Source organism: Halichoeres trimaculatus, unplaced genomic scaffold (genome assembly GCF_033239565.1).
Source record: "Halichoeres trimaculatus isolate MK-OKI-2021-1 unplaced genomic scaffold, fHalTri1.1 fHalTri1_scaffold_18, whole genome shotgun sequence".
Taxonomy (NCBI): Eukaryota; Metazoa; Chordata; class Actinopteri; order Labriformes; family Labridae; genus Halichoeres; species Halichoeres trimaculatus.
Window position 1 is genome coordinate 13239760 of NW_027437196.1, and position 131191 is coordinate 13370950.

The following is a 131191-nucleotide window of genomic DNA, read 5'->3' on the forward strand; positions in this document are numbered from 1 at the left end:
CTTGTTTTGTGAGTCAAAGCTTTTATACCTTTGAAAGCGTTTTACTTTTTTGTAGTTTGTCAGATGCACATTTCCTCTGATTTTTTCTTTTCTGTTGCTACCTTTTAGTCCCTGTTTTGTTTGTTTGTTTTTTCTGTCCTGTTTTTCTCTTTGTAGCTTTCCAAAATTATGTATCTTCTTCCAGTTGTTTTATAAGTTAATCTGAAACACGTGTCTTTGAACTTATCTGTATTCATTTTCAACAGGAAGCGATAACATTCACTAAGACACACTCTCAGAGGGGTCATGTTTCCTATTCCTGGTGGGCCTATTGAGTGATCAATCAATGGCTGTTGCCAGTGTGACATCTTGTCAAATAAGTAATTTAAGCCTTCACACATCACTGATACTTACCTCCTGAACTGACAAACACAGGCACTCTCGCACTCTCTCTCACTCCTGTAAGCCATGATCTGCTTTGACAACACAATCCCTCACAGATAAAAATCCTTCTCTGGCCGCCGTTTCCTCAGCGCGAACACCCGCTACGCCTAACATCGCTGCCTTTATGAGTCTTCCATTGTTGTGCTGCACCAACGGCAGATAACAATCCTGCTGCCATGTGAAGTGTGAGATAAATGTGTGGTTCGGCTCACGCTGATAACTTGTCCAGAAGAGTGGAAAGACAGAGAAGCAACTTGTAGTGATCAAGCCTGAAAAGAGCTCTCATCTTTGTAATTGGTTGAAATGAGCAATGACGGCCACCTGCTGACTGTACCATTCAGGGCTCTTTACATGGAAATGCTGCCAATATGGCAGAGCTGCAGAGAGAAGAGGCACAGGAGAAAAAAACGATCAACTCCCAGAAACACTGGACTCTTGAAATGGAAATTATATCTATATGGAATCCAATAAAGGCTTATAACCATCACAGGTGGTACTCCAGACACATCTCGGCTTTCATTTCATACAAAACTAAAATTACTACATGAGACTTAATCCCTGTAATGAGCATGCAAACAGGACGGCCTCAGATATAAGTGCTGCATTACATTCAGAGCTGAAGGATAGAGAGCTGGACTGACATTTGCTGGATAACAAACAAGACCCCGTATGGATGACAGAGATAACTACTGAATACAAATTAAAGTGGTTCCTTTAAAGCTTTTCTGTTTGATTTGACTGTGGATTAAACCCCTCACATCTGTCAGGTTGTTGTGGTACATACATTCAAACCCGTTGTAGGGAGTTATGTATAAGGGATGTAGCATATAGATGTAAGCTATGGCTATGTTTAGACCAGTGGTTTTCTAAGTGGGGGCCGTGGCCACGCTGAGGGCTGCTAAAGGGCACCAAGGGGGCTCCAGAAAAATGGAGGGGAAAGGAAAAATAGGCTCTCATTATTTTTATTTTATTTTATTTTTCTTAAACCATTTGTCCTAAATATACAACATGTAGAGAGCCATGAGTGTCGGATTCTCAAATTTCCAATTGTACCCAACTGCACCTCCTGCATGATGATGATGCTGCTGGGTGCCGCCCTGTTGGCTATGGCTGCCTTTTGCAGTAGCTCTCTCTCCTTTTTCCGTTTCTTGTAATTTTTTCGTCTCTTTTTCGTAAACTTTGTATTTGGAGTGGATCATTACTTTGTATGGCTCATTTGTTGTTCATGGACACCAAACTTTTTGTGGCTTCAGTGATAATTTTACTACTTTTTCTCCTGTGTTTGTCTGGAGATCCTACATGTAACCATGGCAGCATTTTTTACATGTGAACTCACTGTTACCAGCCTGTAGCATGTCAATGCTAACTGGTGTAAGGCCTGATGTTTCCCCACAAGGTGAAGACAACGTGCTGGTTCTCAGGTGTGAGCTAAGAAGTGACGACACAGACCTGTCCTTCCATCCATCGTTATTGGGAACATAAGATCTATCGCCAATAAGATGGACGAGCTAGCCGTGCTAACCCAGCAACAGAGGAAATACCAGAGGGCAGAGTAGCATCATGCTATTCACAGACATGGCTAATGGAGCTAACATCAGACACCAACACCTCATTGGAGGAGCTTCACCTGCTGTGAGCAGACAGGTGGAGGCTGGCTGAACTGGAGAATGATGGACAAGCTGTCATCATCTATTTTCTTATGGACCTTTTTGCACTTTCTTTACACTTTCTTACTTTTGTTGTCTTGACTGCTGCTGTGACTACAATTTTGTTGTATCAATGACGATGAAGTTCTGTTCTATTCTATTCCATAATACGATGTCATGATCTGCCCCTGTTATTAAGTTAGCTAAATAACTAAACTGAACTTTGAAACTCTTCTCCTGTCTTATTACTGGTTCCATGTAAGAAATGAGTATCCCGCCTTCTCCCTTTTGCAACAACCTGCTTGTGTAAGACTGGCTTCTGTTTGTTAATTTCCTATTCCAAACAGTTGTATTCATTATTTAAAAGTGAATAAAAGTTAGAAAATACATTCTCAAGGTTGACGTTTCTTTACATATTTTGAAACATATGTTGGTATCCAAAGGGGTCCCTGGCCAGGGGCAAAAGGCTGTTTGGAGGTCATGGCATAGAAAAGTTTGGGAACCCCCTGGTTTAGACCATAGAGGTTAAAGAAAACACAAGTGTAAAGAAATATGTTCCTTACTGTAAAACAAAGTCTGATAAATTTAACATTTTCATGCCAGAGTAACTTATTTTACAAAATACTTAATACATATAACCCTAAATATGCCTGTTTAAAGACATAACAGACGAGAGAAAAACAAGACAGTCTTCTCTTGAAACATCACCACACATCCCTGCTCCCCATTAACAGCAAAAAAATCAACAAACCATTTCCAAAAGCTGGTTTCTGATTAAATATACAGCTTTAGTTACTATATTAATGATAAAGATGTGACAAAAATAACAGTACAGACTGGAAGAAACAAACTTGCTTTATCAAAAGTATTTTCCAAGATTTTCCAAGATTTTCTAGCACATTTTTTAATCACAGCTCCCCCTTGTGGCTTGTTGCAGCATAGGTCTGTAAGCATGCATTATCCTTTTTAATAGATGGAGCACGTAGATTGTATAATAAATGGACGTTATCTGATGTCACCTGATACTGTGGCCCAAATCCCATATTACTGCAATTACACTTAGTATTGTGAGTGCATAAGTGCATTCACACTGACAGTATGAAAAACAAACATGGTGCACTGATTTCTCAGCTAGTATGCTTAAACCGGTCAGAAAGTTGAGCATGGAACAGTGAACACTTCTCACACTCAATGGTTGCCATATTGGCTATGTAGAGGAAGGGGTGGAAACTAATCAAACAATGGCTGATGGGTGCAATCAGTGAAAATCAGAAAAATCGCCCGTTAAATGTGATTGTGGTGTCTGGTAAGCGCAAAGCTGCAGTGTTTGATTTGGGAACAACACTACCCTGTATGATTTTGTGTGCTGTTCCAATATGTACAGAGTGTACACAGTGCGTTTTATGTATGTGTGCTTACAGAAAAATGGGATTTGGTACACAGCAAGAGTTTTGAAGCAAATCCTTGCCAGGAGCCATACTGGAAATAAGGCAGGCTTAGACCTCCCAAATTAGCAGCTATGGGGCACTGGCCTGTCAATTAGCTGAGCTGTGCCTCTGATTGGGCAAATCCAAGATCTTAATGTTTTCAATACTGCTGAGTTAGAGAAAATTCACCCCCCTACTGTGTGAGCTGTTAGAGAAATCAGCTATTCTAACTGAAATCATTTTTGTACCAGGCTGTAAACATGTTTATTTGAAAACATGAAAAACATATTTGTGAAAATTGCTTCTTTTTTTTTTTTTTTTTTTTTTAGCTCGGTGTGTATGAGGTTTCCAGTACTTTTGGAGCCAGCCTCAAGCAGGGACGCTCAACAAACTGCAGGTTTTAGCACTTCCACAAAAAGCCCAAAAATATCATTTTGAAGGCACTGTGAGTGCTGGAATTGATAGTGATTTTCAGGATAAAAACTTTATTTCCCATGAGCACTATCACTCACTGTCACAAGGATTCGACTCCTGCATCTGTTTAGGAAGCAAATGAATGGAGATTGGATTTTCTGTGGTAAGTGGATTCCTGGAAAGTCCGACTCAATCACGGATACAAGACAATATCATTTAGAAATTTCTAATTTGAGCACTGATTATCTCATTTCAAATGATGGATTATGAAGAGGCAAATATTTAAAAAAAAAAGGCTATTTCAACTCCACTTAAACACAGAACTCACAGGGCCTTTTAAAAAAAGGGGTTGACTGACAGCACTGCAGAAAATAAAAGGCTCCTGTAGTTTTCTTCACTTTAACATCAGAGTAAAGAAGGAGCAGAGAGTACAAGAGTCATTTAGCCTTCCCTTTTTTTTAAGTTTCTGCTTCAGACCTATTTAAGGATTGGCTCAGCTGTTGTTCACCAACAGATCTTGTATTTTTGATAATAAGTTGAGGAGGTTTCGTTTGGCGTGTTTCTGTTGCCAAGACTCAACGATCCAGGCTGCTCCTGCACACGCTTTGGGTCCACCACACAGATTGTAACAAAAATGGACGTCATCTTGCTCAGCTCGAGGCAAGGTTGCCACAAAAACTGCTCCCCCTGGTGACTGGTTGCTGTAAAGGTTAAAAAATCTGGCTCTCCAGTCATTCTAGATGGGCTGTGGTCAAACTATAAAAAAAGTAAATACACCTCATAGAAATGTTTCTCACATCTGATTGTTGTGGTTATTTGAAGACATTATTTGGCTGCCTTGTATTCAAATCCTGTTTTTTCTGTAAAGTTCTATTTTTGTTAGTTATAAGAGGTTAAAAAAAAAATTTCTGTCACGTTCACTGATGATTGACAGCTCCTCTTCTTGTCTAGTTTTTTTCGGCATTGTGAAATACATCAGGAGGGAGAGGAAAAATAAATATATTTTTCTGTCATCCAGCTCAGGTTTTCTCAGTGTCCCTCATGGCCGCTGCACGATGGCAGCGCCTCTGGCAGGGGTATTTTGGCTTCAAAACCGTGCAATGGTAAAAAGGCAGGGCCACACTGTCCACTCTTCACACAGTCTATGGTCCACCTGTACGTCATGTCAACAAAATTAAAGAAGATGGCAGCAGGATCTCCATATTATAATCCAGTCAATGTTAAAACCTTGAGTTGTCAACAATAATCTTTAAACTCCCATTTCCCTGCCATTATTTTTCTGTTTGACACCCTCAACAGCAATCAGCCGTCAATTGGTGTGGCGTTTAAATGACCCTCCTCCTGCTCCTTTGTTACACACTTATTGATATTCAAAGTCACAGTGCTATTTTCTATCGTTACTGCAATCGCTTATGATCCACTTTATCTTACAGTTGAAGGTCACAAGCTTAATAAATATATGTCAGAATGAATAATTGGCTCAAGGGCTGGGTAATTCATTTGTTGGGACCTATAGCACTCAACAGCTGTTTGAACTGATTTGAACTGAATCTAAAAAGAGAAATAAGCACAATGAAATGAGTGTTTTTTGTTTTTTTTCTGAATACAAGTGAAAGTTTGAGTTAAAAAAAATATCAACAGCAGCTCTTGAGGCCCTACTTAATTTGGATTTAAGAGGTTAATCTTACTGCAGTTGTATTAAATGCTGAAACAGTTCCAGCTTGAGGGGAAAATGGGAAAAATATTCACTGGAATTTCCCAGATGTATTTGAAATCCGTTTTTGATATGTATTTATGCAGCATCTATCTCCTGGAGACTGCAAAACCAGTCTTTATTCTGCTCATTGTGCTTTAGGTAACCCATATGTACCACCACAGTCCTCATCGCTGATCATTAAACCTGTCACACTCTCCTCTTCTTCCCATCCCGTCCTCTACAGACATCCACACGGCCTGACAGTCAATTATGTCTCTTCACCTTCAAAAGGCCTGCATGGGCGGCAGTGGAGAAGCATATCTCCATTTGATCTTTATCCCTTCACTGCAGCTGGAATAGTGGAGCTGTCAGCGTGAACCTTTAGGTAACCTCCTGAAGCCCATGAGAGACAACAACCAGCACATCTGTGTGTTTAATACAAACACAATCTCACAACCTCATCTCACACAGTTAGACCACTGACAGGTGTGTGAGAAGCTTTTATATCAAGGTGTTCAACAGAGATATTAAAATATCAACAGGGTACATGAGGAAAATGGATGAATAAGGTAAAAAATGGCAAAACACCTTGAAGAAAATTATCCACACATGACATTTTGATGTTGGACAAGAGATGATTCATCTCCCAACCCCGTTGATAACTGGACAGTGGACACCCAGGTTAGCTCTCCCTTCAGTCAACGAGGCTATGCTAATGATTCTAGGGGATGTTCGTCAGATGCTGACCTGCAATCAGATCACAGCAGGGGGGATGAAGTCTGAGTCGATAGCACATCATCCATCACTTTTCTCTCCTTATGCAGATTTCTCTCGACATCTTATCCCGCTCCTTTCTCGCTCCGAAACCTGATTTCTCACCATTACTCCAGATCAATACCCAAGCCCTCCTGATATGGAACTGGGACACAAACAGCAGAGACAACCATCTCACTATTGTCTTTATCTGCCCTGCTCTTTTTTATTTAGAGGCACGACGTCTGCGACAAATGGAGTGACTCAGTCTCAAGGTCTTTGCAGTATCACAATTTGTCCTGAACCAACCAGGAAGAGCAAGATAGAGCTTTGATTGCCTCTCAGCAAGTGTAGGGATCTTTGGAGGAACAGCAAGATCAATCATTTCTCCTATCTTTCCAAATTATCCGTCTAAATCCTCTCTCTCACTAAGTACCCGCCTCTTGAGGAGGTCCAGCTTATCGGCAGCCAGGGCATCTCTGAGGGCGCCAAAGAAGCCGTGATAGTGGGCTGTGTTGTGGATCATGAGCAGGACTCCAGCCAGCAGCTCATTGGTCACCAGCAGGTGATGCAGGTACGCCCTCTGGTGGTTCTTGCAGCAGTAGCAGCCACACCCCTCCACCAGGGGTCTGAAGTCGTCATGGTACCTGAAGGAGAGTTCAAAAGAAAGTTCAAACAAATTTCACACACAGGTAGCTTCAATGTAAATCATCTGTTTAAGGAAAACATGAAAGGAAATATTCCTGCTGACTATAAAAGCGCCAGGGTTTGATTACAGATGCGACAAACCTCTTGTCTTTGAGATCGATCTCAAAGGATGTCATCTGTGTTTGATCATCAAGGGGCAGATTTCCATTCTGTGGCTGCTCTCCTGACAGGTCTCTCTCTTTGTCCTTCTCCAGCACTGCAAAATCATATATACATCTAATTAATCCCAGCATACCATAAACTATTCACTCCTAATTTAATCCTACAGCAGAAAATATGTCACACACACACACACAACCCCAGAGCGTGATCAACCCTGAGGCAGAAACAAAACCCCAAGCTGACCCCTTTTAACATGACTGTGTCCTATATTCTTTATGCTACTGTAACATGATCGCTAACTAGTTACATTCTGACATTCAGCATGTGCCTCACTTATATAAAGTACCAACATGGTAAATCAGTGATGGAGAAAAGTAACTAGAGCTGATGAAGACTATGGTTCCATAAATCATCTAAATATCTGGCTGCAGACACAGGGGGATGTAGGGAATATGACGGTGCATGCCAGGCAGAGGAGAAAAATAAAAAGACCTCAGTGTTGCATATAATTAGAGATGGATTAAAAAGACACAATGAAGCAACAAGGATTAAGAGCAAAGTGAAAGTTGAAGCAGAGGGCAACAAAGTGTAGGAACAAAGCATAGCAAGTAAGTTTAACATGCATGTGTGTACAAAGCTGAAAGAGAAGCTGATAAGAAATAGAATAAAAAGAGACAAAGGGAGGAGTAACGTGTGCAGGAGGACAGCCGAGGCTTTTGAAAGACGGAGAGGAGTTCAGTTCAAAAACAGAGATACTGAAGACATGAAACAGTTTAAAGTCTAAGAGACTTAACCAAACAGGTTCAAAAACTGAATTTCTGCCTTTTAGATAATCTGTTTTCCTTCAGACTTCCACAGAAGGAAACAGATAAGTACAGCCTTCCAGAAACTGCCCTGAAAACATAAACAAAATGTTTTTTTCATGCCTCTTGTTGGAAATGAGGCTGCATCAGAGATCTCTGTAAAAGCATATTCTTGACCTATTGTTAATAAATTTGTGTCCAACTGAGAACCAGGACACCTCCTGATCCTTCCCCATCAACGAACTACGCGGAAAGAGGTGAGAGGAGAATGGATTCAGATTTATATTTTGAAGGTATTTTGGTCAGATAGATAGCATCACATTTCAAATAAAAAGTAATTCAAGTATTTTGGGAATTCAGAACAAAGACATCATTTTGAGTGACAAACTAAATCTGTGAGGTACCCCTCATGGTTTGCAAGGCAACAGTGTGGGAAAAATGGCTGAACCTACAGTGAAGAGTACCCTGTCAGGATAGCAGTGTGGGAAAATGACTGAGCGCACAGTTAAAAGGTACCCTGCAAGGCAGTGTGGGAAAAGTAGCTGAGTTTACAGTTGCTCTGTACCCTATTGCTTCAAATAGATATTGAAGTGTGGGAAAACAGTAGAATTGACACCTAGATGTATGTCGTAGTCATACACATCACCTCATTTCCAACATTCTTCATCCCAAATAAACAAATAAATGACTTAAAGCTCCCTTACAGAAAATCTGTCTGGTTATAAAACAGACTTGAAATCTATACTGTTGACTCTTTATGATCTACTAGAGCAAAAAGTTTTCACACCAATAAAAACTGACTTTTTCTGTGCTTCTGTGTTGTTTCTATTTTCTGTCTCAAACACCACAGGGGGTAGGTACCAGTCAAGGTAAGTGCCTTCTGCTTTTTATTCTCCCTGTAAATTGAATATTTTACAGGAAACATGGAAAATAAAATTGAGAAAATGTCACCTCGTTACCTTATCGCTACAGGGATAGATTTGACTTCTCTGTTTAGATAGCTCAGGCTAGAAGCTAGCTCATGACTACTTCTTAAGATTTGCCTTTTCCTATGTTTTTAATACAGTTAAGATTTATTTTCATATTTTCAACCCACAAGAAAAAAATTGGAATATTTGCTCCAGTTTGGTACATGTTACTTATTAGCCTTAACTAGCCAAATTGTTATCCAATTTTTTTTTTTTTTTACAAAGAATTGCTGCTCAACTAAACACAGTTATTTGGCATAATATACATGTAAGGCAGGTGCTGGTCTGAATCTGCATGGACCAAATATGTGGTCACTCTGTTCCGGCAGCAAAATATGTGGAAAGAAGTTCATTCACAGGAGAAGAGAAGTATGGGACAAACAAAAAGTTGTCAAAGGAAAAGGAATGACAGGGGTATCAGTGTTAACAGGGTGAATTGACATGAGGTTTTAATGTCAAAAAGGGCCTAAACCAGGAAGTGTAGGAGCTGCTCACATCCCCCCAAAGGGCCTTCCAGTTGGCTGAAGGGTTTTTTTTAAATTTCTCCTCAGGTTTGCCACCGCCACTGCCCTCACCTCCACTGAACTCCATTATGCTTCCTGTGGAGAATCGATTAGTGCTGCCTGACACTAGATGCTGCCGGGCACCGAACTTTGCTCAGTCTGTCCAACAACTTTAACGCAACTTTTTAATGAAGCACACACTTCTCAGTGGGCTGAGTCCCACAGCTCTTGTCATTACACTTCTTTGGTCCTCTCACTTGGGATGACAAGGAGAACAACCAGCCTGAACCTAATTGTGAACTAGAGCTGCTGTGAGGCCTTCCATTGATTCCATTTGTGCCGCTGAAATTCTTTCAAACCAATTATTTCATCTGACCTAGGGCTAAAAAACACCAGCAACTCAACGCAGACAAAAAACACAAAATATTAATGCAAAATAGTTGAATCCTCCGAGATCCACATGACTTCAGGATTCCTTATCGGAGAACAGACTAAAACGCAGCCTCTGCCTTATTACTCAACAAATATGATGGACTGTTCATCTGCTGAACACACCCTGCAGAGTTTAACCATGCAAGTCTGGCTCAACATGCTGTAATTAGATTCCACAGTGGGATGAATTTGCCTTTCCATCTATAGGAGCACCAGAAACATCTGTATCCATTTCCAACTCTACATAACAGACCTCTCCTATAGAAAGGAAAACGAGCCTGCTGGGTTGATTATTGAGCTTTAATCATCAGCTCTGTGCTTTTATTGGCAACGCAGCGCCAGCTTTTACATCAAAGTGATTCTGATTGTTTTCATGTCTGTTATGTAGAAAAACCGTGTTATGTGCTATTACAGGGTGACAAATTGTATTTCCCACCACATTTAATTGCCCCTTAATTTCATCCAAATGCATTTCGCAAGAGAGACCCCCTACCCAAACTTCTAAATTACATCGTGACATGTCACTTTGCTCAAGGCTTTTATATAACCACAGCTCTTAAAAAAGCAAGTTCATCTTTCTGAAGTAATTTACATCGTCACATGTAATCTACAGAGTTCATTCTTTGGCTTTAGGCAAGGTCTTTTACATGACGGATCATTTGATTTGACAAGAGCTGCAATACTGTCGAATGCCAATCCCAAAGTCCAGGAAGTTAAATGTACCTCCTCATTGGTTTTTTTCCCATAGGTTGAAAAATTAAACCTCTTGGTTCTTTACTTTGAACTATGTGTCAGCCTTTGCATAAATATATGGATGTAGTGTCCTTGACACCACCAATTTGTTTCTGATGCATAGTTTTGAAGCCTATCGTCAAAACAGGGGCCATATTGGAAATGCTGAACTGAAACTGGCTTGGATCTAGTTTGGAAGAGGTAAAGATGCCTTTGATTCATTTGCAAACTGTGTGTCTGCCATAGCCTATATAATTAATAATTAATTAAGCTTCTCAAAGCTCCAATGTTCCATCCTTCCTTCCTCTACTTTTGGCGTTCACTTGCGTCGTTCACTTGCGTCTTAGTCTCTCCCACCAGAGATGAATGGGAGAGACTGAGAGATTCGTTTTTTGCACAATGGGACATCCTCTCCTTATGAGCGCCACATGAAGCGACGTGTTTCAGTGATGACAGCATCAGCTGATCACCTCTGGATCATCTGTCAGTCAGCTCTAACAGCTGTTTATGTGTCTGCAAATGTGCACTGTAATAACTCTGATAAAACATAAACAGTAACAGAGCTTTGTCTGTTCCTTTAACCTGTTAAAAAACACGTTACCATGAAGAAAGCCTGCCCTCTGTTTATTCTGTGTGCTGTCACTTTACCAGTAAAATGCGTAATTGTTAGATTATTTATGAATTATTTAGCCTCATCTGATCGTAAACTCTGAAACTTGTTAATGTAACCTAGTTTAGTGTGTTTCAGGAAGATATTATTTATTAGAGCAGAAACTTCTTACTGCTGAACTCAGAGAAGACTGAAGTCATTGTTCTTGGACCTAAACATCTCAGAGAAGCTTTCTTGAACAACATCGCCGCCTCTGACGACATCAGCTTGGCTTCCAGCACCACTGTCAGGAACCTGGGAGTTCTTTTGGATCAGGACCTGTCCTTTAACTCTCACATCCAACAGGTCTCAAGGACGGCATTTTTTCATCTTCGCAATATCAAGAGAATTAGACACATCTTGTCTCGGAGCGACGCTGAGAAACTGGTCCATGCTTTCGTTTCTTCTAGGCTGGACCACTGTAACTCTCTTTTATCCGGCTGTCCTAATAAGTCTATTAGGACTCTTCAGCTGGTTCAGAATGCTGCCGCTCGGGTACTGACTTGGACTGGGAGGAGAGAGCACATCTCTCCAGTGTTAGCGTCTCTACACTGGTTACCTATAAAATCTAGGATAGAGTTTAAAATTCTTCTTTTGACTTACAAAGCGCTTAATGGCATCGGGCCATCGTATCTTAAAGACTTAATTGTTCCGTATAATCCGTCTAGGTCTTTGCGTTCTCAACATGCTGGTCTGCTCGTTGTACCTAGGGTCTCTAAAAGTAGTATGGGAGGTCGAGCCTTTAGTTATCAGGCTCCTCTTCTTTGGAATAACTTACCGGTTGAGGTCCGGGGAGCAGACACGGTCTCAACCTTTAAGAGTAGACTTAAAACTTTCCTTTTTGATAAAGCTTACAGTTAGAGCTGGATCAGATCTGAACCAGCTCTTAGTTATGCTGCTATAGGTTTAGACTGCTGGGGGGAACTGACACACAGGGCTCCTGTTTCCCTCTTTTTCTGTCAGTCTAACTTCTAGTCTTACTGTCCTGTTATAGTTACTGACCATACACCTCTCTGGGAGGGTCTGAGTTTGTCTTGTAGGTTCCTGGGGATCGGTGAAGAAGACGGCCTGCTGCTGTGCTCCTGTCCGACACCAGCTACTACAGCTTTGGATTTGGCCTGCTGGTTTCACCTTAACTGTCGCCACAGCGCCAAACTTCAGACTGGGTCTGTTTCTCTCTCTCTCCCTTTCTGTGTGTGTGTGTGTGTGTGTGTGTGTGTGTGTGTGTGTGTGTGTATGTGTGTCTGTGTGTGTGTCTGTGTGCGTGTGTGTATCCCTACCCCCCCCCCTCCTTTCCCCCCCCCCCCCCCCCCCCCTCTCTCCCACTCTCTCTCCTCTATCTGTCTCTCTCTAACCCCAACACAGTCGAGACAGATGTCTGTCTAACATGAGTCTGGTTCTGTCCGAGGTTTCTGCCCGTTAAAGGGAAGTTTTTCCTTGCCATTGTAACTTGCTAAATGCTGCAAAGTCCTGTACTCATGGTGGATTAAGATAAGATAAGACTCCTTATCTTGTCTTGATGTTGGGTTTCTGCTAATAAAATTTTATTAACATTTACGGGTCTAGACCTGTAAATGTTTTTGTAAAGTGTCTTGAAATAACATTTGTTATGATTTGGCGCTATATAAATAAAGATTGATTGATTGATTGAGATTTCAGTTTTCAGTATTAATCCTCCATTATATTGATTTCATGATGGCTGTGTTCAGTGTTTTGTGCTTTAAACTCACAACAAACACTTTATTACTAGCTTTATGACTAGGGCTGCACGATTATCGCAATCGCAATCGCAATGTCAGCACATGCAATTACGTAATCGCAAAAGAGGTTATCGCAATCGCAATCACAATGTCAGCACATGCAATTCCAATTTTTCTCCATGATAACCAAGCAAGTCTGTAGACTCATCATGACACAACTTTTTTTATTAAATCGCAAGCACAATCGCAATCGCAATATTGTCCACCTAATCCCAAATCGCACCTTTTACCCAAATCGTGCAGCACTATTTATGACCAGTTTCTGAACGATCCTCAGTGCTTGTTTTCAGCTTGTTTTTTCTCTCATTAAACTCTGTTGTGTTTGTGAAGTTTCATAGCTTCTCCAATCAGTCTCCTCCATCCTCTCTCCTCCAAGCACAATTATCGCTTTGGGACAGTCTTCAAAATGGCGACTAATAAAGTACTCCAGGTGCCGCAGAGGTGATAGGAAAGAGGAGGCACGAAATTAACGTATAGTCTCCCTGACGTTACTTTCTGTTTCTGAAACAGACTTTTGAAGCAAATCGGCTAATAGGCCATATTGGAGGTGATGGGGGCTTCAAGTGCAGCTATAGGGCGCCCATCAGTCACATGAGCTTAGCTGTGCCTCTCATTGGGTGAGCCCAAGATCTTAATATCCTCTAAACTGCCGAGTTAGAAAAAAGTCACCTCCCGTACAGTGTGTGCGGATAGTGATATCAATGATTCAGACAGGCGACGTTTTTTGAATCAGGCTGTTAATACATTAATTTCTGCTTTGAAAACAGCTTTTTTGCTTTGTGTGTATGTGACTTCTGGTACTTCCGGCGCCAGCCTCAAGTGGACACTCAAGAAACAGCAGATTTTATCACTTCCACATTGTCCCATATTCTTAGACCAGAGGTTGCTGCTTGGTGTCTGCCTGTCAGTCAAGTCAGCTATGGCCTCAAATGGGCAAAACTCTTAAGTTGAATAACTCTGAAATAAAAAAGTTGTGAAATAATTCACTCCCTGTTCACTGTCTGCTAATAAAAAAATGAGCCACTCGGCAGCCAATCTGAAGTGGACTCTTGAAGAACTGCATTTTTGTATCCTCTGTATTTGATTTTCCCCATGGGCTCTGTAAGTCCTCAAAAATCAATAAGATGTGAACACACGAGGCAGTGTTCACATAAATTGTAGAAGCAGCACAGTAGCAGAGGGGCTGTATATGCAACATAAAAACCTGTAAAACTAAACAGAAAAAAAGACACTGTGACATCTGAGCACAAAGGAAAATGATGGAAAACTAAAGAAAGACTAAAGCTGACAGCATGTTTTGTCCACAGGTCATAAGTTGCATCCTGACCAGTGCTCAAATGCTGTGGATTCACCCGTGAATATTATTCACTGACCGAGTGCTAACCCTTCTCCCTCTGCCTGTACAGGAGTCACCTCTTCACCCTCTTCCTTCTCCCTCCTCTCCAAATCAATGGAAGTTAATTTCCTGCTGCTTTTGATGAGGAAACCTGACAGCCTGAGAGTAATCAGGTCCTCCTCTGTGGATCAACAGCCAAAATGTGATGTGTGGTGTTTCAGTGAGAGTCTAAAAAAAATCAAGTATTTCATCAAACCAATATATTTATTTCCTGGTATATTGGAGAGATAATGAAGCGTACTTATTGGCGTAATGATGTGACTCTTGTGGTCCTTGCCACAAGATGGTTCTTAAAAGGTTAGACCACCTCTGAACCAATGAGCCTTCTTGAAGTATCCCTAAGTGAAAGGTCTTGTATGTGCCCAATCGAGTAAATGACGCAGTTGTGTATGCGAATGTAAGGTTGAAGAGAAAGTGCATTTCCTGCCCCTGGAGTAATGAGTTTGCTTTTTTTTTTAGAAAAGGAATGAGTAGAGGGAAAAACCAACAGTATAAAGAAAAGGATGAGGGTTAACAAACTTCTCTTCTGACTCATCATACTTCGTTGAACAATAACATTACAGATACAATGAGCTAAGCTGGAGCTTCGTCCTTGGGCACCACATTCTTAAACTAAAATATCAATGTGTGATCTTCAGCTAGACTTTATTTTGTACTTTAGTTCAGCTACCTGAGATAGTAATTCATTCACTCTCTAATAGATCAGACTGATAAAAAAAAGTTGTAAGCAACCCGTTCCTCATCACTGTTATTCACCACACCTTTAGGGGGCGCTCTACCTGCGCGCTCAGGATCAGGGGAGATGTCGAAGCTGAAGACAAGAGCACATCCTCGCTCGGACACCTCGAAGGGGAAGAAACTCTCAAAAAGGTCCACGCCGGCCTCCACACACCCCAGGACCTCATCAGGCCGTCCAACGCCTTGCAGGAGTCTGAGTCACGTGAAAAGTTATCGGCAGAAAGATAAAGTATGAGTTAACATGAGTACAACACACAAGGTCACAATAAGTTACAAAAGAGAAAGCAGAATTGTTCCAGGATTTTTTTGTTATTTCTATTCACTTATAATAAGACACAACACCTTCAGACTGTAAAATCCTCCAGCAGGGAAGTCGTCTGAGACCAGCAAGTTCAGAAAAGCAAACTGAGGCCATGTTTATACGCGAACGTTTCATCTAAAAACGCTGAAACGCAGCGTTTTACACGGAAAGGCCGAGGGACTGAAAACGCTGTAGTAAGCATGCCAGGCCTGTAGGTGGTGCTATAACTGTCTTGTCCAGAAGCTGCTTTTGGGAGATCTCCACCGAAGTAGAGTTGAGCCGATCATCTGGTGTATTGGGGAATACTAAGTGCAGAAGTGGAGCAACAGATGTAGGTTTTGTATGAATTCAGTCCGCAGATTCAGCTGATTCAGCAGCACAAGCACAACACGGTAGTTCGCGATGATCGTAACAACGGTACTGTTGTCCTGTTGTATGCGCTCGTGAGGAGCGGAGTGTGACGTCAGCGTGTTCACCGAAAACGCCGGCTTACCGTTTACATGGCAACGGTGTCAGCAGCGTTTTAGAAAAATCCTGTTTCCAAAAGATTGCGTTTTAGGTCAGCTGAAACACCAATTTCGTGTGAATGCGAGGCTGAAACGCAACAAAACATTTGCGTTTCACCCTAAAACCATTGTCCTGTAAACGGCCCCTCAGTGACGCTTTCGGGGAGATTTAGGAAACACACCACAGCTCCTAACAGGAAGCTTCCTCTCACTCACAGTCTGTACCAGGTCTGCTCCAGCACCAGAGGAGAGCTCATGTGAAACCTCCTTCAGTGAGAGGCTTTGAAAGGAGTCAGGCTGAGAGAAACTAGGCACAGGCAGACCTGAAGGAAGTTTGCCCGTGTACCCTTGGAGAAGGGGACTTTTTTATGTCTAAGTTTTCATTAAATCATAATGCTCATTGTGTTACTTCAGTCTTTTAATCTGATATCACCCAGAGCTGCAATTAGCAGTTTTTTTAAGTTTTACTGTCAAGTGTTCATAAAAGTTAAAGATATGCTTTTTCATTTAGCCACGTCTCAATGAGCACAATGCAATGAGAAAATTAGGATGATGATCAAGCATACTAATCACCAGAAAAAGCAGCCAATTAATTTCTGTAGATTCATTAGTTCACTAATCCTTTCAGCGCTGCTAATGCTCAAAGAGAAATGGATAGAAAAATGCTAAAAATGAGAAAATCGTCCTCCATTTCTCACTGCTTTGACTTTGATTATCAAAGAGAGATAAATGTTAGAAACTTATACAAAAAAAGCTTTAGGTTTTATAGGCATTGAGTGACAACCCCCTGTCTTAAGATATGAAGCAAAAGTGTTAAAAACTGAAGTTAAAGTTGAACTTTCTTGACTCTAACCTGAAAAAAAAAAGAAAATAAGACAAGAAGGCCCAGACTATTTGGCAGAAAAGGTCCAATTATCATCGACTTTGTTATTATCCTGAGAAGAAGTCGAGGTAACAACTCCTGACAGAGTGTGTGTCTGTATGAGAGAGCGTGTGTGTGTGTGTGTGTGTGTGTGTGTTTTTGGGGTTGTTGGAGTGTTCACTTGTAATCAATCAGGCAGTATAATTTACTGATTGGCCAGGGTCTGCTAACTAGACCCAATCAGTAACTGACAGCTCTTTCTCACACGCTGAGACCAGTGAGTCAGTTAAAACAGCACTGATAAACAACTTCAACACTGAACAAACTGAGAAATTGAGAGTTTATTCATCATGTACTGGTTACGTACATGTTTCAGTCTGTGTTCAGTGACTTTCTACTGTTTAAAAAAAAAACATGTATGTGCGATCGTATGAAGATCAGAAACACATGGGAGATTGAGGAGGTCAGTTTATGTGACCAATTACGGTAAATTTTCCCTAAAACAGAAGTTTTGTTATTTTCTCTGACATGAAATGTAAGTATAATTAAACGTTTGAAGAAACACCCTTCACCAGCTGGCATCTTGAATTTTTCTGCCATGTGATTACTGCGTGTGAAATAATCAACAGCCAAATAAATTCTGACAGTAATCCTCAGCGGCAGCCTCAATTGTCCATGAAATCTGGTTAAAAACGTCACTCTGAAGACATTTATTGATTTGAAAATCATTACTTTTATCCCAGCAGGCAGGTTTCTTTGGTTTCTCTATGGATCAGTTGTAAAAAAAAGAAAAACAAAGCAGCTTCAGGCTGATGTTGGACTGCTGGGTAAACACAAAGCCTGCATGTGTTACACGGCCCTCACTGAAGTCAAGAAAATGAATAACACAGCAGCTCTGGGGTTTGTTTGAACACCATCTCACTACACCTCCTCTGGGTTGACTGCTTTAGATTTCATGTAATCTGGGACTGTCTTACAGCCGGTCATCCCTGGTTCTATCTGTAATCAATGGCCGCATTTCTCACACGTTCCCGAGCAGGTCTGACCTGGGTTTGTCCTCAGGCAGCTCTTTGGTCACGGCAGAGATGAGCTGGGTCCTTAGGTTCTGGTCGACTGCGCCTGTTTGAAGACCATCCAGGCAGAATCCTGCCACAGGCCTCTTGGCGGTCTCCCTGGCGGAGCGGAGCCTCTCATCCAGAATATCTCCTCCCTCCACCACACCAAACACCTCCACTCCTTTCAACTCCTGCAACGATAGAGATGGCTTGGTGGATAAACGTCTGAGAGAAAGATGCACTGAATGGAAGAAAAAGAAAAACTTGACTGAAAATCGACCATACAAGGCTCTTTTTTTCATACATACTTTTTCATTCATACATGAAAGGAGATTAACCAGTTCCTGCTTTCATAACTTTATATGAACCACACAGGTAGGAGAAAAAGCTGAATCAAAGCAGCTCATTAGCTATGCAAATGCCAAAATGTCTAATTTGGCTTTTTGCTAGAAATCTGTCAGGACTCAACGTTTCTGGTTAGCAGCCAAAGTAATAAACCCACAGAAGAGTCTGCAATTATAGCGTTTAGTTATGTGAAAAGCTTGATAAACAAATGCAGAAATTCTGACACATATGCTGAGAGCCCCCAGGATGAGAACAGAAGCTTGAAAATGTATTAACTCCACTGAAGCGTCACTGATTTAAAGTGTCGTATGTCCAACTCATGACAATCCTCCTGCACCTCTTCGTATGTGATCAGCGTTGCTCTCTCTATCGTGAAATAAAGTATCAGCCCAGTGCTTTTAAAAGACACAAACACAGCTGATTTCATTAGTCATGCATGAAGCAAATGCCTGAAAACACCTGGTGTTAATGTATGTACCTGCTGATAATGTATTCCTCTTCATCTTGCTGTGTCTCCAGCCGTGGCACAACCTCACAAACAACTGCACTGCCACTCATCAATCCTTGTCACAGCGTGCTTGTGCAATGCATAACTGATCCACAAACACAAGCAGAGAGTGGTTTTTAGGATGCAGGTTGTGTGTACCTGTGATTTCTGGTGCACCAGGAGACACTCGTCCAAGTGGGCAAGAGTTCGATCCACAGACTTTCGGACCCTTTTGCGGGAGGTGTTGTTTTGCCACGTCTCTCCGTCTGCCATGCTCTGGTACCAGTCCGGCTTCACGGTCTTCTGGAGAGCCATGAACTTTTCCACTGTTAGCTCGATGCGCCCGCCACTGCCCCACACAGACACTGTCTGTTGGAGGGAATTTTTCATATAAGGAACACTTGAAAAAAGAAACAACGCATCTGTTTTTTTTTTTAACCCTTTAAAATCTTCCAATGTGCAAGTCCATCAAGACATATTTACAGTACAGGCCAAAAGTTTGGACACACCTCATTCAATGCGTTTTCTTTCTTTTTATGACTATTTACATTGTAGATTCTCACTGAAGGCATCAAAACTAAGAATGAACACACGTGGAGTAATGTACTAAACAAAACAAGGTGAAATAACTGAAAACATAATATTTTATATAGTAGTTTCTTTAAAATAGCCACCCTTTGCTCTGATCACTGCTTTCCACACTCTTTGTATTCTCACGATGAGCTTCAAGAGGTCATCACCGAAAATGATTTTCACATCACAGGTGTGCCTTATCAGGGTTAATTGGTGAAATGTTTTACTTTATCAGAAGCCACGTATACATAGACCCAAATATTCCGCTTGCATTTGGTTTTCAGACATACCTTCAGTCATTCATGTTTAGTATTCTGCATTAGCAGTTGAGCAAAAGCTTGTCAAGACTTAATTCAAATGATTTCAGACATAACTTCAGTCATTCTTGTTCAGAATTCTGCTTTAGCAGTTCAGCGCGAGCATTTTAAGACTTCATTCAGCCATTTTCAGACAAACCTTCAGTCATTCATCTTCAGCATTCTGCATTAGCAGCTGAGTGCAAGCTTTTCAAGACTTTTTCAACCATTTTCAGACATATCTTCAGTCATTCAGGTTTAGCTTTTGTTGCATTAGCAGTTCAGCGCAAGCTGCTTCAGCATTCTGCATTCACAGCGCAATTTCTTCAGAAATTGCTTTTCTAGTTGGTGAAATGTTTTACTTTATCAGAAGCCACGTATACATAGACCCAAATATTCCGCTTGCATTTGGTTTATTTGCTCAAACGGAAAGAATTTAACCTTTGTATACACCTCATTCCGAAAGAAAAGTGCCAATCTGAATGGAAGTTTAATCATTTTTACAGGGGAGGAATATTCCATTTCCCAAAACAATTGAGGTTTCATGTATCCACTGAAATGGAAAGATGTCAGGGTGTGTTCTTTCAGCACATGCTCAGATATGACGTAAGACGCAACTAGAAACGTCCCTCATTTTTAAAAATGGCGGCGAGCAGTCAGCACTGGAGAAAAGTTTGTTTTTAATCTAAACTTCGAAGAAGTGAACATAATTTCAAGACTGGACGGACGAAAAACTCGCAATATGGGGTATTGCAATACCGTGATGAAAAAACTGTCATCCTCCGTCTTTGATAAATCACGTGATGTTTACGTTTTTCTGGGCATGCCCCATTGACTATTCTGTTTGATTATAGCGGCACATGTAGACCAGAGACTGGAATATTCCTTTCCATGTATACTATTGTTTTCGGTAAATTCATTCAGAAAGATTCCATTCTGAAAGACAAAACACTCATGTAACCGTGGCTAGTGAGCTTCAAGAGGCAGTCACCTGAAATGGTTTTCACTTCACAGGTGTACCTTATCAGGGTTAATTAGTGGAATTTTTTGCTTTATCAATGGGGTTGGGACCATCAATTGTGTTGTGCAGAAGTCAGGTTAATGTACAGCCGGCAGTCCTATTGGACAACTGTTAAAATTCATATTATGGCAAGAACCAATCAGCTAACTAAAGAAAAACAAGCGGCCATCATTACTCTGAGAAATGCAGGTCAGTCAGTCCGGAAAATTGCAAAAACTTAAAATGTTTCCTCAAGTAGAGTTGCAAAAACCATCAAGCGCTTCAACGAAACTGGCACACGAGGACCAATCCAGGAAAGAAAGACCAATAGTCACCTCTTCTTCTGAGGATAAGTTCATCTGAGTCACCAGCCTCAGAAGTCGCAAGTTAACAGCAGCTCAGATCAGAGACCAGAATGCCACAGAGAGTTCTAGCAGCAGACTCATCTCTGGAACAACTGTTAAGAGACTGCTCGAACCAGGCCTTCATGGTCAAATAGCTGCTAGGAAACCACTGCTAAGGAGATGCAACAAGCAGAAAAGATTTGTTTGGGCCAAGAAACACAAGGAATGGACATTGGACCAGTGGAAATCTGTGCTTTGGTCTGATGAGTCCAAATTCGAGATCTTTGGTTCCAACCGCCGTGTTTTTGTGACGGATGGATTTCACATGCCTGGTTCCCACTGTGAAGCATGGAGGAGGAGGTGTTATGGTGTGGGGGTGTTTTGCTGGTGACACTGTTGGGGATTTATTCAAAACTGAAGGCACACTGAACCAGCATGGATACCACAGCATCCTGCAGCGACCCGCCATCCCGTCCGGTTTGCATTTAGTAGGATGATCATTCATTTTTCAACAGGACAATAACCCCAAACACACCTCTAGGTTGTGTAAGGGTTCTTTGACCAAGAAGGAGAGTGATAGAGCGCTGAGGCAGATGACCTGGTCTCCACAGTCACCAGACCTGAACCCAATCAAGATGGCTGGGGTGAGCCGGACCACAGAGTGAAGGCAAAGGGGCCAACAAGTGCTAAACACCTCTGGGAACTCCTTCAAGACTGTTGGAAAACAATTTCAAGTGACTACTTTTTATTCATCAAGGGAATACCAAGAGTGTGCAAAGAGTGAAGAAACTACAATATACAACATGTTTTCAGTTATTTCACCATTTTTTGTTAAGCACATAACTCCACATGTGTTCATTCATAGTATTGATGCCTTCAGTACAAAAGTCATGAAAATAAAGAAAACACATTGGATGAGAAGGTGTGTCCAAACTTTTGGCCTGTACTGTACATTTTCACATACCTTAGTGCAATTTTTTGAGTGTTTTTAATTTGCTTTGCACCAGTTTAACCCCTATATCCCAAATTGTATTAATATAAATTGACTTGTGTTTTGAATACTACAATAAAAACTTAAAAGCTTAATAAACCCCCAAAAATGTCTTATATCTTTTTTGTGTTTTTTTGTTGCAGCAACATGTTTGTCTTCCAAAGAATGTGGTACTATACCATGACTGGAAGTGAAGTCTCACCTTGTTTGTGGTGTAACCTGTTGGGAAGGGGGTTGCAGGGTCATGTAGCGAGCAGTACAAGACGGTGTCATGGAGACCTGCCCAGAGCACAAAACAAAAATCAGTACATGTCTCTCAGACAAAGTAAAACCAGATGAAAGGATTGAGTCAACACAAGCTAAGAGTGAAGCAAGGTGACGGACTGCCTGACGTTAATGTGGAGAATCAACGTCTGAGGAAAAGACTGAGGCTTGGTCTTATCACTGAACCCAGCTGCAGCTGATGGTTAAAGGTGTCTGAAACAAAAGGCTTCATAGCAGAAATATGTTTATTATTCCTAATTATTCAACCACCACCACCCTCTCTCCCCTTCTGGGACTACAGCAGCACTGCAGTAATCCTCCTGACAGTTTACAACAAGTGGCTCCACAGTGATTACATTTCTAATTCTCCTATTTTTGCCCGAGGCAGAAGAGAGCTTACTGTTGTACAGCAAAGCCGAACAGGGTCCCTCCTCAGGGGCTTTACAGTATTACTGAGAAAAGCACCACTTTGTTGTCAGGCTCACGGAGCTAATCAGCTCGCCCATATTCAACTTAACACTGTATGTTGAGGAGAAATAAGCTTGAGACTTATTAATTTAGCTTGTGGGAATTAATTCATATATGTGTGGGTCTTCAGAGGAAAGGAAATATGCACACTGTTGTTTCCTCCTTCTCAAATGAGCTTCTGGGCGAAGGGATAAATTACACAAACACCAAAACAGAACAGTCCCTCCTCTCCACAGCACCCTACTACAAAGAGATGATTGATTCTGATATCAGGTAGTACAGATGTAACAGAATCAGCTGCAGTCAAATGCCAGGAACATTAAACAGGAAATAAACAAATATATGGAATCACAATCCTTGACTAGTTCTAGAAACGCTCATAGAACAGTGCTCAAATAAGAAATCAGGTGAGTGGGTTTATCAAATACTGCGGTGAGAGACTTCCTGATAAGAGTATCACCCAAAACTGCTTTTTTTTAACATTATCTCTTAGAACAGAAGAACAGTTAATAATTCTCAGATTACACACAAATAAGTCAACAGTCAGAAGCTACCTTGATGCTCTCGACACATCTCATGCTAAAGGATCCAGAAAGGATCCAGAACACTAACAGAATAAACAATAGAAAGCATGACATGATTTAGTTGTTGCCATGTTTTTCACCATTCTTCAGAGATAAGAAACCAGAGAACAGCAAGTAGATCTATTGCTTTTTACCTTGATGATCAGTTTCTGTGATAAATACAAAATCACATGTAGACACAACTTAGCTGATCTTTTTTAAACTTTTTTTTAATGGAACCATGATTTACAAAATAAACATTATGCTGTACTTTAATCTGCTGTTTTTGCTTTGCTAAAGATGAATTACAACTTCATGAAAGCTTACAATACAACTGAATGCACTGGAATAGCATTAGTTTGAAATGTCTTTTGAGAGCCCGCTCATATGTTACACTTCGTCATCTTTACCTGTCTGGTTTACTTCTGATTAGAGATGTACTGATTAAATGGATGGAAACAACTGAGCTGAATATGACATTTTTTCTTCATTAATCAGCGATGGTCAAAGTCAGCACTCATGAGGCCAATTTAAAAAATAATTACTGCATTACTGCAGTAAGGTGGCCCTGAATGCTCACAGCGCTGCATCTTGAAAAAACACATGCAAAAGGACAAAACACAAGCAAATAAAGAAAACATCTTCATCAATCTGACAACTTGTGCATTTTTCTAATGTGTAGTGTTGTGGTCTCTGCAGCGCTGTATTCTAAATACAGGGCACATGTTAAATTGATGAGGATTTTTTCTAAATTAGCTTGTGTTTTGTCTTTTAGCATGTGTTTTCTTATGTTGCAGCATTGTGAGCTCTCCAGGCCACCGTACTGAAGCCATTACAAACAGCTTAATCAATGTGGCTACTGTTCAGCAATGTTAGCATTAATGTTATCTTTAGTAAAGTAATTAAAGATACTTCGAAAAGATACTGGCAGCTATGATAACCATGTACATAAGACTCTGATGTGCATGGAATGATGACTCCTTTGTATGTGTGTTTGCGTTAGGGATGCTATCAAAAGCAACAAAACTAAACAGCATGACACTGATAATACAAAAAGGCTGGCCTGCTCTCCAGTTGTCATTATAGAATAATGATAAACCAATGTGGGTCAACTAATCCTCGTGAAAACTTTCTGGAAGCTGGATGTTACTAATGGAGGAGAATGTGAACATTAGGCATAAATACCTGCAAACTTGGAGAACCCCTCCTTAAACTCCTCCAACACTTCCTGGTGCTCTGCTCTGGAGAAGAAAGTGTGATGTAGATGGATGTTAGATTGCAGAGATGGTTTTGTGTGTTCGGTCGAGTGTAGTGGGTTCCTCTTACATATTAGAAAGGGTGACCTGTGTGACAGGAGGCAGGTTGCTCAAGGTGTGCAGTGTGTCCTGGGTGAGGTGGGGCACAGTGCCTAAGTGTGTGTACAACAGACAACCTGGGACCTCCATAGAGAGCAGTCCAATCTTGCCAAGCCCCTTCAGGACACCCAGACGACTTCCTCCCTGAATCACACGAGTCAGTTCCAGCTTCATCCTGCTGCCAGCCATAAAAGCTCCCACAGCTGACTTCTTCTTTCTAATGCACACAAACCAAAGAAGGTTAGAAGGAATGATACCTACCAATTGTGGCAGCTCTAGCGAGTGGAGGAACACTAGCTTACACCTGTTTACAGAGATTTTCCAGCCTTGTATGGTTCCACCCAGAGAGTCAATTTCTTTTGCTTTTCCCCTTCAAACCACACACAGGTTCGTTATACACATGAGGCTTGAGACATGCAAAACAACCTACAAGCAAACGAAAGAAAAAATTACCCAAAGAAAACCCACCAAATTTCAAAATAAGAGCCCTTTCAAGTCTAACGAGCTAACTTCTGGCTATTTGAGAACAGTATTAATAGGTCAAACAGCGGGAGGATCGCTGCTTAAATCCTCTTCACCTGCACAACGATTGACCAGCAGTGCGCTGTTTTAGTGAAACACGCGCTGCATAGGGAGATATGGATATATTCCTATGCTGCTACACAATGTTGACAGGTCATGTGAAGTAGCCACATTGCTAACTAGCAAACTCACGTGCTGTGATTTTGGTCGCAATTTCGTCGAGTCGAGACGTTAACCGCTCTAAAAACAACAGACATCAAGCAATAACGATAAATCAAAGCCTGCCCATGTTATAACTGTCCTGGAATACTCATGTATGATGACATTTCATTTGATTAACAGAGGATTTCAGCTTCACTACAGGAAGTACACGTCGCATAAATATGTCGTCATTAGCATCTGCGCGCTTACTGGACAAGAAATAACGCTTCGACAGTCTTCGCCCTTTAGAGTACGTTAGAAACAGAAACTTGTTTCACTGCGTTGTAATAAAAAATGAAACGACCAAATGTATGATTTTCCCGTTAAAAATGTAATTGTATTGTCCAGGTTGAGTTGAGTTTTTTTCTTCTTTTTTGACTCGTGCAAATGATTGGAAGATGTTGCTATGGTTACTCGAGAAGCGCCTAAACTACAAGGAAAGCATAGTGGGACACGTAGTTCTAGTGTGCTCCGTTTACGATAAACATGAGTAGGGAAGAGACGATAACTTACTGCATTACCCAGAGTTCTAAGCAACAGTAATTGATGGCAGTTGTGTACACGGGACCTGTGGTCGTTTTTGACTCTCACTTTTGAAAAGTTTGAATAGCTGTTTTTTTTTATTTATCCCGAATTAGGTTTTTGTGTTGGTTTGGAGGAGGAATTTATAAAGTGAGGATTAAATAGAATTAGCAGGTGAGGAGGTCTTTCACGAATCTGATGACGTTCTCAGGTCACAATCCAGACCTGTTTCGATGGAGGAGCCAGGGCAAGACCAAAACACCTGATGACAAGGTACATTGAACCGTTGGATTTGTGCTGAACTCGGTGTACAGCTGTTTGGGAGAAAGACCATTTCTCCCAGTTAACTAAAGAAAACACAAGTTAAACATAATGATAAGATAATAAGTAATGATAATAAGATTTATGTCATAATAATGAGATACTAAGTCATAATAATGACACACCAACTCATTATTATGACTTATTATAAATTTTCTCCTTTAGTCTTCGTCTTTTCCCATTTTTATTTTTTCCATGGCTTCCACCTTTTGCCAGACCTGCTTTCTGAAAAAAAAACTGTCACCTGGAACTTTTCAGACATTTCCTTGTGGCTTAGAAAATTCTCTTAAGTTGTACAACCTAATCAAAAAGTTCCTGTTTTTTGTACTTAAGGTAAAGTACATCCCTGGTAATACTATGTATGAGACATGGCTTGTGTCAGCGAACAGATGTCATACAGATGGCTTTTCTCAAATACCATGCCTGCAGCCTGAGAAATAGATAGCTGAATTGCTTAGAAAAGCACAGACTTCTGGCCGTCTGGGAAATGATTTTGAGGTAATCTGCTGATTTAAGGCAACAGCTAAGCTTTCCTGTGAAATAATCCGCAGACGTCGGGCTATGGCTCAGACCTTAATTTGCACATTGGGCTCACAGCTTAAAGTGTTTGGACATTTTCAAACAGGCAGAGGTGACCATGAAAGCAGCAGCTTCATGGGTGTTGAGATGCCTTTTCTAACTTACACTTACATTTGCATTTATTTTTCTTTCATGGACCTGTGAAGTATGGTGATATCGATCAGTGGAGGAAGGTGATATAAACATCTTTGCATGCGCAACTCTAGTAAACAAGTATATTATCTTAGATCTTGAGTGTATCATGATCTATAATGTTTTATCTTTGGGTTGAAACTTGAGTTTGTCTGTTTGGTTTTCTGCAGCGTGTTGAGATGGCTTCTGAGTTTGCCGCATCCCAAGTTTTCTCCCAAAAGAAACCTCATCCTGGCACCCACAACCTTTCTATGCCGTTGCACAGCTCTGACCAGTTAAGAGACCATGATGATGCTTACAGTGAAGGTAGGTCAGACCATGGAAAAAAATAACAAGGTATCTCAGGAGAAGTGTTACCTTTTTTTTTATAATGGAGAGCTCAGCCTGAGCAGAAGCAGCAGGGTGAAACTACAGATTTTTGGTTGGTTTCTTTTGCAGCTCAGGCACTTCTTGGTGATTGGCTGGGCAGTAAGTTGCGTCTGGAGCTGGAAATGGAAGAAGAGGATGACCTATTGAATCCTGCAGGGAGGAGAAGCCCTGCTGCTTTGGCCTGTGCTGAACCTGCCATCCTAAAATGCGACAACTTTAATGGTACCAAGCAGGGACAAAATCTTTACTTTCCAACTTACCGAAGTTCATGTTTTATGTTGACTGCATCCACTGATAATGGAAAAAAGTTGTTCTAAACAAAGAGTCATAATTTTATCCTGAATGGAAAGCTACTAAAAGTGTTAAAACCTGTTTATTAGTCATCATCTCATGTAAAGTCAGGTTGAGAGGAAACTTTTGGATCATTGTTTTATCTCAAACTACTCTTTGTGCTGAATAAATTTGTGTCTTTAGATAAAATATGTGACAAACGTTTCCAGATTGAAATAAGGGTTGATACAGCTTTGGAAACAGGCTGTGTCATGTAACCTTGTCATGAAAAAAGCTCTTAAATGTTCTTTAACATTTCTGTAATCCTCACTTATAGATCTGTACAACTGCCTGGCTGAGGAAGAAGAGCAAAGCGCCGTTTGCAGCTTCCTTCATGACCTGATGGAGCAGGAAGTGCTGGACTCTGGGGTGGTGGAGGAGCTGGCTCTGGATGTTGGACAAACCAGGAAGAAGTTTAGAGACCCTATTGTCACCATGGAAGCTCGACACTTGCAGGTATTTGAGACCCAAATTCTTCTAGATGAAGAGATGCGAAACTGGAAACTGTCATTGTCAATGAATTCACGTGGTGACACAGAATTGTTCTTGCTAATAGTAAGTGCCTCTGATTGCTGCTGAAGGTGCAAGAGAACAGGGCCCGCCGGGATGCTGTGAGGCAGAGGATACAGAGTGAAAGAGAGGCTCAGTGGAGGGCCAGAGAGGAGGCAAAACGCAGAGAGCGAGAGGAGGAGATGAGAAAGAGGCAAGAGGCGAGGAGGCAGGAGGACATGGTGCAGCGGGAGATGGTGAGACTGAGGCGAGAGATGGAAGAGAGGAGAGGCCTGGAGCAGAGGGTCCGACAGAGGTATCCACAGCAACCGCTTCCTTTCTTTCTGCCGAGATGGTTTCAAAAATTGCCCACATCTGAAATAACCCTCACTCCCCTTTTTGATTGCATTGTCCTATTTGTAATCTTGCCTGCTCCAGTGGATAATAGTGATGTCTTCAAAAGTAAGTTAGTGATGTTCAAACTCCCTGACCCTGTTATAATGGAGAAGTCTCTGTGGAGGAAACATAAGCCGGAACAATATGAGTGATTCATAAACTTTTAAAGTGTGAAAAGTGTTTTTTTTTCATGGGCAATGGAAATTTGTCCTTGGATTATTTTGCTCATGATTTCCTTTGATAGGGGCGATACAAAAGATTCATGGTTCAGAAAGAAAAATGAAATGAATTAAACTGGGACTAAACATGAGGTACTTGTGCTTCAAAGAAAAGGTTAGCACAATGTTTAAATCTTTAAGTGTTAAAAAATTATGAGAAACCAACACAAAAGACTGCTTGAAGAGGGGGGCATATACTTAACTATAATTCAAACATGGATACAAAGTAACAATGCTCGATGTCTGTACTCTGAAATGCTTATTCGATTAGAATTGTGAGTCTTTGATGTTTCTGATTTTTGCGATTTTTAATTTGCTCTTTTAACACCAGCTCAGGCTGAAAAAATTTAATGATGATGATGATGTCTACAGACTGTATCAGGAGCCATATTTCCCCCAAAAAAAGCACAACACATGTGTGTCAGTTTTTAAGATTTATTCAGGGGATCTGACATCTCAACTTTTTCAAACCCAGCTTATAAACAACAACTAAAGCGAAGGACTAAGATGAAAAAAAAAATGATTTTTTGAACAAAAAAAACATGATTAAAAATTTTTTAACTAAAAATCCTGATACTACAATACATCAATTTTTCCTCCACCCCTAATTACTGGTGCAAATGGCTTTCAGTCGTGGGTAAAGGGGCAGTGAGGAGTGCATCATGGATGTTTTAAGTTGAGTTGATTTGATCAAACATGATTTCAGAAGATAAACAAACTCAGAGGTCGATCAACATAGTCACCTGGTTGTCCTGGAATGTAAGAAACGAACAAAAAATAAACAGGTGAAAGAATATTGGTTAAAAAAATGGTGCACTTTTATTTTAACTAGCTGGGACTCAGTCATGTTAGCCAGAGGCTCAGGGGTAGGCTCAGAATGACTGTGCATGCTTGATTCTGCAAGGAGACAGAGACCTTCAAAAAGTACACTTTAGACCTGTCCTGAGACCAGGTACCTTGGCTCTTTTGTCAGCATGTTGAAATGCTGGTATTTAGAAGGTGCTGTGTCAAGCATTTTCACCTTCTCATTTGACATTTAAAAAAGCAAGACTCTAATTAACACTCAGGCCCTGAAGGTTTTTTTTAATAAAAACATTAGTTCTGCAGGTAATTCGTTCTTCAGATTATTTTACATAATTTAGGAATAGTTGGTTTATTATTAATCTATTATTTTTACCTATTGTAATATTATTCAAAATTATTTTGCAGTTGTGGAGCTGTAACCCAACACCAAAATGTGTAACAGTGGAGGGTATGGAAATTGTCCAACAGGGTCAAAAGTTTGCTCACTGAAACCTTTTGCATTGATTGTTATCCCTCATACTGCTCCGGTGCACACAGTGCTGCATGTTTATTTAATCCACAGGGAAAAGGAGCGAGTAGAAGGGCAGAGGGCAGCCAAGAAGCTCCAGCCAACTCCTCCACTTCCTCCTAAAGAGCAGCAGCAGGGCACAGCGCAGACATATAAACAAGAGAAAACTGAAGCCAGCATTCACGTGCATAACCTCAAGGTAAGACCTGTGTGTGGGAGTGTGTTTGCAGGTGTTGTATAGAAAATGTGCATACCTCTACTGTTATACCTGAATGTTGAACTAGTGTGCTTTTTTTAGTTTCTGCAAAGACACTTCTCTGGATGGTACTCTGTTGTGTTGGAGCGAAGGCTACGTTTGGGTAAGGCCACGGCTCTCTGTGACTGGAGGAAACAGCTGAGAGCGTGGCGAGCATGGCAGGCTGTGGTTTGGGCTCGGCGGAGGCAGCGAGAAGTGGCGAGAACAGAGGAGGAGCTACGGGCTGAAAACAGGTAAGAAATCAAAGACCTGAAAAAATGTTATCCGTATGTATAAACATGCCTGAAAAAATTGGCAGAATGATAATTTCCACAAAGTGTTTATTAGGAACTGCACCATAGTTGCAGCCGCAACTTGAAGAGATACTTGCTGATTGCTTGAAAACATAATTGTATTTTATTTACTGAAGACGATGCCAGCTTGCTGCAGAGAGTGACCGCAGGCGATTGTTGAGGCGGTGTCTGAACGAGTGGCAGCTCTGGTGTCGGACGGAGAAGGAACAACGAGCGCTTCTGGCTCAGCAGCAGGAGACCCGGCGCAAGATGGCAGCCTTGATAAATGCTGCATCAGCTGGCAAACTTGAGGCCCCAGAACCCTCAAAATACCAGAAAATAATGGCCCCACCTGAGGCTGTGTCTACCCAACCAAAGAGGACAAACAAGGTGAGAGATGCACCGAATTCCTCATTAGGCCTAAAGTTTGAGTCCAAACTGAACTGAAGTGTTGTTTTCTGAATCGTCTCTCTTTCTGCTTGGGATGACTTGAACTGTTTTCTATAGGTCTGCAGGACTTTTAGGTGTTTGCCTGCTGCAATATTAACATCTCTGGGAAGATGGAGAAGAAAAATATAAGAAACAGGACAGTAAAGAGTATATGAGATGTAGGGTTGTGGACCAGAGCCTGAGGGACTGAAGAAGCAGAACAAGTTGGGCTTGCTGGAGTTCATGGTGGAGGGATCAATGAAGAACTGTGCTGCTTATAAATCAAAATTCCTGGGGCTCAGTTAAGCTTCAGGAGGCTATATCTGAGTCATTCTTCAGGGATTTCTTCAACCTCTGTTTTTTACATTTTCATATGACACTATCTTTATTTTTTCTGTTTCCTCTTCTGCAGGAGGATCACGACAGGCCATGCACTTTAGCCGCTAACACCGCCGCTGTACGGCAGAAAACAACTCCTGTGGGTGATGTGACACAGCCCATTCAGCCGTGGCAGGTGACCCGACATCACACAGTACCAACTTCAGCCGAGCTTTGCAGCGTAAGGCAAAGGAGAAAGAACGATGCTGTTTCAGGTTCAAGCACCACCACCGTCCAGCAGCAGATCATTACGCAGCAGAGGCAGCTGCTGAAGGAGCAGCAGGAGCAGATCGCTCGGCTGAAGGAGGAGCGGAGTATGGTGAGCCTGGAGCTGGAGATGGAGAAGAGTGCACAGCTTACAAAGCTTTCAGTGCTGAGAGGCCAGAGAGCAAAGACTCAGCAAACTGACCTGGCAGAGCAGAGGTAGGCTCACTCAAAAACCACACTCAAGGTGTGTCAGTATGAACACAAGGAGAGGAAAGTTGTTGTGCAGTGAATTCACAATCAAAAACATCATCAACATAAGTTTGCAGTATAGGTCAAAAAATCCAGCTCTCCAGTCATTCCAGATGGGCTGTGGTCAAACTTTAAAAAATGAATACACCTCGTAAAAATTGTTCTCACGTCCGATTGTTGTGGTGTTTTGAAGAAATTATTTGACTCCTTTATATTCAAGTTGTCTTTTTTCTGAAAATTTTTGTTTTCATTAGTTATAAGAGGTTAAAAACAAGGTTTTACGTCACGTTTAGGGATGATTGACTGCTGCTGTTCTTGTGTATTTATTTTCGGGGATTTTAAAATATGTCAGGAGGTAGATTCAAGAGGTGATTAGACTCTCAAAGAAAATATATATATTTTTGTTACCCAGTTTCACTCAGATTCTCCCAGACTCTGGCCGCACAACTGTTACCAATGGCTGCGCCTGTGACGGAGGTATTTTGGCTTTAAAACCGTACAATGGTAAATGGCTGAGCCACGCTGTCCACTCTATAAACAGTCTATGGTCAAGTTGCCCAAAAATGGATTGCTCTCTTCAATTTTGGGATGAATAAACTCTGACTCAAGCTTCCTCCGCTCGCTCCGCTAATGGGAAATGAGTTTGCACGTCATTGTCTGTTGAAATCTTCAGCAAATAAGAGAGGATTGAAAGGTTTCCTACCACAAAATAAGCCTTTTAAAGGCATTTGTATAGAAAAGCGCAGACCTCTTTTGCTTTCAGAAACTACGCTGAGGTAAATCAGGGTAAAAGTCATCATCTGTTAATAGCTTTTCTGTATTGAATCAACTCACGGAGCAGAAGATTTAAAGAACGGGCTGCTGAGGGATTTAAGAAGCAGAGAAAGAGATGGAGTCAAGAGCCGGTGCAAAATGTGTTTTTGTTTTTATTTCATTCGTTGTTCATTTAATCATTTATTTATAAAGTTCTACGTGAAAAAGATTTTCAAAAGAGTCTATCCAGCCTTGAACAGACTTTGTAACTGCTTTTATGAGTAAAAAGGAAAAAGTTTTGCACTTCATTGGAATTCTTTTATAGATTTAGGCCGGTCTGACACGTGCTGTGCTGGCAGAGTTTTCATCTCGTCGATGCCTGCCTGAATTGAAACGTTCCAGTCAGTGATCAGGAACATGTGAGGGTACTGTCAGGGTTATGAATGGGCTGTATGTGTGCCTCTGGTGATGACTGTTGCTGTTGCAGGGCACAGACAGTTCCCGCTGAGGCCGCAAGTCTTTGTGCTCCACACAAGGAAGCTGCCTCCTGGCAGAAATGTCCACATCCAATCATTTCAGGTCAGTGTGAAAGTTCCTTTTCACCGAAACATATGACATAAAAACCTACTGGAGAGGTTTGCATCCTCTTTGAAGAACTCATGGTACTTTTATGTTTCTCACACACGGAGTAACAGAATGCTTCGGTGCTTGTGACTGCTGCCAGGAAAATTGAATGACCCTAAGTCCCACATATGGAGGCATAATTTGCATTTCCATAAAGACCTATAGGTCTGTAGACATTCAATAGTAGCACATGTGTGATGCGTACCTTGACTCTAGGCACGTGTTTGGAGTACAAAGAGCAAAAACATACAATTACATTGTAATTTTCATTCAATACTTTGCTCGGCTCACCTTTGCTCTGTCCCTCTCCCTGAAGCCATGGAGGAACGAGCACGCCAACGCGCCGAGCGGAGGAAAGAAATTGAGGAGCTCAAAAAGAAAAGGGAAGAGGAGAAACTGGTATTAATCTTTAAGTGGATTACATATCATGTCTGAAATTACATGAAAATAACATGAGCTGGGAAAAAAGTTACAAAGAATATGTTATTTAATAGGCTGAGATGCAAGCAGCTGAGGAGCAGAGGAAGAGGGAGGAGGAGGAGGAGAAGCGTAAGGCTGCAGAGAGGAGAAGAGAGGAGAAGAGGCAAGAAAAAGAGGTGACATAAACATATTCTACAGGTTTTATTTCACAATTTAAGGAGCCACATTACATAACACACCATGGATGTTACATATTTAAAACTAATCCTTGTAATGACTTTTTAGTTTGTTTGTTTTTTTTTTTTACATTTTTTATCCTATTGCTTTTTGTGGTCCGTTAAGCATCAGTTGTTTTTATCTCACATACCTCCCATCTGTCTTGTTTAAATTATTTTTTGCCCTTTATACATTTATTAAATAATTAATCAATTTTGTTAAATTATGTTCATCTTCTCGCCATTACTTTAAATGATTTTATTGTCTATTTTCCTTTTTTATTCACATATTTACAACAGATTAACCTTTTAAATGCTCTTTTTGTTTTCCTTTTCCAATTTTTTCATATTTTTCTACATTTCTTTATATTACACTCATAAAGGGATGGGTACGGAATTTGGTACTTTTATAGGTACCGGCTTAATACTGTCTGTAGTACCGAGTACCAATTTACGTAAAATCAAACGGTACCTGAACACATCCTTGTGACTGTGAGGGCTTTGAAGGGTTGGCAGTTTTCCATGCTGGATATGAACTCAACATTGTAGGTTTATATATCAAGGAATAAATATATTAAACTGAAAAACTTTGAGATTTTATTATTAAACAAATTAATATTTATTATCACATAAACGCACACTAAAGTACAAATAATTAGTACCATTGCGTACCAGTATTGATTGTCAGGTACCGGGCATCGGTATCATATCATTTCAAATGTGAAGCGTACCCATCCCCACTACTAAATCTTTGTATTTTCTTTATTTTCTTTCACTACTTTTTATTCCTTTTTCCTTTTCACTCCTCTTCCCATCTACTGCACTGTTACATTTGTACATCTTGTATCAAACATTGCAATAATTGAACTGTTGTATTTTCTTGCTCCATCCACATTGTTTGGTTCTTTGGTCCCCGAATGAGTTTCATTTTTTTTTGTGAAAACACTTCAAAAGACTTTTCCAATGTGCTCCACGTGAAAGTCATTATTCCTGTTTTTCAAATCATCTCATGTTCTCTGCTTGTGTAGAGGCAAGAGGAAAAACAGCGGCAGCTAACAAGGCAACAGGAGCTCCTGAAGCTGGCCCGTCACCACTACAACAAAAACTTGCTCCTACGTCGAGGCCTGGCGCCATGGAAACGACTCATTCAGCTCAGACAAGCCAACATGCAGGTAATTCACCTGATAGAACGTCTTTAAAGGCTCCCTTCACCTTCCAAAGCAGCCCAATTATAAACCCTTCAGGTGGGCTCTATTTTGGCCTTCACTTTGAAGTTCTCTTAAAAATCCTATTTGAATAGTAAACTGAGGAGTGCTTCAGGATTTCCATCAGCATACACTTACAGAGAATAAAAGGAGAGAAGGAGGAATTGTGACCTCAAGGTTAAATCCTAGTGTAGGTATGGGGCGTGATTTGAATGCTAAAACGATCTTCAGAGGGTAACAGAGCTGCTTTCAACGTAAAATCCTTATACTGTCATGCGAAAGGCTCTTTGGTATTTAAATCTTTACAAATACCTAGATATTTTTTAGAATTAGAGGACAGGACAAGGACAAAATGCCTCTTGGTTTTTCTCATTTTTTAAGAGGCTTGTTTAGATTTCTGACAGAGGGAGATTACACAGCCTGATCTGTAATTCAGAGAGGATTATACAAGCCTATTGTCTTAAATATTATGTGTCATCATGCGTGTTGAGAACAGATATAAGCAGGTTGTGGAAGATCATCTAAATGAATTATATGCACCATTTAAGCCTTTTGGGCTGCATTGTTCTTCATATGTGTTTATGTTTGGTCTGGGACTGGTTTGGGATTCTTTGACCCTAGCTTCATTTTTACATCACCTGTCCATTTAGTCCGTGACCATGCTTTGAAGCACTTGGGGTGTATTTTAACACAGCTACGTAAATTTGATTATTATCAAGAGAGACTGCTGACCACGTACTGTTAATCCACCGGCTCTCTATCAAACATCAAAAAGGTTTATAATGGAAGTGATGGAGGACTATGAGCCAGAGGCAAAGCTACAAAACGCAGCTTCATTTTCAAATGCAACCCAAGGAAAATATCTGAAAGCATGTGACAGAATGCTGAAGCCTCATTTCTTAAAAAGCCTCATTAACATGAACACTTCCACACCACATTTCCTGAACATACGTGCTACACCTATAAATGTAAATATAAACCCCTCAGTAGTCGATAGTGCATCGTTTTTTCACCGGTTCATTGTTCTCAACCTGGCACACACTGAAGTTGAGTTTGGACACATTCATCTTTCTCTTTAATCCCCACCAGCTGGCAGACAGTCACCACAATCTCTCCCTCCTGAGCCGCTGCATACAAGGCTGGCTGCAATCAGCGAAAGAGTCGCTGTCTGAGAAGGAAGCTTCTGCTGACCAACTGTACCAGCACTTTTTGCTTCAGAGGAGCTTAAGCTGCTGGAAGAGGGTGTGTATACACAACTCACACACACACACACACACTCTCACACACAATTATACAGAGAGGATTGCAGTCTGCCTATTTTCAACCTGTGACTTAGAGCAACACCTTCACCTAATCTCTTTTCTGCCTGCATTCATTTAAGTTTCAGGTGCTCAGTTGTAATAAAAAAACTGGATGATTTTTACTTTTTGCTGCTAAGCTAAGTTAAACCACAACAAACCACCTTATAGAGGAGGTTAGAGTAGAAGCTCAAGCAGCATAAATCATTACATCAGTTATACCCTTTTCAGATGACGTCCTTTTAATTTCAGCTCAAAGACTGGCGCTTGATTCAAGCAGAAAGAGCCGAGCGTTTCTATCGCACCAACACTCTAAGGAGGTTCCTGCTGGCGCTGCTGGACCATGTGACCCAGGAGAGGCTGCTGGAGTGGGACCGTCAGGAGCTGTCTCAGGAGCATAATAACAGGTTTGCTTCCTGTGAAGCCTCCATATGTTAGCTGTGCGGTGGCTTGTGTGTGTTCTCAAACTCCACCAAAATGATAACTCACTAACCAGGTGGAAAAGTGATATTTGGCCTCAGCTTTTCAAGGTTTAATTATGTGTTGATGTGATACATCAGTGCAATAATGTTGGCCTGACTAAAATGCATGCCCCTGATTGCATTAACTCCAGCCATTTTCTACAAAGACACAATTTTTTCAAGATTTATCTGCTGTGAATAAAGTAAACTCATTAAGTTAATCATATAATAAGATGAGTCATCTGTTCTCCTTGTGAGAGCAGCAAAGATGTGGTGTAGTCTCTTTTTTTTTCACCAGTCATGAGGAAAAAAAAAAGCTATATGTGCTGAATGGATAGCTGCTCAAAGCCCACATACAAAGTATTACAACAATCCAAATGAGATGTTATGAAGGCATGTGTCGCCCTCTCATCTTTTGGAGTAACACTCCTTTATCAGTCCAAATGACAAAAGGACATTTATTGGGGAAGCTTGTGAAAAATATTGATGAAATATATAGAAGCTAATGAAGTTGATAGGTTGAATTATTTTATTTAAATTTATGTAATTAGGTCTCATTAAGATTAATGGTTGAAATACATCAGATGCATCTCTAAATGCTGGGTGAGACATTTTGTTTTCCTATTCTCACTGCCTGCACCCCACATTACAATAAATATTTATGTAAAGCAGGTCATTTTTTCCTATGTTTGGTGAATTGTAACCATAATAATAGATGATGATAAATAGATGATGTCAGCTTGTCCATCATTCGCCAGTCAGCCAGCCTCCACCTCCACAGGGTCCAGGACTGAGCTTCTTCAGCAGTCTGTTCAGTCTCTGTCTCCTGGCTGCTTGCATCAAGTGAAGTTCTTCCAATGTGGTGTTCATGTCTAGTATTAGCTCGTTAGCCCTATCTGTGAATAGGATGATGCCACTCTGCCTTCTGGTGTTCCCTCTGTTGCTGGGTTAGCATGGCTAGCTTGTCCATCTCATTTGAGATAGATCTTACGTTCTCAATAACAATATACGGAAGGACAGGGCGATGTTGTCGCTTCTTAGCTCTCACCTGAGAACCAGCACGTTCTCCTCACCTTGTGGGAAAACATCAGGCCTTGCACCAGTTAGCACTGACATGCTACAGGCTGCTAACAGCCAATTTTACATGTAAATAATGCAGCCATGTTACATGTAGGATCTCCCGACAAACACAGGAGAAAAAGTAGTAAAAATATCACTGAAGCCACAAAACCAGTTTGGTGTCCATGACCAACAAATGAACCATACAAAGTAATGATCCACTCCAAATACAAAGATTACGAATAAAAGACAAAAAAATTACAAGAAACGGAGAATCAATGGAGCAGCGCCTAGCATAAATGCATAATATATGCCTAGCAACACATATGTTATTCACAAGACTTGTCAACTATAGCAGCTATAACATTACACTCTAAGTTGTAGATAAAATTTCTCTGTAAGCACCAAAATATCAGCTATGCTTACTATCCTACCAGCATGCTAATGTGTGAAAAATATTATTACAGCAGCAAAACAAGCTGATGCTATAATTGCTGTGAATGTAGTAAATGTCCATATATAATTGCCAATGACCCCACAGTTATTAAAAATATTAAACCTAGACTAAAGGAAGAGACAAATGGGACTAACACTCTCATTAATGGGTGCAGATTGCCTGGGAAAATTAAAATATTAGTTAGGTGACTCTTCTAATTTGCATCTGAACAGTTTGTTACTTAAAATATTATATTCCAAGCCAGAAAAAAAATACTCCATAATGAAATCATTATTTTCTCCTGAATCAATGTTTCCTTCAAATTAGTGACAGTCATTGGAAAATATGTAAATGTTAGTAAACTGCAGCTTCCCATGTCAGGTTCCCTAAATGACCACAGTCTGTATGTGAGCTCACACTGCCTGCCAAGCTGCCGTCGTCACTAAGCCCCCAGTGACACCTTGTGAAAAACTCATTAGGCTTCTTCAACATGGAGGTCTCTATAATTTAGTTTTATTGCTCACTCCCATGTCCCCGTCTGTCCCTCCATCTGCCTGCATTTCAGACGTGTGCTGCGGAGGTGCTTCATGGCCTGGAGGCAGTTTCCAAGTTTGCAGCGTAAAGAAAAAGAGAAGGAGGTGCGACGAGAGAGGCTCGGGCGGAAAGTGGCGGAGGTCCTGCACGACTTCTGCTCTAATCCACTGTGAGGTCACCGGGAGACAAACTTGTAAAGATGTTTGAAGATGAGAGCAGGAGAGAGCACATGAACTCACATGAATCCTCACGTTTATTAAATATAAATAAATACAATTAATTTCACACAGATGGACAGTACAATTTTAGGATACCATTAAAAGGCTTTAAATCTCTTTGAGCACTAATAAAAGCAGCAATGAGGACAAGCACGGGCAACTTTGAGCTGACAATTTCTTCAAGTGCCTAAAAATGACTACTTAACTGTTCATAACTACCTCATTACTCTTGTTTATTGCGCTGACAAACTGTTGACTTTAATGAGTCTGATTATGTGGCTTTGTGCGACGTCTTTGATGAATAATTTCAAAATACATTTCACAAGTTCAAATGAGGTGCCTCACTTGTTGAAGAAAGCAGTTAAGAGTTTGTGAAGTGTCCAAAAATAATGTGAGTAGAGAAAAGAGCAGAACTGGAATGAACTTGAGGGCGTCATCTTGCTTCTGAAGCTGTGCTTAGAGAAAATTGTCCCCTTGAGTGGTAACAGATTGCTTATTCTCACATTTTCTCATATGAAGTCTCCCAGAAAGGCACTGGAATAGGCACCAGGAGACATAAGGACAATGCTGAAGACCAGGGAAGACAGTCAGGGTGAAGGAAACGGGGATATTTGTTCAGCATGAGAGGTGAAATGAGGCAGCAGTGGAAGGCGACAAAAGGTCAGTGTTAGTGGACACAGCTGCATAGAGGAGACACCAACTATCAGTGACATTAATGGCAGTGAATGTGTCTTGTGAGGTTGGAAGTTATTGCTTTGTGTCAAAGTCAGGGCTGCAGTAACCACAGATATCAGTCCTGGCTGCAAAGTGGAATCAGAGTAAAAGGAGCCATGCTGCCTCCAAGTGGACAACAGAAGAACAGCAGCCATAACGTCCTAACTCCTTCCCCAGAATCAAAGTTGTACTGAGTGTTTTAAACCAGATCTGTTGGAGCAGGAGGCGGGGGGCTCAGTTTTTCCCCCATCGTCATGAATTCGGCCCAGTTCTCACGGAAACCTCGAGAGTACATCTTGGTGTCCACAATGAGTCCCCAGTACGCGCTGCGGGCAGTTTTGTCACGCAGGGCGACTCGAGCCTCCCGCTCTGTTACGTTGTAGCTGATGTTGATGACCTGCACAACCAGCAGGTGAAGCAGCCCACCAGTCACAATACTGCTGTACCAGGCGCAGGTAAAGCAAAGTGCAGTGCTGCAACACAGATGAAGAAGGAGATCAAGTCTTCCAGAAAATATAACACGAAAACAGCAGATATCTGACAGAAAAGGTTACTACTACCATTGCTGCAAATCAACAATAAGACCCCTATTTATTTGTTATGAGACACACCCAGAACTTCAGTGCTCACGGAAACTCAAACTGAATCCAAGGTTGTGCTATTCTTCTCACACTCAATTCAAAAAATATTATTTGACAGCAATTCAGACAAGTTCAGTGTTTAATATACTGAGGGTTTTAAGAGTATTTTTTAGACTAACAAGTATCTTAAATCCACTCTCTTCCCTTTGAGGAAAAAACATCTAATCTTTCTCGGACAGCTTGAGTGCCTCAAAGCTCTCAAGATGGAGCCACTTCAAACCCTTTGAGACCTTATTTCATGGTGATTTCTGGAAGAAAAATAAGGTACAAACTCTTCAAAGCACATCAGTTTACAAAAAGCTGTTTAATTCTTGCTGCTTCAAGGCTCACTGCTTTTGGTCCCCATTGGTTAAATCATCTCAGTGGATGTTCATTTAGTTATTGTGGATGTAGAGATTTCTTTTTCCCAACCATTTTCAATTTAACAAACTTCTGAAGGTGTTAGAAAGCTTCAATCACTGTAACATATTTTTACCTTTTCTTCATCTCAACAAAGAGATGAAACTGACATTTTTCCTCGAATGAATAATTATTTGATATTTATGTTATAAGTAAAGGAAAGGTTAGACATTTGGGAATTGGATAGTAAATGGACTGTGTTTATGTAGTGCTTTGTGCACAATATGTCACATTTACAACACTTCATACACTGATGGCAGAGGCTGCTACATAAAGAGCCCATCAGCGGTAACAAGGCTTGCAAAGTTACAAGTAATTTTTGAGTTTTCGTTCAGTACAGTAAGGGGAAAAAGCAACAAGTGGATTTTTTTTGTTTTATTTTAAGGAATTTAAAGAACCTTTGCACACTTTCTTAAATGCAGCATTGACAGTTCGGGCTTGACTTTCTTTTTTACATTTTTAATGGAACACAATTTAAAAGTAATTTGAAAAAATTAAACACATTTTTTTTAAAAAGGGAACATGTAGGATCCAAAATCAACTCACTCCAAATGCCAGTTTGGTTAGTGCATGTCAGTAGGGGTGGGTACCTTTCACACCTGAAACGATACGGTACCAAAGCCCGGTACCTGGCAATCGGTACCGGTACTCAACCGTACCAATTTTCGGTACTTTCTTGTGTTTATGTGGTAGAGAATATCGTTTTTTTACTAATGAAATATAAAAAAATTTAATTTAACATATGTATTTTTCGATATATAATCTTGCAATGGTGTGTTCATGCCCAGCGTGGAAAATTGCCTACTCTTCTATTCCCCCACAATCACAAGGATGTGTTTAGGTACCTAAACATGGCACCTTTTGGTTTTACCTGCATCGGTACTCGGTACTTTTGACAGAATTCGGTCGGTACCTATAAAAGTACCTAATTCGGTACCCATCCCTACATGTCAGAGATCTATTTTCCACATAATAGGTAAATATTTGTACCAAAATAGTCCTCTTATTGATAGATACCTGAGATGACATGAGCGACCTTGAATGTACATTGCATATAGGTTTATGCTGTACATTTTCTTTCCGGATGGGTACTAAATTAGGTACTTTTATGGCACCAACCAAATTCTGTAGGACCGAGTAAATGAACGTGAAATCAAAAGGTACCATGTTTCGGTGCCTAAACACATCCTTGTGACTGTGAGGGAGTGGAAGAAAAGGAGATTTTCCATACTGGATATAAACACAGCATTGCTAGTTATAAACGGAGAAATTAATATGTGAAATTGAAAAACTTTAGGATTCTATTATAAAACAAATGAAAACCACAAAAACACAAACGTAGCAACTGAAAATTTGTACCTTGGAGAACCGATACTGATATCAAGGTACCAGGCATCGGTACCGTATCGTTTCAATTGTGAAAGGTACCCGTCCCTAATTTTCACTACGCTCTAACAATCTCCTGGCGTGTTGACAATAGTTTACTGCTCACACAACACTGCCAAAGATGAGGCACAAGGTAAAGAGGGAATGTAGTGTGTACATGTTAATTCACGGTACCTGTACTGGTTGTAAACTCCTGGGCAGTAGAGCAGGGCGGTGAAGAGGTGTTGGTTCGGACAAACACTCTGCAGAACCAGGCTGATCCCGTACAGAGACGTCAACAGGAAGAAGACAAGCGTGAGCAGGAAGCTGCGATGATTGGCCTGCCCCACACAGCTGTTTATCCTACCCGAGCAACAACAGGAGGGGACGCACAAACACAGGTACACACACGGGCAGACAAAACATTGTACTGAGACCACAGGGCTACATTACTGTACACACATGCAGGAACAAGAGGTGTCAGTGTAGGAGCAGATGATAGCGAGGAAATAATCTATGTGGCTGTTATTAATGTACTGCTGAATCAAGACAACAGTCAAACGTGATAAATAAAGACACAACGGGTGTGAGAGACTTAAAAATGAGGCGTTGTTTTGAAATTAAAGGGTTGTGTGCTATTTTTATGTTATTTATTAAAAAGTAAAAACAAAACTTAACATTGAGAGACAAAATGGGAGAAACAGAGCAGATGAGTGAAGTAAGAAGAGTTTCAGTGGAACCCACCAGACACAGTGGTGGTCTAGACGCAGCACGCAGACACCACAGATCCGACAATGTCCCGCCCTCGGGGGCCGCACCACCTTGCACACAGGACACCAGTTCCTTTTGCTGCTCTCCTTCAGCTCGTCCCCCGTCGGCTCTGATAATCCAGCCCGGTTGGCTATCATCATCGTCACATTCTGCCTCCCTCCATTGATGGCAGGGTCGCTGTCTGGCAGGGGGCTGTAATACGTCACTGTGCTGTGGACTGTTTCTTGGCTTGGTTTCACAGTGCCAGGTTCTCTCTTTGTGTGAAACAGGGCTACCAAAGTGAGCACCATCCCTACAGTTACCACCGTTACCTGGACCATACTGACATCCCCACTCGGGAACACCTGTGTGATGAAAAGGTAGTACATGTATGACAGGGAGAAGAGGGCCAGGCTGAGGAAGAAGAGCGTCCGACCCTTCTTGCGATGGGTGAAGTAGTAGTACCACAGCACCAGGCCGGGCAGGGCTGTCAGAACCACTATGCCAAGCAGGAAGTGGAGAGCAGCGAGACGCAGCAGGAGAGGGAGAAGTACAAGAGGAGGGATGATGGACAGTTCCACTTTCCGAGCTCCACCCCACAGCCAGGGTACACGGATGCGGTCGGTGACCACTGCAGCCACATTTGACAGCGACTCTGGTTTCTGAGACTCCCTCTTTAGAAACCTGACAGTCAAGAGGCAGAAAAAATATTATTACAGCAGCAGTCTGACTGATTACAGACTAGACACAGTACACAAAGCCTGTTTAGAATTTCAAGTAGGAGCAAGCAACATGAAGATTGTTACAGAAATATGTTTAAAGAGGGGGTATTAGGCTTTTGATTTCCTAAACATGGTTATAAAGTAGTATATGCTGTAAATATCTCTAATTGTGTCTATAAAATGCTCAAAACAGTCTATTCTAAAAATACCACCAGGTCTTCATGAAACTCGCTGAAATGATGAGGTCTTCACATAAGAGTTTCTTAAGTCGCATTTCCACCAAGCATACCGGTTCGGTTCGTCTTGGTACAGTGCGCATTTTGCGGCGTTTCCACTGACTTATCCCGGGACAGATCCCTAAAAACTAAGACAAACCGGCCTACTTTTTTGGGACCCTTTTGTACGGGTGCCAGACTGAACCGATCTGCTCTCAGAAGGTGGAGCAACACACTGCAGACCGTTGATTGGTCGAAAGAATCGTCACTTACCCGACAGCAGCTGCATTTCTCCTGGCAGCACACAGACTTCTCTGAAACAAAAGCTTGATTGCACTTTGTATCAAAGAGCTACATGCCAATCACAGAGAGGACGAAATGCTGCATGTCTTCCATCTGTGCTCTTTGTTTACTGTGTCGCATTTTTCTTTGTTGGATTTAATAGCAGGGTAAGCTGCTACGGTGTCACGCTGTTGTTTAACAGCTGCGGCTTCCGGCATCCAGCTTACACGCCGCCTACCATGAGAGGGCACAGTTTACTGTGGAAACGCAAACGGGATCAGGCTTAACTGAACCAAACCGTACTGAACCGACCCAGACTGCTTGGTGGAAACGCAGCTTTAAACTGTGTCATGACAGGTTGCAGAGGCAGGCCTAAAACACCAAGGGCTGCCAGAAGCTTTACCCTGAACAGCCCTCTAGAGGGTCAGCCAATCAGAGGGAAGGGGGTTTTTGTTACAGGGAACCTTAAAGAGACAGTAGCGAAAACAAAGCATTTCAAAAAGAGGCTGTGAGAAAAAAAATGAAGCTGTAAGTCATGTAAAGCTACACTAGGCGATGGAATGTGAGGTAAAAAAAAAAAAAAAAAAAAAAAAGGGGCAATACCCCCTCTTTGAACAATTTTCTGATACTCAACATTCAGCCAGTCAATCAGTTTTTCAAAGAAGTAACCTAAACTACAGTTTTGGGAAGAATAAATCCATCAGACAGAGTTAGAGCTGAATGTTTCTGACCTGTCACAGGCGTCATCCAGGTCCTCGCAGTCACAGCAGCAGGCGGCTACATGGCTGCGATCTCCATGTCTGTTCACATACTCACAGCAGCACAGCGTCTCCTCCTCCTCAAACACCTTTTTGGCCCTCTTCTTCATGGCAGCCAGCCTGAGTGTAAAAAAGTTCCATGAGTATCTTTATTATTTGAACTTCTGAAAGCATTAGTGTGTCTGGATAGAAACCGAGCACAGAGTCAGAGGAGGCGGCAGATAAAACACTGCTAAAAGCCCGTCTGCTGAAATGACCTTTTTCACACAGCAGCTTAACAGCTCTCTGCGTGTGCTTTAGACTGTGGAGTTGTTCCAAACAGATTTCCATATCACAAAACTGCAAAGTAGGCCCTGCTCATTTGACCCTACCAAGTCACCCTCCCACCCCCACATCTGTCACACATCTGTCACACTTTACTGACTCACAGAGACAGAGCTGTCCTGGTCTGCTGCTCAGTTAAAGGACACAGATTTGAACTGGTGTCAGCAGAAACATCTACTGTGGGTTTTTACTGTGGAAAGCAAGAAAGTTTCTGCATGAGGTACTGCTTAGTAACAAATAAGCTCCTAATAAAAAAAATACAGGTACAATAGTGTGATATTATTTGTAGCTGTCCCTCTAAATGGTTGTGTAAGAGACATCAGGGTCAGGAGAGGTCACCAGTATCTAACTGGTGAGTCCTTCCCAGTGGCCTTAAAGTCTGGTGGAGCCAAAAGAGAATCCAGATTAGGCTGAGTGAGTCTGTGGAAAGAAAAAACGGGCACATCTGCTCCCTGACAAAAATAAAGTGCAGCAAAGATTTAAAGTGGGACTCTGCTGCTCAGCAGCTTTGTGTCCTGTTGTTACTGAGGTTTTTTGTGGTGTAATGTGTTTTAGACTTGCAGGTGCTGCAGGAAATTGAAAAGGTTAGCAGATAAAACCTGAATTGTGAAATATATAACAAAAGGTGGCAGCAGCTTTTGATTCCTTTGAAGGCAGGATTAAAAATAGATTGTACGGTGAAAAAGTCAAATTCTTTAAGCAGCTTCAGATCGCTGCTTTTTTTTAAGTATTAGTGAGAAGTTAAAGTTATGAATAACGTTCAGTTTAACAATATGAATGGGGTAAAAATAACCCAAAGACAGCATCATGGGCTTTAGAAATTGATTTTGATGATATTCTTTATTTTTTTTGCATCACCAAATAGTTAATTTGTATGATAGTTTGTTGCTTCTGAAGTTGCTTTTTATCGTGTTACATTATCAATGTCTTAGTCTTCTAGGGACTGCAGATGCATTCTAGCTAACTTGGATATACATGGTTTTCAGGGTTCCTATCAATTTATCTAACTATCTATTAATAGATAGGTAAACTTTTGTGAATTTTGATTTTAAAAATAACTTCAAGCATAATTGTCTAGGCCCTTGCACTTGCATGTCAAGTTTCATTCATGTTGAGGTTTGGTGGCTCCAATTTGTTATGCTTTCAACATGAAGTGATAACAAATTATTAGTAGCACCCATAACAGTCCTCATGCCCAAGATACAATTCATTAAGTTAAACTGTTTGGAAAAAATGACAACACAACTAAACGGTTTCTCCAAACACTCCAGTAGACCCACATCAGCATTACTGGTTTAACTTAGAAAATATAGATGCACAGAATAAACCCTCTAAAGTGCCCTCTGGGAAGCCAAAACACATGCTAAAGTGCCTACCTGGTTGGCAAAACAGACTTAATTGCCCTCTTGGATGAAAAAACTCACACTTCATATGCCTTTTTTTTCTTTTTGCCCCTGCCCTTTAAAATGTCTGTGCATTTTGATGTTTTTTTTAACATTCTCTACAGACACACATAGACAATGTACATAAACAAACACAGGAGAGCTTAGATTGAGTCGAATAGATCTTCCCTATGGACAGGACCTGATCCAATCTGACTTTCTTTGAACACTTTGGGATACTATTTACTGAAGACAGTATTTAACGTCCAGAATCAACTTTTTTTTTTCTTGAATTCATAATCAAAATCTGTTTATTCATTATTCCTTTAAGGGGTGGGCTGGGGATTGGGAATGCACCCCTGAATTAGTTGTTACACCCCTGTTGTGTTATGTATGAATAATGAATGAAAATCACCTTTTAAGCTGAATTGACAACTTGTTTCAACACTTAGGACTAACTTTTGTTTTGCTGTCATGTATCAGATAATTTTATTACCAACTCGGCTCAGTTAACCCAGTTCTTCACTATTTCACCTGTCGACACACCTCGACACCACCGGAGCAGTTTCCCGCATACACAGCTTTAGAGACGAGGCTCACATTCAGCTCCAGAGTTAAACAGTTTCTTGAATCCAGGTGTCACATACCTAAACACAGGCCAGCTACATGCCGATGCTTTCGAGTGAGAATCGACGGAGACGGTTTGTCTTCACCCGGTGTCTGAACGGAAGTCTTCTCGTGGTCGCGGCTGTCGTATCCGGTGTTTACCGAAGCTGCTTAACGTTGGCGGAGTCACCACAATAAGAGCGCCTGGTGGTCAACTACTTTCGGTTCATGTGTCTGGGTCTGGAGGGGATCTTCTGCGGATTTCGTCTGGGTCTGGATTTGGAGTGTATCGAGCTGTGCTGTGGCTCTGCCCCCAAACTGAGCGGTTTCCTCCTGACGTCAAAAGAGGCAGAGTCTCCCCGCCCAAAACAGCCATACTCCTACACATGTACAACTGTATATGACACACAGCTATTCACCTGTGTATGTAAAAACTTTATGAGCAGTAGTACGAATTGGGAAGAAAGATTTCCATAACAGGATTCTTGCTATTTGACATTGTTTATTAAAAAATCTGAGAGATTTTTCCCTATTTAACAGTTTTAAAGCTATCTTGTAAATCACGTGAGTAGGCCTATGAGAAGTTGTTTTGGCATTCAAATCCAGTTTGAAAATATATCTTTGGTATTTGTGAAAACTGACACATAAAAGTATAAATGTCATATAGCCACATGTTTTTTTTCAATTATCTAGAGCAAACATTTTGGAAATCAGATCTCAAAATCATTGTTTTGTTACCTTAGAACAGGCCATATTATTTCCATGACAAGGATTTTTCTACAAGAAATCCACTTTTTCCTTTTCAAGTAAATAGGGAAGGTTGCTGGTAAATAATTAAAGACTTCCCTGGCAGTCTTGTATTTCACTTTTCAAAAGAACAGAGGCACATTTGGCTTTACTCCAGCTTGGACTTCTTTTTCTGTTTCGAGTCCTAACATATAATGCACAGTTTCTATCAGCTTCACAATATGCGCCTGTTATTCCACTCAGGCTCTCAAAGAAAAGAGTTTTATAAAGGTAATTGTATCATATAAATAACTGAACCATTCCTCAATGAATCAAAATAAATCATTCATCCCCAAAGAAAATATACTAGAACCATTTATCAGTAATTTATGTAAATTAAGGCCAGCAGTGTCTGTCTGTAAACAACAATATGTTTGAAGCTGTTTTTCTTATACTCAAATCTGTTCAGCTCGGTGCATGTGTGGACTTCATTCCCAGGATCTGTTTTAATGTTGAAACCACTGAAAGACGTTATTTAACCCATCATACACAGTTTTGGACAAACATATCTAAGAGGGAAAAGATACTTGTTCAAGTAAGTTTCATAGAAAAACTGTGTGTTAAATATTTGTTTTTAACAAGTTACAGCAAATTTGTTGCAACCTTGTAAAGACAGTCATTTCGATTTCTAAATTGTTTAAGTTGCTACAACTTGGAAACAGATGGTGGCCTGTCAAATACTTGTACAAAATATGTTGATAAAGTGGTAAAATATAATGCATGTGTTTTACTGTTTTATGGACAAATAACTTTTTGACAGTTAATTTAAAAAGAGGAATATAATATCATATTTTTAATATATCTATTGATACCAAATGCCAGTATAGGAAAAGTTAACAGAGAAGGTAATGCGTAAAATGTGTATCAGATAAGTGGTTTGAAAATTAAAGAAACAATGAAAAAAGTGTATTTTGATGTTTCTCAAATAAAATGAAAATTTTGTTGTGAAAGTCGTATTTTTTTTTCCAATTTACAGTTATTTATAAAAAGTAAGAGCAGTGAGACAAAAAGGTCCAAACTTAGATGAGTCACAGATTCTGTAATATTTATTAGAAATAATAAACTACTCAAAGATACTTAAAACACAGCCTGAACTATGTGGCACATGTGCAAAAATTAAAATGTGCAAAAAGTGTAAGATCATAAAAATCCTTATTTTAAATAACAGTGATTTATTCCCCTTAAAACTCAATAAAAGTATTTACAGCAGTTCATTCGGTGTCATAAGAAGCTTATTTGAAGAGGAAAAGGCACACCAGGAGAAAGTTTTCTGGAAACTAAAGCAACTATTTAAAAAAGTGAGAAAAACAAAGTGACAAGAATTTAAACCTGCTGTGTGACTGATTTAGAAGACACTCTGTGCTGGCAGCAGTCAGTCCACAGCTTTAAAAACATCCCGGCACCTGATGCCCAGCCACTGGCTTTGAGACAAGTAACCCCGGGCAACTCTTAGCTTGTCAGGTGTCCTGGGATGTTTACATGGCAACGTCACCGGATACCGGAGATTTCCCCAGAGGCTATTCACAGTTTCCACGGGGCCAGGGGGGACGGACAGGCGCTCTGTGGTCACCAGGTGTGGAGCGTCACTGCGGTGCAGCTGTTTGATTGGCCAAAGCAAAGTTCTGCTGCAGCACCACCAGAGAGCTGCGGAGCTGTGAGGAGAAGAGGAACTGAGTCAGCTCTTACAACACCTGCTTCAGATTTCAGAAGGTGTAACAGGACAGATATGAATGTATGCCATCTGGTAAAGGAGAAAACGAACAGTGCTTTCTTTGCTTAATACTTTAACTGTTTATAACCTTGATATTAAGAAAAGTTCAACTCTCGCTGAACACATTTGCACAGAAACTCTTATTTTTACTGATGAAACATATGTTTGCCGATTACAATATAAAGTTAGCCGCTAGTCAGCTTAGCTAGCAGTTGTAGAGCTAACGTTGATCTTTTGGGAGGAAAGAAAACTCCTCCTCATGACCTGTTTAAAGTTACTAAACAAATACAGATTTTACCACAGTTTTTCTTTTATCTTTTTCTATCAAAGGCTTTTCTTTCAGCACAAATACAACCAAGTGCACTTCAGTCTTCTTGTATGAAAAAACAGAATGTCTGCTGTGACAAGTTGCAACATTGCCATTTTCCGAGATTGCACATTTTATGTGAAATGTGTCAGTGGTTGGGTTATTAACCTATACGTCCTGATTATATCAAACACATCATGATGATTTTACGGTGGCTGGCTGGTGTCAGACAATTTACAAAAACCACAACATAAATACAAAAGCAAAAACACGAATGCAAATGCCTCAACACAACAGAAGTGCAGCCACACTGCAAGACCAAACAGGTTAGTTTTTCCAATGGAGACAGAAAAGTCGTTAAAATAAATGACTGTGACTATGATAAATATAGCTTCGTAAGGGTGTCAGCTCATATCCTTCATAGTACTTATATTTCTTTATCTTAGAATTAGCTTGATGAATTTTTCATGTCCCAACGTTAGTATTAGAGCTATATTTAATATAGACGAAGTCAGAAAAAGAAACTAATCATCTACTTTCACAACTTCTCTTTGTCCTTTGGGATGACTGATCTCTTCACTTCTGCTGTGGCTGTACTTTCATTGTGTTATTGCTTTTGCATTTCTGTTGTTGCTTTTGCAAACCAGCTGACACCTACCAGCCACCGTATGATCTGCACCAACATAGCAATCAGAAGCACAGTCAGAATGCTCCTCTGTAGCACTCATCCATGTTTAAAACAGACTATCCTACCTGCTCTAATAGGTTGATGGAGTCCTGCAGGACGGTTTTCAGCAGCTGCATGTCCTCCATACTCCTAAACCCTGATCCTGGTCTGGAACCATATTCAGGGGCCAAGCTGCTAAACCACAGAGCAGACTTTGTTATAAATTTATGCATGTCTGTTGAACACATTTACAGCATAAAGGCAGGGGAAGACAGAGAAACACAAATGGACAAAAATGGAAAAAAGAAAGATTGGAGAAGTGGAGGAGCACTGATGTAAGACTGTCACTTACATAAGCCCATTTAGAGAGACTGACAAACAGGCAGTTTCAACACTGTGAGTCATTCGAACAAGACTTTCTGGAGCACTTTCTTACGTGGGCTGCTTCAGAGCCAGACACAAAAAACAGTGGAAGACTAACCCCCTCCTCCTCTCCACTCCACCCACACTGAGATTTCTGCTCTTTAAAAGATTACGGCAGCAACAAAGACACACAGACAGATGCTGTAACAAACAAATTCCATGTATGAATGTGCCCTGCAAAGGAAGATAAAGTTAGCCTACCTGACTTCACTCCTCTCCCTCAGACGATGCTTTGTGGTCAGGAACATGCGGTGGGCTACATCTTCCATCGCCCACAGCTTGAAGAAAAGGCCGAGGTTCATCAGTGTTAGAATCAGCAAACTGAAAGAGACAAAGCACTGAGTGAGAAACCAACCGCTGGTTCTTAATGTGTGTGAGAGCATCCTAACACCAGAAGTGATCATTTTCAGACTTTTCTTTACAGTCAAGGCAGTAAAAGTTTTGTTTTAAGGTACTTACATTATACTCATCCCTGCCACTATCGTTGTGGTGTTAAATCGATACTGTCCCCCAATTTCCACAGGGCCTGTTGGACAGCACCACACAAATGAGTTACAGGTTAAAATGTCAGTGTGCTGTGTGTGTTTTTCAGGTGCAACCCACAGAGGCAGCTACACAATTCCACTCTTTTGCCGTTGCTGTTGTGTGACATGCAGTTTGCAGGATAAACATTTACTTTCAGGGCTTTGACGGTGCTCTGAGATGACTTCTTGCTGACATATTTGTGTGAAAGAACAGGATGTTTGATGCACTTCATCAATTCATCAATTACAGCATGAGACACTCTCTAAAACTCTTCACAGTTACTGTTTTCTTCACTTTCATTCATTTTTATCCCCAAAAGATTTTAACATGAAAATGTCTCTTTGGTATTCTTAACTAGTGAAACCGCATTTGAACTCTGCAGTGCAATTTTTCTTAGAGAAACACAGTTTGAAACCAAAAGACAGATTCTATTATGCATTATTAAAGCTCCTGTAAGGATATTTAATTGTGTTGATTTTGGCACCCCCTGTAGACAAAGTGATACCTTTTACCTCTTAGCTGCATTTTTCCTGTAAATGTGTGCTGTGTATACTGGAAAAAGTCTTCTGCGTTAATTTAAAATGTAAACTTATTGCAAATTCGTGATGAATGGTTCGAAATTGAGTAAGCCCTTTTTGATCTGGCACAAGCTCCCAGCTTTAGGTGTTGCTAACTGTGTAATTTGCTTTTTTGAGTCAGCACCACAGTTAAGATCTGTTTGTTTTTGACATCCACAACGCTGGTTCTCCTCAGAGGAGCTTTAAGTCCAGAGCTAGAGGACTTAGTTAACCTAAAGCCCCTGTTTCTACCAAGCAGTCCAGTTTAGATCAGTGCAGTTTGGTATAGGTTTGATCAGTTAAGTCTAATCCTGTTTGCATTTCCTCAGCCAATCGTGCCCCATATGGTAGGCTGCATCAGAGCCAGATGCTGATAGCTGCGTCAGTGATGTAATATTATGAGACCCTAGCAGTGTGGTACAGTGTACCACACTAAAAAATTTAACGGAGAGGATAAATGTGATGCAGTTAACAAAGATAAACGATGGAAGACATCTAGCAATTTGCCTTCTTTGTGATTTCCATGTGGCTCTTTGTTACAAAGAGCAATCAAGCTTTGTTTCAGGAAATGCTGTCTCTGTTGCACGGTAAGTGATTATTCTTTTAACCAATCAACAGTCTGCAGTGTTGTAGCTCCACCTTCTGAGTTCCAATGGGTTCCCAAAAAGTGGGATAGTTTGTCTCGGTTATTTAAGGATCTGTCTTAGGATTAGTCAGAGGAAATGCCACAAAATGTGGGCCGTACCTAGACGAAGTGGTCTGAACCGCTTGGTAGAAACGTATCTTAAGTTAGCATATGGTTTAGAAACTGACATAGTATGTTTAGCTCTGCTTAAAAGTAAAAGATTCCAACAAACACATCAAAACAAAATAAAAACTAAGAATTTTACTACACTTAATACACACGTTTAATCTTTAATGTTTGCTTTATCTGTTATAAATTTTATATATTGTTGTTTCTGCAAATCCGATTGATGCAGTCTAGTGTTAGTTAGCAATTTCAGCAGTGCTGGTCGTTAGGCTAGCAGTGCACCTCTGCATCCAGACTATATGATGTTCGAGGGCCACCATTTCTCACAATCTCAAACTACTCCTTAAAAGCTGTCACAATAAATGTCATGTACCCATGTTTCCATCTCTGAGCTGCTCCGGGTCCTGACCGTACTGTTTGTTTGGCTTCATGTGCTCAGGCAGAGTCCGGCTGTAAGTCCGCCTCCTCCTTCGAAGCCCACTCATCTTCCCAGAGTCTCCACCTCCCTGATTCATTTCTGCTTCCTCCTCCATCAGTTCTGCTTCTGTATGGGGTCAACATAGGGCCACAACGAACGACACACATAATGGACAGAAAGAGAAAACACACAGTTTGCAAAAGCAACTAAAAGGTTGTTTAAGGTCTGCTCCTTATACTCAGTGCACTTTAAATGGCAGATCTGCCCTTTAATCCCTCCTCCCCTTCTTGGAAATGCAGCTGTAACATGATTCACTGCTGATGAGCCTGTGAATGTGTGTTGGAAGGAACCATTGATATCATATAAAATATAAAAATAAACCTCAGGCAAAGCACTGGAGACAGGGAAGTGCTCTTTTCTGCCTCTGCAGCGTGTGAAGAGGCTCTCAGCTCACCCAGCTGTCTGAAGTAATCCTCTATGCCGCTCCACGAGTTTTTGGTGATGAAGGATTTGACCAGACCCCATGGCTGCTTCTTGTACTTGACGTCAGTGTAGACCCTGGCAGCAACACAAAGACCTCAAATGAGGACTACTCCGAGATGTCCTGAATAGATTATTTAACTCACATGACTGTGATGTTTACCTGAGTCGGCACTTCCGCTTTGAGGTACGTATGATGTAGTATCGGTTCTGAGTGTAGAAGTAATCATGATAAGGAACATCATGGGTGTAAACCTCTGAGTCCACGAGGTAGTAATGACCGTCCCTGGATTCTTTGTACAGTGTCTAAAAGGTAATTGAAGTACAAATAAGTAGGGAGCAGTAATTAACACAAAAAACGTGTTTATCCAGCTATTAGAGCGTGCACACAGCCTTCACCCGGATGTCAACACACCTGGTACTCTGTAGCTGTGGAGAACTTGCCAATCAGAGGGTTGCTGATGGTTATTGTGTAGTTCAGAGTTCTTTTCATGTGACCAGAGGCGTCTTTTTGCCAAGCAGTGAAACTAGCATCTGAAAAAAGCAGGAAACATGAATAATGTTGGAGTGGAGAGAACAGTTCAGAAATGAGGCTACAGTTACTGATCGAAAAAGGACGATCCAGGTGCAACAGGTTTAACACTTACTGGTTATCTTCCTGAAATTCATAAACCTGCGGATGAAGCCTGAATCAGTGAAGAGCAGCTCAAACATCTTGTTAGCGCTGATGTGGAAGACTTTGTTTAGATAAAGTCGACCCTGCACCTGAGGCAAACCCACTCGCTCTTCCACTGACAAAGAAAACAATAAGGATAAGGATGATTATATGATAATCACACAATCAGATAACATCTAAGCTCAAACATTCACCTACCATCTTCAGTGCTCTCTGAACCACTCGGCTCAGTCACGCCATTCTCATTAGCGTTCAGGTCAAGAGAAAGTGAGGAGCGTTTAGAGGAGCGTTCAGAAGCAAGACGGTCCAACGAGGGAGCAGGACTGCGCCTGGACGGGGTGCTGCGAGAGTCATCCTGCTGTAAAATAAATACAGAGTGTTAAAAAGCAAAACATCCACAACCCATGCATTTATAAAAACATCTTTTTTTAGTACCGCGCTGGTCTGTAACCCAAGCAGGGAAGGCAAATCCTCCCCTTGAGGTGTTGAAGTCTCCACAGGCCCATGATCCACCACAGGGAGTCGAATAGAAGGGGTTCGCTCCAGCTTCCCGAGAGCGTCATCACCACCAGGCCTCACGGTCAGGCTGCAGAGCAACAGAGCAGGTGGTTTTACGTTACAGCTCACTGTGATTGTGAAAAAAAAAAACAGAAGGTGATGGTGGGTATGCTCACCTGGTCTGCATGCTTGATTCTGCTGATAGCTGTAAACTCTCCATCTCTTCATTGCTCAGGCCCAGATCATACCCATAGTGCTGTTTGACCATCTGCCACAACTCCAAACTGGTCAAAGGCTAGAATTTAAAAACAAGAAGAAGTAATGAATAAAAGAGGTCACAAGAAATGTAAAAACGTTGGGAAAAATCATGTAGATATCTATTCCTCATGTGAAAGCAGGGATCTGCTCGGAGAAAAAAAACTATGTGAACAGATTTGAAGCAGCAGGTATCCTGGAGACATGAAGCCTCTACATAGTATAAATTACAGTCTTATCTCCATTGGTGACAAACAACCTGCTGACAACATTATCATTTCAGACTGGAGTGATATTCATCTCACATTTTTACAACAGGGACATTTAAATGTAATCAGAGCAGAAATATATGAAGAAAATTCGATTTAAAAACAATAAAAATGTAATTTCTATGAAGCAGGTGTTCAAATTAGTAATCAGAACAGTCAGTTTTGATATAAAATAACAGAAAAAATAGCCTATGTGCCTGCTCAACAAGAATATCAACCATGACAGATTGTGCCATATGGAAGCACATGCTGTGTCGTAGCGCATTTTAAACAAAGAAAAACAAAGAGAAAGTTCAACTCCTCTCGTAGAGTTTACTTACTCGTCCGTGGACATGTCCCCGCGGCAGTGAGCTTTGACTGACAGTCCAACAATGATCTGTAACCTGGACGCACCACGCATTCACATTCAGGAAGTCCTGAATCTGTGATCACAACTGTTGCGCAAACACGCGCCGCCCAGATTTCCAACGCGATAAAGGTTAATGAAATCCCGATCAGCCCGTCAGAATCCGGTTCACCCACAAAGCTGACACACAAACGCGTTCATTTAATCGTGTTTCTGTTTGTGGTCCAAGCCACAAGCCCCAAGCCGCGTCGAGCGTCAAGTGCGCTGTGAGCGGCTCGACGCAGAATGTAAATAAGTCTGCATGGCCACACCTGCAGGGGTCAATGAACTTTAGAAGGTGATGTTTTTATACAGGTGTTTGTGTTCAGGATCCCTGCAGACTCACTCCCCCATGGGTTGGCTGCCATAGTGCCTGTCTACAAGAGGGGTCTAGTTTCGCTCTACTTTAAAGGACAAGTGTCACTACTTTTACTAATCAAAACAAAACAACTTCGTTTGAAACGCGTGTGTGGGCCCACAGCATTTGCTCTGCAGTCTATTCGAGAGTCCCAAATTTTTATGATTAACCTTTTATAATCCTGGGACGTTTTTAAAACTGCTGTGTTTTTCTGCAAGTTGTATTTTTAAGTCATTTTCCCCAAGCTGATTCAAAAGTGCATAACTTTGCAACAACTTTTATATATTTTAAGGCAATTTCCCTCAAATTGTCTCTCAAAACTTAAATAAAAATGTAATCTCCTATGGGTGAATGAAAAAGTTTGGGACTTAAACTGTGTTTAGTTTTCCGATCATAAAGCTCCTGTGAGGAGTTTTCAGTTAGTCATGAATCAGACTAAAATTGATACCAGTGCCTTTATATGACCAACAAAAGTCAGCAATACTATCCACGAGAGTAGACTTGCTGCTTCTTTAAGTTTTTCTTTAATGCCTCTAACTGCTGCCATGGGGTAGGTTTTAAAGAGGTGATAAACACACAATAACTTTATGATCATCCAGTGTAAGGATGTTTATCACCAAGCAGACTTGAATTGTCTTAGAAATCAAAAAGTGTTTTTTTTTTTGTGTTGTTAATCACCTTTTGACTCTGAAACAACCAAAAAATAAACCACTATGCTCAAATGAGGTCAAGTCAATTCTAGCTACCTCAATCTGCAGAAAAATAAACAAAAGCTTATGTCTACTGAACTCCTCTGCAAAACCTGCTCAGCTGCTCAGTGCAGATCTTTACCCTACATGCAAAAGCAGAAACACTCTGATAACCTCAGAGGAAGACGGCCTGTGGCTGGGGCTGTATGATATGTACTCTGGACCGATTAGATAAGTGCTGCTGCTGTGGACCAGGGTAAAGTCACGCAGCTGCTGGTGCTTCACAGCAGTGAAATTATGTGGAGACAGTTAATAACAGTCATTTGTGACCCATGTGAAATTCATGTCTTGTGGACATGTTTCTTGACACATGTCACTAAGATATGTGTGAAACTATTGTCAAACACATGGAGTATGAAGATTGAACTGATTAAATTCTGAAGTTGGGAGACCTTTTAAGGTAAAATCAGGTGACAGAATCAGAGCCTCACCTTGTCCAACAGTGCGTTCTGCCACATTCGAAAAACTCCCAGGTAACTTTTTTCTCTTGCAGAGAAGGAAGTGAAGAAAAGCTAAAGGTGATAAGGAAATGTCTTGTTATTAATAATGCTTTTATCTTAAGTTACACAAACTGCTCTCTTTATAAAACAACATACCTTGTCTGAGCCTGTGCAGACCTGGATGGCATTGGGAATGAGTCGAGCCGTTTTCTCTCTGGTCATGGTGATGATGTCTTTCAGTGTCAGTACAATCTATAAGGAGGGTAAGAGGTTGGAGTAATTAGCACTCATATATTTACTGTAAGAGAAAAGTAACATTACATCATCAGATGCTGGCAGCAGAGAGATGCAACACACAGTTACATCAACATTTTGTCCACGGAGCAGTTAGTGCATCCTCCTCATTATGTATCATGTTGGTGTCTTTCTGAAATGGTTGCATTTGATTGCAAAACCGATTACTTTCTTTTTGATTGTGAAGAACTGACATTTTTTAATTGATTCATGTTGTGAGCGTTTCTATTTTTCATGATTTGTTTCTCAGATATGAGCGAAACATAAACTTTTTTTTAGATTTCAATTTAGAAATCTGCTCTCACTTAATTGGACTTACAAAAGCATGAGCATCAAAGCTCCAACATTAACTATCAAAATATTTCCACCTATGAATTAAATTTGAATAATACCAACACTCATGTGCTTGAAAATATTATCCATGGCTACACAAATGCTTTTTGTGGCTGCACACTTTGGTATTTCCATTCCACGTTTGTATCACCTTGGTCCCCCGGAACACGTTGCTGTAGAAACAGAGACAGTTCTCGGAGAGATAGAGGCGTCCCTGTAGGAGGATGTCCCGCTGGAGGGCACAAGGGTAGTCTGAAGAAAAATAAAGAGAAGAAACCAAAGCTACAGGATGCTAACAGTGTTCATTCACAGGGTGGTATGTTTCACTTTGATCTTGTAGACATGAGAAGTTACGGCAGTGGTTCCCAAAGTGGAGGTTAGCTTAAATAAGGGTAAATTTTAATATACTGTGAAAACCTAAAAAAGTTAGATTTGTTCTCAACATTTTTGTTTATCAAAAACCCTGAGGTGACAAAGCCAGGATAACAATTAACTTAGCAATCACTGCAGTACGAGCACAAAAGTAATTTAATTTTCAAAGTAGCTCACGTTTTTTTGTTAGTTCTCAGCTGTTCTTTGATTGATCTATTGGACATGGTTTCTCTGGTCTCTGGTCACTATATTTTTTTAGGTTACTGGCTGAAAAGTGTCCTGAAAGAGTCCTTAACCTGCCCTGAACCTTCTCGGTGATTTTCTTCATCTGTGCCATTTAACAGTCCCAGCACTTGGTGGCATGTTGCATACTTCTCATAATATTACTTAAGATGTTTGTCCAAAGTCACATGTACTTACATTTCTTTCATGTTCTGTCTTGGACTGTTTATTATTTATTCAAAGGTAAAATGAACAATCAGTGTCAAGGAGATTTTGGGCCACTTCGCCTCCACTTTTTGAACATGCCACTTTTGACACTAAGCCAAGGGACTTCCTTTCTAAAAGTCAAAATTGAAAAACTGTGCCATAACATTAGATTGATTAGATGGATTGAACAAATAATGCAGAATGGAAGATAAAAATCGAACCACAACAAAGACCATACCCATCGTTAATAATTTAACAAATATAGACCATAGACTTCAAATTCTGTATTCAAACAAGCTGTTATAACTTACCCACTATGAGTCTTTCTGTCTCAGGCAGTTCTTTAAACAACTTCTTGAATTCATCAAACCTCTGCTTGTAGGTCGGGAGAGGAGTCTGTGGTGCAGCGAGACACTGTCCCTGAGGATCTGAGGCCTGATGGAGGAGAAATGATCACCAGTCATTCCACAAGGTAAGGCTCTGAAGTACTGCAGATGAACGACTGACAGAATTAAACACTGAGCTTTTTTTTTTTTCTTTTTACCTCATCTTCATCAGAGCTCCACCTGTCGTCCACCAGGGATGCCGACTCGTCTGTGATGTCATCACTGCCCACTAACGACCGGTACGACACCTGGTCCATCTGACCCGCTGTGCTGCTCACAGAAGAGGATGTGCTCGTGTAAAAATGTTGCAGCAGACATTTATCATGTTTCCGTTTCACTGGTGGTGAATTCTTTGAATTACAATGTTAAGACCTATCTGCTCAGTCAGGCATTAATGAAGAGTTTGTGAAGTCATTTCTTTTATATGTTATAGGGCCTATCTATTTTAATGTTTAACCATCAAATTTATAATTAAGTCTCAAATTTTTTAACTAATCATTTTACTGCCAATATCAGTGATTTTGTTTATCATTTACTCTGCTCTTTTATTAACCAATGTTGTGATTTTCTTGCATAAAACTATCATTAAACTAGTGCACAACAGCCTGTTTGTCAGTTTCTCCTTTACACATTTTCTTTCATTGCATTGCATTTTTTTATGTCATTATTCATTGCACAATTAAACCTGGATGATATGATATGATATATTTCTTTGTACTTTTTTTTACTTATTTTAAGTCTGTTTTAAATGTGATATTTTGTGTTTTATTTAAACATTTTGTACAGACACTGTTTAAACTAGTCAGCTTCCTTGTTTTCTTTAAAAGATACTTAATATGAACGAAGACTATTCTGATTTCTTGAAGTTTCTTGATTATTTTTAATGATTTAAATATTTATTTGACCCTTCTTTATTAGCCTACAGTTCAATTGCATTTAAATCATTATCTATTTCTAATTTAATATGTCCCATTTTTTTCTGTTTTCAGTTACTGAAAGCACTTTGAATTGCACTATACTACTAATTTTACTGCCATCTTTGGTCTTTTTATTTACACCTATATCTTTACATTTTCTGTTGCGGTATTTCCGTGTTATGTTTGGTATAGATGTGACGTTCGTGGACGAAACGGTCGTATGAACGACTCTTTTAGGAGAACCATCAATGAGCCGTTTCTAAAAATTCTTTTTTTTATATATGTAACATGTTTTGTTATTAATTTTTGCTTTTTATTGTTATCAGTCGCTTCAAAGCACTTTGAATTACATTTACTTGAAAGTTGCTACACAAATAAAGCCAAACAGATGAGTTGCTGATCGAATATACAGCAACTATTAAGGCATGATCTGACTTTCGGCGGTTAACTTCATCAGCGCACCTGAAAGCAGCTCTGCAGGTGAAGTTAATATCCCTACAACAGAAACTGGTTCTACTGGAGGGGGAAGTTTAGACATGCTTATAACACAAATCTTTAAACACTTTGTGAAGGGGTTTGTTTGAGTGTCAAAAAGTTACAAACGTCTCGAAACGGAATCTGTGCTAGCTAGATTGAACAGGCTGATAGCAGGGCTACCCATCAATCAACATTCATGTCAGGGCTTACCTCAATAAATCAGGATGGTGTACGGGTATTATCAGCTTTTTAAATCCGTCAAACATGTACCTAAATACTTAAACAGTAGTTAACTGATTCTCTAACATGCCTCAGCATATGTGGGTACGATCAAAGACTCTTACCTGACTCGTAGTGGACCCAGGATCTCAGCTCTTGTGCGCTACAAATCCAAGAAATCACGCCGCAGTTAGCGCCACACAGCTCTGAAGCTTTGCTGAAGGGTTTAATGTTGTGCTCCTTTGGCTTTGTTGCAGGTAAATCTCATCCGGCCAGGGAAAAATACCTTCAGGGAGTAGTCACCTCACTGGTGACGCTCACTGGTGTACACATTAGCAGCTAAGGACTACCAAATGACCTCTCCTGTCGTGAGGTCTCCTGAGGACGGACTGATGTGCTTTCTTTAGATGAGTTTGATTTGTTCTAGCTGTTAAAAAGCAGCCTAGCACTACCTTTTGTTTGTCTCAACAGCTCTCTCAATAAAACTTTGACCATCCTTAAAACAGCCTTGGTGTTTAAAATAACTTCTATTAAATACGTAAGGGCAGGGTGCTGGAGATTATGAGCGGTATGCAGAGCAACCAGTTCAGCAGCACCAACAGCATCACAGCAAACAAAACATGCAACAAACAAAGAAAGAAAGCTTTGTTCTTCTTTTTGACATGTTTTTTTTATTGTTCAGGAGTAACATGATGAAAGTATTGGACAGCATTCACACAGCAAAGTACACAACACTGCACAGTGTGAAAACACAACCATAAAAACAAAAAGAGAGAACAACAAAGCCTTCACAACAAAATGCTGGCAATAAATAGAGTGATCTTATTAAATTTATATTCAATACTCTTCTGTACAGATGGTTTATGAATTACAATACATCAACCCCCCTTCAATGATCGCCTTCAGGAAGAGCAGCATGGTTACACACACGGAAATCATGTAAACAGATAAAGGAAGAAACAGTGGGAAGAGATCCCTCTTTCACACACACACACACACACACACACACACACGCACATACATGCACAATCAGAGGATCCAGAGTACGCCGATATGAGGCAACAAATAATAATGAATACAGTACATCTTTCTCTTTGCCCTCCACGTTAAAATGCAAACACACACACACTCACACAATCACTCACAACGAGAAGAGCATTGGGGAGCACACAGGTTTCAAGGGGGGTACAAGGAGGTGGAATGTGGTTCTGCAGTGGAGGGGTCAGAGATGAAGAAACCCAGGAAGGCTTTAGGAGGCTGGGTGAGCCTACTCTTCCAACGTGCGGAAGCCGTTCTGCATGTCCTCCAGTAGTTGAGCATACTCAGCCTTGATCTTGGCTTCACCGTCCTTTACTGGGTCCTGCAAGGGTAAAAAACAACAGTTTGAGCTACAAACACAAAAACAGACTTAATATTGGTCTAATCAGATATCAGTTCCCAGAGTTTGCAGATCTTTGCTTTCTTCTGGAGAGTACGACCAGAAGTCACACTTCTCCAATAAGAACCAGACTTTAGCAGGTATGACGCACAAGCACAAGACCTACGTCATCATGAAGCGCCTGTTTACACAAACTGTGTTCTCATCCTAGTCAGCACGATAAGACACAGAGAGAGCTGCTTCAACTTTGAAGACTTTTTGGTAGGGATGTCCCGATCCAATCACAAGATTGGAATCTGGGCTGATCGAGACATTTTTTAACGATCAGAGCTCGGGGGAGAGGGAATCAGAAAAAGCCTGGGGCCTTAGTTCTTGTTTTTAATTAAAATGTGTATAATGGCACATCATCATTCATTTTAGAATATAACTTTGTCATTATAACAAGTACAACAAAATTGCAAACAAGAAATTGCAACCTTATTGTCACACACATACAAGGTTATCTTGTGGTGCACCACTGAGAAGCTTTATTTCTATTTTGTTGATCCGATGCTACGCTAAGTGGAGAAAAAAAGCTATATCCATGTTGGCTAGAATGATACCTTCATTTAAATAAATTTTTTTTTAAAAAACTCAAAGGACAACTTGTAGGAGTTTTTTTCTTTTCTCTTTTTTTAATGCATTGCTGAAAGATCTGATCGGGAAATATTGGGATCGGCAGATACTCAAAAAAAAAAAAAAAAAAAACGGAATCGGATCAGGAGCAAAAAAACATGATTGGGACATCCCTACTTTTTGGTTTATGTTTAGTCATTTTGATCCGGCACAGCCCTCCAACACCCTGCTATTGTTTGAAATGATTGTCGAGAGAAGCAGTTGAAGCTATCTGCGTGCTAGTGCATGAAGTGAATAATGCTAAAGCACTATGTTCGCAGTCACACTGGCCAAGTAATTCAGGCTTTAGGGTTGAATCGTGCTTAAGCACTGTACGATTTGCCAGTGTGACTGTGTCCTCAATTTTTTTGTTGTGCTTTACGTTGGTGAAGCTCATACTTGACGTTGATCTTTTTTACTTATAACATGCGAGTTAATGCAATTACTTTCCCCTCTCTTACTGGCATTTCTTAAAACCCGGCAGCACTCAGTTAATGTGAACAACACCTGAATGGTTTGATTCAGCTTGGAAATTCCTTCTTCCTACTTCCTACTTTTGTGTTGATATTTAATGAACTTCAGCTCAGTCATAAAAGCAGTCACTCATTCACACAAACCTTGAATTTCATGGAGCTGATCCTGTAGAGAATTTCTCCCATGTGCTCCCTGATCATGGCCCAGGTGATCTTGTTGTCGCTCTGAGCTGTGGTCTCCACCGCGTGTCGCGCCATGTCGTAGAAAGAAATCATGTTAGAGAGAATTCCCACGGTCTTGTAGAAAGGACAGAACCTGGGAAAAGAAGTCAGAGTAATTTGTTTTAAGCACTTATTATATTAGTTTGTTTTAAATCCATTTAAGATCTGATTTTCACCAATCATTTATTGATTAAATGTGAGAATGACTTTATGCTTTCCTGAGTGTGATGTTACCTGTCATATGGGGTGTAGCCGTTCTGCTGCAGGAAGTCATCTTTGATCAGTTTGGCCACTTCCAGGGTGATTTTATCAGTTTCTGCCAGGGATGCCTAATTTTAAAAAAGAAAAATACTTTTAAAAAAAAGAGCAAGAAAAGTTGATACAAAAGACATATTTGAAATTTGTATGGGTTTCAGCCTCTGGAGTTCAGAGGGAAGTCACTTTATTTAGAGATCACCTTTCCGACAAGCTGCACAATCTCAGCCAAGTCCTCCTCCTCCTGCAGGATCTCCTTTGCCTTGGTACGCAGCGGCACAAACTCAGGGAAGTGTTTGTCGTAATACTCGTCCAGAGCACGGGTGTACTTGCTGTAGCTGATCAGCCAGTTGACGGAGGGGAAGTGCTTCCTCTGAGCCAGCTTTTTATCCAAACCCCAGAACACCTGAGAGAAGAAACAATCACAAACAATGTAGTAAAAGCGCAAAGATTTCAGAGAATGATTGATTTGAGGTATCATCATTTACCTGGACAATACCAAGTGTGGCTGAAGTAACAGGGTCAGAGAAGTCACCACCAGGAGGCGACACACTGAAAATTAACAGCAGTTACATTAATGGACCATTAACATGCAAAGTAATGTCTCCCTCTATTGGTTTCAAGCTGTACTTACGCTCCAACAATACTGACGCTGCCCTCCCTCTCAGGGTTGCCCAGACACTTCACCCTTCCTGCTCGCTCGTAGAAGGAAGCAAGGCGAGCTCCCAGGTAGGCAGGATAACCGCTGTCTGTGGGCAGAAACAGAAAACAGAATTTTTAAAAACACGGGGGAATCGGCTTTACTCTGCCAAGTAGGTCACCGGGATTACATAATAAGAGGTAAGAAGATCGTACAGACATGCTGGCTCTCTGTCAAAGGAGCACTTCTGCAGAGATTATAAATATAAGCAAACAAGTGTGAGATGTTGTTGAGCTCATCTTAACATTCATACACAGGTGTGCAGGCTTTCAGATCATCCAGACTGAGGACAAAATCAACTGTTGTGGATATTAAATAAGCTCAGTATGTTTTTTATTACTAGATTTGCTTTGTTGTTTTACAGTCTAAAATTGATGGAATCAGAGAAAAATTGCAAGAACTGATATCTGAGCAAGTGTTTGTCTTATTTCCACTAAAAATGTCTTACAGGACTAAATATGATCCACATTCACCTGACAAGCCCAGAAAAAAATGTCTTTTTCCAAGATATTAAAGACTATAATATAATCCCTGAACTGCTTGTAAAGAGTAGAAAAAAATTACAAATGGGGGAAGTAAATTGCAAAGTTTCTTTAATTGATACATTTTTCTTATCTCAGGAAACCTGACAAGCAGATTTTTTTAAACAAGCAGTTCTGGCGTTATTTTTATCTTTAAATATCCTGAAATAAGTCAACTCTAATAAGACCATTTTACCAGAAATAAGACAAACACTTTTTTAGATTTCAGCTTTTACAATGTCAGTGAAACTGAAGTCTGACAGGCTGAAAGAATTACATCAGGTCATGATTACTGAAGAGAAAGATGAAATCTAGCTTGTAACCAGGATCTCATGAACATACATTAATGTTGAGATGTCAGAGTGTGAAGACTACACACAGATAGAGAGTTTGGGGTTTAGTGTTTTGTTTAGAGGCACCTCCCAGGAAGTAGACTTGCAACACTCCAGATATTAGCTGAAAACATTGATTTGTAGCAGGATTTGAACCAGTGACCTTACAGACTGAGATACAGCTCCCCCAAGGTCAAAGGTCTAAAGGCAAATGGTGAGAAATAAGTGTGACTGTGGCATAAAATGTTGCAATTTAGATTTTTCTGAATTAGATTTAATGTATGAAGTCAGTATTATGAGACATAGGTTTAAATCAGTGTTTGTCAAACTGTGGTCCACAGGCTACTAGTGGCCTGTCAGCTTGGTTGTCTGTTGATTGTCTGAGGTCTTCATATTTCATATTTTATTTATTTTATTTTATTTATTTATTTATTTATTTATTTATTTATTTATTTTTTTATTTTTATTTATTTATTTTTCATTTTTTTATTGGGGGGGGGGGGTCTCTAGAAACATGAATGTATAGTTTAAAAAGTGAAGAAATATAACCTTTAAATCAAGAGTCACTAACAGAGTCACTTCCACTTCCTCTAATCCGAAATTACTGCAAAAACTTGTCGAGTCAGACACTTCAGCTAAATTTACTGTCACTTTAAACAATAATTGATATTCTTGTCATTTAATGAATCCAGAGCCTACTTAGTCTTGATTTAGCCAAATAGTTTCCAGAAGACTCTAAACTCACCTGCAGGCATCTCAGCCAGACGTCCTGAGATCTCCCTGAGAGCCTCGGCCCAACGGGAGGTGGAGTCAGCCATCATGCTCACATTGTACCCCATGTCCCTGAAGTACTCAGACAGCGTGATTCCTGCAAAAACAAACCAAGACACCACAAGTTAGCACATGAGCATTTCTCATCTGGGTCAAGATCAAAAAGAATCTGAGAGTATTGTTGACAGATACCTGTGTAGATAGAGGCTTCTCTGGCAGCTACAGGCATGTTGGAGGTGTTAGCCACAAGTGCTGTTCTCTTCATGATGCTCTCTGTCTTTCCGTCTACTTCCATAGTTAGCTATTAAAGTAGAGAAAAAAGTTTAGGAAACCAATCACAGTCACTCCAGCTGTGATATAATGCACTACCTTCTCTGACCCACCTCAGGGAAGTCTCGCAGTACTTCTGACATTTCGTTACCACGCTCCCCACAGCCTACGTAGATGATGACGTCACTGTTGGAGTACTTGGACAGGGACTGAGAGATGACAGTTTTTCCACAGCCAAAGGCTCCTGGGATGGCAGTGGTTCCTCCTTGCACACATCTTCACACAAAAAAGAGAGAATTACGAAATATTACAGGAAAAACGTTAATGAGGAGAACATTTTCAGATACTCACGGGAAAAGAGCATCCAGCACCCTCTGTCCAGTCAGCAGTGGGTGATTGGCAGGAAGCTTCTCTGTAACTGGACGCACCTGTCTGACAGGCCACACCTGCACCATGGTGAACTTCTCCTTTATGCCCTCAAACTCCAGCTCCATCACCACATCCTGGCACAGACCGAAACACAATCAGAAACAATACAACCATGATGTCACAGCTAAAACTAGGGTACAATGGACTTACATTGACATCATAGTTCCCAGGTGGGGCCAGGTAGGTGACTGTGCCTCTGTTTCTGGGAGGCAGCATGATCTTGTGTCTGATGAGCGAGTTCTCGTGCACCATGCCATAGATGTCTCCTCCTGTGATGTGACTGCCAACCTGGCAGATAAAAAAAAATAACACTTCATTTTTCTGCTGATTTGAAGCAGAACATGCTGAAGATTCTGAGTCACACTCACCCGCAGGCTCTTGCTGGGAATAAACTCCCACTTGAGGTCTCGGTTGAGAGCCCCAATGTTGACACCTCTGGGGATGTAGATGCTCTGTGTGAGGTCGTTGATGTCCTTCAGTGGTCGCTGGATACCGTCAAAGATGGAGCCCATGATTCCTGGACCGAGCTCCACAGAGAGAGGCTTACCCGTCCGCAGCACTGGATCTCCAACAGACACACCGGCTGGACTTGCGCTCAGGGAAAAAAATGTTTGAACAGGAAGCAGGACTCCCAATACTGAGGGTTCTTGCCAACATCACTGACACACATTTTAAGAGCTGCTACTAGATCCAAAAGCTAAGATGTAGTAATTTTTTCAAACTCTCTTTGACAGCTGATATTGAATGAGAGAAAAATGATTAACTAAGAGCTTAAGGGAATAGAGGGCAAGCTTTTAAAAATGTGTTTTCCTTTGAGAAACCAGCAGGAATGTCATATGAGTCTGTTAAAGAAATCAATGATACTGTTATTGTCTGACAAAATGCTGGTGCTATGTCTAAGCTTTAACACAGCCACCTATCACTAAACAGAGCAGTAACTCTGGTTAATAGCTGCTGCCATACTGCTATAATGCTGTATGACCTGGATACAAACAAGTACAGGTGACAGAGGCATTTAGGAGCAGGTGAAGTTGGTCTCATTCTGATCTAGACAATGAAGATTTGGAAAAGGAAAAAGGATCGCTCTATTGGAAGAACCCGCAACATCATAGGCATGAACACATTAACCTGCAAAGAGGATCGAGGGCTAGTGGTGCTAGCTCTGCTAATGCTAGCCACAGCTCTCTAGTGTACAGCCATATCAGAAATGAAGCATCCTGTATTTTTCCTTACTGCCCATTAGCCTGAGTTTCAATTAGTGTTTAAACTACTAAAGTTATATTTTTGGGGGCATTGGATAAAATAGCTGAAGACTGGCAGGAGTTGAATCAATGACTGTTGCAGTGATGCCTACATCCTCAGTTGACAGTCAATGCATTTGCATGCACACAGTGGTAAAATTAAGGTCATAGCTTGCCCCTAAATACCAGGAAATAAGAGAGTTTGCATCAGGAGCCCTAGTGTTTTCAGCAAACACCCTTGCATCCTCTTTTTATGTCTTACCCTCACTCTGATTTGTTGGGGGGCAGTTCAACTTGGGGGCAATATACAACTAATCACTTCAACATAACTGCTTTTTAACTCATTTTGTTTTTTGTAAGTATTTCGTTAAAATGTGCTTCAATTTATGTAAAGCATCCTAAATTACCTTTTTGGTTGAGAATGTGCCAAACAAAAAAAGCTGTGTGGCTTATAGGGATGGGAATTGATAAGATGTTGTTAATGCCGATGCCCTTATCGATCTGATTCTTTATCGGTTCCCTTATCAATTCCTGTTGGGAATTTTCTTGGTACAAAAAGTAGCTTTCCAGGTTTTCTGTATCAGAGCATTTAACTTAGTTTATACTGTCAGTGAATAAAATGTAATTGGTCCCTGAGTCTGGATATTTCTGGGCATAATTATACAGAAACAGATAAAAATAGCACAATGTGACATTGATGTACTGTGTTGTAATATACTAATAATTCAAGTAGGCCATCTAGTGTCTCAAAGTGGTTATAGCAATGGTTTAAGTTGTTTGGAAGCTTTCTGTAGTTATGACGTCAGCCATGTGCCTTTCAACTGTCTGTCAGCTTTTGACGTTTGAAATTCTCAGTATGTTTACAAAGAGTTGATGTGATATGTTTCTGTGATGAAAGTTAAAATTCTATTCTGAAGCTGAAGTTATACTGATATATGCTAACTGTTAGCATATCAATACAGTTTCCCATTTACGTTAGCATCAAGCTTGTGCTATTTTGTTATTTTGGTAAATAAGGTGATTTATACCATTTGGAATGTATTGAATATGAATCCCCTGAGAGAGAGTAGTGTACATTTCTTAATGAAATCAGTTCTTCAGTAAAACTTCAAGCTGAAAGTCATGAATCAGAGTTTTCTTGGTAAACGTTATCAAACTGCTAAGCTAAGATAGCTGCAGCAGACTAGTGGACGTAAGGCCCAGCGGCTCCGACACAGTGTAAAGAATTGATAAGGGAATCATTAAGCACAAAGGCTAACGAAATCGATGGATTGAAACATTTCTTAACGATTCTCAACAGGAACCGATTTTCGATTCCCATCCCTGGTGGCTTAGCTGTAACTCCATTCATTTTTTCTCAACTTTTTTCTCAATGCTAATCTTTAATGTAATTTTTTTACTGGCTGCACAATTAAGACATTTGGTGTTTCAGTCAATGGTTTTAATGTTTGTGCCCTAGTTTCAGTCTTTTGGAGCAATGTTTCGCCACACTCTACTTAAAAAGAAAAATGTCTAATTTCTGATTTGTATTTCTGAAAATGAATCCCTATGGAATCAAACTGACAAACAGCCTCATGTTCAAAAGGATACATGTCTCCTCATAGACCTGGATGGTGGCCATGTCTCCCTCCAGCCTGATGATCTCCCCCACCAGCTCACTGTGGCCGACACGGACCAGCTCGTACATGGCCGCCCCCGCCATGGCTGTAGCTGTCACCACTTGAAAAACAAACAAGGTGACCAGTGAGTCCACAGAGATCAAAGGAGAAGAAATCTGTCTTGTATTTACAGGATTAAAAAAAAAACTTGTGGTGAAAATGTTATGCATTTTGGGTCCCTAACCTGGTCCAGAGACTCCATGGACGTATCCAAACTGGCTCTCTTTATCCGCATCCCTGATCTTTGGCAGCTTGGACAGGTCCATCTTTACTGGTTTTCAAGCCTCACTGGAAGAAGAGCGAAGAGACAAGAGGAGAAGGTTACTGACAGGACGATAAGAACACAAGTGAATAAAAAAAGTACAGGAGGGACAGTCTGCTCCTCTGTGGTCGTCACTTTTAAATAAATGTGATGTAGTTCCACATTTTAATAATTAAGAGCGTTTGTTGGCTGCCGTGTAAAGGGCTTTGAATGCTGCTGTTAGTCATGTCTTATCCAAGACCACACATTTTCCAACACCAGTCCATCTGACTGATAAATGTGCAGAGAAACAAATCTATTCAGTGGGAATTAAAAGCTTAAAAGAAAAATACTAAGCGGATGTTTTAGTTAAAAATTGTGCAGATTCGAGTGTAAGAATCTCCTAATTCACACACAAACACAAGCCTGGCACTATGCCTGGCATCTACAAGGTGGCACCTCCTCCAGTTGCCACGGAAACCGCCTTGAAAATACAGCAACATCCCTCCTCACGACTCAGTATTCCTCAGCGCTCAAGCACCTGATCTAGGCCATCCTCTTCTCCTCTTTGGCTGCTCAGGATCAGGTCAAGAAGTACAGTCAGTGTGACACGTGAGGCTAACATCAGAGGGGGATCCCACAGAGCAGAGTGTTCCTGCTTCTCTTTGATACGAAGGTTCTTCATATGTGCATCTTTTGCAAACATATTCATCCTCTGTGATTCACACTTTCCTGCTTTTTTCACATCTCATATTCCCAGCTCACTACAATAACGCCTTTGGGCTTCATGCAGCAGGGGAAAAAAATCCTAAGCTGTCATCAGTCGTGACACAAACCCATCCCCACTCAGAGCTCACTGCAGATGCTCTGCACACATTCTGAGGCAGCTTTATTTGCAATATCCTGAACGCATCAAACACAGAAGGACCAGTTAACATGCTTCAAACATATTCCTCACCTTCTATCTGACAGTCCTACCACGATACACACAGCTCTACATCCATGCCCTTTTCTTGTCCTTCTCACTGATACAGATCTTCCTGTTTACGCTAGGCTGCTTTTAGTCCATCTGTGCAGGAATAAGCCAGCTCCACCAATGGGCCAAAACAGGAATTACAAGAAATACACCTGAAAAACTTCACTATGCTCACAGTTCTCTTTGAGTAAATTAAAATGCTGTTAAAACAGTGATTGTTTTATCTTAAATACAAACATCTTCAACATTATGTGCAGCTGGATCAATGAGAGCTGGTGAAAGAGCTTCAAGCATACAGTAAGGAGATAAGCTCTATTGTTGAGATGATTAGTTCAAAAAAGATCCACTCTCTGACCTCTGTTTCTGAAAAACAACCTACAGTGATATAGAGTAATTCTGTGTTACAAGCAGCTCAGGACAGGTTCTCTTATCATCATTCTGCCTCCAAAGACAGACATGAAACTTGATCATATGATCCAGGCACATGACTGGCTGGCCTTGCTGTATGACTCTCTTTCAGGAAGTGGAAAACTAGAATGGTGCAAAACTGGGAAGTACAAATTAAAACTGTGTGTGTGGAAACACTGAGAAAAATAGCCCTCTTGTGAGTCGAATCCTCAGTAGAATTTTAGAATTTTAACCCCTAGGACTAATATTATACAGACCTTAGATCGTATTGTATGACACACAGATGTGGGATGGATGTTTTGTATCACCAGCATTCACATGAATTCAGTAGAAAGACGAGACAGCTTCAAGATCAGACCTTAACATGTATCCTGTACCTGTATTTTGTAGCATATAAGGCTGAAGGCAGCGTTTGTTCTGACAATGCCCCCTGTTTTCTATTCAAGCATAAGGTTACAGTTGGTAAAAGGCCTTCGGTATGTATGTGAAGACAGATGTGTCAGCTCAGGGACAGGCTAAGAAATGTTACATGCATGTGAGATCCTGACACATTTATGTTAATTGCATTTGCCTTACATGCAGGTGACTGAGGGCTGATCCCATTATATTCAGATAAATGGCCTCTTATTAATCATAAAGCCATACAGAAAGATGATGATCGTGGCTGCATGACATTGCTTTGAACCTATCTGGATCAGTTGGAGAGCTTTCCTTGAAACTGAAACAACATAAACATCAAAGAGAAGCCAATTAACAAAGCTGTGATCATGCGTGTTATGTCCACACAACACCATTTTGTTTTAGCGATAAAACAACGCCAGCTGGTGTCGTTTGATATTCTGTATTAAAGAACGAAAGGTCCCTCGGCCTGGCTTAGAAATTGATGGCTCAACCGTTTTCGTACAAGAAGGAAGCTAAATTTTCACACCCTACATGAAATACAGCAATTATATTCACATGAAGTGAACAAAAATAGAATAGTTACCGTCCAGCAGTGCTATGGTAGTTTTCTGGCTTACCTCGAGAGAGAAACGATGGGTGCTGCGGTGCGTGACAGCAGACTGAGATCAGCTGACTTCATTCACTCGCTGCTCGGTTTTAGTGCTGGGCCGCTGCAACTGCCGCCATTTTGGATCCGCCCCGTAGCGACCGCAAAGCTATTAAAGCAGTCAGCACTGATGATAGATAACTCAAGCTGACGTTTTAGTCTTCACCTAGCAGTGAAAATTGAGGTGCTGTATTTCAAAAGGTACAAAAATCGCGGTGGAAAAAATATATTTTTTGTCTTTGGCGGAGATAAAGTTAACAGTTACAATAGTTAAATCGTTAAATTAACGTCCCTGCCCCTTCAAAGAGGTGTATCCCTACATCTTAGAATATTTCTTTTATAAATTAAAAACATTAGATATGATCAATTGAAAATTGGAGGATTAAATTTTCCACCATTTTTACTCGGTTTTACTAAAATACCTTCATCCCTATTAACTGGACACTCAAAGTAAATGTGAGTAGCCTATCTCTTACCCACTTAAAATCTTTACAGTAATCTTTGAGCCAAAATGGAGCCACAATGGTAAAATTGCTCTGGGAATTTATATATATATATATATATATATATATATATATATATATATATATATATATATATATATAATCGATGGTACCTTTATTGACTTCAGAATATATGAGTATATTGAAAATGTGTCTCTTTTGGGCAAGTCCAATTTTTTTTTCTTTCTTCATTTTATTTGCACCATCAGACCAAGTCAAATTCTTTGTAGCCTCCCTGACCTTTGTCTCATAGGCTGTGCCTTTTTTCACTTTATTTACTTTACTTTAATTATTCTACCTCTGACCCTAGCAGACTCTGGCTCATTCTTCGCAAACTATAAATGAACTGTTGCGTAAGGTAACATATGCTGTCATTTTGAGGTGCTGTTTAATCTCAACGCAGCCACATCTCAGTGTTTTCGCACTGTATGTTTTAGGGCCGCTGAGGAACCCTGAAAGTCTAACCCAGGGTTAAAAGTCTCTGACATAAATGCAGCAATCATTGTGCGCATGCGGGGTTCAGGGTTGACAGTCTTCACACAGTCGTGGAAGGAGTGCGGCGGCTAAGCTAACCGCAACGAGCTACATGTGGAGGGTAAAACGGGAGGCATCCCCGACCCTTACTCTGTCAAAATTCCTCCATTTTAACCGAAACAACTCTAAAGTTCAGGCACATCGAAAATAAGGGATATTATCTGTTTACAATGAAAGGGTGAGTTTAATCTTTTAAAACTCGGATAAGTAGCTTAGCACGAGTAAAGTTTTTCATTTCTGTTTTTTTCTACAAGGGGAGGAGACGGCGAGGCTAGCTAGCTTGCTAGCTAAGCATTTATTAACGATATGGAATAAAAACAGCTGATGGTAATTGTTCTCAAACAGTTATGTCCAGGATTTTTGCTTTAACTGAAGCCGCTTGTCGGTTCGTTTAGGTTGCAAACAAGCAATGCTATGACCGGCTAGCTGCCAGTGTGAAGCTAAGTCAGTAAACCCACTGTAGCTAAGCTAAACAGGTAGATACTGGAGCCCAGATCATCTGAGTGCTCCCGTCAAAGTTGGCCAAACTGAACTTCAGTTCGTAAACCACGTCCGCTGATCAGGTTACAGGGGAAGTAAGTGTTTCAGTTGTTGTGTGAACGTTATGGTCGACATCAGAGTTTGTACCAAAGAGTTTTCTGTAACCCGACATGTCAAAGTAACACTACCAGCGATGTTCGACGTCGTTACATTTTTGGCTAAGAGCTTACTTCTCAGATATCAACGAGATGATTTTAACTTAACTGTACACATGGGGCTAGTCAGGTTTCATAGACTTAACAGTTTAAAAGGTGGACTGACACTTGTACTGTAGGTCCTGATGAGCATCACACGTGAGCAGCACCTGTTATTTTGGATGCGTTGCCCCAGAAATACCTCTGCGAAGCCCCCCAAACCGCTGTCGGGAAAATGATTTCTTATGTCAAAAATAGGTTCAAATATCCAACTGACCCTCAAAAAAATTAAGTGATACGAGTGAAAAGTCTTTTGTTCTCTGTGACATTTGTAACCCTGTGGCACAGCTTCAGTAACATCTAGATGGAATGTCATTTTCATTTACTTTGGAGCTGCAAGTCTATTGTTCTTGAATATTTGATGAAACGAGGAATAAACATGCTGTTATTTTTGACTTTTGATTCAGATTGATTTGATGTACAAAACGGCGAAAACGTTTTTCCTAGTTTCTCAAGGTAGAAAATGCTTTTCTCAGAGTGAAATTCATCTAGATCCAGGGGATACTTGTATGCTGTAGTAGAGCTTTGTTGCGCTCATTTTCAATTTTTATGAATTCAATGTACCTGTCTCAGCTATTTAACCGTTTTGCTCTTGTTCCAGTAGCCGGATCGAGCTGGGGGATGTTACGCCCCACAACATTAAGCAGCTGAAACGCCTGAACCAGGTCATCTTTCCTGTCAGCTACAACGACAAGTTTTACAAAGATGTACTGGAAGTTGGGGAGCTTGCAAAGCTAGGTAATGCATATCTTCCATGCAACATACTGTAAAATTTTTAAGAAAGAAATGTCACAAGGCAATGCATTTCTCTGGTCATTGCAAGAATCCTATATTTCTAGTTCTATTGAAAGCTAACATTTTCTATGTCTTGCAGCTTACTTCAATGACATTGCAGTGGGTGCTGTGTGCTGCAGGGTGGATCACTCTCAGAACCAAAAGAGACTGTACATCATGACACTTGGCTGTCTAGCACCCTACCGTAGACTTGGAATTGGTGAGAGCTGAGCATCTTGAAAAGAAAGCTTTAGTGTACTCCCTGATCTTGTACTTTGCTTTTCTAACAGTGACTGTTTTTCCAGGTACAAAGATGCTGAATCATGTGCTAAACATCTGTGAGAAAGATGGCACTTTTGACAACATATACCTGTGAGTGTCCTTATGTAAAAAAAAAAAAAGTGTATTTTGATCAAAGTATTTTTTATTTATTTGTTTAAATAATATTGTTTATATATTAGTTCTGCTCAACTTTTTCAGCTGTTCTACTACTAATAGCCTTTTTTCCTGTCTTTTTAAAGTCATGTGCAGATCAGCAATGAGTCAGCCATTCACTTCTACCAGAAATTTGGCTTTGAGATCATCGAAACAAAGAAGAATTACTACAAGAGGATAGAGCCTGCAGATGCCCACGTGTTGCAGAAGAGTCTCCGCAGCCCGTGTGCACCCCCAACTGGAGAGCTTCAGAAGGCAGAGTAGAAGCACAGCGTTTGGGAGGAGCACAGATGTGCCTGCCTACACAAAAACAGAACTGTGACAAATGCCCCAGGGTCGACACGTTCAACACTTTCTTCAAAGGACGCTAAAAAGACAAAAGAATTTAAAGTACAAAAAATGCTGCATTTATTTTGCAAAGGGGTCCCCTTTGATTTTTTTGGTTATTTTATTGCTCCCATCTCCCAGTTTAAGAATTGAAAATGTCCAAATGTTCATTATCCAAAAGCGCTCCTGTTAACAGAGTTACAAGTTTTCGGACAGTTTTAGGCTTGGTGGAGGGGAGGGTGCGGTGTTTGCAAATCATACTGTTTGTGTTTGAGGGTTTTTTTAAATGCGGTTATTAAGCTACTGGGGACATATCTGTACTGTCGAGCCGAAGACAACAATTGTTCTGAAGCTGCAGAAGTGTTTGAAAGACCATCCCAAACAAAAAGCCCCAGCTGCTCAGCTTGGATTTGATGCTTTGAATTGTTTGTGGAAGAGTCATGCCGCTGTTCCCTTGCCTCTTGAACCCTGGGATTCACAGGAAATGTGTCTTTCTAGTGTGATGATTTGTCATTATAAGCAGGGGAAAGAAGAAATGCACCTCCTCAGTACGAGTGTAAAGGTTGAACGGTTTTGAGGTGGTGGGAAGACTTGGTCACCACTTATAGTTTCTGAGTAACTATTTTCCAGCCTGTTAATTTAATTCCCTTCCAGTTTTTTTTTATTTTCACAGTAAGACAGCAAATGGTTCAGAGGCTCTCCAAGGATTTCAGTTAAGAGTGCAAAAGCATTAGAAATAAAACAAAATATTTTATTGAATGTGTTTCAGCAAAGGGCACTTAATGTTTTGGGGAATGTTTGAATGACAAGAGATTGACTGTTTAGGATTAGATTTGGGCATTGAAGGTGTGTGTTTGGACATGTGTCTCTAAATGCATGGAAGCATTCCGAGACATCTTACCTTCAACATCTAATGCACCTTATGTAGCCACCAAGCAGAAATGGTTTTCTCAAACTTCTGCCTCAGTCAATTTCTGTTGCTACCATCACTGTCATTTGGTTTAGAAGCCCTGCAGATTGTTTGGAAATTTTGGTATGGTCTTTTGAAAAGTGTTACCCTAAGGAAGCTCTGACCCCTCTGCATGCGAGGAGAGTTGTGTTCTCTCCACTGTAGTATAAGCATGTCTTTCCTTTCTTTGAAGAATTTTATCTTTTCTGGAGCTCTATATTGTAAGACTTTTTAACGTCTAAATAAAGGAATTACTATTTGCAGTAAATTTATGAGTACATGTGTTATCTTGTGTTGTTAAGATGTTTGTGTTTCAGCCTAATGAGCGAAATTGTTATTGAAATTTAATATAAACACGTGTATTGCTGAAGAGTATAGGGAACGTTAATGTTAAGATGCATTCGTTGTAAAATCCGTCCCTGGATGCCCTTAGAAGACAATGCGATTGGCTGAAAACGCCCATATCTGCACTGCCATTGGCTGTCGGACTCTGCAGATCCCTCCCATAGCCGCACCAGGCTAGATTGCTTCAGATTGTTGTGAGATGAGTTGAATGCTCTGCTAGCCTACAGTTAGCCTCCAAACTCAAAGTTTCGAAGAGACGCTCCGTCTCCAAAATGCCGAAGCTAGAGGTCAGTAGAAGCTGCTTCTTTTAAGTTGTTTTAGATGAGGAGCGATGTGAAGAAATACCACGTTAATTTTCCTGATATTTGTGTCGGCAACGGAAAGCTTAGCTAGCCGTTAGCTAGCTTGCTAAGAGGAAGCTAGCTGAATAATTAATTTTCCAGGTTGTTAGTTTCGTTCTTGTGGAGTCAATGCATAGCCTGAAAATGTAACAATGTCATCATAAATGTGAAGATAGAACTGCCCGTGTTCTTCGGTAAGATGTCTGTGATTTTAGTGTTGTATGCAGGCAATGTAGTTGTGGTTAACTGTAGAGCCAGGTTAGTCCACTCCAGCTTGTTAGCATCATGTAGTTGTAATAGGGTTTAGAGTAGCTTAACCAGAGCTTCAAAGTCTTGTATCTATTGTTGCACTTTTATTTATTTCTCGGCTGTGTTTCTGTACACTTTCAGCTGCTAATATTTATGTAGTTGTTTTGTGTCATTGTTTTTCTAATCAACAAACTCTGCATGGTTTCTATTTCCCCTGCAGACTGATCACGGGAGGGATTTAAGGTCCAGCTGTTAAATGTGTTGACACTACCTTATCAAACAGGCATCTGTGTGGACACGATGCCAGAAATGACTGAAACCCAGACACCTGGTCGTAAACCCAAGTAAGGATTGCTCATATTCTCTGTAACGTTACTTAACTTTCATAATGAGCCCACGTATTGTGAAATTACAATATTGTGAACTGTGTATTTGACTTTGACAGAAAGAAGAAAAACAAAGAATCTCACAATGCAGGTGAAGTAACATTTCCTCGAAAGCATTGCTTTGTCATGAAAACAGGTGGATTGATTGTCAGTTTCTGAAATTGTTTTTTTTCTTTTTCTCTTGTAGTTGAGAGACACAGAAAAGAGAAGATTAATGCTGGGATAAACCGCATTGGTGACCTTCTGCCCTGTTCCCAGGCACTCAAACAGGTATGAGGCAAGCAGGCAGTACTGCTATGTAGAACATTATAGTCAGATTAGTGTCAGACATAGCCAGTTAGTTGTAAAGACAGTTTAGCTTGAATTTTGCTGTTCCAAATGCTATGAATCTACATTGTTAAGTGATATCAGTTGTAAATCTAAATTTGTATCTAAGCCAATGGATGGCCTCCATATATCCTAAACCCTTGCTTTTTTAAATGTAACTTAGTCTCTTAACAGAAGGCTTGAAACAAGTTTTATTCATTGAGTGATGCGTGGTCTGTGATCACTTTATAACAGAGGACACATCTTGGCATAAAGCAAATTCAGATCAATAAACACTTGTCCAGTTTTGCTGTCATTGTAATTGTGTTTCTCAGGGCATAAGCCCAGCAGAAAAAAAATAGGATAAAGTTCTTTTCACATTTATCGCAAATAGCAGAATACTCAGGTCTGATAGGTAGATAACTTTTGATTGTGATTGATTGATTTGAAGTTTACAGATCATTGTGTATGTTGCTTCTTGTCATAAGATCAGATTACCCCATATTGGACTGAGCTGTGATCATGAGTGTGACTTGTTCTAATACCAAACCTTTTTCTCCTCTGAAGAGCAAAAACATGATCTTGGACCAAGCTTTTCACTATATTGCTGAACTGAAGAAGCAAAATGATACAATGCTTCTAGAAGGAGGAGATAAAGTTCAAGGTAAGGTTTAATTTCTAAATACTAACCTCTAAAATTAATACTAATTGAATTAATGAATGTGTGATTGGGAAGTTTCTGCAATTGGAATCATTTACAAAGTGACAACATGTATTTGATTGATTATTAATGTCCTTGGCCTCTGCAGCTGAGGAGATCAGGCGGCTCCGGCGTCAGTTGGAAGAGCTGAGGAGGGAGAGTGCTCATTACATTGAGCTCCTCAAAGCTCATGATATCAACATCCTAGAAGACCCCACCATTCACTGGAAGGGAAAACAGCGTTGCGCCAAGGTCGCCAAAGTGACTCCCACTCACCAACTTCCAAAGGGGATCATCGTCTATTCCAATGGCAATGCCCTGTGCCCAGCAGGACAGGAGGCTAGCCCAGGAAAAAAGCCTCCTGAAACATTAATTCTTCGTCCGTCTTCTGAGGTCAGCGCCAGTTTGAGGGTTAATGGAGCTGTGCTACAAGTCAACAGCTCATCCTCCACCCCTGCACTTCTCCCTGGGTCTGCCGCCACACCCACTCAGTCTACGCCAGCTTTGAGAGTGATAGAGCAGTGTGTGGTCGAGACCCCAGCTGCTGCACCTACTCTGCCACCCTCCGCATCCTACATCACCCTTCAAATCCCTGCAGCCACTACAGCCCTGACGCAAGTGACACAGCCTGCTGCCTCAGCTCAGACCCTCAGTGTCACAGCCACTTCAGCTACACAGCTCCCCATAGTGAGCCTCGCTCAGCCTGTTTCCACTCTCACACAGACCATACCAACACTGAAAGCCACAGCCACTGGAGCGGGCTCTTGGGCCACACAAGAAACTGCCATCAGGACTTTAAGCTACACTACAATCCCTAACAGCCAAGCCCTTCTCAGGGCAGGGGCAGCAGGCAGCACACAGACTACATGGACAACCCTGCAGATGGCTGGGAACACAGTGCAGCCAGTCTGCCAGAGTGTACCCACCCCAGAGGTCATCAACACCAGCCAGACTGTGCAGCAATTGACTGTGTGTCCAGTGGGCACGAAACCTTCTGTTCAGCCTATTCAAATACAGATGCAACCACATGTGCCTGTGCAGCAAGCCCCTATAACAGCTCACATCCAAGCTCAGCCCTTTCAGAGTCCACCTCAGCTACGGCCAGCAATCCTGAACCATACAAAGCCTCAACCTGTCATAACCCCTCAACCTCAGTGTACCGTTCTCCCCCAGCCTGCTGTCGTGACCCAACCCCAGCCAGTGTCATTGGTCCCCCATCCCACAACAGCTCTCATCCCTCAGCCTCAGCCAACACTGGTGCCCCAACCACAAGCCACAGTGCTACCCCTGCTTCAGACCATGCAGGTGCTGCAGGTCAACCCCACTGGAGCAACAGTTTCAGGTGCAACAGCGCCACAGAACACCAACAACCCAAGCGTGGTCATCCTGCAACAGGCCAGCGCATGCCCAACCCAGTCAGTAGTAAGGGAGGAGATAACAAATCAGACACCCTGTCAGCATATTGTTATTATCCAGGCACCAAATCAGGTCACCCCTGCTGCCCAGAATCCTCAGGTTGGTGTGGTGTCCGCTGCAGTTCCTGGCATGTCTGCTCAAATACCCACAACAAGCAGTACAACATCATCTTCCTCCCTACAGAGCGTTGGAGGAAAGCAGCTGGTGCATATTCTACCACGCCCCATTCAGCCCCAAATGACCCAACCCCTTCAGGTCACACAGGCTTCCTCTTCTCCACCAGTTCCTCAGACCCCACAGACTATCACTGTTAACGGTCAGGTGTTTGCTCTTCAGCCCATGAAGACCTCAGACAAACCAAACTCCCAGGGTGTTCAGAGCACACTCCAGCTGGTCCAGCCTACCACCACAGAGGAACCAACCACCAACGTGGCTCTCAACAGTTTAGGAGCACTCAGCAGTCTCAATCAGAGCATCTCTCAAGGCCTTCCCATCACCATTTCAACCCAGAACAACGGTCAGCTTCCAGCTGTTTCATCATCAGTCGTGCAGCAGAAGCAGCCTCCTGCTCCAGCATCCATCCCCGGAGTTTCACTTGCGCTCCCTGCCAGGCAGCTTCAAGTCCCTTCATTAGACCAAGTAAAACCAGGTCCGGTGGTTAAAGCTTCTAAGCCTGCTGTAAAGAGGCTTCGCTCAAACGCAAGTGCAAAGTGTGCAACAGCAAAGCGGACTAAAGCAGCAAAGAAAAAAGAGCCCAGTCAGATTCAGCCGGCTGTTTCTGTTTCAGCTGAGCTAGAAAATCAGACGGTTCAAGATACAACTCAAGTTTTACAAACTGTTAAAGTTACAACAGTTGCCTCCACTCACACCACAGCCGTCTCTAATCCAAAGCAGATAGAAAGTGCTACCTCTGCACAAAACTCGCAGATAATGATCATTTGTAGTTCTTCAAATGAGACAAATTCTTCAGTTCAGTCTAATCCACAGCGCAAAAACTCTGCAAGTGAAACAAACAATAGTGGTACAGCACCTGTAACCACAACTGCTAATGCTACATCAGTCAGTGCAGCTGTGGCCACTGATGGTAAACCAGCTGTAGCTTGTAGCAGCAGCTCAGTCTCAACTAAACTCTCAGCTCCAGAAGTTACTCAGCCAGTCACCAGTTCAGCAGCTAGCTCAACTCAAAGTAAGTCAGCGGTTACACCTGCTGTGTCCAGACAGAACAGATCTGTGTTCAGCTCTGCCACCGACACTCAGAACACTTCCACGGCTGTTTCCACTGCATGTCCGACTCCTCTTGGCAGCAGCAGCAGCACCCCGACTACTGCACATGTTTCATCACATCAGACTTCTTCAGTGTTTTGTCCTCAAGGGTCGAACACCCAAGCTCCTTTGACCTGTACAAGATCTGAGCCTCAAAAGACGACTCCTTCATTGGTTGCTACAACCGTGGCACTCTCATCACCTGCCATAACGCTTTCTTCAGCTCACAGCTCTGTTACAGCCTCTACAACAAGTTCAGAGTTCAGGAAAAGAGTCACTTCAAGCCAGCAGACTGACATGCCCAACCCTCCTCCTTGTCAGCCTGCTGAAGTCAAAGCAGCCCAGACCCACAGACGAGAAAGAGAGGTTCAGGAGGAGAGACAGAACCAAGTAGCTGAGAAAGAAAGCGTGGTGGCGGTGACTCCTTCTAGAAAGGATTTAAATTTATCCCAACAGGTCTACACTAACCTCGACGATCAAACGATGGAGCAACCGATCGCAACCAGCAGACAAACCGATTCTCCGATGTCAACAGCTGCAGGAGGAGGGCGAGGGTTCTCTGTTGCATCCATGCTGCCTCAAGGTCACAGTATCAGCGCGTCATCTGGCTCATTTGGGACGTATACGTTCACGTCCGAGCAGGCAGAGATGCTGGCTTTGGCCATGCTGGAGCAGGATAGTCCAAGCAGGAGAAGTGGAGACAGCACCACTTCGGCCAATCCCTCTACAGCCACATGGGAGCCCCCCAAAACCCCGCCGGTGTCCAGTAGTAAAGAGCGACACTCAGGCGGTCAGCAGGTAAAAGTTACCAAACCTATGGACTCAGTGAGTGTTAAACCTGTGGTACAGGTTTCTGTGAGTGGTCCCAGTGGAAACAGACATCAGCAAAGCATCTCATACTCCCAGTCTCAGCCTCTGTCACAGGTTCAGTCCCAGAGCGGAACTGTAGCCAGCCTCAGCGTCAACAACCTGATCCGACCCAGCTCTGTTCAACAGCCCTTCCCTGGTTCTCCCAGTCTGGGCCAGCACGGCTCTGCTCCCTCACCTGCTGGGCCATCAGCCCACATATCCCAGCCATCAAACAGCGCTCAGCTCAACGAGTACACCCCCTTGAAAACGGCTTTAATGAGAACACAGGCTGGAGTCAGCGTCGGCGAGAGACAAGTGAAGATCATCTCCAAGCGGCAGGCCCAGGAGGAGGTGATGCTGAACACTGGGAAGCGGCCCAAACCTTGTCCTCCATCAGCTCCAGCTGTGAGCCACATGGACGTGAAAGCAGCAGACCACAATCAGATGATGGTGGGGCAGCTGCCCCCCACATCCTCATCTGTCATGACAAGGATAAATCCTGAAAGTGGAGGCCCTCTCTTCTCCACCAACTCCTTCATGAGCCCTGTGGTCAGACCCACGGATGGTCATTGCGCTTCTCAAGCACCTCCTGAGCAGAACCAGCCTAGTGTGCTCCACCTGCCCCAGGGTCACCCACAGCACGCTGCAGCCCAGCCTGGCCAGCACCTGGGAGGAAACCCTTACATGAAACAGCAGCAGCAAGAGCAACAAAGACACCATCTGTATCATCTGCAGCACCACTTGACACAGCCTGACCCTGCACAGCGGCACTCGTTACACCAGAGGGCGCTACAGCAGCAGCAGCAGGAGCAGCAGCAGCATCAGCATGTGCAGAAGAAACGAGGACTTGTCAGAGGAAGTCAAACTGGTTCTCCTGCTGGTCTGCAACAGAAGCAGCATCACCTGGAGAAGTCTGGAGTTCAGCAGCAGCATGCACATCAACAACAACAAACACAGCATCAACAGCACACACAGCAGCAGCAGCAGCATCAACAACAGTCACACCAACAATCACAGCAGCATCAGCAGCCAGCTCAGCACCAACAGTCTCATCCTCAGCAGCACCAACAGCAGACACATCCACAGCAGCCACAAACACAGCACCAACAACACCAACAACAACAGCAACAACAGCTACAGCAGCAGCAGAGCTCCCACTCTAGACACCAACAGCATCTGCAGCAGCAGATCCAGCAGCAGCAGCAGCACTTTAGACACCAGGAGAAGAGCTGTGAGGCCCAGGCTGCAGGATCCAGAGGACACCACAGCAGCCACCTGGCCCAGCAGGAGCACCTTAAGGTTTGGATGGATGTACTCATTTGGATTATTGCAGCTGTGATGTTCTAGCAGGTGATGCAAATCTTCGTTCTGCCCTAATGTCATCTTTTCTTTCTCTTTTCAGTCTGGTCAGGACCACAACACTATGCAGAGAATGATGAGCTCGAGGACTCTGGAGCAGCAGCTCATCTCTCCCCCCAGTAATCCCGTGTCCAGGTCGTCTGATCTGTCTTGTGCCCCATCACGCCAGGAACGCCACCGTGTTTCCAACTACTCTGCAGAGGCGCTCATCGGGAAAACTTCTACCAGTGGTGAACAGCAGCAGCGTATGGGTCTCCATCTGCAGCCCAGCCGCAGTGCAGCACAAGAGCAGCAAGACCTGCGTGGCTACCTGGACACGTCACGAGGAAAGGCCAGCATCGCGCACAACCCACAGAACCGCCTCGCCCCTGAACACCCGGGGTCAGCTGATGTCCAGAGAGTCTCTGAGTGTCCTCCCTTCAAGGCCATGGGAGGAGGAGCTCATCAACTTGGTGGTTTTGAGGCTCAGGTGTCCCGTGGGAGTGACATGGCTTCTAAATCAGTGCCGTCCTCTCAGAGGGGCCCTCAGGGGCAGCAGCAAGGAGGCTTCAGGATGGGTGTTGGCCCCACAGGAGATGCAAGGACCCGAAGCGGTTACAGTGCGAGTCATCCTGGTACACAAGGAGTCCAGGTTGGACCAGCGCTACCCCGTGATCAGGAGGGTTGTCACCAGAGTTTCATGCAGAGTCTACTGTCCCCCCACCTGCCTGAGCAGAGCAATCATCAGCGGGCCGTGCAGTGCTGCCCTCCAGTTGGGATGGACTACAGCTGTGTGCCTGGAAGCTCCTCAGGAGACATTCAGGCTAAGACTTCAAGTCCCAGTGTGCCCCAGACCCAGAAAGCTCCGGCCATGAGGCTCGGAGAGGGCAACAAGGGCCACATATCTCAGGTCAGCAGTAATATGCACGGAGGCCCAGGTGTGCGCACAGGTCTCCCCCACCCTCCACACAGCAGCGCTGAACCAGGACGCTCCTCTGCCCCCTCAAGACCTCCTCCTGCTGTCAGCCAGCACTCCCGCCACATCGCCCGGGACACTCAGCCCACCAAGCTGAGACCTGGAGACCGGCCTCGGTCAGGAGCTCTGCGGCAGAGTAACCCCTTCGAGCCTGAGGGCCACCTCCCCCTGCCCTCAGGTGGAGGTGTGCTGCTCAGCAGGCCTCAGTCTGGAGGAGAAGCACGGCGCAGCACTATTGTACGTTTTATGGCAGACAGCACTCAGGTTCCTAATGACAACAACCTTGTTCCTGATCAACACCTGACACAAAACTTTGGTTTCCCCTTCATACCTGAGGGAGGGATGAATCCTCCCATCAATGCCAACTCCACATTCATTCCTCCGGTCAGCCAGCCCAACGCCTCTCGAACACCCTCCCTCCTGCCCGTGGAACCTCAGAACACCTTACCTTCCTTCTACCCGTCCTATTCACCTGCTGCTCATCCCAGCCTCTCCAGTGATGTCACCCTCCAGTACTTCCCCAACCAAATGTTTACAAGCCCCAGTGCCGATAAAGGCAGCGCCCCTCCTCTGAACAACCGCTTCGGCTCCATCCTCTCCCCTCCTCGCCCTGTGGGGTTTGGGCAGGCCAGCTTCCCTTTGCTCCCAGATATGCCCCCAATGCCCATTGCAAACTCCTCTGGAATCACCCCACACATCTCCAACTTCAGCCTCACATCGCTGTTTCCAGAGATCGCCACAGGCATGCCCACCGACGGCTCAGCCATGCCCATGTCCCCCCTGCTGTCTCTGTCCAACACCTCGTCTGCTGACTCAAGCAAACAGCCAAACCGTCCCGCCCACAACATCAGCCACATCCTGGGCCATGACGGCAGCTCAGCGGTTTGAGGAGGGGTCCTGCTGCTTTGTCATGAACTCTCAATGAAGATCTTTCATTTTATTATTTCCTGAAGGGTGGTGAATAATGGTTTCTTATCAGAACCACTCTGTGTCTGTCTGCTGGTGGCGTCTGTGTTTACATGCTGACAACTTCAGTCTCAAATTTGTCCCCTCTTGCACAGTGATGACATTTAAATTATCTTTTCAAATATGAAAGAAATCTTTTGATTTTAATGTGAGAGTAAAATGTGATCCTATTTAAAGGTCTTTGATGGAAAAGTTAGTTAAACCAGTTTCTGGTTGTAAAACAAAATCAAGTTGAGCTTCAGAGCTTGACTAATGAACTTTTTCATCACTAAAAAACCTTCTGCACAGTTACCTACCAATGTAATTTACTAACTTATATCAGGTCAAACTGTACAGATTGTTTTCTCCAAGAGCTATTTTGTAAATAACAATGTTTCATATCAGAATTGTTAGATTATGTATGTATTTGTAAATACAGAATTGATTAATAAAGTTTATAAGGAGACATTTGTAACTGGAGAATCATGTGATTCTTTTTCCACTAAGTGGCGCTGTTGTTTCATGTAGCACTGGAGGTTGTTGCAGGAAAAATAGAAGCAGAGCCCAGAAATCAATTTCATAAGCTTTTATTTACACGCAATAGTGCTCCAGCATGTGCAGCTCCGGGGCGACTGCACCTCTAAGTGAGAGTGTAGATTCAGGATCTCCTTCATTTTCGATTTCAGATGTCTCTGGCAAAGACTAATACTTATGCACCAACCTGTGAGGGGAAGAATAATACTGACACACCTGTCACGGCGCCCTCACCTGGCAGTCATTTGGTAACCAGCAAATGAGTAAACACAGAAGTGGTTGCAGTTTAAAGTTCAGCTTATCTATGACTGAGTTCAGATAATTTCCAGAATCTCTCCCATTCAGTGATTTAAAAAAATAACATAAAAAATAAATAACTATACAATATATAATCTCTTGTACACTACTGGACAGAATGATTTATGTTGCATACACATGTTAATAGTTTGTTAATGATGAACAATGCATAATACATTTGTTACTGCTATACAAAACGACAGGCAGGCTTGTGTTCTGAGAATGTGACATAGCAACGGATCTAAATGAAGCACCTCGTAATTACAGCATCAGAGTGTTTGAATGGTCCCTTTGTTTCTCTTGTACATAAAGCTAAGTACCTTCTGTGAGGAATGATGTGAGGAGAGTCTAAACATGAAGTGCTAAAAGAAAGAGGAATCCCCTGCAGGTTTGAGCCCCCTGGCTGTTCGTCTTCACATGAGGAATAACGTCTCACACTTATTTCCCTCCACAGAACAGAATCACGACACGGCGCTCCCTTTCTCAGTAACAGCGTGTGAATAGAGTCTCTTTCACTATAAAAAAATACCTTATATACAGTACAATCAGACACTTATGTACAAAAGCATAAATATATAAATATCTGTGATACAAAAATAAATATTTCCTCTTGTTTTCTTCTGTTTGTGTTACAGTCTTTCATGCATCTGTCGTGTTGGCTGTCCCCGTGTCCTCAGGGGAGGCTTCATTCGGGAGGATGTTCACTTCCTGTATTGTTGAGTCTTGTGATTGTGGTGTTGTAGCTGCTGAGGATGATGTGGTGAAAATCCCTTCGTCTTCCAGAGAAAGGAGAGGGAAGGATGATGCTTCTGTAGGAGGAAGAAGAGAAGAGAAGAGGAATGAGTTGAGATTTTTGTGGTTTTTAAAGAGGACGTTCATTCTGCGTTTTCAAAACAAGGAGATAAACATGTCGAATGAGTAAGCAACCATAAATCTCCATCTACAGCATAGTAATTCATTCTTGAGCCTAAAATAAATGTGTCATGGAATAATCTCAACTCAAGGTCCACTTTTGTTTCAGTGGACAGCTTTTTACCCATACACGTTGCACACTTTAAATCCTATGATGTTCGAAAGTTTTTCACGTCTTCTTCTGATAGTCTATTCATCAGTGATAAACGCTGATTGCTTCCTGCAACAACTGCCATTCATCATAACTTCAATACTGGAATGACTGTGGTGCAGAATAATCACATACCAGAGGCACCACATCACTACTTTGTCATCTGATTTCAGCTATAACTAGATTTGAAATAAAAACAGTCTCACATACTTTGAGACATGCCATCCTCTCCCTTTTCTCCACCACAGAAGCTGCCGTCACCTCCCGTCTCCGGTGAATCGAGGAGCTGACTGGAGGAGTTGAGGAGCTGTAGCGTGGAGTCATCTTGAGGACAGCAGATCTGTTCGTGACAGCCTGGACCACTGAGGCAGAGATAGAAAAAAGAGATTCTTCTTTAACCTCTGATCTCTCCCAGCTCATTTTTCAGTTTCACTAAAAGTCTGCACTTTTCAGTTTTGAAGATACAACGGTCATCATGATGAGGTCAACTCTGCAAAAACGAGGCTGAACATGACATGTCTAAAGAAGCAGCATCAAACCCAGAGGCTCTGTGCCAAAATTTCAATTATCACTCAGGCTTTGCTGTGAAAATGTTAAATTGCTGTTGGACCCAAACAAGGGTTGGTGTGATTTATCAATCTTTAAAACTGAAAATACTTCACATTGAAAAGTGTCAAAAAAGCAAAAACCAGCACAATTTTAACATTTCACTCAAAAACTGTTAAAATATATGGATGTACCGTATTGACCCTAATATAGGACAACCCTGATTATAAGATGACCCCCCTTCTTTTCAAGACCAATCTTCAGAAAAAGACTGATAAGCAAAAAATTAATTTTGTAAATATTTTCGTATTGAGATGCTGAGACAATCATTGATATATTAGTTGGACTGCTTTCCTTTTTGGCTATAAATATGATCAGTAGCATCACAACTCTGCCACTGTTGTCACAGTTATTAACTTGCCCAACTTTTAATCCACTTTGCTCTGGACAATCAGCGCTCCAGCGTTTCTCATCTCCTGTCACTACGTCTCTGTTGTGATTGACAGATCACCACAGCTACTGTGGCTTTACAAAAAGCTGGTGCTGTCTGCTGTTGCAGTCCTGTAGCGACCCTAAAAACTATCAACATGCGTCAAAAGTTAGACCCTAATTATAAGACAACCCCCTCCTAAATTTTATCATTTTAAACGAAAAAAAAATTCTTATAGTTAGGTCATTACAGTAGTTTCTATGGTGTTCCCAGTCAGTACAAGAACAGAGTAATGAAGGTTTTTACAAAGGAGGTCCTGATTGGGATTGCTGACTCAATAAGGCAGACATTGAGCCTCCTCACTAACAGCAAAATCACGAGCGTGAGACCTGCCAGTCACAAGAGCTGAGCCCCTGATTGGGCAAAATAGTGATCTCAATATCTTTTAAGCCCTGAGTCAGAAAAAATCCCCCACCGGTACAGTGTGTGTGCCAATTGAGAAATCAGCTTTTTCAACCTAAACCATTTTTGAACCAGTCTGTAAATATATTTTTTGATGATGTAAAAGTCTGTTTGTGGTTTCCGGTCTTTCTACAGCCACCCCAAACTGCAACTTTTAGTGCTTCCGCACAGACATTTTTTTTTTACAAACCAGATATTGCCCCTTGGTTTTACTTCTGAACACACAGAACTGGGATATAGCCACTAAAAAAAACATTGTGGGAAGGTTTGGCTAGAAAACCAACAAGCTTTCCTTTCCTTTCCTTATTTGGATCCTAACTTAAAAGGTTCTTTCCAAAAAGCTGACTTTAAAATCTGAAATCTCTCAAAATTAGAATTCTTTACTTTTTTTTTTAAACTTAAAAGTCTGATGTCTTTTCATGTCCAAAAATGTACCTCTTAACTGACATATGTGGACAGAAAAAGTCAGGCTTCTGAAATATACAGAGTTTAAGGCAAATTTTCAGTAACTTCTCATTTTTGAGAAAGAGAGAAGCCAGAATTCTCTTCTTTTTTCTTAAAAAAGAGATTCCTCAGCTGAAGCTAGAATTTTAAGATTCTGACTTTAAAATCAAAAGATTTCAGTCAAACTTTTGACTTTTTTCTCTAAATTATCCTGTCTCAGAATCTGTTCTTCTAGGAATCCAGACTTTTCCCAGAGCTCTGTCATAGGGTCAGAGTTTTAACAAAATGTCTTTTTCTCTTTGTTTTAGTTTTACAGGTTTAGACCTCCCAAATTTAAGGGACCCTAATTCAGCTCTTCCATAAAAACGAGCCAGGGTTTCATTTTTAAAAAATCTTGTATCGTCACATAACTTTTTTCTTCATTTGACCGATAGTTTCCACTAAAGTTTAGCCGCTGGTTACTTTAGTCAGTAAAAAGTCTACCAACATCAGCACGCTAGCAAAGACCAGAAGTGCTAATTAAGAAAATGTGATCATTTGTGTGATTCCTTATTTTGCAGAGCTAGTGCTTTATCAGCTGTATTAGAAACATTTTCACAGTTTGACCTCAAAACATGAGGGCACGTACTCTGGCAGGTTTATCGCAGACATACCTGGTGGAGTAGTGGTAAACAGGCACGTGTCCATTTGACACTGTCTGTGGTAACAGTGTGTCACACTCCATATCACACTCCCCCTCCTCCTGCAAAACACACAGAGACCTTTAATCTATCTGTTCAAGACAGAGTTCCTTAACGTCTTGAGTAGAATCAAACTGAAGTGTTTACCTGCTGCAGCCCGGGCAGACAGTGTGTGGGGTAGTGTGGCTTGCCGTTTGGAGTGTATTCCCCGTTGGCAGGATAAACACCATGTGGAGCAGTCATGTGACCATCCAGCGGACAGTGGCCGACCAAAGCTGGTCCCTGAAGAGGAACCATGGTGTACTGGCACGACGACACAGGAGCAGCCACAGCAGGAAAGCACATGTCTGACGTTTGTTCTGAAACAAAGAAGGAGAGTTATCACGATGAAAAGGTGAATCAGATAAAAAAAAAAACCTGCAGACAGACGAGACATGAGGAACACTCACTCTGTTTGGCCCAAGCCCTCCAGAGGCAGAACGGGATGAAGGCAAGGATGATGAAGACGAAGGCTACGAGGAGAACTATACCAACGATGAGATAAGGGAGGTCGCCCGGTCGAGTGACAAAGCCGTGTCCATGACCTAAGCCAAGGTCCGGGGTTTCTGACGGAGTGGGTCGCTGTTGATTTGGACGAGCTGAGGGAACAAAACGAAAACATTCATCAAAAATACAGTTTCATTTCGCAGACACTTTTGTCCAAAGCGATGTACAACACGAGCAAGAAGTTAGACAGGAGGGAAAACCTAGCTAGTGTGACAAAGTGCTACAAGTTATTTGGCAGCAGGTGCTGCTAATAAGTGCATTTTTTATAAATAATGTAGAATAATCTAGCCAACTAACCACAATCAATAGCTGCACTAATATACTTCAACCTTAAACAACATTGAACAATAAGTGCTGAAAATTCACTAAGAGCTGGGTCTTAGTCCTCCTGACTTTTTCTTCCCCTGGGGAAAAAGAGGAGAAGGCTCAGATTAAGTGCTTAAGTGTACCCTAAACAGATGGGTCTTCAGAAATCTCTCAAAAGTAGAAAAGGACTCTGCGGATTGAGAGTTAGGTATTCATTCCACCATTTGGCACAACAGAGGAGAAGAGTCTGGCTACAGATTTGGAGCCGCACTGGGCTGGGAGCACCAGGCGTCTTTCACAAGCAGAAGTTTAGACTCCAGCTGCTGTATGAAGAAGACAGAGTGAAGCATGTGAATGAATAGATCTCCAAAATGACGACCTCACCTTTCGTTTCCAGGATCACCACGTTGCCAAATTCACTCTCTCCCTTCTCATTGAAGCTCTGCATCTTGATGTCGTAGGCGGTCTCAGGCTGTAGGTCGGTGATAGAATGCCAGTATCTGTCTCCCTCAACCACATCCTTCTTATAGTCGCTGTCATTATCACTGTCTGTCGGTCGGTAGTAGATGTAGAAACCATAGATGGGGGTGTTGTTTACAGGGGTGTACTGTAGGGAGGGAGGGAGGGACACAAATCATGAATCAAAGATGCATCACAAATAAAAGAAGCACAATTCCTGATTAAGTCGAACAATGTCTACTCCTCTGACTCACAGTCCATTTAAGGATGATGGTCGTCTCATTGATGGCTTCATTGTAGGTGATGTAAGGTCCATCAACAGGCCGCTCATGTGTTCTCCCACCCACCACTGTGTACGCCTTTGAAGGAGCACTGGGAGGACTGGAACCGATTACATTCACGGCCACAACACGAAACTTGTAGGACGTACCTGCAGGGAGATGGACAACTATCAGTAATCTGTCTCTAGAGGAAATTCGCTGCCTGGAATGAAGCTTTTAATGATGTTTGTTTTCACTTCACTTTATGTTTTCTTTTCAAAGCAAATCAGACTCAGTTATGGTTTGATTGATGGCAGCAATTACTAAAATGACTGTAACAACACTCATTACGCTGATGAATTTACAGGCCGTGGGAATGTAATTATGAAGGACATCATCGCTGTAATTATACGCTGCGACATCCTCCCTCTCCCCCGACTCCACAAAGTCACAAAAACAACACTGTTCAAAGCGCGATCGCCGACCTTTCTCCAGGCCTGTGATCTCAACGGAGAGTCGAGATGGGGGGATGTTTTCCACCGCTGTCACCCAGTCCTCTCCAGCCTTCTTCACCTTCTTGTACTCCACCCGAAACGACTGGATGGGGAAGCCGCGGTTACCGCGAGGAATCCAAGTCACGTAAGCTGATGTTTCTGTCGCCGTGGAGACTGTGGGTTTGTCAGGAGCTTCGGGAGCTGCAGGGAAGGATGATCGGTGTCAGATAGAGGACAATAACAGATATAAACTCAGACACGGCACTCTGTAATTATGACAGCGAAAGGCAAAACATGCTGTGTGCAGCACTTACTGAGAGCTCATCCTTCAGACGGAAAGGGGAAAGAGAGATTTCTGTTAGTTAAAAGAGAGTGTTAGGAGTTCAGGGTGTTAATGTGAAATACTTCTTTTTCCAGCTCATTCAGAGGAAGTGATTATTTGGTTAGTTTAGTTAACAGGAGAGGCGCAAGATACAAGACTGGACAGATACATACGAGAGAGGCTTGGTGACGGGACAGCAGGAGTTTTAGGAGGATCAATTTGCGACCCTTTACGACCTGAAAACACAAAAGCATCAGCAGTTTGATTAGAGAATTGTTATATTTTGCAGCTTTACGTTTTTTACTAACTAAAGCTATCCTGGCCTTTTTTACAAAGTTCTGTAGAGCAGAGGGAAATTCAAGGAATTGTCAGCATAAAAATTGACCAATTGGGCACCATGAAGTCGTACAGAGTTTGAATTTTGCTCCATTTAAAACACAACTACACATTTCAGGCTCTGAGTGGTTATAAGCACAGACAGACATCTTTACCTTTGCCCGTTCTGAAGGTCATCATGGCAGGTTGTCCCAAACCTGCACAGTTCTTGGCAGCCATCTCCACCTCATACAGGCTGTCCGGCTGCAGCTTAGCCAAAGTGAGCTTATGAAGAGCTCCTGAGATGCTGCTGGAGGTCCACTCAGCCAGAGGGTCTCCCACCTGTTGGAGGAGCAGAGGTGAGTCACTGGTTTTACATCACAGAACCTGATGAGAACGTAAGCTGTAAGCTGTGAGCTGACAGCTGTACCTTTCTGTATTTGATCATATACTCCAGCACGGGTGCTCCTCGCTCGTGTCGCGGCCTCCACGTGAGCTCATAGTAGTCAGCCTTCCCCGTACGCGGCTGGCTGAGGATGATGGGGGCTTCTGCAGGAAGGATCTGTCCCGGCAGCTCAGAGCAGTCCAGAGGCAACATGGCTCCAGAGATCCCGGGCCTCACAGGCGGCTGCTCTCTCAGCACCTTGTCTGGACTCAGCGGTCGATAGATGGAGGGCAGCCTCCCTCTGGATGAAATCCCTATGATAAAAAGACGTAGATGAAATCTAAAGGCAGCAAACTTAAAGCGTGAGACCTGAAACAAATCTCCACTCATGGACTCACCAGTGGACACTGTAATGAGGCGAGCCGAGGCCTGTGCGCTGCCCACCCCATTCTCAGCCATGCATTGGTACAGTCCATCATCCTGAGGGCCCACGTTGGTGACACGCAGCCCTTTGGCAGTGAGGCGGTGGCGAGGAGACGGGGTGAGAGGGCGTGCGTTGTGGAGCCACATCACTGAGGGGGTGGGTTTACCCCGGGCCTGACAGATGAAGCGAACCGTCTCTCCGTACACAACCTCCTGCTGCTGCTGCTGCAGCTCCACCGTCACCTGAGGAGGCTCTGCAGGGGGCACAAATAACATTCAAGAGGCTGTTACACTTTTGTAAATTTGATGTTGAAATCACACTTTCAAGCATTTTTAAGGAAAAAACACTTTTTTTATTCTGTCCAAGCTTCTTAATGGAGGATTTTTCTGCTTCTCTGTTTATTTGACATGCAAGCCGAGTCCCTTAGCTAATGAGTTTCCAACTGCTGGTCCAAAAAACAATTTTTAAACCCCCTCTGGGTGTTTAGGAGAGACAAAAATAGTTATTTTGCCAGCAGTTAATAAGTCATAAATATTGTATTTACGAAATGGAAAACACAAAAAAAGCTGTTGCAAGTTATAAATGTTTCTTGCTTGATAAATGATCTAACAGCTTAATCTGTTATTAAAATAGTTCAAACTTTAACAATGCCCCATTTGTAGGAGCGTGTGCATGAGTAATATCATCACATACATGCGTTTGTGTTTGTGCGTGCATGTGAAGGCAGTATGGCAGTGAGCAGCGCAGAGTGAGGCAGGCAGAGCCAGGCCAGCTAGTTGATGGTTGGCTGCTTGTGAATCAGCGAAAGACAGAGCTCATTACAGCCGCAGCAGCTCTCTGGCTTTAATTAGAGCCAGCTGCAGAGAGACAAGCCCTCAACACACACTGACGCATGCACACACACAGAAAATCACTGTAAAAACAGCCATCCATAACCTAGACGCATTCAATCAAGCCCTGCTACAGAAAAGAGAGCTCTGTCTCCACAAAGTCTTTCTGCAAAAAAAGAAAATCACCGCCCAGACTCACTCAAGCTTCTAACACGTGACTGAAAGCACACACTAAGACAACTCACTCTTCTCTGTCTGCAAGTCAGCAGTCAGAGTGATTATTAGATCTATGACACACACACACAAAAACCCTGAAAACATAATTTAACACACAAAACCTACTCCACTCCTTCCATGTACTCACCGAACACCTGCACGTCGTAGCGCACCGTGGCAGGGCTGGATGAGCCGATGCCGTTGTCCGCTCTGCAGTTGTAAGTGCCCGAGTCTCTCTCCCCCACCGCGTCGATCAGCAGGTTGCTGAGCAGGAAGCGCGTGTTGTTATGGGAACGTAGGTCCTGCCCATCTTTTGCCCATCTGACCTGTGGAGTGGGGATGCCGCTGGCGACGCACTCCAACACCAACCGCTGGCCTTTTGTCACCATGATGGAGCGAGGGGCTGGGGGGTAAATGATGCGAGCTGCTTCGGAGGTGGAGCCTGAGAGAGGGGAATGAATATATCATCGCTGTATGTGTGTGTGTGTGTTTTTCACACATTTCAATATTTAATTTCAGTTACTGATAAACATAGCCGTAGTCTCTGCTATGTCACCGGTTTGTTCCTGATACCATGAAATGAAGCCAATCCACGGACGCAGCCACATTGGGTATTATGTGGGCTTTGAGCTTCCTTTCGAACAGCTCATGTGAACTGAGCTGTGTCTCTGATTGGACAACCTAATGATCTTAATATCTTCTAAACTGCTGAGTTGTAAATTAATTCAACTACAATAAAGTGTGCTGATAGCAAAATTAGTATTTCAGATCCAAGACATTTTTTTGACCCATGCTGTAAAAGTCTGTTTCTTGGCTTGGTGTGTCTGTAGATTCTAGTATTTCTGTAGTCAGCCTCAAGTGGAGCCGCGGCAAACAGCAACTTTTAGCACTTCTTCATAGGCTTCATTTTTCTAAACCAGATGTTGCCCCTTGCTAATAATTCACATTCAGATTAATAGCAGTGCATGAGAGTGTCAGGGAGGACAACTTACGGCGTATACGCAGTCGGTCAGCAGATGTGGAAGTTTTGACCTCCTGAGTGACAGGATTGTAGGCGGCACACTTGTACGGCCCCTCGTCGTCCTGTGTGGCGTTGGCTATCTGAAGGTTCCCTGATGGCATGATGAGGTAGTTCCCTACGAGACAAAAACAAAGCAGAAGAAACCAGTCAGGATGTGTACTTAGCTTGTGCATGGATTGTTATTGCTTTTTATTACTCTGCTTTCTTACTGATCTTCAGGGTGTGTAAGATGCTTGATGCAGGTAAATCACTGGGACTATTCTCTTATGTGTTCATAAAACATTTTCAATCAATAAAATAATCTGTGACTTAATTTTCTTTTTCCAACCTGTTTTTATTTCATGTTAGTAGCTGGGTAAGCAGGTAGTTAACCCTGTAGCATCGACATTATCCATCTACAAAGTGTTTCTACATCCCCATAACTACCTGCTAGCCATACATTATCTCTTACTTATGCACTGAGACATAGACTTAAAAGGAAGACTGCATCTCTTGGGGCTGAGTTCGAGCAGTAAAATGCAGGATCGCAAACTGATGAGGCTGTGCAAACAGGACTAATGTGCAATACAGATGCTTCCTTTTGCTTTTACAGTTGGAAAAAAGGATCATAAAAGAGACACAAACATAAAAAAGTCAAAGCTAAAAGATAAGATATGTGTTTTTCATAATAAAACATGGTGTATTTTGGCTGAGTGTGCAGGGAGTGGTTCCATTATTCAAAGGTTTGAATTGCAAAATATGCACTAAAGTATGTCCCAGTATTGAGAGAATAAACAAATTTTCACACTTGAGAGCAAATATGTGAATAAAAAGTTTGCTTGATAAGATTTATGGTGATTAAATGCAGGAATAAAGAAGGAAAAAAACTTTTTTAAAGCCAAGACAAACATTAAAAGTGTGTCATATCTGTCAAAGGAGACCCATTCACTTTTCTTGCATGCTTGCATTACGAGCAGAGACCACAGGGTAGCGCCAAAAACGTGACTCTGATCAGTCAGTGATTGCCTGTGAATGTAGCATTCATTTCCTCTGAGATAAGCTGCAGCTATCAGTACCTACAGCTCGCAGGCATCATCAGCATACCAGCCACAAATCACTGGAGCTTTTCTTCTTCTCTTCCAGGCAACTTAGGAGTAAATACTTTGAAAAATAAACAACTGCATTCCCATGTTTCAACATTTTCCAGATAAAGCCCTTATCACTGGCTTTATGATGGGCCAGATAGCGGGATTATAGCATTCCGGTGAATTATAAAGATAGTATGGGAATCAAAAGGGAGGCAGGCAGAGATTTATGGGAAATGTTAATGAAGTGAAGCAGCTCGGTACCTTTGGATGTTTCCAGCCACTCCTGTTTGACGCTGTAGCGGACCTGAGCCTTGGGCTGGCTTTCCGGGAGGTGACATTCGATAACGGCCGTGTTGCCTTCGTCGACCTCGATCTCCTGCTGGTCGTCGTGCTCAAAGTCCCGCAGCTCTGAGTAAAAAAGAAAACACACACAGGCGAGGAAGAAGTCAGTTTGCTCCAACAGTTGGGCTTTCTTTCATCGTGCTAATGCAGAGTGTAAATCACATCTAACGGCACATGTACACAGTCAGTCGTCAGCTTTAGAAGAGCAAAACCGCAGATTCTGAGCAATAATAAACTGATGTTTCCATATTGGATTTCTCTCACATCAGCTTGTCCTCATTGTATGAAAACTACACTCCCACATTGTGCTTCTCTTTGAAAATCAAACCCTGTTCTTCCTCCGTTAGTCACTTCTTTCCCACTGTTTTTCTGAATGTTACTCTTGTTTTCCTCTTTTTGTGTCACTCCAGATAAGCCGAAAAGTGGAGTCTGTAACATTCGAGGAGGTGTCATTAATCCTTTCAGACATTATACTGCGGCTGGAGCTGCTTCAGATTCTGTGGGAAACAGAGGAGTGGGATTACTGGGGCCATGTGCTGCGACTGTGTCCTGCAGACACACAGTCTGCACAGCACAGACACTCATGTGACCTGTGACCCCTTAAACTCCCTCCTCCCTGCCTGAGCGGCCAGGAGGCCCGGCCATGGGGTCAAAGGTGAGAGGTGTCCATCCTATAGAGTTTCAAAGAAAGATATGCAGTTTGGGTTTGGGAGGAAACAGGCAAAACTTTGCTCTTAATAGGGGGGAAGAAAGAAAAACCCACAAAAATCCAAGCAGGGGGGATGTTGCCGTTTTATAGATTTGAAGCCGCGGGAGAAGAAGACTGAGAAAACAGCTCAGGAAAGGAGAGTCCAAGAGTGGAATAAGAGATGAATAAAACTTCTACAGGAGCGTAGTTTAACATCTACCAGCTTTTGTTGGTTTATTCCTAACAAAAATGGCGTCTTCATTCTTTCCAGAGGTGCTGTAACTGATGTGTTTTTCTTGGACCGATCCACTCCGTCTCTGGCAAGAAGCTGCTGGTACACACAGTCAGCTGATGACACTTTGTGTACAGCTCAGATTCAGAAAGTGACGCTCGGCGCATCCACGGAAGGAGACTGCAATGTGATTTAATCGAAGCGCTGAACAAACATTTTCACAGCAGGGGGCTGAATCATCCAGCGCGACTGTGACTCAGGGGCCGTTTCCACGACAGCGGTTTTAAGGTGAAGTGCAAAAGTTTTGTTGCGTTTCAGCCTCGCGTTTGCACGGAAACGTCGTTTCAGCAGACCTAAACCGCAAACTTTTGAAACGGCCTCCAGAGTGGGATTTTTCTGAAACGCTCCCGACGCCGTTGCCGTGTAAACAGTAAGCCGGAGTTTTCAGTTGAAACGCTGACGTCACACTCTGCCTTGCGCGCGCGCATTCAACAGGACAACAGTACCGTTGTTACGATCCTCGCAAACTACCGTGTTGTGCTTGTGCTGCTCAATCTGCTATAACTGCTGACTGTCTTTGAACAAAATGTGCATCTTTAGCTTCACTTTTTAACTTAGTATTCCCCAATATACCACATGATCGCCTCAACTCTACTTTGGTGGAGATCTCACAAAAGCGGCTTCTGGATTAGACAGTTATTGCACCACCTACAGGCCTGGCATGCTTACTACAGCGTTTTCAGTCCATCAACGTTTCCATGTTTTCACTACGTTTCACAGCGTTTTCAGATGAAACGTTGTCGTGTAAACGGGGCCTTAGACGGTTAAAAAGCACAGTCTACACAAACACACACACACACACACACACACACACACACACACACACACACACACACACAACTACACTCGACTCTGTTTCAGCTCTTATTCTGAAAGATGAGAATCCCAGCCAGAACATGTCAAGCTAAGTGGTGTGTGCGATTGTGTGTGTGTGTGTGAGCTGAGGGGGAAAAAGCCTTGAAGAGAGACCGTGTGGCGCTCCATTTGCTAAATCAATCAGGTGCTGTTTTTACAGCCCCCCTCCCCCCCTCGCATCCACCCATCCCACTTTCCTCCTCCTCCTGCTTCTCCAAATTCCTCCGGTTACACCTTTTAACCCCCCCTGAAAAAAATCATCGCCCCACGTTTGCATCTCAGGTGTGTGGACGTGCACGTGGACATGCGTGTATTTTGTCTTAGTGTGAGTGTGTGTGGCAAAGGTTCAGGATTGATGGTATTCATAAAGTAAAGCAGACCTCCCGCACCAGCGCCGCTTGGCAAAAGCAGACTGAAAATATTTCAAGAGACACTGCATTCATCATCTTTATGTGGAGCAGCAGGAGGCCTGTGCCTGTGTGTGTGTGTGTGTGTGTGTCTGAATTATAACATGTTTGTGCAACGTGTTGTGCGTTCACGTTGTGCAGATACATGTCTCTGTTTTCCACGCAGAGGGGAGGGCGATTGTCTGCACAAGAATCCCAGAGAGGAGCTTTTAACTTCTGCCAAAAAAAGAGCAGATCCTCCAGAGCTGGATAGCGCGGAGGGTCTGGAATCAACCTATCCTCATCCCAAAAAACATGTGCGTACAGCTAAGAGTGCTCACATGGAGAGGCAAGCACGTACACACTCCCCGTGGAGCAATTCCTTAGGCAGTCTGGGGGTGGCCGAGAAGGAGAGACCGTTATTAAATTAGAGAAGTTTTTAAGGGGGAGGTGGGGTGAAAAAGCCTGCCTCCATATGTGGTTACTTCAACAACCACCATCCCAACAGCCACTAACTTTTGTACGGCAAAAAGAGACAAAAGAATACGAAAGACGGAGGTGAAGATGACATACAGAAGGGAAAGTGTGAGATAATGACAGGAGGGAAGAGGAGCGAGAGCGACAGGGTGAGGAGTGAAGCGTGCAGAGGGAGAGAAACGCGTGAAAGTGTGTGTAAGGTTATGAAGGGAAGACAGAGAATGTGACATCACGTCTCATCTTGTGTGAGGATCCTGTCTCAACGCGCCTAAAAACACCTTCAGTGTCTCCAGCTATGGCGGCCTCATACATCACATCCATACGTGTAAAACAATACACCTAACAGCAACCACTATTTTTACCTGATGGTGTACTCACACCCCCCGCTTACACACACACACACACCATTCTTATCTCCCCCCCAGACCTCTAACCAATTACGGGGCCATAATTTCTGTAGAGCCTTGCTGTCCGGCCCTGTGGCGAGGAATGCGGTGTTGTGAGGAGCAGAGGGTCCGATGGAAGCAGGGGGCCCCAAGCTTGCCCCGTCCCCTCTCTCCTTGGCTCTGACCGGCCCCCGGCCCATGAGTCCCTTCCATTCCTCTGACTCAAATTACACAGCTTCGGGCCCCCCTCTCGGTCCCATGATGCATATCAAATATAACCCCACACGCTCAGACCACTAAAAACACCAGCAGTGAGAATAATTCACTTTAGCTGCATTAGATCAACAGGAGGTTGCAGACAAGCAGCTGCCTGACTGACGCTTTCTAACTGATGTCAGAATTTAGAGTCTGCTTTGTACTTTTTCTCTTCTCAGCTTGTATTTTGAAAAAGTTATCTGCTAAAATCATTCACTTTATTACTGCTTTAACTGCACCAAAACCATTCCCTTCATCCAGAGTTAAAAAAATGAAATAAGACTACAGTCCCCAAAATGTCCACAAGGGGTTTCCCCCAAAAGCAAAGCAATCTGATTTTGAGTCAGCCTGTTTGAAGAAACAGGCTTAGTCTACTTTTCTCATTACTTTATTCCAGATAAATCTTCATGTGTTCTTTTTTTAAACACAGTTTTTATGACTCATCTATTTTTGATTCAAACAAATGAATACACACAGTTAGGTATAATTTGGTGTATGGCTGATTTTACTAACAGGTGGCCCAGCTATGATCTCAACTTCACTTTTAACCAGTTTCTGGCTCGGCCACATGATTTTTAAGTCTGCATTTCCAATATGACAAACGCCATCTTTGAGCTTCATGACTCTCGGAACCAGTGAGTAACATCACGAGGGGTACATCGCTGCTTTATACACTATATGGTTTTAGGGTATCATGAATGTGCTGACTGTTTATGTTCTTTGTCATGTGCATTAAAGCATCAATTTTAAGGGGCCATGTGCAACATTATTATTACATTATGCTGCTGTATCAGTGCGTTGGTACTTCTACTTTCATTTTAATGACCAGTTGTGACCTTTACATTCAGAACAGTTTATGGTTTTCAAACTTTTGTACTTCAGTTGTTGCCACATTAAGCATTATTTCCATCTAACACTCTATTTTAACTCATATTTGATGATCTGTTGTAAAATTTTTGTTTTATTGGAGTGTAATGTCAGAGCATTCTGACCTAAGAACATAAACATCTGAGAAACCTTCAGTTTGCTTTGATTTTGGTGACCCCTGTGAACAAAGTAGTCCTTCTAGATTTTGGCCTGTAGATCAGACATTTCATTTCTTTCTCCTTTACTGGTCGAATGCATCACTCCAACAGCTAACATCCAGAAGAAAATAAAGTCAAACATCCTGTTGAGTTTGTGATTGCATATTTCAGATTTGTGTGGATCAATACTCACTAGCAGCAGTTACGTTAGCTGGCACACTAGCCAGAGCTCCTGCTCCGCTATTGGCCACACACTGGTACCTGCCCAGAGTCAGGTTGGACAGTGCAGGGATGAACAGGCCGCTAGGTCCCACCACTACACCCAAATCTCCATCTGAGAACTCCTGACCATTAAGGCGCCAGCTGATGTTAGCGGAGGCAGGTCGGACGCTACAGCGGAGGTTCACACTGCCGCCCAGCTTCTGCACGACGGACATAGGCTCCTCGATAAACACCGGCACCTCATCTGAAGAGAAACACAAGCAGAAACACATCAGACACTGTGACTGTATGGAAAACTATGTGCAGCAGTGTGGCAGCTGATGACACACATGCATTCAATAAACATTGAAACCAATATGATTAACCACAACCAGATACCAAGTGAGGCATTTTCAGAAACTTTGTTGGCTTCAGAGAAAAGGAATTCTATCTTTTAATTTAATTATCAGTTAAATGGCTGTTCTGCAGCTCTGCATACAAAACCTCTTTTCTTTTTAGTTTTTTCAACTTGGCATGTGAGGTTCGAGCAAACTACCAACTTCTTCATTTCAAATAAACTCTTGTTGCTGCTGCCAAACACGTAAAAACACCTCCCACCTGTGACTACGCCAGAATATTTGATCCCTGGCAAGACACATCCAGCACCAGGTGTTTGGAAAACTATAGTAAGGTCATTTATAAAGTTAGGACAGAAGGAGTCAGTTTGAAACATTTACAATAAAATGGAAAGTTTTAATCATATTTCCAAAGGTTTTTTTAGGGGATCATGTTTTCAAAATTTGAGTTTGTACTCACTGGTGAAGGAGGCGCCACTCTGTAGGCAGCATAGTAGTACTGCACCCAGAGCGCACAACACTGGAGCTCTTCTCTTTTTCATCCACGGAGTCCAGTCTCTCTTTCCAGACATCTTCCATACACTGCCCCCTGAAACACACACACAGACAGAAGAAGAAGAAAAAGGTCAGTGGTCCATTTACAAACTTGGTTCTCTCTAAACAAACAGCACAAACCACTTTCTTCTGACTGAAACAAACATCCACCCACAGAAGTAGACTGAAAACAAAACCTCCGAAATACAACGACATCATCCATCCAAACAATCAATCTTGATCCATACAAAAACCTATCTCACATACACACGGGAACACAAACAGGCAGACATTAACACAAGCCAGGCGAGGCGGTGCACTCTGCAGCACCCTCAGCAGCAGAAACTCCAGACACAAATAAAGCCTTTCTTTTCTGTCAGCCCCCATATCACTGCTGACCCCATCTCCTCTGCCTGCACCAGCACCCATCCAGCGTGTGTTCATCAAAGGGGCGCCCTCATTCTGCGGGCCGTAACCCGACCCCTCCACCTTCCCGCTCAGGTGTAACCGATACAGGTAGAAGGACCAGGAGAAGGGGGGAGAAAAGAGGGGAAGGGGGAAATACACAGGGTGCATTCAGGAGTCGGGACAAAGAACAACTAATGAGAGGCAGGACGGGGAGGAGGGACAAGGGGGGAAATATATATCAGAGCAGGGAGGGAGTGTGCGTGAGATGGAGGTAGGATGGATTGGGAGGAAAATGGAGAAGAGGATGGTAATGGTCAGTCTATTAACAGTTAATGCAGAGAGGGGAGCTTTTCTCTCTCCCTTGTCGCCTGCTGCCAAGTTTCCCAAATTCTTTCCTGTCAGGTTAAACTAACAACTTCCCGTCAGGATGAGGAGGGTGGTCCTGCAAAACTGAATCCCTATTTCTCCCACTCTCTCTCTTACACACGCATGTTGCTGAACATGCACATACTTAGTCCTGCATCGACAAAGTAAAAACGGAAGCACACAACTTTCTCATACATATTTGTCCTAGTCTTATTTTGGCATATGGATGATTAATGACATGCTGAGTAGAGGGAGTGCTCATACAACACACACCCATAAGAGGCTGAAGCAGGACAGAAAGAGAGAATGGAAACTCTTGCAGAGCACCTTCATCTTCTAATGGCAGCAAGGGAAATGTTTAGCTGCCTGGCACATTCACTAAATATGAGCAAAGCAGCAGGCTGATGGAAAAACACTGTTAACCACGCCAACACATCACCCTATTACTTTTTAATTGCACCCTATGAATGCGTGTTAACAATTTCAGACTGTTGATTCTCATGATATGAAAGGTCATTTAGAGTTTAACCTAAACTTGTACAAATACAGCAAAGGGTAACACTCCTGAGCCACTCATCTACAGTATACTGACAAAATCCTGTCAAGAAACATATGATTGTGTCAATTATAGGTAGATAAATGGTTGTTTTACCTTCAACAGCCAAACATTTCCCTGAATTTGCCAATTATTGCAAGTTTTTTGCTATTTTCATTCATTGAAAACTCTAAGATTCAGTGTATGATGTTGTGCACAATAAATTAGTTTGTGTACTCACAATTTCCTCTTTAGGGATTTCAAGGAAAATGCTAGTTTACCACTTATTGTCTATCAAAGCTAAAACAGCTAGCTTAGATTTCAAGACATAGACGTGCAGACAAGATTTAGATATTGAAACTTTGACAGATTAAAGTAGTACTTTTATTCATTTCATTCACTCTCAACTTTTAATGGAATCTCGATAACTAGCCACCGATTCCCCTTTTTAAGTTTTAGCTAGCTGCTGAGTCAGCATGTCTGCTTGTTGCTTCTTAAACTAGCAATGTCAAACTTTTCATACATTTCTTCCATCAAAAAATACTGCATCGCTTGAAGCAGCTGAGCCTTGACTTTAAGAACTGTAGAGTTGTGCAACTTAAATGAAAGCTTGGACCACTAGCTAGTTAGCTTAAGATGCTAAAATGCTGATTTGCAAAGCTTGATGACAAGGCTTCATACATTATCAATATGAACAATCCCTTTCACATCTTATTAGTCATGGAGCCATTAGTCAATTGAGGGTCTTACCACTTTAACCATAAAGGCTAGGCATTAGCTTAGAGAAAAAAGGCTACAAAACAACTTCTTTAAGGGCTAGCATTTAACTGCTTAGAACTCATCCGTGTTTGCTTGCTAGCTGCAAAGTAAGTATGTCTGCTTGTTGGTTGTTGGAGCTGAACTTGCAGCAGCTTAAAACTAGTCAATAAGAAGTGCAATATTAGGCTAATACCTCGACAGGTTAGCTAGCTTAAAAATGTTGAATTGCTAAATGGGTTAAAAAGCTCTGTGAAAATTATCCATATGTTATTAGTACACACAATCCCTTTCACACCTAATGAGTCGTGATTTTAAGGTTTCCTCACTTTAGCCACAAAGGCTAATCATTAGCTTTAAACTAAAACATTGCTAAGTTACAGCCACTGCTAGCATTCAGTGATGTGTTCATTAAAGACAGATAATTTCCAGTTCTGTTTTCTTCCTTTAAAAAGGTGCACTTTTTCAGCCAATTTTACAAGGATATTAACGTACTGATTTAAGAAACAGCAACAGAACAACTCTAATGTTTGGGATGCTTTTGGTCAGTATAATGAATTCCATTCGCATGTAATCTTAAAAATTGTCGCCAGTTATAGACTATTTTCTTACTCAGAGAGGCCCATTAGTCGTGGGCTCACACTGTAAACAAACAGCGAGCTCCTGTGGAACCAGGAGTGAGTAAAACTGAAGGTCTGTGGCTTCTGAGGTTGGTCTCTGTATGGACACAACCTGGGACAGCTGCCCATAAGAGACACACACATCTGTATCAAGCCCATGTTCAAGCTGTTAGGGTCTCTAACCGTAAACCACACCAGTCTGCATGCCAACTGGACACACAGCGGGACAGTGAGCACCTCTACATGTCACAGTAAGAGACAGGAAGAGCGATAGAGCTTCATTATAACAGCAGCATAAGACGGCCCCTCGTACATCATCGCTCCCTGAAAAACAGCCTCCCTCCCCTCAGCCCGTCTGTCTGTCTGATTCATTAGTCAGCTGGGTCCTGTGTTTGCTTAGCAGATACCCTGCCTCAAGATGAAAAGTTGGCCTGACATCTATGTCCAACTTTTTCCATCCATCTGTCCCAGAGAAGACAGAGAGAGAGAGAAGGAGAAGAGCCTCCTACGCATCAGCGAGACTGATAAAAAGCAGAGCAGCGCTCACAGACAGCTCCCCTAAATCAAGAACCCTGAGAATGTGTGTGTGTGCTAATGTGAGTCTGGGACTGTTTTGTTTCAGTGCGGAACAACGCTGCGTGGCACAACTGCTGCTTTGAGGGAGCAGCTATGTGGTTCTTAAACATATTTCAGTGACAGTGAGGAGAAGAGGAGGTGAAGATTGTGAGCTGCTCAGATTCTCAGTTTAGAGCACAGATACTATTACACTGGATACTATGAAACAAGCAGAGAAAAAGAAACAGCTTTAATGTTTTCATTTGGTTTTTTACTGTTTCCAGTTTTGTTTTTCATTGTTAGTTTAACATTCACTTTTAAAACTGCAGCTAAACTCATTTTTAACAAATGTCTTCAAGGGTTATCTCTTAAAAATCATTCAGTGCTGATACCTGTAAAAGCATAATTCTCCTAGCTACACTACTTCTGTTCAAATTAATATGAGCACTCCATACTTTTACTTTAGGGTATCCAGGATGGCAGTGTATTTTCTACACTCATCAAGTTTCTCATCCTCTTATGTTTGAATACCAGAAACCAAGGTTGGCTGAAGCTTATAAATGTTGAACAGTCGATCATTCAACAATTATTTGTAAGAAAACAAGAAAAGAGATGTTTGAGGATACTTTGGGCAATGTCCAGCCAATGTGAAGTGAGATTTGACATGCTATGAATTTAAGAAAGGCAGGGCTTGTAGTCTGTGTCGTTTCAACACATAGTTACACTTTTTTTTTTTAAGTTGAACGTCTGTTTACATGCATAGGCCTCTGCTGCATAGACATGCTGCACAGGCTATGATGTAGAATAAACACAAAAGAACAAACCGACTTAAGTTCTTGGCCTTCAAACACCAGAAAATTTCTTATCTTGTCAATTTAATGTGCTTAACATTCTTAAAGCTACAGAAGACCAATTTTAACCACACAGTACATGATTTCTTATAAAGTCACAATGTCCAGCCTTTAATGTAGGACGGTTTATCTTGACAAAATTTGCATTTGTCCCTTTAGCTGTTCTTGCCAAAGTAATCCTCTGCCTCATGCTAGCTTCAATAAAAGCGATGTAAATGAGTCCTGTGCAGTCCAGTGTTGGATCTCTGATCTACTGACATGACTTGGACCTGCCTTCAAGGACTTAAGACTTGACTCGCCTTGAATAACTAGTGACTCCACTTGGACCGAAACCAAAGTGCCTCAAACCAGCTCTGACTACAGGTGTGTGTGTCCATGTTTGGTGTGTGTATCACGCAGAGGACTGGAGCAGTAAAGCCTTCCAGCTTGCGGCGGTGGTGTGCAGGCATGCATCATGAGTGTAGGTATGCAAGTGCCTTATATGTCGTTGTGTGTGAGAGTCACTTGACAGAAGTTCATTGTGAGCGTGCTAAGTAAAGACACCGGGGCCCCTGTTCTCCCGGAGCCACTGCCAGTCCCATTGTCCCCCTGCCTCCGTGGATAAATTCATTTTGACAACCCTGCTAATTGGATAAAACCAGACTGGAGCCTCCTCCCCAAGCACTCACATTCCATCTGCTTTCTGGCATGAAGAGGACACACGGGAGGAGAGGGGGTGAGGGTGGAGGTGGTGGAGGGGTGGCAGAGCAGTGCCTCCTCCTGAGGAGCTGAGCTGTTGAATATTTATCACCTCCCCGGACCCCCCCACCCTAAGTTTTACGTCTTTTTACCCTTCCTCCTCCTCCTTCCCTCGAGGTTCTCCAAACACCACAAAGCCCCCCCTTTAGATAAACACATGCGGTGTCAAGTGTGAGGAGTGCCGGGGGTTCAACTGCCCCCGCTCAGGCCTGGGGCCCACAATGCCATGCTGCATAGCTGCCATGCGGGAGGCCGGTTGCCCCTGGCGACGCTAACAGGCAGAACGCACCTTAATAGAGTGGAGAGTCATTGTAAAGCAGTGAGCCGGCGCACGGACAAAGACCCCGCAGACCCCTGGAGAAAGGGGAGACGCTACTCTGAAGGGCCCAGGGAAGAGCTGATGGGCCCTGCTCAATGACCAAAGAGAAGAGGGGGGGCTCCATGACCAAGTGGTTTGAGAGTTTAGGGATCCAGAGAGGAAGAGGAGAGGGAGGAGGAGGTGAGTGCCTTTATGGATTGATGTGAGATGGGTGAAGGGGGTTTAAGGCAGAGGGAGGGAGGAGGGTGGAGAGGTTGACTGAGAAAGCAGAACGGCTACTCAAATTAATAGAGAGGATGTCAACTGACGGGTGAGCCGGAGGAGAGGGAGCAGAGAGGGTGTGTGTGAGGGAGTGTGTGTGAGAGGGCCGCTCAATGTCCCAACATATTTTCACCTCACTCCCTCAATCTGTTCGCCGGTTGCTCGGTTTGGCCTGGGTTTGTAGGAGAGCAGGAGGATGAGGAGGTTACCATCAGACCATCACACGGTGGGAGCAACAAGACTGCAACAGTGACACAATCACATTGTAAAGGTAAACCCCTTTAAAATGTCCTTTCTATGTCCAATAATGTTCTTTCTCAGGGCTGCATTGGGTTCAAATTTTAGAGTAATCCACTTCAACAGAGAAGTTACTGATTGTAAAATAGCTCACTCCAACTGATGCTGTCAAAACCCAGCAAATCATCATATTCTTATCTATGCAACTGGAACAGTGAGATTTCAGCATTCAAACTAAAACACTGACTCAAATCTGTTTAAATTACAAAACAAAACACTAAAAAGTCTGCATAATCCCCATTTTACAGCAAACGCTTCATACCTCTCACTTCATAAATGCTTTATTGAAGGTTTTTTGGTTAATCATCAAATGGATCGACCCCCTTTCCAACTAAAAACCATTTTTCCATCAATTCAATCACATTAAAAACTGCATATGTGGCATTGGCAGTGTGCTGCATGGCTCTAATAAGTCTATTATATACACCATAGGTTGTTAAAGCTCCTGTGAGGAGATTTTAGCTAGTTATGAAACTGATTAAAATGAATGTCTATGCCTGTATATGAGCTCTAAAGGCTAATCAGAATACAACCAGACAGAATGACTTTACATACAGTTGTTTGCACTGTCTTAAAACCCAGAGTGGAGGAGGGTAGGTGTCATTTAAAGAGATAAACTGCATGCTGCACAAACAGAGACTTCTGAATAATTTTAAAACAAAAAAGTCAAATTATAATCATACTATAGCTTATAAATAACATGTACTCTTCTGTCCATAGGAGGCGCCAAAATCAACACATATTGAAATTTCCACACAGGAGCTTTAATGATGATATTTATCAGATTGATAATCATTCTTTAAGATAATGAGAAGGTAAAGAATAAAATCAGAAGTATGTTTGTAATACACACTGTGATAGCGTGTGTAGCCTAGCTTTAATAAAACAGGCACGTCATGACGTGATACTGGTGGACAAGCCGGTCTCTATTTCAAAGTGCCATTCATAACAAAGCCTGAGTAAGGGGTCTCTGTTCTTCTCTGTTGTACTTCACACAAGCAAAATCTTGGCAGGGAAATTATCTTAAACCTTTTCCCATCCATCTCCTCACTGCTCCGAGGCTTTCCCGGACACAAGAGAACCTTCTGGAGTCTTATCTTGGCATGAAAACTCAGCCCAACAGGTGGAGAGGGGGCCGGTCCAAATCCTCCAATCCTCCACTCGAGACATCGCTCGTTCTCATGCCATAACATTACACATCAAACGCAACTAAGCATCCCTAACGAGGCTCAGAAATCTCCCCCTCCTCCCTCATAACACACATACACAGCCACACATATGCACACGCTTCACAAGGTATTAACGAGCTATATGCCCGTCCAAACCCTCTTGCCCCCCCACACCGGCACTAACGAGCTACAGAATGTCTCGAGGATTAACCAGAGTGATGTGGATGGGCCGGCCGAGCAGAGCAGGGGGGCGTTCTAATCAATTAGGCACCGAAGCATTTGCATAATTTAGATAACGAAGCCGAATTAACCATGGAGAGCTAATTACTGAGGCTTACACACACACACACACATTCCTCCGACTGGTGAGGGATGCCAGCGTGCACACTGAGGCCATGGGAACAGGAACTAATCATCAGGAATGAAGGATGCATGGACCAGACAGTGATGGAGAGAGAACATCAGCCAACCAGATGAAAAGGATGGAGGGATGGATGACTGCAGAGGGGAGGTGAAAAAGACAGCAAGATGGGTGGTCAGGTAGGGAAAGAAAGAAAAAGAAGTAGAAAGATTGATGTAGAGGTTAAAGGACATGAATAGAGGGATGAATATTTAAGTAAATTGATAAACAGAAGAAAGTTATGGGATGAAAGGATGGGTTTATAGATGAGAAAGGAAAAGAAGAGGTGAAAGAAAAATGGATGACTGGATTAAAGAGGGCAGGGTGAGGTGGCTGGTTAAAGGGGCACAAAAAGGAAGAATAAGAAAAAAGTTAGGAAAGAGGGAAGCAGTCACTGATGAGCAAAGAGCACAAAAAAGTGCTAAGAGAAAGATGGGGTCATGGATAAAAAGTGGAGTGAAAAAAAAGAAGTAGCAAAATGTGACTGGTGCTGTGGAGAGGTGATAAAGAAGAAAGATGAAGAAGTGAACATAGGAAAAGAAATAATGGAATAGTGGATGATAAAAGGAGAGATCAGGGGGATTGAAAGAATGTATGAAGAGATGATGGACAAAAATATGGTGAAGGGCAATGAGAGCAAAATACAAAGAAATAAAAAGATAGAAGGAAATAAAAAGAAAGGAAGGAAGGTAAGAAAAGGGAAGAACACTGAAAGAGAAAGAAGAGACAAAGTTAAAGATGAAATGAGAAAATTTAAGAAAGAAAGAAAGAAATCAAGGAAAGAAAGAAAGAAAAGGACAGCAGACAAAGGAAAGAGCAGAAGAGATAGGGAAAGAAGAACAGGGAAGAAATAAAGGAAAGAAAAGAAAGAGAAGGGACAAAAACAGGAAAAGAACGAAGAGACAACACAGATGATAGAAAAAGAAAAAAGGTTTATGGAAAGACATGTATAAAACAATAAAGAGGAAAAGAAAAGGAAGGACAGAACTGACAGAAGATGAAAGAGATGGATAAAAAGGAAAGAGGGAAAGTTTATAAAGAGGGGAGGAAAGAGCTGAAAAAAGAAGGGGAAGAAAAAGAAAGAAAATAGGTCAAAATAATTCAACAAATGAAAGAGAAAGAAGAAAAGAGAAAAGTAAAAGAAGTGATAAAAATAATAAAATAACAGGACCGACATAAAAATATAACACTAGCTCAAAATATGCCATAAAGAACTTTACACACACACATACACACACGTCAATAGAGTACTTTAAAAAACTCACAAATACGCAGCATTCACAGTACTCATCAGAAACACACACACACACACACACACACACACAGTCACATATTTCATTTAGCCACAACTATTCTTTCCCTGCCTGTCCTCTCTCTCCCACACACACACACACAAACAGGCACACACACTTGATGACACAAGCAATCACACAAACTGCGATTACATGGTAAAAGTGTACTCACAGAGGCACATAAATATGCAGACCTCAGGAAGTTTTTCCAACACGCAAAAAATAACAGACTACCACTTTATCTGCGGCCCGAGAAATACAGTGAATCCACGCCGCCGCCGCATCCATGCACGCTAATATAGACTTTCATAGCTGTACATACACACAGCCTGCTCACTCTCCTTGTGTGTTCCTGCACTGAGGGGAGGAGGGAGGAGGAGAGGAGGGGTAAAAGGGGCCCCAAACTCTTTTGGCAGCTCATGCATTAGAGTGAATGGAACCAATTATAAATCAAGAGCAATTTCTCCCCATTATTCAGCAGGAACCAAGAGAGGGAAAGAAAGACAGCGAAGGAGGGAGAGACTGGCCTTAGAAGTCTCAGTGGGAGACGGAGGAAGGAAGAGAAAAGCAGAGAGAGTGAAATATTATATGAAAAACAGATACGAGGGTGCATTAGGAAACTGAGATAAGGCAGACAGAGAGATGAGGGAATGGAGAGAGGCTGTGAAGGAGACTTATGTGAAAAACAGATACGAAGAGGAGTCAGAAAATGGAGAGGAGGCAGGAAATTAAACAGAAAACAAGGGTGTGAAGGGCGTACAGAATGGTGCAACCGACGTCTGACTGCTAGCTCCACGGTTTTAAAGTGAAAGCTGCTGGTCTGAAAGTGATTTCTCCAGAGGAGAAACAGCTGGAGGAGGCTCGTTTCAAAGAGTGTCAGAAGCTGGATTTGTGTGTGAGACGAGCTGACATTTGTCCTGTCACTCACAGCCTCAGATGTGCGTTACCCTCAGGGCGGGAAGACTCTGAAATATAAAATCAAACCCACACGCACACACACTCTTCCATACTCACGATTTGGATAGAGTACAGAAGAGGGCTGTCAATGGAAAATTCCAGCTGTGATAACCTCAGGGGCCCAATAACGAACTAATCTGGAGCCCGGTGATTTATTCTGTTGTATCATGTCTTCTCCTGCCAGTTTGACATTCTTCAATGATGACTTTCTTCTCTCTGGGGCAACACTTTCAATCTGATTATTGGTTAAAGCCCTGGAACACGAGCCAGATTCCTTCGCCTTTTGTCTTTCTGGGGCTTTTATTGTTTTCGCTCGCACACGCTCAAAACAGCAATGCATCACACTGTCATTAATGCAGCATGGAAAAAAAAAAGTCACAGCGTGCATGTAGAGCTTAAAAAACCTACAAGAGGCAACTAAATGAGACTGATTTTCAAGGACAGAGAGTTTAATCCAGCTTCAGTCAGAGAGCAATCTTGCGCCTGTGTGTGAATGATCTATTAGAGCGTCTGGGTTGCTCTTGGCTCGTAATAACACCCCCTAATCTTTGTCCAAATATCTGCTCTGCACACACAGGGCTTGTTTGTCTACACACACACTTGCTGCTTTCTTACAGAGTCTGGAGTTGATCAATGATCTTAACAGCACTCACACCAGCCTGACAATGTGTGTGTTTGTGTTTGAATGTAAGACACAGAGAGGGGGAGAGTGTGTAAGTGTGGCCTGGGTAACTTCATTATCCAATCAAGGGCTTCTTAACTTTTACTTTAAGTAGTGGAACAATCTGCTCAGCTGGTTTAAAAGCTTTGGATAATCTTAATTAGGCTTTTAAGACAACAAATGAATGAATAATTATGTCAATGATACTGATCTTATCTGGACAGGCGAACCAATAGATCCTGAACCAGGAAAAGGATCTCTCTGGTTCTCTTTATTCCTCATCCCTGCCTCAATGATCTCACTCTTTTTGACGGCGGCCTTTTTAATCAGCCTCAGTCAGAACTTTCTCCTTCACTTTCCCCCCTCACATTCCTCCTCTTTCTTTCTCTCTGTCTGTCTTTCGCTCTCTGTGGTCCTGGCTGACAGGGAGGATAAGGAGGACAGAGGTATGCAGCCCCCAGGGGAGGGGCCTGGACCCCGGCCACCTGCCGCTCCAGGTGTCCCTCTCTGCTTATCCGATGTCTGGCCGGACACAGAAACCCTCCCGGGGGCACGAGGCCTGAACCCGAATCTCCAATCTGTCAGCGCTGGAGGACTAATGCGCTGTGTGTCAGCGAGCCAATAAGTCCGGGGAAATGAAGCGAAATCTCTGCTTCGTGAAAAAGACGTCGCTGAAGTTACATCGTTCACCTATTTCTGTCTTTCTTAGGCTGTAATCTTTAAATGACCGCACAGGTGACAGGCAACACATTCCAGTGCAGGGAGATAATCCTGAATGGACAGGAGCTGTCACTCAAACACACACACATGAGCAGGAAAGGCCCTCAGATGCTGCCTGCAGGCTGTTATGACTGCGTGAGTGTGCCTCTGTCAGAGATGAAAGTGTGCCCTCAGGAAGGAGGGTTTTTTCGTCCTTTGTCGATTAACACCGATGTTACACCCTTTACAATAACAACGCAGCAGTCAAAACTCTGGGATGCAAAAACACAAAATCAGACTTGGGCCTTTACGGATGTTTCTAATCTCCAAACTGTATCTCAAAACCAATCTCAAATTTAAGACTCTTCTTTCTATCCAGATGTGCAAACACTGCAGGCCCATATCCCTCTATTCATATCTGACACCACAGCTTGATCTGGCTGTAAAATATGAGCGAGAAAGCTTACTGCAGCTGGCCTCAAACCTAAATCCACGCAGTAACTTTTCTTTAAAAGCTATTAACAGACATGAAAAGTCAGCTCCTACACTCTGGAAGAAAACTATCCTCTTGCTTGGAGGCAAATAGTGGAAACCTGGCAGCTTTTGTCCCCACAACACGTCTGTTTGGCGGGCAACCAAGATCAATCAAACGTGATTTCAAGTTCTAGCTAGGCTGTAAAAAAACAGGCTGGTATGAGCAGAAATATGTGGTTCTTGATTTCTGACACAAATTAGGCTGCGTGCGATAAAACAAGTTTCCTGTATGCAAATATTTGTGGACACCTAAAGAGGTACTTTTTTCGTGTTCTTCTTCTTCTGAGCTGTTTGTACTGCAACCTGAAAGTTTCCCTTCACTGAAACATCCTGAATAAGAAAACACATTGTGTTATTATGCTACATTATTCAGGCCTGAAACTATTAACATTTCTAAAGATGTCTACTGTACTTAGACTCAAGGATGACATCCCAAAATCTGTCTGATCCAAGAAATACTCTATGAATCTAAAATATGATGGCTAACCAAGCCTGACTTTTCTTATCTATTCAAAGTAGCCGTACCCAGTGGTAGTGTGTGTCAACGTTCTTCGTTGATTCTTCCATAGCACAGCTGCAAGACTTAGCAATAGCTGCCCAGCACAACATTATTCTGTAATATGAGCAAAGTAAATGTAAGATTCACTCACGTCCTTCAATAATGCTGTTTTCCAATCCAAAGGCCCCAAATCAGTAATCAAAGAAACCGAACAGTGTGAGAAACAAGCAGATAATCAGACCAGAATCAATTAGTCCAACTTTGATGGAGCCGCCTGCCAGAGATGATCAACAACAACAACAAACCCTACGACCAAACAACAAGAGGCTCCTTCTTACTGAGACCAATTAATTCCCTTATAAGCTGTGCGCCTAATTGGAGGGGGCCAGGCCATTCGTTTCGACTTTTAATCCAAGTGACATTGATTCAGAGGGAACAATCGGGCCCTCTTGTCTGATGCCATGTCTGTCACTGGTTCCTCCATGCGAGGCAGCAGAGGCAGAATGTAATCCAAACAACAAAAACGACACCTGGGGTTGGAAACTTGAGCCCCTGCGGCTGTTCTTGCAGGCACTCCTCCATGTCCCTGTTATCCCCCCCCCCAAACCCCTCCACTCTTCCTCTGTCCCCTTACTCGGTGAGTGACACCCCCAGCACAACAGCTCATTAGCAACACGGGATTAAGACAAACATTTTCTCATTAAAATCAGACCTGAATGGATGAGAGAAAGGGCTGATATCTGCAGAGAGGCTCCCGATGCTGCATTCCTGGTTGCTCTGAGCAGCTGTCACTTTATGGGAAGCTTTAATTGGGTTATTTTTACACCAGACTTTGGTGTGGGGGGAGTGGGACTAGAGAAATGCCCTCAGGTAGTGTTGTTGTGGTTTTTTCTGTAACAACAATCAAATTTTGCCATTTTTACGCAGAAACCAAAAGGTACACACCCTTTAAGTTGATAAAAAGTTTCTTCTCCTGTGTTATTCCCATTAATTGCTGCTATTCTCTGCTTTCCATGGCCCCCCTGCTCTCCCTAATGATAATACAGCGTAAATCTGGCAGAGCGCACCATGTCTGTTTTCTGTTACCCTATAGCAGCGACTATAGGCTGCGGCCTAAAAAACGCAAGCGTATTTTCCTCATAGATACACAAGTATGCCTTAAAACGCAGCATGAAATCTATACAGTGTGTCTCAAAAGACTAGTGTCTTCCAAAATACATATCGCCTGTTGTTGTGGTTTGCAGATAGAGGCTGAAAATTGAAGAAAACTATGGGAAATATGGACGTAGAGCTCCTCCAATCAACAACAGGCTACGTCGCGAAGGCAAAGTTAACGTTTCTTATTGAAAGTATCTCTGAAACATAAAGACACAATGCACATCACTATAAAAATAAAAGAGATAATGGATTTAGGAAATTGCTTTACGCTGGTTTAAGCGCACAAACACATGGAAGAAGGCAAAACAAATGTGGCTATCTGAGCGCAGTTACCACAATTTGCTCGTTATCTTGCAACTTTTTAAAACTTCCTTTAAACCCAAGTCAGATTTCGGTTGGTAAAGATTGCTTACAGGCTGTTAGCATCCACCAAAAGTGATAAGTTTATCTTGGAGAGTTGGTACGAAACGCTACCACCGTAAAAACATGGACCGCATGAAGGGATCAAACTTACCCAAACTGCTGTATTTGGTGCTCACACCTCGTTTAAACCGACCGAGCCTCTCTTCGTCTCACTGCTGCGTTGAGTTTAGTTTCCAAAAAACAACACTTTTAACTTCACTTTTCCCTCTAAAGCCTCGCTGCTTTAGTAATTTACTGCGATGCCACCGACATTTTCTTCGGCTCCCCAAGTTCTCACATTGAAAGGCCGTTTTTGGATGACTGAGCTCTCAAACAATTCTCCCTTTTGCGACGCCTTTTCGGGTCCTCCCACTTCCCAAGCAGGAGGAGGGATCTGAACAATAGGGACTGGCTCCCAAAATCCCAGAGCTGGGTACTGCACCGCTTTTCCTCACACTACAAACCCATACCCACAGCACAGGGGGGCTTCATTTATGTTGTGAGCAAATTTAACACAGTTTCCATCTTTATAACACAGATTCAGGTGTGTTAGATATGAGAAACTTCTGGAAACTTTATTTCTAAAAAACTACGGTGTCCCGGAGGAGAAAAAGTGCGCCCCCTCCCCTCCCCCTGCTCTGTTCACCCTGATTTGGTATGCGTTAGTCCCCACAGAGTTTGTATTGACCCCCGTCCATTGAAGCCTGCAGGCCCTCCAGTGCAGCTGTGCAGTGCTGTGATGTGCTGTGTTGTTGTGAACTGGACGGGTCCAGTCAGGACCGTGCAACACACACATTGTTGCACACACACACACACACTCTCATACCACAGTGATCACAGCTTCCCCCCACCCCCATGTGCTCTCAGGAATTCTCCTCTCCACTTCAATCAGCACACTTTGTAACGTGTGGGTCTGTCCTGTCCAGTTCATTAATAACTGACTGTTCTCAGATCACAGCGGCTGATAGCGGGGGTCTGTTGGTGGAAAGTGGGTCGCATCTCTGCTTCTGAAAACAGGAACTCCCACCATGATGTACCTGAGGGGTTATCCCAGCAGGGCCGCTTTCACAGACAAGCTGTGGCTTTTTTTAGACACCTGTTGCTCTTGTTCAGGTGAAAGTGTGTAACCAGACTCCTTGGATTTGGATTCTGAGTTAGATAATTACACAAAAATGATGACTAAATCCACCTGCTAGACTTTGCACGGCCCAAGCAGAAGTTTTCTAGCTCCAAGACATGTTCAAGGACTCATTAATTGTGGGTGTTCCCCAGTGTTGTGCTGCACTTTGCCAGCAGATCTCTGCCAATGTTTTGGTGTTGTTGCTACTGGGCGGGGGCTCTGTTTGTATGTGGCTCCCTCACACTAGCGCCACCCAGCAGAGTAGAAACAGAATGAGAGAAAGAGTGAGAGAAGGAAGAAAAATGGGAACCCCAAAAACCCATCCACACCACCCCTCCCCCCTCTCCATCTCTCCACGCAGAGCTGGATGAATTAGCTCGGGACAAAAGGCTTTGTGGGCCAGCCATGAAAGGCCTATTAACCATACTGCATCCCCCAGAGGCCCTGCCCGCAGGACACCGCCTCCCAGAATGCCACTCTCCCAGCAGGCCGCAATCCCAGCATGCATCGCTTCCCTTCAGCGCTAACCCCTGTCACCCCCGAGCCTCACTATGGAGCCCCACACAGATTGTCATGTAGATGATTATAAATGTTGTTATGAACGTGACGGAGAGTGAGAAGCAGAGTCAGGGCCGTCAGAGGTGTGTGTCCCTGTGCTGTGATTTGTGCGTTTCATCAACAAAGACTCAGAGTTAGATGGAGGCAGAGCGCAGGGTGAGTTTAGGGTGTCAGGTGTGACTTTATCCAGTGTACTAAAGGGTGTATTGTTCATTAGTGAGTGTGTCTGAGTGTGTAGTGTATGATGTGTTTTTTCTTCCAAGGGTCTCAACCACGCATGGCGTCTCCTCTCCGACCTCAGTCCATTGTTGAGCTGGGAGCCATGACAACGACCCGCGCTCTCCTTCCCTCTCTGTATCCTGCTGACCTTAGCAGCTGTGTCACTTCCTCACAGTGACAAAACCAGATTGAATCACGCGCACACACACACACACACACACACACACACACACACACACACACACACACACACACCCACACACATACACACATACACACACACTTGTGCTTTGTGGTGTGAAGAGGACAAAATCAGCACACTTTTACCCTCACATCTAAAAGAAAAGAAAAGTTTCTCTTCTCCAGTAAACTGAACTGCAGACTGCTTTGTAAAGTATTAAGCCTTGTGACGTGTCTAGATCTAAAACATCCAGAGAGGCCTCAAGTACCAAAAAGAAGTCACCAGAGTGCAAAGCTCCATCTTTTTGCAGCATGTTTTTAAGCATGTACAAGCATCTAGTTTACTTTTATGTTAAAGGGCGGTGAGCAGGAAGTGTCTGTCTTTAAATCAGAGAACAACAAGATTGTTATTGTTGAAATTTGCTGTCTGCCAAAAAACTTGACAGTGACAGTCAGACTAGACCTACACTATCTCAACAATTACTTAACATGGCCATGAAAGTCACTTCTGTCTTTCACTGATTGTTATTTAATGTCTGTTTCTAAATACTTTTGCACAAACATCTTTTCCACAAAATCAAAGTAAAACCAAATCAAAATCATCAGACATATCATACAGTCTCTCTGCCCTACACATATACAGTACATCCCCCGTAGATGCAGCTGACCAATCCGAAGACTGGAGGGCTCAGCCTTTTTAATGAGACTCACCTGTCAGGGGGCATCGACATTCAATTAACAGGTGCATCACAGAGTTTTAAATGATCTTCGTAAATTAAAAAAATATATATTTTTATAAATACGAAGCGCTATAATTCCTAGTGAAAAAAAAAAATATATTTTTTTTGAAACATGGGCAACCATGAGAATTATTTAAACTTTTTTTTTTAATTTTAAACTGTTTTATTTTATCCCTGCATGGTTTATGTACATTTCTTGTACAAGTCTATTTTTAACTAATATGGCTAATATGTCTGTATGAGACAATCTATCTATCTATCTATCTATCTATCTATCTATCTATCTATCTATCTATCTATCTATCTATCTATCTATCTATCTATCTATCTATCTATCTATCTATCTATCTATCTATCTAGTAGTCCATATCTTGTTAAGTCTGCACTAAATAAATAAAGGAGTTGTATGTCTTAACTATTAACAGTGCATTTTAAATCAACATATTTCAACTCCAGACATCTCATGTTTCTCATATTTTATCACAAGAGTGCTCCATTGGATGCATCCACAAAAAACTGATGGAGGCCAGGATCACATCCAGAGACAAAGGTGTGAGTAGGTGCTCCAGAAAACCATACAAAAAACAGACAGGATGTCAGGTTTGACCCATGTTTACTTTTGTTTATCTTAGAAGTTTCATGTAAAAAAAAAAAGTGCATGAAGTTCAACTAAAGCATACCGAGAGAGGGTTGCAAAAATCTGTGAATTTACAAAGTTGGAAACTTTCCATGGAAACTTTAGGAAATTAGCAGGATTTTTTTATGAATTTGTTATGAAGCCTGTCAGGTCTGTAAGAGAAATTAGATGGAGGGGCTGCATATTTCTCACCTCGGGAGCGTAAATCATCAACGAAAGCATTGGAATCATGAATTTTCCCTGTGACTGAATTTTGTGGCATGTTTTATTACAACTTTAAACACGTTCAATGCACGTAATTTGAGGTCAAAGGTCCAGGAAAAAAATAATACTTCTAGGAGTTTCAGGAGGGCCTTCACCTATTTTCAATTTACAGGGAAGTTTTCCAGAAATTTTACAACCTAACTGAGAGCTTGAGATATCAGGAACAGTGCATGCTGCAGCCCTTACCAGACCAACTAATCAGATTTAACATGAAATGAGTCAAAATTTTAAGTGAAGAAACCCCCTCACTGCTTTGGTCAGAGTTTGTTTTGCTGCACATGATGCTGGTGCAGATGGATGATGGAGGCACATGGCTGAACAGGTCTGAACCTGTACATTTCCCACAACACAAACTAGATCTTGGCTTCAACATGCTTTTACTGCAACTTGCCTTAAAAAAAAAACAAAAATCTTTAAGTTTTTTATTCAAGTAGATCACAAGATTTTACATCTCAAGCTTTTCACAGCGTTCAGGGAAAGGAAAAGAAGAAAAAGCGTTTATTTGCTGTAATCATCTCTAGTAATCATAATTACTTTGACCAGAAACTGTAAAGCTGTCATATCCAATGTAGAAGTTATTATCTTACCATTATCCTACCATATTATTACTATTATCTCATTATGATATTGTTATCTTATTAAGAACAGAAACCCAACAGAGTGATTAAAATTTTTTCATGCTTACTTCTTGAAAGACTTAAAATCAACACTTTTCTAAAATCTGCCTAAAACATCAAAACAAGAGTAGTTTGCTGATAATAGTTTGAGCGTTGGCAAATGTTTTGAAGTAAAAGTCTGCAGGGTTTTCTTAAAAAATAGAACTTTTACAGGAGTAATCCTGCTTGATCATCTCCAATGGACCTGTACACATGTGTGTCATTGTCTGTGTCTGCCTCAATCCCCTACTCGGCCTGTATGTCGATGTCTTGGTTGTTTCGGGACGTTTCTGGGTGGAGAGTAGATGTGTCTACCTCAGCCAATCACAGCGCGCCCAGTGCACAGGTGACTGCATATTGATGATCGCAAGTGGAAGAAGCTAATCAGAGTGGTTACGACACAACCGAAGTGTAATGAAATGCCAAACACCTAAAGCTTGGCTTGGCTTTCAAGCCAAACTTCAGGACTGCCCCTGCTTCATGGCCATAATAATCCAGTTTTAAGCTGGAGGATAAGGTTTGTTCCAGGTGTTTCAAAGTCAATATTTGACAGCCTGTGTTAGCTGACAGACTGATAATTATCATAAATAAATGTTTCAGTTTATCAACTCTGCAATGTTTCAATAAAACTCCAGTAAAGTTGATACCCTTCTCCTGAAGTGACGAACGCTCAGCTCTGCGGGAGTTTCAGGGTTCACCAGCCTCAACAGGAACAGTGTGTTGCTGGTTCTTGCATAAACACCCTCAGTCATGGTTCACCTCATCACTAAAACCAAGACATTCACCCAACAGGTGTTCCCATACCAGCCCAGCATCATCCTGTAAGGTTTCTTCTGTCATAACATGTACTAACACCACAGCATCAATGATGGATTCAATGAAGCATGATGGGAGGTGGAGTCAACAGTCCAGTGGCAGCAGATCCACTCCTGACATGTTCTTCGCATACTCACCTAAAAGTAAACCCATGTGAGCTGCTGTGTGTCATATCTGTACAGTGACGGAGTGGACTTTTTCTTCTTCATTTTCTTCTTCATCCAACTTTCTTTCCTGTCCTCCCACATAAAATTAAAAAAATCTTCTTAGAAGTTGCTCATGGGAAAATGTCTCCATAGAGAACTAAATGATGCTGTTTTATGACCTCTGAACTGAAGCGTCTTACACATGATTTATGTCCAATCTGGCCGAGGACAGAGTTCACAAATCTACAAGGGATGAAGTAAAAGCAAAAAAAATGTTTGATGTTTTTTTTTTTTTTTGTATGTCTTGGATTAGAAGCATTTCTATTTATCCAAAGTGAGTCCAATATGAATTTATTTCAGCTGACTATAATCATCTTTCATTTTGTGTCCAAACATAAAGGCTCATGTTCAGACTATTCTCAATTTACTCCGACAGCATAAAACTTGAAATATCTGGTGGCAGACCAGTCACCAAACTGCAAAATTGAATTGTTTAGATTTTTTTTTTTAAACTTCCTCGTTAATTTTAATATGAGCCACGTTAACCTGACAAGTCGAGAAAATTGATTTTTTTTTTGGTTTAAGATATTGGGAGGGGAAAATTATTATATAAACCTGCTAATGGTGTTTAGAAGAAACTACTAGTTTCTTTTCTTATTTCAAGAATGCTTGACATTAAATATTTTTCCTTACTGCACCGACATATTTCATACTCTTTACAAGTAATTCAAGTTTCATTTTGGTCTATTAATATCTAAAAAAGGAAGTTTTCTGCACTTATTAGGAAAATATGGTTCATTTTAAGTTGGTGTTTGCTCAAAACAAGTCATGAACATTGCTCAGATTTCAGTGTTTCAGTGCGGGGAACAAGAAGGGAGGAGGAAAACAGGCCAAACTGAAAAATCAGAGAAAAGCAGAGAACACAAAAAAAATGAACACAGTTTGAGCTTAGGGGTTGCCTAAAAAAAAGTCAAGAGACATCCTAGAATTACAGGAAAAAAGATCTGGTGCTACAGTCACTTCAGACATCAGTTGAAAATGGCAACAGAAAAACAACAATGTGAGTTAATATGTTCAGTTTAATGATTGACCCATCAAGTAGCTACGATAGCCAAAAAAAAAAAAAAAGTGGAGCCAACTGTGGGATCAGTGAATTATTCTACCAGCTGTGTAAATAAACCATCTTTTAAGTTGATCGAGTCATTCATGAAACAATGCTTTGTGTCAGCTCATTTAACTCCTCAGTCAGTAGATACACTGTAAAAACAAATAAGTTGTGTAAACTCAGTTCAAGGTAACTGTCTGCACTGGATTATTGTTTTGAGGCTGACGTAAAAGCTTGCGTTTGGGCCAACTAATAATCTTTTGTTGAGATAATTTATTATTCACATTTAACATAATTCTAAATTTAGAGTTCTACGTGCTAAGAGTTCACAAAGGTAAAAGCACAAAGTAATGTTTTTGTTTTTTGTTAGTTGTAGAAGAAGTAAAAGGAGTGAAGAAAAGAAGAAGTAGTAAAGAGTAGTAGAGGTAGTCATAGTGGTGGATATAAGATAATATTATGTGAAGCTGGCGGGTGGACATGCAAATAATAATCCCCACCTACAAGTACTCTCACTAAAATATTTTGAGCACACTGCAGCTTTTTAGAGTAACTTCTCATTTACTAACAGTAGGCTAAATTAAATCAAGATCATAATAACCATCCCTGTGGTCCCCCCTTCATAAAGTATTTCTTGAACTTTACTGTACATAGCAAACCTCAGCTCTCACATGGATGAAGTAAAGAACAATGAAGTTTCTAGATGTATGGAATAAAGTTGGCATGCTTCATTGTTTCTTAGCGTGCCTGAGATTTTACAGATGTACCTTCAGAAGTCTGCCTACGGCTTCACATCCAGACATTCAATCAAAATTCTCCGTTCAACTCAGAGAGGAGAGATTTATGGGGTCTTTTATCTTCAGGTGTCTATCCCTAAGGGACACACACACACACACACACACACACACACACACACACACACACACACACACACACACACACACACACAGACACACACACATCAAACACACACATGGCAGGAGCATCTTGTACTTTAGCCATGCATTTCTGCCCCAGGAGCTTTTCATATCCGGAGATTTTATTGTTCTTTCATTCTTACTGATGTAAAGCTCACTGTGTGTGTGTGTGTGTGTGTGTGTGTGTGTGTGTGTGTGTGTGTGTGTGTGTGTGTGTGTGTGTGTGTGTGTGTGAGTCAGGGGGATATGGAGGGTAATAGGCTGTTATTGGTTCTCATTCCAGTGTGATTGTGCTGTTGAGACAAAGATCCAGCTCAGGTGGGGTCAGACCTCAGGCTGAGAGTGCGTGCACATATGTGTGTGTGTGTGTGTGTGTGTGTGTGTGTGTGTGTGTGTGTGTGTGTGTGTGTGTGTGTGTGTGTGTGTGTGTGTCACAGCTCTGATTAGATGTTGTTTTTCTGCACAGAGGGGCCTCATATCTCCGCTGAGACTCCTGTGACTGCTCCGTTAGTCAGCAGAGGTCTTTGCGGTGATGCCATCTGTTTGTTAAGATTAATTTGGTTTATTTTATTTACAGTGTTTACTTGTTTGCTCCACAGATTCAAAAACTTGATGTCTTTCCAGGATGTCAACATTGCTCGCCCGTACCGCTTGGAGCAGTGATCTGTAACTTTCCATTTCTGTTACAACGCTGTTTGAGTCATTAGTTGTTTCCACTGTGCAGAGGCTCCAGAAATGTCTCTCTGTCTACTCGATGCCCCCTGAGAAGCTTTCATTACATCTCCTTTTTTTCCAATCCTTTTTGTATGAATAGTTACAGTTTACAGTGTACATACTTTTTTTTAAATTGTAGAAGCCTTCTTTTAGTGGATTGTCATCCAACATGTCACCAATGTCTTCTTTTCTAGTCCATCACTGATGCTATGTATGTGCACATCCAAATACATGTTGCATTAAAATTGGGTCAAAATATCTTTGTCCACCAATTTGAATGTGGTGCTTCAACATAACTTCTGCTGAGACCCTTCAGGAAGATTATCAGGGGGAGAAAGTTTAAGGCTGCAATCACTTATTTAATCTTTACTGGCAAAGTGAGGTTAAACTTAATTAAAGTTAAAAATGCCCATTTTTGTTCTCTGAATAAGTCTCATACATGGTTGTCTCTTAGTAGATCAGTTAATACAGAAACAATGTAGCATGAGATTGTTCATTTTATGGGCCAGTCATTGAATCTTTCTGTACTTTATCTCATTGCATTTTGGCTTAGTTCAGTTTTAGTTTATTCACACATATTATCCCAAATACAAGTGTATAATATATCTTATCAATCCTGTTGTCACATTAACTGTTTGTACTGCATAGTATAGTATCTGATCTATCACGTCATGTAGTTTTGCATAGCATTTTGTTGTCATGTTGTGTGAAATCGAATCCTATCACATTGATCATTTGGTTTGGAATCACTTCCATCATAATTTGTGGATTTGGATCATATCGCATCGCGTCACATCATGTTCTCTAGGTCCTTTTCAATCGTGTCTTGTGGGACAGATCAATAGTTTTGCGTATAATCAGATCTTAGTGTTCCAGTGGTGGCTTGTTGAACTGTATGATATTGTATTTTTGTTTGGAGAAATTGTATCATATAATGATCATGACCCATTGTATCGTACTGTATACTGTTGATAGTGTTGTGTGTCGTGCAGTCATGTCACATCACATCTGATAGTATCCAACTGTATTTATCATGTTGTACCTCAGTGTGTTGTATTGATTAGTGTCATATTGAGTGTGTCATGTTGTGCTGAGTAGTTGTATCATATCATGCTGTGTTATGCTGAAGTGCTAAAAGTTGCTGTTTGTTGAGAATTTGGAGACTCTGCATGAGGCTGGCGGCAAAAAGAAGTGTACAACTACGTAAAACCACGTCCCCCCCCCCCCCCCCCCCCCAACAAAAAAAAAAGACAATAACAACAACAACAACAACAACAACAACAACAACAACAACAACAACAACAACAAACCCAGACTTTTAAAGCAAGAGTTCCCAAACTTTATCATACCAAGATCCCCCAAAACAGCCTTTGCTTCTGGTCCCCCCTTAGCAATGTTTCCAAGTATGTAAAAGAAATTCAACTTTATGAATGTATTTACGGGTTTTTATTCACTTTCCAATGATTAGTACATTTTTTCTGAAATAAATTATAAACAAATGAAAGCCAGACTCACACAAGTAGGTTGTTGCAAAAGAGAGAAGGCATTCAGGGCTCTGTCAGCCAAAGGTGGGACACTCCTTTCTGACATGTAGCCAGGAAAAGAGCCTCAAAGTTCAGTTCAAGATTTGTAGATCGCTTTGTAACAGGCACAAACTGCCAGGTCGACACTGATCATGACATCATCATGCTGAGGTGTGGTTAAGTACAATCAGAAACTTGAAAATCTGACAATTACGGCATAATATTTGTTGAATTTTCAGGACAAATGCTTATAAAAATGCAAAAAAATTAAATAAAATAATAAGACTGATAGTAATAATTGGATTGTATTTTTTCCCTTCCCTCCAATTTTCTGAGGCCCCCCTTGGGCCCCTGGGTGGCCCCCAAGGGAGCCATGAGACCCACTTTGAAAACCATTGTTTTACAACATTAAAAAGCAGATTTACATCCCAGTTCGAAAAACAGCTTGGGTCTGAAACGTTAATTTTGCTATTGGCACACACCGTACCGAAGTGAATTTTTTCCCAAACTCAGCAGTCAAGAAGATGTTAGGATCACCTAATCTTCCAATCAGAGACACGGCTCAGCTCATGTGACTGACAGGCGTCCTATCACTGTTAGACAGGAAGCTCAAACCTCACGTCTTATCAAATGTGGCTGTGTCCGCGGACTGGTTTCATTTCACCGTTTTAGGAACAGACGGGTGACATTGTGGAGACCACATCCATGTTTTATACAGCCTATGGTCGAGAGTCATGTCCAGTCAGATCATACGGATTGTGTCTTGTCTTGCTCTAATGTATAATGTGCTGACCATTCGTGATAAAAAGTCTCATTTCTGTGGTCTTCAATAGAATAACTGCGTGTTTGTATGCTGTTGTTCTGTTAATGTAGAGTTTTTTCCCAGTAGTTGTAAAAACAAAAACATGTCACAGCTGTTATGTTGCAACATGGAAAAAGATCCACTTATTGACACAACCTCCCTGCCGTCCTTCCTCTGTCAGGTTTTATCAGAGCAGCCATGTTTTGACTGGTGTGGAGCAGTAAATAGTCTCTGCTCTTCTGGGTATACAGCCTGTCGGAGCCGAAAAGTTGTGACTTTATATCCCTATTGGAGTAAAGTGTGAGTTATGACTTAAACTTTTACTGTGTCCAGATGTAGCAGACAGTCCTAATTGGACCTGGAGCCACTTAAATCCCAGACCCGGCTCAGCTCTTGGCTTGGCCTGAACTGCCTTTACAGCACAGAATATATTAGTTACATCTATCACTCTTCTCCAGGGGTTTGGATAAAAAACAACCCATCAGAGGAGCAGGATGGTACCAAAGGTGGGGTAGTAAAGTTAAGTTATAAGCACAAGAAAGGGTCAAAGGTGAGAGGCCAGAGATGGAGGAGTATGAGCTGTATATCAGGGGGAATGAGTGAATGCTAGCAGACGGAGCAATGACAGGAAGAAAAAACATTAAAAAAAAAAAGAAGAAATCTGACATTCCAACTTTTATCAAACACCTGGTTTTATCATTCAACCCTCCCTGCATATGGTTTTATTTGGATCTGTCTCTCCATCACTCCCCCAGCCCTCCTCAGACCCCTCCTCTTCATACTTTCCCCTCCTTCCTCCCATCATCTATCTTGGCTTTTTCTTCTCCTCCCTTATTTTGACTCACTTTCTCAAACCCTCCTCCACCCTCTGACTCCTATCATCTATCTACCATCCCTCCCTCTTTCCATCGCTCCCTCTCTGACTTCCTGCTCTCCAGCCTGCCAGACGGTCATAATTAACGGGGAAAACGATAGTCCCCCTGGCCCTCGGGAGCCCTCTACACTCACTGCCCTGAGAGAGGCTGAGTGTGTGTGCGCGTCTATGTGTGTGTGTGTGTGTGTGTGTGTGTGTGTGTGTGTGTGTGTGTGTGTGTGTTTTCACTCGTACCTCCAGACTTTTGGCCTATGGTCTGCGCTCAGCTCAATGCGTCTTTATGTTCAGTGTCAGCAGCGAAGCATGATCTCACCCCCTCCGAAAAACACACCAAATGACTTACAGAGACTCCCAAACACAGGCCGCAAACACAGACCGGCCTACTATCCAAGAGCAATAACACACACCCTCACACACACACACACACACACTACTGTACAAGGCGTCCACTGGCAGTCGCTCTTATTATGACTAATTCTTACAGGAAAGTCGGAGAAAGTGAAGAAAGTGAGGGCGAAAGAGTGCATGTCCTGAGTTAAATTAAAACACTGTGCCTTTGCTTTTTTTTATTCTCTGTACTAATTAATTCATTGTGTGTTGGAAGAGAAACGAGCATCTGAATCACAGAAAATGAAAACATGTCATAAAAAGAACAGGCTGTCTTTAGCTAACTCCACCTGTCCTTATATGAGCATAACTGTGTGTGTGCCTTTCTGTGCCCTCGTGCCTTGGCATGTCCTCCTCCTCCTCCTCCTCCTCCCCCTTCTCCCTTCCCCTCCCTGGATGCAGTGCTGGGAGGCAGATCCCAGATCAGAGAGGAGCAGGGAGCTGATAAGGAGCTGCACTGATGCTATCTGTCAGTCACAGCCGGAGGGCGGGGCTCAGAGCCAAGAGGTCAGGACTCTCACGGTCCCATGGCTCTCCCCTCCTTCCTTATCTAAACAAACAAGTCCTCAAGATGCTGTCTTACACACACACACACACACACACACACTAACACAAGCATTAAAGAAGCATGATGGACACACAAATTTAAACAGTTACACTAAATACTAAAACCTCAGATTAAACCAGATTAAACAGACTTGGTGAACACCTTTAGCGCTTGTTGCACCTGCTGCAGTTTACCTTCATTTCCTCCGCAAGGGAGGTTATGTTTTTGGGAGAGTTTGTTTGTCTGTGAACAATATAACTCAAAAAGTAACAAATGGATCTTGACCAAATTTTCAGGAAATGTACAAAATGGGATAAGGAAGAAGTGATTAAATTTTGGAGGTGATCCAGATCACCATCTGCATTCAGGATCTTTTTAAAGGATTCTTTATCATTGTGAGATAGGGCCGTTTTTACCATGTGTATTCAACTCCACGATAAGTGGTCGGATTGCTTTGAAAACAATACAAGATAAGGTCACCATAATTTCTGAAAGATGTAAAAGTAGGATCCAGATCCTGGGAATATTCTGAATACTATGATCTAGAATATGAAATATGTACTGGGTCATCATAATTTCAACACTTTCAGGTAACAAATTAATGTACAAACGTGTAGCTAACACCAAATTGTAGCAGACAGTCTGCTGAAAGGGAGTATAACATTAAAGTAGGACAAAAGTGTTGCTGAAAATCACAATATGCTTGGCGGAGGTCTGTGCTCTCTGAGTGCTTTTCTAGTTTCTGTTGTTTTTTGATGTGTAAATGCATTTTTGAATCACTGGCTAACAGGTAGTGGAATGAAAACTCAAGTGCATAGAAATTGTGATACCTAGATGAGGTCTTCAGACTCTTTGTTTTAACTTTTCAAGGTGAACAATGATCTTTATTGGTCTACAGAGCCCCAAAGTGTTTCATTTATCAAGGTGAAAAAGAAGGAGAAAAGAGAATATTATCATAAAAAAATAAACTTAGCACAAAAGTACAGGAATTAATGTTTGGAAGACTATTTCTTTGTGGTAACTTTTCCTGTAGATGCATCTTCTTTTCAGACACCTAAGCAGTCTGTATGTAGCTCTAGTCTGCTCAACTAAAATCATGGTTTTCAGAAACTGCACCTGTTTCTTCTCTCTGCTTTCCTACATGTGTGTCAGTGTGTGTTCGTGTGTGTGTGCAGGTACATGTGCTGAGGACTGTGTATCTGTGGATGTGTGTGTTGGTCCAGCAGTATAAATATTGTGTTGTGCTCTAGTAACAGCTCTTCCTCTGGCTCCGCAGTAGCTGCACGCTCGACTGTTTATTTTCTTTCCTGACGGACGACTTCTTATCAAATAAGCAGACACTGCCTCCTCGCCTGCTGTCCAACCACGCGCTCCCACAGGATGTCCCGCCCACTCTGTCCCAAACTGAGCCTCCTCTCATTCATGGTGATTGACAGCTGAAGGAACCACTCGCACTACTGTTAGTAATCTCTGGTTAATGTCTCATCTCCTCAAAACGTATCAGTGGGAGTGGAGCTTGATTTACAGCGCGTGTTAACGTGGAGCAGATGTGACAGATGACACTGTGTTTTCTTTCTGTTACCATGGCAGCTCCCTCAGTGATGACACAGAGATAAAGACTGATGGTGGCTCCCACAATGGTGGCTTTTATGAGCCAGTAAGAGTCTGAAAAGTCAATCCACTCACTGGAATGAGAGCGTCAGAGTGGATGGGTGAATAACTGAAACAGATCTCTCAGATCTAAAGACAGAGCATGACTGTTTGCTTGATTTCCCTCTTTTTTTAACAAGGTTATGAGTTTTTCACAGGAGTTGAGACCTCAAAACCATGACAGTTAGTTCTTGTATTGAGCTTTCAAGTCAAATTCCATGATTGTCAACAGTGGGTGGAGTCATAAGAAATATATATTTTACAATTTATGTTTGGTAGATTATTTATTTCTTGTAACAGTGCTTCTTGGTAACAGGTCTTATACTCCTAGAAAGACTTTTTAAGCTGTGTCATAGTTGTAAGGAGCATGCGCTCCTAACACACCCTCATACTAATATCCTCTGGCAATAAGTCACTGGGCCCCTGATGTCCACCACCGCCTGAGTTAGATGGGGACTGATGAGCAGTGAGAGCCATAACGAGAATTAAAAGTGGGCTCCTCCCTTCACTGGTGTACTTTTTAAGAGAATTTTAAACATCTTAGTGTACTAATTGTAAAAAAAAATGTTAATGCATGAACAAAGTTGTCATTCTCCATAGAAACAGAATCAGCAAACTGGAAAAACAAATGAAGTTGATGAGGTCAGTGAGTTATCATAACTCCGACATTAATAGTTTCCTGTCATCTCTGAAAGTTTGCAATCTTTACCAAATGGTATGTAAAACTGTATAATCAAGTGACCCATTTTTTAAATGGTGAGATTCTATTTTTTTAATGGCTGTGAGGACTATTCAGAAAAGCTAGTGTTTTTTCAGGATTAAGACTTTGTTTCCCATGAGCACTTGCACCCAACATCGTGATGATGTGACTGTTAGCAAGGTGAGTGTTTGTTTTGAAGCAAATGAATAGAGATTGTATCGTTTTCAAAGTGACAAGATAATGAAGTTATCAACAGCTACGTAGCACTGTTTTTTGAAAAAATGACAACAATCAAACTTTGTAAACTCCCTTTGTGGTGTAGTTAAGTAACCAGATAAATTCAGTGCTACTGACAGCCCGGTCCTGTAAGACGTGTCCAGCGCTCATCTACCAAGCAGAGCTAAAGTAACCTCACTCTTCATTTTATTGATAGACTCTCAGGTTTGAACAGACCACTGCAGAATAACTGCTGCATGCCGGCTGGAATGAACATTATCAAAAACAGATTAGCC

The 131191-nt window shown here is 42.0% G+C and overlaps 8 protein-coding genes across 17 annotated transcripts; 3 read left to right on the forward strand and 5 right to left on the reverse strand.

Annotated features, from left to right (window-relative positions):
- Positions 1 to 5461: 5461 nt before the first annotated feature.
- On the reverse strand, positions 5462 to 25503 carry qtrt2 (queuine tRNA-ribosyltransferase accessory subunit 2). 3 transcript variants are annotated; one of them, XM_074693701.1, is made up of 10 exons: positions 25275 to 25503; positions 24863 to 24986; positions 24532 to 24777; positions 24391 to 24446; positions 22113 to 22189; positions 18866 to 19075; positions 17866 to 18065; positions 15174 to 15343; positions 7149 to 7263; positions 5462 to 7006 (listed from the first exon to the last, which is right to left on the reverse strand). In XM_074693701.1, the coding sequence occupies exons 3-10, from the start codon at positions 24747 to 24749 to the stop codon at positions 6763 to 6765; spliced, it is 1290 nt and encodes a 429-aa protein (XP_074549802.1). In that variant the 5' UTR covers positions 24750 to 24777; positions 24863 to 24986; positions 25275 to 25503; the 3' UTR covers positions 5462 to 6762. The 3 variants fall into 3 exon arrangements, with proteins under 3 accessions (XP_074549802.1, XP_074549800.1, XP_074549801.1); XM_074693699.1 differs by lacking the exon at positions 24863 to 24986; XM_074693700.1 differs by lacking the exon at positions 24863 to 24986 and having other exon boundaries at positions 15192 to 15343; positions 25275 to 25501.
- A 336-nt stretch (positions 25504 to 25839) lies between these two features.
- ccdc191 (coiled-coil domain containing 191) lies at positions 25840 to 39072 on the forward strand. 2 transcript variants are annotated; one of them, XM_074693972.1, is made up of 17 exons: positions 25840 to 26078; positions 26852 to 26878; positions 27008 to 27143; positions 27276 to 27428; positions 27814 to 27992; positions 28118 to 28341; positions 30006 to 30150; positions 30250 to 30440; positions 30617 to 30869; positions 31321 to 31709; positions 32983 to 33074; positions 33436 to 33518; positions 33614 to 33715; positions 34783 to 34926; positions 36049 to 36201; positions 36510 to 36664; positions 38779 to 39072. In XM_074693972.1, exons 1-17 carry the CDS (start codon positions 26004 to 26006, stop codon positions 38918 to 38920), a joined length of 2643 nt encoding a protein of 880 aa, XP_074550073.1. In that variant the 5' UTR covers positions 25840 to 26003; the 3' UTR covers positions 38921 to 39072. The 2 variants fall into 2 exon arrangements, with proteins under 2 accessions (XP_074550073.1, XP_074550074.1); XM_074693973.1 differs by lacking the exon at positions 26852 to 26878 and having other exon boundaries at positions 38779 to 39071.
- On the reverse strand, positions 39025 to 47479 carry zdhhc23b (zDHHC palmitoyltransferase 23b). Of its 2 annotated transcripts, none has more exons than XM_074693976.1 (5): positions 47165 to 47479; positions 44785 to 44931; positions 42829 to 43518; positions 42280 to 42438; positions 39025 to 40152 (listed from the first exon to the last, which is right to left on the reverse strand). In XM_074693976.1, exons 2-5 carry the CDS (start codon positions 44919 to 44921, stop codon positions 39879 to 39881), a joined length of 1260 nt encoding a protein of 419 aa, XP_074550077.1. In that variant the 5' UTR covers positions 44922 to 44931; positions 47165 to 47479; the 3' UTR covers positions 39025 to 39878. The 2 variants fall into 2 exon arrangements, with proteins under 2 accessions (XP_074550077.1, XP_074550076.1); XM_074693975.1 differs by having other exon boundaries at positions 39027 to 40152; positions 42280 to 42447.
- A 1557-nt stretch (positions 47480 to 49036) lies between these two features.
- On the reverse strand, positions 49037 to 61232 carry gramd1c (GRAM domain containing 1c). 2 transcript variants are annotated; one of them, XM_074693514.1, is made up of 18 exons: positions 60931 to 61232; positions 59351 to 59462; positions 59118 to 59241; positions 58157 to 58257; positions 57535 to 57630; positions 57370 to 57450; positions 55099 to 55217; positions 54860 to 55010; positions 54623 to 54782; positions 54396 to 54539; positions 54164 to 54282; positions 53912 to 54054; positions 53723 to 53826; positions 53224 to 53394; positions 51477 to 51543; positions 51219 to 51338; positions 50681 to 50786; positions 49037 to 49561 (listed from the first exon to the last, which is right to left on the reverse strand). In XM_074693514.1, exons 2-18 carry the CDS (start codon positions 59447 to 59449, stop codon positions 49493 to 49495), a joined length of 1974 nt encoding a protein of 657 aa, XP_074549615.1. In that variant the 5' UTR covers positions 59450 to 59462; positions 60931 to 61232; the 3' UTR covers positions 49037 to 49492. The 2 variants fall into 2 exon arrangements, with proteins under 2 accessions (XP_074549615.1, XP_074549614.1); XM_074693513.1 differs by having other exon boundaries at positions 50681 to 50789.
- A 566-nt stretch (positions 61233 to 61798) lies between these two features.
- Positions 61799 to 72484, reverse strand: atp6v1ab (ATPase H+ transporting V1 subunit Ab). 3 transcript variants are annotated; one of them, XM_074693660.1, is made up of 15 exons: positions 72354 to 72484; positions 69894 to 69997; positions 69642 to 69770; positions 67179 to 67393; positions 66961 to 67098; positions 66733 to 66884; positions 66495 to 66657; positions 66304 to 66412; positions 66086 to 66208; positions 64422 to 64536; positions 64276 to 64339; positions 63990 to 64193; positions 63767 to 63861; positions 63455 to 63626; positions 61799 to 62165 (listed from the first exon to the last, which is right to left on the reverse strand). In XM_074693660.1, exons 2-15 carry the CDS (start codon positions 69973 to 69975, stop codon positions 62073 to 62075), a joined length of 1854 nt encoding a protein of 617 aa, XP_074549761.1. In that variant the 5' UTR covers positions 69976 to 69997; positions 72354 to 72484; the 3' UTR covers positions 61799 to 62072. The 3 variants fall into 3 exon arrangements, with proteins under 3 accessions (XP_074549761.1, XP_074549763.1, XP_074549762.1); XM_074693662.1 differs by lacking the exon at positions 72354 to 72484 and adding an exon at positions 72320 to 72351; XM_074693661.1 differs by lacking the exon at positions 72354 to 72484 and adding an exon at positions 70909 to 71040.
- Positions 72485 to 73368: 884 nt separating this feature from the next.
- On the forward strand, positions 73369 to 76906 carry naa50 (N-alpha-acetyltransferase 50, NatE catalytic subunit). 2 transcript variants are annotated; one of them, XM_074693433.1, is made up of 5 exons: positions 73369 to 73597; positions 74758 to 74891; positions 75028 to 75147; positions 75233 to 75299; positions 75449 to 76906. In XM_074693433.1, the coding sequence occupies exons 1-5, from the start codon at positions 73590 to 73592 to the stop codon at positions 75624 to 75626; spliced, it is 507 nt and encodes a 168-aa protein (XP_074549534.1). In that variant the 5' UTR covers positions 73369 to 73589; the 3' UTR covers positions 75627 to 76906. The 2 variants fall into 2 exon arrangements, with proteins under 2 accessions (XP_074549534.1, XP_074549533.1); XM_074693432.1 differs by having other exon boundaries at positions 73370 to 73597; positions 74755 to 74891.
- A 238-nt stretch (positions 76907 to 77144) lies between these two features.
- usf3 (upstream transcription factor family member 3) lies at positions 77145 to 86213 on the forward strand. Of its 2 annotated transcripts, none has more exons than XM_074693217.1 (7): positions 77145 to 77270; positions 77794 to 77917; positions 78019 to 78050; positions 78147 to 78229; positions 78833 to 78929; positions 79075 to 83792; positions 83896 to 86213. In XM_074693217.1, exons 2-7 carry the CDS (start codon positions 77874 to 77876, stop codon positions 85693 to 85695), a joined length of 6774 nt encoding a protein of 2257 aa, XP_074549318.1. In that variant the 5' UTR covers positions 77145 to 77270; positions 77794 to 77873; the 3' UTR covers positions 85696 to 86213. The 2 variants fall into 2 exon arrangements, with proteins under 2 accessions (XP_074549318.1, XP_074549319.1); XM_074693218.1 differs by lacking the exon at positions 77145 to 77270 and adding an exon at positions 77425 to 77518.
- Positions 86214 to 87204: 991 nt separating this feature from the next.
- On the reverse strand, positions 87205 to 116521 carry boc (BOC cell adhesion associated, oncogene regulated). The gene is made up of 18 exons (XM_074693231.1): positions 116240 to 116521; positions 102577 to 102705; positions 101753 to 102025; positions 97115 to 97261; positions 95758 to 95901; positions 94914 to 95207; positions 93694 to 93972; positions 93341 to 93609; positions 93087 to 93252; positions 92769 to 92831; positions 92265 to 92474; positions 91774 to 91949; positions 91445 to 91667; positions 90658 to 90846; positions 90356 to 90567; positions 90182 to 90270; positions 87857 to 88008; positions 87205 to 87392 (listed from the first exon to the last, which is right to left on the reverse strand). The coding sequence occupies exons 2-18, from the start codon at positions 102686 to 102688 to the stop codon at positions 87223 to 87225; spliced, it is 3168 nt and encodes a 1055-aa protein (XP_074549332.1). The 5' UTR covers positions 102689 to 102705; positions 116240 to 116521; the 3' UTR covers positions 87205 to 87222.
- Positions 116522 to 131191: the final 14670 nt, after the last annotated feature.

What these genes read in the sequence shown, in the direction of transcription:
- boc (XM_074693231.1), bottom strand. Translation starts at nt 102,688, where the DNA reads ATGTCTGGAAAGAGAGACTGGACTCCGTGGATGAAAAAGAGAAGAGCT. An exon ending in GACCTTCAGAACGGGCAAAG is followed by an intron (nt 92,832 to 93,086) that starts GTAAAGATGTCT and finishes TTGTGTTTTCAG; the next exon opens with GTCGTAAAGGGTCGCAAATT. An exon ending in GGTGATCCTGGAAACGAAAG is followed by an intron (nt 90,847 to 91,444) that starts GTGAGGTCGTCA and finishes TTGTTCCCTCAG; the next exon opens with CTCGTCCAAATCAACAGCGA.
- qtrt2 (XM_074693699.1), bottom strand. Translation starts at nt 25,339, where the DNA reads ATGTCTGTTGTTTTTAGAGCGGTTAACGTCTCGACTCGACGAAATTGC. An exon ending in CAGGTTACACCACAAACAAG is followed by an intron (nt 19,076 to 22,112) that starts GTGAGACTTCAC and finishes TCCCTCCAACAG; the next exon opens with ACAGTGTCTGTGTGGGGCAG. An exon ending in ATCGATCTCAAAGACAAGAG is followed by an intron (nt 7,007 to 7,148) that starts GTTTGTCGCATC and finishes ACTCTCCTTCAG; the next exon opens with GTACCATGACGACTTCAGAC.
- ccdc191 (XM_074693972.1), top strand. Translation starts at nt 26,004, where the DNA reads ATGACGTTCTCAGGTCACAATCCAGACCTGTTTCGATGGAGGAGCCAG. An exon ending in ATATCGATCAGTGGAGGAAG is followed by an intron (nt 26,879 to 27,007) that starts GTGATATAAACA and finishes GGTTTTCTGCAG; the next exon opens with CGTGTTGAGATGGCTTCTGA. An exon ending in AAAATGCGACAACTTTAATG is followed by an intron (nt 27,429 to 27,813) that starts GTACCAAGCAGG and finishes CCTCACTTATAG; the next exon opens with ATCTGTACAACTGCCTGGCT.
- gramd1c (XM_074693513.1), bottom strand. Translation starts at nt 59,449, where the DNA reads ATGGACCAGGTGTCGTACCGGTCGTTAGTGGGCAGTGATGACATCACA. An exon ending in GGAGCTCTGATGAAGATGAG is followed by an intron (nt 59,242 to 59,350) that starts GTAAAAAGAAAA and finishes CTCCTCCATCAG; the next exon opens with GCCTCAGATCCTCAGGGACA. An exon ending in AAGCGGAAGTGCCGACTCAG is followed by an intron (nt 53,827 to 53,911) that starts GTAAACATCACA and finishes TGTTGCTGCCAG; the next exon opens with GGTCTACACTGACGTCAAGT.
- atp6v1ab (XM_074693660.1), bottom strand. Translation starts at nt 69,975, where the DNA reads ATGGACCTGTCCAAGCTGCCAAAGATCAGGGATGCGGATAAAGAGAGC. An exon ending in TCTGGCTGAGATGCCTGCAG is followed by an intron (nt 64,537 to 66,085) that starts GTGAGTTTAGAG and finishes TTCTGCCCACAG; the next exon opens with ACAGCGGTTATCCTGCCTAC. An exon ending in TTGTGCAGCTTGTCGGAAAG is followed by an intron (nt 63,862 to 63,989) that starts GTGATCTCTAAA and finishes TTTTAAAATTAG; the next exon opens with GCATCCCTGGCAGAAACTGA.
- usf3 (XM_074693217.1), top strand. Translation starts at nt 77,874, where the DNA reads ATGCCAGAAATGACTGAAACCCAGACACCTGGTCGTAAACCCAA. An exon ending in ACACCTGGTCGTAAACCCAA is followed by an intron (nt 77,918 to 78,018) that starts GTAAGGATTGCT and finishes TGACTTTGACAG; the next exon opens with AAAGAAGAAAAACAAAGAAT. An exon ending in GTTCCCAGGCACTCAAACAG is followed by an intron (nt 78,230 to 78,832) that starts GTATGAGGCAAG and finishes TCTCCTCTGAAG; the next exon opens with AGCAAAAACATGATCTTGGA.
- naa50 (XM_074693432.1), top strand. An exon ending in CTACCGTAGACTTGGAATTG is followed by an intron (nt 75,148 to 75,232) that starts GTGAGAGCTGAG and finishes CTGTTTTTCCAG; the next exon opens with GTACAAAGATGCTGAATCAT. An exon ending in ACTTTTGACAACATATACCT is followed by an intron (nt 75,300 to 75,448) that starts GTGAGTGTCCTT and finishes GTCTTTTTAAAG; the next exon opens with TCATGTGCAGATCAGCAATG.
- zdhhc23b (XM_074693975.1), bottom strand. Translation starts at nt 44,921, where the DNA reads ATGAAGAAGAGGGCCAAAAAGGTGTTTGAGGAGGAGGAGACGCTGTGC. An exon ending in CTGGATGACGCCTGTGACAG is followed by an intron (nt 43,519 to 44,784) that starts GTCAGAAACATT and finishes CTTGACTGTCAG; the next exon opens with GTTTCTAAAGAGGGAGTCTC. An exon ending in CTAGACCACCACTGTGTCTG is followed by an intron (nt 42,448 to 42,828) that starts GTGGGTTCCACT and finishes TTGCTCGGGTAG; the next exon opens with GATAAACAGCTGTGTGGGGC.